Source organism: Zea mays, chromosome 2, assembly GCF_902167145.1.
Source record: "Zea mays cultivar B73 chromosome 2, Zm-B73-REFERENCE-NAM-5.0, whole genome shotgun sequence".
Taxonomy (NCBI): Eukaryota; Viridiplantae; Streptophyta; class Magnoliopsida; order Poales; family Poaceae; genus Zea; species Zea mays.
Window position 1 is genome coordinate 111520631 of NC_050097.1, and position 144179 is coordinate 111664809.

Genomic DNA, 144179 nt, shown 5'->3' on the forward strand with positions numbered 1-144179 from the left:
TAACACTACGAGGCCTTTACAAAATTCCACTAGCTTCAGAAAACCTGCTACAGTTTATAGGAAGCTCCAGTGCAGGAATCCCTCGCCTGACCACCATCGCAGCAAAATCAACTCGAGGACCTCCCTACACTGACCACTCCCCTACTTCCCTTGCCCCTTTCAGGTAAGGTAGTCATCCACTAGCTTTCCTAATTAATCAGCCAAGGGGTCCTATTCCTCCCTTGTGGTAGCACTGTTTTCCCGAGTGGTTCTCCATGTTCCAATTAACATAATGATCTTAGCATGAATAGTAAATAACAACTGATGATAAAAGTATAATAATGAATAATGTATCTCCATACCCAAAACCACATAAAGCAATAGCAAGTACTACCCAAAAAGTTTAGTGGTAATCAAAGTATAAAGATAGTCAAACTAGGGTAACCTATTGGGTCCCATCAAAATTAACCTATGCAGATCATTACGATTAATCAGAACATGGCTGGGTAAAAAGAAGTGATCAAGGGCACAACTTGCCTGGGACTTGAGATTCCAGGTACCAACTTGCTCTTCTAGATGACTCGTAACCTCGCGCTACTCGTAGCAATACAAATAAACAGGGTATAGACAAAATTAACATTTCACCAAACATAAGAATGAACTGCATAATAATAATCTAAACGTCGCTACGAGAGCGTGGGTTCGAGAACCACTAAATTCGGAGTTACGGTTAAGGAGTTATGATTTATGGAAGATCTGTGTGATTAAACTATATTATAAATTGATTAGTATAGACCATATGAGAGAATATTCTATGAGTAATTAATTCAACTTTAATCTTAATTATAACTTAACTAGAGATCATATTTTAAACAAACTATAATTATGGATAGGTTAACTTCGATTAGAGGAGTTAATGTATTAAACATAGGCTAGACAAATTTCTAATAATAAAAGTATGGGGTGTGATAAATGTTCGTGCCATATTGTACAGATGATATTATTATGAATCTAACGCAATTTGAACAGATCAAATCGGAGTTAAAATGAGTTAAATATGAATTAAATAAGTTTCAAGATTTATTTTTATACTAAAATCCCATTTTCCTTATTTAATTCAGAATTTCCTATGGGTTCTGGACTGCTGACGCTATTATCAGAGAATCCAGAGTCCAACTCATAAATATCAGGACCTATCTGCTACTATCTTTGTGTCCTAGTGGATGGCGGGTTGATTCTCTAAATCTATAGGGGCTCTTCTACAAAATCGCCACGCCGAAGGGGTATGGGCACATCTCAGCCGTCTGATCTAAACCCGACCGCCCAGATTAAAAGTTGAAAGGTTAACCCGAGATCTAATCTGCATTCTTCATCCACGATCCAATGACCACGATCCAATTAGCTCCCTCACCCATCCAGTCCACTCGATTAAACTTCAATGCCCAGGATCCCCCACAAACTGGTACCCATTAGGACTGTTGATTCCAGGATCTACGACCAGATCTACATGGGCGAAAGGGTACACAGCAACCCAATCTCGTCCGTCCATTGTTTGATCTACGGCCACTGCGTTCTCTCCTTCCTCGCCCTTTTTCTCGGTCACTAGGCAGCGGTGTGGGTCGCCGGTCGCCCAGTCGCGACGGCGCCATGGTCGGGGTAATAGCCCGCACGCCCAAATACTCCATTTCCTAATCAAATGATGCTACACGGAATTAGGGACATGGAGTAGCAGTGGGGATAGTTCTCACCGGAATTCTCATAGTAGTTCATCTCGGCCACGACCAAGCTCAGAACTTCGAATACGAACGACGAGGAATGGACCACCGCGGCAATCGAGGTGGTCACAGCCGCACACAGCATAGAGCACCGCCGTATTGAAGTAGTCTCGTCCTAGGAACAGGGCTCCGGCAGCAGCTTCAAGTGGGTAGCGCTATTCCATACGGCAAGGCGTGGGCTCACGCCGTGGTCACAGGAACGATAGGATGGATGTGCCAGGGAGAGTCTCGGGTGGCATGCTATTACTACTAAATAAAGCGGGACGCAAACGCTGTCGTCCGTGCGTCCACGTCGGCTGAAAAACAAGGTGCGCACGATGTTTGATCAACGGACTCCATTTCTGCTCTGTCTATTTGCGTTTAGAGCCTTCCAGAGTCTCCACACGAACACACCGCTAAAGCCTTCCAGAAATTACCGCTACCCGAATATCTCATCTCTGTCCGCCTGCTCTCAAACGCTCTGCGGTCTCTAGCGACGGCAACGGCGACACCGGATGCCAACGGCCGTCCATCGTCGCTCCTCGTGCACTACGTTCGCCTCGACATTTTCTACAGGTTCGTCCAACACTTTATGGCCTTTTCTTCTTCCTCAGTAGCGCAAAGCGGTATCTAGGTTTTTTCCAGTCTCTCTATCTTCGCGGCCGTCAATGTCGATCTTGCCCTTGCTCTTCTTCTTGACCCAGACAACAACGAGTCAGCTTGTGTCGGAAGCTGGTTCGGTCAGCACCTTATTATAGCGTTTTCTTCTTCCTCGATAGCGTATACCGGTATCTAGGGTTTCCAAATCTCCCAAATATTTGCAGTCATCGATGTCTCCTTCGCCGTCGCTCTTCTCCCTAACTTCGAAAATAGGATGTCAATCCATATCGGATCTGAAAGATGGAGCTACGGCAAGGTGATTAGCGGATAGTCCACATGGCTCCTAATACTATTTGAAGCGGATTATTACTGGTGCGCACAATGCGAGCAACATGTTCGATCAAATGCCTAAATAGGTATTGGAATACATATTTTAGTACAAAATACTCCAATTTCCAGTAACGTGCTCCGGTTTTAGTTTAAGCTCCATTTTTTCAATAAATGTGCATACTGGTAGTAATGTGCATACTGGTAGTTGGGGTTTTCTAACCTCTCAATCTTGGCCACTGTCAATACATTAATTCTCCTTGCACTAATTAGTATAGGAAAAGCAGATGACATTATACTTTGTCCACCAGAGCAAACGTGACTCCGGTTTTAGTTTAAGCTCCATTTTTTCAACAAATGTGCATACTGGTAGTAATGTGCATACTGGTAGTTGGGGTTTTCTAACCTCTCAATCTTGGCCACTGTCAATACATTAATTCTCCTTGCACTAATTAGTATAGGAAAAGCAGATGACATTATACTTTGTCCACCAGAGCAAACGTGATTTAGCTTTGGCGATCTTGCCCTTGCTCTTCTTCTTGACCCAGACAACAACGAGTCAATGTGAGCAACATGTTCGATCAAATGCCTAAATAGATATTTGGAATACATATTTTAGTACCAAATACTCCAATTTCCAGTAACGTGCTCCAGTTTTAGTTTAAGCTCAATTTTTTCAATAAATGTGCATACTGGTAGTAATGTGCATACTGGTAGTTGGAGTTTTATAACCTCTCAATCTTGGCCACCGTCAATACATTAATTCTCCTTGCACTAATTATTATAGGAAAAGCAGATGACATTATACTTTGTCCACCAGAGCAAACGTGATTTAGCTTTGGCAATCCTTTCTTATTACTTAAATGAACTTTATTTGTTTACAAAAGCACCATCAGCTAAACTTGATTTGTTTACTAGGGTACCATCATAACTCTATTTTCATTGCCGTTAGTATGTACAAAACAAGATTTGATGTGATAATTCTACATCTTACAGACCCTCTCGCTAGACCGTTTTGGTGCTTATAGTCATCGAGAATCTGTTATTACATCCTAATTCTATCTATCAAGATTATGTTCATCCACCATACAAATAATAAAAAAAATCTGATTGATACATTTAACTATTGTATATAACAACGTATAAATTTCTTATCCTTTCTTCTAAATAAATTCTTTAACTTAAATGTGGCAACTTATTGTTTGGTCCTAATTGAACAGATCGCAGAAACATCTGGAACCAACAGAGCTATATCTGAAGGGATACACCTTGAAGGATCAGGTATCATTAACGAATGTAATAATAAATTTACCCACCACTTCTCAACATCGGCGAAATATCTTCTGACCAGTTCATTCATAACTATTAAAAGGTGTTTACGCTCTTCCATCTACTGCAAAATTCATTTTGGAAGGATATCTACTGCATCTATTTCCAAAAAAAAGGTACGAGATATTTTTTAGACAATATGCTTACTTCTATGTCTTTTCGATATGTTGCTCAACTAAATATACCAAAAAATAAATGGTTATATTGCCAGATATTTATGTATATTGTTGTATTAAATTGTGGAAGCATAGATGATTAGCATCGCCAATGCCCACATGTTTACATATTCATATGCCTTATAAATATGCATATGCATATATATAGTACGCACACGTATGTATTCATGTTCGTTGAACACAAATACCTTTTGCTTGTCTTCCTTATTCCAATGTAAATCATCCACTACAGGAAACTGGTTAAAGAACGTGGGTGAAAAACCGTCGAACTTAATGTAATAAGCCGTCGAACTTACCGTAAGAACGTGGGTTTACCGACGAATATAGCCCACGGCGATTTTTGGACGAACTTAGAGAAGTAAGTTCAACGGCCCCGTCGAACTTAACATTAAGAACGTGGGTACCGTCGAACTTAACATTAAGAACGTGGGTACCGTCGAACTTAACATTAAGAACGTGCGTTTTTAAGTTCGACGGGGGCCGTCAAATTTGTTCCCATAAGTTCGACGGTACCCACGTTCTTATTGTTAAGTTCGACGGGGCCACGTGGCCGTCGAACTTATTTGGCCTCTGTAGGTCTGCGTGGGCTGCGCATTAAGTTCGACGGTACCCACGAACTTAACGTTAAGAACGTGGGTACCCACGTTCTTAACCCTTTTCCAGAAAAAAAATAAAAATTACAGAAATGAAAAATTAGACAAACATAATATCACATGCAACATAGAATATCACATACAATACAGATTTCAAACACATGGATATATGTTCATATCACAAATTCACAGTCCAAATACATAAGTTCACAAGAATTGGAGATTATACCAGTAGTAATACAACACACAGGAATTAAAGATGCATGCATCCATCAATCCCTCAAGACTCTGTTCCTAGCTAGACAGTATCCACATATCACTAAGAGAAACATGTCAAGAATGGACACCCTAGCTCTAGGTGATGTCTGACTTCCAAAGACGACGTCCTTCATTCACTCCAGAGCTCGCCTGTTTTGATGCTCCAAATGCGAACTGTGCAGTCCTCCCCACCTGGCAACAAATGAACATGTTTTCTGAAATGAGGATTTCATGCCCTCCCTTGAAATAATCTTGCTAACTTCACATATTTGAACCAACTAGCACACAGACAATTCTATAAATCAAAACTCAACCTATACAATATGTAATTCAATGTTAATCTATACTCCTTGGTGCGGCATTTAGGCTATCTAGTAAGAACGCAAACAAACTACTGTGTAAGTTTTTACTGGTCAATAACCACTTCAAAGAGCATCCCCTAGCGCTAAGAGCAGATACAACAGCTGAAAATGCCTTTTCAGATGGCAGCATGTGTGGTAATTGAACAAGGAAAAAAATATAACCATTGGATGTCAAATTTAATTGTAGATTCTTACCAAAGAGAGAAAAAGCAACTAGTTATATCAGACAGTATTAGTATCATCAACAAGCATGATTAGTGTATGAGAATAACTGTTTGTACACTATTTCATGAGAATGCTAAATTTGACCTAGGTATGAGAAGATCTTTAGGTATTTTGGTGACCAGATTAGTGTTGTGTCAAAAAATAATATTACAACTGAAAGTGCGTAAAGAAAACACTTCTTGAACTGGGAGGAAGCATCCAACAAAACATGATAAAACCTGGCTAATGGATGCTATAATCGAGCACTAACAAGATACTTTTAAGTTGTAACCAATATAGATGAAATATTATGATATTACCTTCTTGCTCAAACCGTTTACGGAGCTCATCTGGAGGCAATAGCTTTTGTGAGCTGTCAAGAACCTGAAGAAAGGCAAGTACAAATATGCAATAATAAATAATACTTCCAGAGATACAAAACCATCTGTGGCAATACTCAGTATGGACAAAAATTCTTGGGGGCCTCCCTGCTGTATTTACTGTAAAAAACATGGACAAAATCAGATGGTGACATATAAACTTCTAGATAGAACATCCAATTCTCCATCCTATCATGGTACATGAAGTATCGCGGTATAAGGAAGAATTGCCCTCATTACAAGTGCATTTACCAACAACAAGATCTCTTAGTACGGCAACATTCTTCTATCATCCCATCAACCAAAACCTAGCATACCATTAACTCGTGTACAACTTGGATTGACAACTGATGTATCCAAAAAAACTCAGACATACAGGGTAAGACAATATCTACTACACAACATTTAGATTTTTTACCACATCAAAATGGAAGGATGGATGAAAAAAATATGGCACTAAAAGTGCATAGTATCATATGTTGAAATTTGACATCCAACTATGAACTTTATAAGATAAGTATCCTTTACCATCCACCGCAAACATGGGAAGAAACATCCAAATGCAAAAAAGAACTGATAGAAGTATGGAAAAGTAGAGAGTTTTCACCTGAGGAAACGGAACACATTTGCTCCCAGGCACATGCCCACTTCTAATCCCATTTCGTGGCTCGGGAACTGCACCATCAAATCTGAATAAAAGTTTCAAATCAGTTAATCTGAAAATACAAGACAGTTGCGCAAAGTAACAAGTACAAAACTTGGACTGCCAAAACATATCTATACATTATTGTACTATTAGTGTCACAAAGTGTGTGCTGGTAAAATCAAAAGATACTTCAATACAAAAAAAGCTTAGGTGACCAAAATATCTAAAACATAAGTTATATCAGTATTTGTCCTGAATGCAAACCACTTAGGGCTAGTTCGCTTACAGTGCACTGAGCGGCTGCACGATGAGGAATTATTTCATTACAACGACTTTAAAAACTGTTGTGCCTCTCAAAAGAAAAGAGAGAAGAACATACTTTCAAGTAGTCATAGGAACTACCAAATGCATGTAGCCTTCAGAAAACCACCATCAATATTAAGCAGAATCTTACAGATACAGGCAGAGGCAGTATATAGTATATGCTGCATGCATGTACGATGTACTTATAGACTTCATCATAATTAAAATATGAGTAACATACCTAGGTTTTGATCGAGCATCTATAAGTTGATGTGTCTGGGTCTTGATGTTCTCTTTCACCTGAGAAAATCATCTATTAGTTGCTACGAAATATGCAGAAAGAATCCAGTGAGTCATGAAGAAAACAACAAGCAGGTTTGGGACACTTAAGCACTGACCTGATCAAGACTCCAAAGAAGATGAGGCTACAACTTTGCTTCAAATGTGGTTGGACCAACCTCGAGAAACATATTAAGATTATGTATAATTGATATTAAACCATGGTTACAACTACTGAACCTGCTACAAATCACAAACTTAAACAATGAGTTTCTAATGGCGAAACAGGAACATCATTGATTACCAGCAGCAGCCATGCCTGAAGCAGCACCTAGCGCTTCCAGTAAACCAATTAGCATGAATTGTGGCTTCGGAAGCGCTAACATTTCTCTAGTGACAATCCCAGCGCGAAATCTTATGAAGAGAATTGAGAAATACACTAGGACATACCTGCAAACAATATGAAGTAGTTCAGTACTAGTACAAAGCAGTTTGCGCAAAGGAAATACACAAGGACTCTACTGATACAGAATTTGATCTAATCATCACACTTCATAAGCCCCAGGAAAACTTTACTTTGACAAGCGAGAACCAGCAATGTACGTCTAATAAATTTAACCAATACAGAAAACTACAATTGCACACAGTTACTATAGTACTATCTATTAGCACAAAAAATGCTTAACAGCCTATCACCCTCACACACGTTGCAGGCGCACTGGAAAAGCAATCATGTTTCAGGAAACATATTTTAGGCTGGATTAGCAGAATTTCATATGTGATCATGTCTGACAAGGTTATGCAGTATGTTTCAACTAAAACAACTGCAGAAATTTGCACATCTCAACTTCTACACATCAATCAGCATTGGTAGTGTGACATTGAACAATAAATATGGAGAATGGGGAGATAATGACCATTACCTCCATTTCAGAACTACCTCAACAACTCTCTATCTTGACATAAATTCCCTCAACTTCATCAACTTGTCAGTAAGTGTTGCCATGGTCACTACGAGAAGACCACGGACTCAACACTGTCTAAATTGTGCGCTACACACTGCATTGATCCCCACTGTCTGAATTGTGTGCCCCATCACCATTCTCTTGGCTCCAGGGATCATCCCAAGCACCCCCTCCAGCCTCTTGCAGTCACAATCGAAGCCGTCGGAGATCCTCCTTAGCCAGACCACGGCGTCCCGGCCTCACACATACTCGGGCGCCCTGGCATTGTCGCCACCCTCGCCGCGGATCCACAATCGAAATCCGAAGGTAATTTACAATTTTTTTTGTTTTTCTTTTTGGTTGTAGCAGTATAGTCCTTCCCACATAACTGAAGACTGGAAACTGGTTAAAGAACGTGATCAAGATATGGAACACGCAACTGTAAGAGCACTTATACAGATTTAGAGTCACCTTTTTGAACAGTTGCCCACAAATACTGGTTAAAGAACTTGATAACCTGCAATGTCCTAACATATGTAAGAGCACTTATATAGAACACGCCGTCAGCTTTGCCTGATCAAGATATGGAACAAAATCTAAACCACTACAAAGGAGTTCAATCAAAAAGATTTAGAGTCACCTTTTCGAACAGTTGCCCACAAATCTCAGTATGTGTAGCGTCCACAGTTTCTTGAGGGATGCAAAGACGCACTTGGAATGCCATCAGAGCTTCCACTTCCTCCTTGCTTAGCTCTCCATCAGCTACAAACTGCTGAAGCTTCTATCTGTAAATTTCTGAAGTTTGAAGAGGAATTAGTAAGCATGATGTTCTGAATACAAACAGAATACTGGCAAGGCCAGATTTTTTTGAATTAGAATCTAACACCATAACTCGGAATGGCCCTAGTTTGAATGGTATTAATATACTTATACATACAATTCGTAGTTTTATTATTATGAAAATAGATGCAAGCTTCTTCTGGTCAAAACATTTGTAGAATACTTTTTTGTTGGTAAATTTCATCCGTGATCATAGGCAATACGCTCAATATGAACCAAACACAAGTTACCTTTCCAAAACATATATAATACCTCCTGCAGTCAAGGTATAGTTTTGACAATATAGCAGTCTAAAATAACAATGCAGCAGTATCAGCATGACAGCACAGATATTAGTGTATAGATGTCTTGTATAACATATTGTCACTGAGCAAAACCCCTTATTTACCACAGCAGATAGCAGCGTTGTGGAATTAATGTTGCAGTCAAACTAAAATTTTCTGATGGGGCCTATTCCAAATTGCGAGATATTCAATTTATTTACGGCTAAGCTCAATTGACTAGCTTGTGTACACTTCTCCTCTCTTGGTTGACTGTTGCATGCTGCCTTTTCTACCGGTCACTTATACATGTTTGATTTCATTTTCTGTAACTCCTTTTCTATTCATTCTTTTTAAATAAAATGAACAGTAGGGGCCTCCCCTATTGTATTTCTCCTAAAAAAAGAACTAGAAGCAGGTTATGTTAATTTGTCCCCACACAAAACAAGCACCATCAGTAAACTAGAAATTAAATCACCTTCTTATCATCCACAATTCCATCTGAAAGTACTTCTGTAGCATAGGCCTTATAGAGTATCTTGAGATCATCAGCTCTCCTATCGTGATCATCCTCTCCAGCTATGCATGACAAGCACAAAAAAATCTTAAGCAAGGTGAGCTCACTAAAAGTATGATTGCAAAAGGTTTAACTGTTTTACCTAATGAAATAGGGCCAAGACCACGAGCAAAATTATCAGCTTCAGGGTGTTTGCTTAATGTTGTAAGCAAACTATTAAATTTAATTACAATATTCACTTCTTCCACAGCCTGAGTTAGACTATCCCTGCAATCACATGGTTCAGAGGCAAGATAAGTCCACCAATGCTCTGAAATGGTAAGTCTGTATTTATAGGCATGCCAACATTCAGAGGATTGACCAAACTACATACTTCATACAGTGGACGACTGACTCCACAATGTTACCGGATATATTGGCAAACACAAAAACTGCGAGCTATAGCAGAGCAACCATCCATAGATATGTCATCAAACGAAGGTATTTCCATAGGAGAATTAAGGCTAGGTGACGTCTAGAAGCACTTCCTATGGACAATAGCTGGCCCAGACTCCTCATACTCAGCCCTTGAGATCCACATCTACACAGGGAAAACAAGAACTTATGTCAGAACTTCACAAAATAGACTTAGATAGTAGATACAGAATAGCCGTCGGAAAACTTGGTGTTACCTGCTGAAATGTGCTCAGGGATGCAAGGATTGATCATCCGATCCAGACACAGTACTTCCTCTCTGGTGGAGCGACGACCTTGATCTTCATGCTGCTTGGCGTGAGCGTGGTGATCTCCAATACATGCAAACGATTTGTGCAATAGCACAAGGAATGACACTAGTCCCTGAAGATTTAGTCAAACACATAGTCAGTTATTGAAAACAACACAGTGATTTCCTGACAACTGAAAACAGTTGCGGCGGCTGATGCTGCTTAATTTCTACAGGTTTTACTGAGTAGTGCTGCTGCAGCTAGCACTTCCTATCGCGGCCAGTTATGATTCCTCACAACTGATGATCTGAAATGTCATTTTCTTATCAGAAGGCATTCGATGCATCTGACACTCGACAGCTCAAGAAGTCCAGCACATGAGCACAAGCACATCAATGTCCAATGCACAAACCTCATGACCCTTCCCCTTTTTGGTGGAAAGAATTCCATCTCCAGGATTTGTGGACATGAGTCATATAATATTTTCAAACATTTAAGAAATCTTGAATCAGCATTTGGTTATAAGCCTAACCTGCTCTGCAAAAGAACCAAAATTTGCCAAAAAAATTATAGCCAGATGGAACTACAAAAACAATAAGAACAATAAGGCCATAGTTTCGGAAGTTCCAAATCAGGACCAATACATTTTCGTGGTCATTAAACGACTAGATCCAAATGTTCCTTTCTAAATTCTAATCACAAGGATCTCTGTAGTGTTCCCGTGCACAGATGAACTATACGTCCATTACCAGAAGCTTATTATATCAAAAATTTACAAGGAGAGGAGATCTAGTGCAATACTACTAGCCACCTTGAAATAAACACAGGATAAAAGCATCCACAGGTCACCAAGGAAGTCTCAGCAACTTTGGCGAACCTTACTCCTGCTACGGATCCAACACTTAATAGAACCAGCGAACCCCACTGCATGACTGCAACCTATCACCCAGCCTCCAGTGTCCAGTCCTCTAAACATCCTCGGCAGCAACAAGAAACAACAACACTAAAGAAGTACGGGAGGAACCCTCGATTCGCTCACGTGTGACGGGGAGGAGGAGGTTGCGGCGACGGCACGAAGCGTACCAGGCAAAGTACGGGAGATTGCGGCGGTCGCAGCGGGCGGCGCGGGTGCTGCAGGCGGCGGGCTGGAGGCGGGCGCGGTGGCGGCATGGGTGGGCGGCGCCCTGGGCGGCACAGTGCTGCGCGCGGGTGGAAAAGAAAGCTGCTGAAAAGAAACTCGTGGCGCGGGATGGGATTTAGGTTTTTTTTAGCTTAAGTTCGACGGCTTCGAGTTGGCCCACGAACTTAATTTAATAACGTGGGTACCCACGTTCCTAATAGGCTAAGTTCGACGGTTTTAGTTAGGGCTCATGATCTTAATTTAAGAACATGGGTACCCATGTTCTTAAAAAAACCCATGAACTTAACTGATATAAGAACGTCGGTACCCACGTTCTTAACAAAACCCACGAACAAAACCTTAATCACTACAAAACCCACGAACATTTATCAGTTCCTCTTCAAACTTCAGAAATTTACAGACAGAAGCTTCAGCAGTTTGTAGCTGATGGAGAGCTGAGCAAGGAGGAAGTGGAAGCTCTGATGGCATTCCAAGTGCGTCTTTGCATCCCTCAAGAAACTGTGGACGCTACACATACTGAGATTTGTGGGCAACTGTTCGAAAAGGTGACTCTAAATCTTTTTGATTGAACTCCTTTGTAGTGGTTTAGATTTTGTTCCATATCTTGATCAGGCAAAGCTGACGGCGTGTTCTGTATAAGTGCTTGTTGGGGACTTGTTCTCAAATGCTATGAGTTAAGAACAAGGCAACACAGAAAATGTTAAACAATAAAGTCCTTCGTCCTTCGAAGCATTATTTCCCTTAGGATATAACGATCTCCGGACGAAGGTCATGAAGGACGAACCTTCATCATCACAGTATATATTAATGAAAGACGAAACATATGAAACATAAAAGATAGCACGAATAATTATATAACATCATTCATTTAACTTTTTTATATCATCATAGAGAAATAGAGACAATATCGAATTATAAATGTACCTTCGGCTTGGAAGGAGATGAAAATACAAGTGTGACGCAAAAGCAAATGCCAAGTCAACGTGAACAGTACGGGGATATTGTTCACCTATTTATAGACACGGGACACAGCCCTTACAAAATTACATTCATGCCCTTTACATTTGATAATAACTCTATAGTAGTCTATCGAGGTCTGAATAGCCTTTTCATCTTTAAGTCGGTTCCACTCTTTGCTGTTACGCCGAAGCTTTCCTGCTCGACACCTTCGGCTCTGTATCAAGCTTCGTATTATTCCGGTCTACTGCAATGCCGACTTTAGTCCGAGGGTACCTGTTCACACATTGTACTACAGAAATACTGTTAAATCCTGTTTTTGAGGACCTTCGGACGCCGAAGGTCCCCAACAGTAGCCCCTCGCAATATTAATTTGTTTGAAATAATAAATTTAGATTGCGATATGGACGAAGGCTTTACGCCGAAGGTCCGAAAAAAACACCTTCCCTTTGCTAGAATAGCAACATTCAATGACAAGTGGGGTCTTTCAACTTTCAACGCACCGAGCGTATAAATACGGCCATACCGCAAACTCATTTTGCACGCTTTCTGGCCAACCACTCCCGCTCACTCAATTTTTAGCTCCTGTGCACTGTGATTTGCTAAGCTTTTAGCTTTGAAGCTTCGGCTTTGAAAACAGTTTTTTAGTGTTTCCGAAGATGTCTGAAGCTGCTAAGAAGGCTGCTGCTGAGATGAAGCTGAGTCTTGATGAAGAGAAGAACTTAGGATTTCTTATAGCGATGTCGAAGACCAACACAGAAAAAATCACCAAGGAGATTCTGGAAGGGCTGTCTGAAGATACTGGTGACAGTGAAAGTTATGATGTGGACAGTGGTGGCGAAGACTCCGAAGATCGCCCCTGGCGACCAAGCCATTCAGTTTATGGTAAATCAACTATCAAAGAGAATCATCTTGCTAACATGAGAGGAAGGTATTTCCGGGATTTGTCCGTTGTGAGGGCCGATGAAGGGGAGAAGACTTGTCCACACCCCGAAGAGAATGAAGTCGTAGTGTTCCGAAGCTTTTTGAAGGCTGGGCTGCGATTGCCCTTGAGCAGCTTCGTCGTGGAGGTGCTGAAGATTTTTGAAGTCTATCTTCACCAACTTACCCCCGAGGCAATCATAAGGCTGAATATTTTCGTGTGGGCCGTGCGAAGCCAAGGTCTGAAGCCTGATGCAAAAAGTTTCTGCAATATGCACGAATTATCATACGAGACAATACCTTGGGGTAAGGAACAGTATCACAATAACTTTGGCTGCTACAGTTTTGTTTCTCGGTCTGGGTCAAGCTGCCCCGTGCCAACTTTTCGGAAAAGATGGCCCAGCGGCTGGATGACAGAATGGTTCTATGTAAAAAATGATCTGAAAGCACGAGAAGATATCAAGGGTATAATTATGCGCCCTATTTGGCAAAGCTTCGGCCTTCGCAGGCCGAAGGTTGAAATGAATGAAGCTGCCGAAGAATGCCAGAGAGCCTTCGGCATTGTCTGCTCTTTTATAGGAACAAGGGACTTAGTACAAGAGCACATCGCCTTCAGGGTGTGGCCGCTTGCAGAGAAATGGGAAATGCCACAAGAAACCATTAAAGAGGCCGACGAAGGTGGACTTATCAGGTTTAAGTACACTTTTAAGTTTGGAGACAAATTTATTGAGCCAGATGATGAGTGGTTGAAAAGCATTGATAATTTAAGTGATGAGCTGCTTGGGACCTACTCGAAGGCCGAAGATACTGCAATGTCAGCAGCCTTCGGAGGCCGAAAAAAGAAGAGGCTGAATCGGGTATTTGATGCCATCGGGTTTGTCTACCCTGACTATTGCTATCCCACCCGAAGGCAGAAAAGAAAAAACACAACCTCTGCAAAAGAAGAAACTGCAGCTGCTCCTAGCGAGCCAGAACCGAAAAGGAAGAAGATAAAGGTTCTTACGCATCGGCCGCGCTATATTGAACCAGCTTTGGTGCCTGAGTTTACCGGAGAAACTTCTTCGGCCACCGAAGCTAAAAAACCAGCCGAGCCAACTTTGCTGCCAGAAGTTGCAGAAACGGCCGAAGTGCCAATAAAGACAAAATTGGAGCAATCAAAGATTTTGTTACCAGAAACGAAAGAGAAGGCCGAAGCGCCATTCACAGAAAAAATGGAAGAGATAAAGGAAACAACTGAGGGCTCCAAAACATCAGAAGTTTTGAGTCCTACAGCAATCATTGGGACAGCAAAAAATGAAAAAGTGCCAGCCGTAACTCCGAAGAGAAAGAGAATGGCTAATGTGCTAGATGTACTAGAAACGATCAAATCTTTGAGCACACCTCCGAAGAAGGCTGCTGTTACTCCTGAAACAACAATTGAAACTTCTGGTTCTAAAATTCCAGAGCAAGGGGCTGAAGCCGAAGCTGGGCCCTCAGAGCCCGCAAAGGGAAAACCCTTGGAAAATGAGGCAGAAAAAATATCAAAGCCAACTTTTGTTGAAGAAACCGATGTTGTTGCCCCCGAAGCATCCCCCAAAATTCGTGATTATATTTTCCGTCATGCTTCGGGGAAAAAATTAACAGAAAAAGAAGAACAAGAGGCCCAGCACTATGCCCAAAAACTGAAGTATCCAAAGGGAGCGCTAATATTTAATGGCAGTGGAGAAGAAGACTTCTTGTATTGTCTTCCCGACAGCAAGGAGATTTCTGTCTGCCGGGAGATGAGCAAGAGCTTCGGATTCCCGACTTTAGAAGACGGGCTCTCGGTGCTGTCGAAGAACGATCTGGCCGACAGCCTGGCTTACAATAGTTTAAAGGTGCGACAAATGAAATTTTTGTATTTTTCGTTGAGTCCTAAATTTTTCGTTTGTTAAAACTTATTGACACACACATATTTCTTTTTGCAGGGCCTGATACTTAGCAATGCCCTCAGGGCACAGAAAGATGCTGAAGACGAAAGTTGTACTATAGCCCTGAGCAACCTTCGTTCCGAAGTAATTGAACTGAGGAACGAAGGTCTCGAAAAAGACAAAATATTATACTCATTGATAAATAAAATAAAGGAGGACGAAGCTGCTTTTAAAAGTCAAGCTGAAGCTCAAAAACGCGAAATTGAAGACCTTCGGAAACAACTGGCCAGAGCCAAGGAAGAACGCATACTTGAAGAAACAAAGCGTGAACTCAGCGATCAATGGGCAGATCACCTAGAAGTGACTGTTGAAGAGCTTCGTTCGTCCAAAAAGAGATGCTACAATAAATCTATAGATTGTGTTAAGAAATTAAAGGCTAGCTTCGCCAAGGTTGGCGCGTTCTCAAGTGAGGAAAACTTTTCGAGAGGCAATCCCGAAGGTGCCATCGAATGGATTGGCCACGAAGCTGAAGCCTTCGAAGAAATCTTAAATAGCCGAGGAGATATATGTGCCTTCTCTGGCGCCAGAGGGATTGCTACTATCTTAGAGAAGAAGGGCTGTGAACATGTAAAAATTTTAGCACAGTCCGAAGCTGCCTTGTCCTTTGAAGATACAAAAGATCCTTCGGCCGAAGCTAGCATAATTGGTGGAAAATTTTTTACCGATATCTGGGATAATGGTGGCCGAGAAATGGCCGGAGAAATTATTCGAAGAAGTGAGAAGGGCATTCACGATGCTAGAGAAGTAGCCGAGGCTGCTGACAAGAGCACAGAGGCCGAAGGTTCATTAGGTACTAAATAATAGTTTTTATCGTGTTGTAACCTTTAGGCTTTAAGATTTGTTTGCGATTTTGTAATAGCAATGTAGCCGTGTCCTGTCCTTCCTCAGATCCTACTGAAGTATCTCCGGGTGCTCGGCCTAGGGGTGATGATGAAATTAAAAAGATGGCTGAAGCTATTATGGATGAAGTTGTCGATCGACTGTTGAACGAAGCCGCAGAAGTGGTACTTAGGGAGGACTAAATGCTATTGTAAAAACATTTTAAATGTAACATGTGTAATATCTTGTAATCCTGTATGTAATATATTTGTCTTATTTTTCTTTATGGTTCAATTCTTTACGATGCATGAAACTTTACATACGTACCGTTTTTGAGTCTGGCGAAAAAACACCTTCCCTTCTTTTCATGCTTCGTGAAGAAGTATTACCATTTATCACAACAATATCCGAAGTATCCCGAAAAGTGTTGAAGCTTCGTAGAATCATTCCTCAAGGCTATACTTCAGAGATCAATATTGTTTCTCCTTGTGACTTGGCATGATTTGCTCCTTTTTCAAAGCGTTTTCCCGAAGATTGATATCATATCTCTTTCTTATGCCACATGCAGTATGATGTATGATGCTTATGTTATGCAAAATGATGTGATGATGTTATGCTATGTAAAGTGGTATTCCGAAGGTACACGCATATCTGCGCGATAAAACACAATCTTTTTTGCGAACCAGCGTTAACTTTTTGCTATAAGCCTCCCTTAGGAGCTTCTTCGCCTTTTACTTCAGCGGAATCAGCGTTGACTTTTCGCTGTAAGCTCTGCATTCCCTTAGGAACGTCTTTGGAGCTTCTTCGCCTTTTACTTAGGCGGTATCAGCGTTGACTTTTCGCTGTATGCTCTGCATTCCTTTTGGAACGACTTTGGAGCAGAAAACTTACACTGCGTTCCCTTCGGAACGACTTTTTGTGACTTCATCAAACTTACTATGCGTTCCTTAGAACGACTTTTTTGTTGCTTCGAAGAATTGTCGATAGTCCGAAGGTCCTTTTTATTATCACAAGCCTGTGAAGAAAACATATTTTTCTTGTAGGAATCAACGAAACTAATTACATGAAACCTAATCAATGTCCTTTATTACAGAAAATAAAACTGAATGAAAAAGATTGCTATTAAGGTAGGATATTTGTCAATAGATGTGCTTTGATTCTGGCACAGTGCTGTTGACCGTGCGAGCTTCGGACTGTTCTCTGAAGTCCCTTTGTTGCGGAGCGTATTGGCTCCCTTCTGGCTGCTGGCCTTGCTGCAACGGAGGTGGAGGCGGAGGCTGTTGCCAGGAAGCTTGAGGCTGACTCGCCGAAGCAACAGAGACTGCAGGATGGTTGCCCACATATTCTGGGATGTAGGGCGAATGATACGAAGCTGTGTGCATAACCTGCTTCGGCTGAGCTTGTTGTGCTGCTGCTTCAGCTATTTCCTTTTGCTTCTGAATAGTGACATGGCACATCCTGGTAGTATGGCCTTTGTTCTCACCGCAGAATAAGCAAAAGATTCTTCTCGGTTGATCGCCGAATCTTCCTCCGAAGCCCCTGGCGCCTCTGCCTCTTGGAGCTGGAGGTCGGAAGGAACTTTGTTGTTGCCCTGAAGCCTGTGAGGAGTATTGTGGCCTTTGGTGCTGACTCCCTTTATCATCATTCTGAGTGGAATTGTGAATTGACCTGACATGCCTCGGGTAAAACCTTCCTCCGAAGCCCCTGGTCATTTCAGAAAACCTGAAAGCCTCCTCCCTTCTTTGACGAAAATCATTGTCAGCTCGAATGTATTCGTCCATCTTCTGGAGCAGCTTTTCCAGCGTTTGTGGTGGCTTCCTGGCAAAATACTGTGCTGACGGCCCTGGCCGAAGCCCCTTGATCATAGCCTCAATGACAATCTCATTGGGCACTGTTGGCGCCTGTGCCCTCAATCGTAGAAACCTTCGGACATATGCCTGAAGGTACTCTTCATGGTCCTGAGTGCATTGGAAGAGAGCCTGAGCAGTGACCGGCTTCGTCTGAAACCCTTGAAAGCTAGTTAACAGCAAATCCTTCAGCTTCTGCCATGAAGTGATCGTTCCTGGTCGAAGGGAGGAATACCAGGTTTGAGCAACGCTTCTGACAGCCATAACGAAAGATTTGGCCATGACTGAAGCATTGCCCCCGTACGAAGACACTGTTGCTTCGTAGCTCATCAAAAACTGCTTCGGGTCTGAGTGGCCATCAAATACGGGGAGCTGAGGCGGCTTGTAGGACGGGGGCCAAGGTGTAGCCTGCAGCTCAGCGGACAGGGGAGAAGCATCATCAAAAACAAAATTCCCATGATGGAAATTGTCATACCAGTCATCTTCGTTGGGAAAACCCTCCTGATGAAGATCTTGATGCTGAGGCCTTCGGTGTTGCTCATCCTGAGCAAGATGGCGAACTTCTTCAGAGGCTTCGTCTATCTGCCTCTGCAGTTCAGCTAACCTGGCCATCTTCTCCTTCTTGCGTTGAACCTGCTGCTGAAGGATTTCCAGATTTTGAATCTCCTGATCTAGATCATCCTCCGGAGGTGTTGGACTGGTAGCCTTCCTCTTCTGGCTTCGTGCCTCTCTAAGAGAAAGGACATCTTGATTGGGGTCCAACGGCTGCAGCGTGCCAGCCCCTGGTGCTGAAGTCTTCTTCGGCGGCATGACGAAGGTGATGCTTGCTGAAGGTGTTGAAGAAGCTCAAGAAATGGAAGTGAGTTCACCGGAGGTGGGCGCCAATGTTGGGGACTTGTTCTCAAATGCTATGAGTTAAGAACAAGGCAACACAGAAAATGTTAAACAATAAAGTCCTTCGTCCTTCGAAGCATTATTTCCCTTAGGATATAACGATCTCCGGACGAAGGTCATGAAGGACGAACCTTCATCATCACAGTATATATTAATGAAAGACGAAACATATGAAACATAAAAGATAGCACGAATAATTATATAACATCATTCATTTAACTTTTTTATATCATCATAGAGAAATAGAGACAATATCGAATTATAAATGTACCTTCGGCTTGGAAGGAGATGAAAATACAAGTGTGACGCAAAAGCAAATGCCAAGTCAACGTGAACAGTACGGGGATACTGTTCACCTATTTATAGACACGGGACACAGCCCTTACAAAATTACATTCATGCCCTTTACATTTGATAATAACTCTATAGTAGTCTATCGAGGTCTGAATAGCCTTTTCATCTTTAAGTCGGTTCCACTCTTTGCTGTTACGCCGAAGCTTTCCTGCTCGACACCTTCGGCTCTGTATCAAGCTTCGTATTATTCCGGTCTACTGCAATGCCGACTTTAGTCCGAGGGTACCTGTTCACACATTGTACTACAGAAATACTGTTAAATCCTGTTTTTGAGGACCTTCGGACGCCGAAGGTCCCCAACAGTGCTCTTACATATGTTAGGACATTGCAGGTTATCAAGTTCTTTAACCAGTATTTGTGGGCAACTGTTCAAAAAGGTGACTCTAAATCTGTATAAGTGCTCTTACAGTTGCGTGTTCCATATCTTGATCACGTTCTTTAACCAGTTTCCAGTCTTCAGTTCTGTGGGAAGGACTATACTGCTACAACCAAAAAGAAAAACAAAAAAAATTGTAAATTACCTTCGGATTTCGATTGTGGATCCGCGGCGAGGGTGGCGACAATGCCAGGGCGCCCGAGTATGTGTGAGGCCGGGACGCCGTGGTCTGGCTAAGGAGGATCTCCGACGGCTTAGATTGTGACTGCAAGAGGCTGGAGGGGGTGCTTGGGATGATCCCTGGGGCCAAGAGAATGGTGATGGGGCACACAATTCAGACAGTGGGGATCAATGCAGTGTGTAGCGCACAATTTAGACAGTGTTGAGTCCGTGGTCTTCTCGTAGTGACCATGGCAACACTTACTGACAAGTTGATGAAGTTGAGGGAATTTATGTCAAGATAGAGAGTTGTTGAGGTAGTTCTGAAATGGAGGTAATGGTCATTATCTCCCCATTCTCCATATTTATTGTTCAATGTCACACTACCAATGCTGATTGATGTGTAGAAGTTGAGATGTGCAAATTTCTGCAGTTGTTTTAGTTGAAACATACTGCATAACCTTGTCAGACATGATCACATATGAAATTCTGCTAATCCAGCCTAAAATATGTTTCCTGAAACATGATTGCTTTTCCAGTGCGCCTGCAACGTGTGTGAGGGTGATAGGCTGTTAAGCATTTTTTGTGCTAATAGATAGTACTATAGTAACTGTGTGCAATTGTAGTTTTCTGTATTGGTTAAATTTATTAGACGTACATTGCTGGTTCTCGCTTGTCAAAGTAAAGTTTTCCTGGGGCTTATGAAGTGTGATGATTAGATCAAATTCTGTATCAGTAGAGTCCTTGTGTATTTCCTTTGCGCAAACTGCTTTGTACTAGTACTGAACTACTTCATATTGTTTGCAGGTATGTCCTAGTGTATTTCTCAATTCTCTTCATAAGATTTCGCGCTGGGATTGTCACTAGAGAAATGTTAGCGCTTCCGAAGCCACAGTTCATGCTAATTGGTTTACTGGAAGCGCTAGGTGCTGCTTCAGGCATGGCTGCTGCTGGTAATCAATGATGTTCCTGTTTCGCCATTAGAAACTCATTGTTTAAGTTTGTGATTTATAGCAGGTTCAGTAGTTGTAACCATGGTTTAATATCAATTATACATAATCTTAATATGTTTCTCGAGGTTGGTCCAACCACATTTGAAGCAAAGTTGTAGCCTCATCTTCTTTGGAGTCTTGATCAGGTCAGTGCTTAAGTGTCCCAAACCTGCTTGTTGTTTTCTTCATGACTCACTGGATTCTTTCTGCATATTTCGTAGCAACTAATAGATGATTTTCTCAGGTGAAAGAGAACATCAAGACCCAGACACATCAACTTATAGATGCTCGATCAAAACCTAGGTATGTTACTCATATTTTAATTATGATGAAGTCTATAAGTACATCGTACATGCATGCAGCATATACTATATACTGCCTCTGCCTGTATCTGTAAGATTCTGCTTAATATTGATGGTGGTTTTCTGAAGGCTACATGCATTTGGTAGTTTCTATGACTACTTGAAAGTATGTTCTTCTCTCTTTTCTTTTGAGAGGCACAACAGTTTTTAAAGTCGTTGTAATGAAATAATTCCTCATCGTGCAGCCGCTCAGTGCACTGTAAGCGAACTAGCCCTAAGTGGTTTGCATTCAGGACAAATACTGATATAACTTATGTTTTAGATATTTTGGTCACCTAAGCTTTTTTGTATTGAAGTATCTTTTGATTTTACCAGCACACACTTTGTGACACTAATAGTACAATAATGTATAGATATGTTTTGGCAGTCCAAGTTTTGTACTTGTTACTTTGCGCAACTGTCTTGTATTTTCAGATTAACTGATTTGAAACTTTTATTCAGATTTGATGGTGCAGTTCCCGAGCCACGAAATGGGATTAGAAGTGGGCATGTGCCTGGGAGCAAATGTGTTCCGTTTCCTCAGGTGAAAACTCTCTACTTTTCCATACTTCTATCAGTTCTTTTTTGCATTTGGATGTTTCTTCCCATGTTTGCGGTGGATGGTAAAGGATACTTATCTTATAAAGTTCATAGTTGGATGTCAAATTTCAACATATGATACTATGCACTTTTAGTGCCATATTTTTTTTCATCCATCCTTCCATTTTGATGTGGTAAAAAATCTAAATGTTGTGTAGTAGATATTGTCTTACCCTGTATGTCTGAGTTTTTTTGGATACATCAGTTGTCAATCCAAGTTGTACACGAGTTAATGGTATGCTAGGTTTTGGTTGATGGGATGATAGAAGAATGTTGCCGTACTAAGAGATCTTGTTGTTGGTAAATGCACTTGTAATGAGGGCAATTCTTCCTTATACCGCGATACTTCATGTACCATGATAGGATGGAGAATTGGATGTTCTATCTAGAAGTTTATATGTCACCATCTGATTTTGTCCATGTTTTTTACAGTAAATACAGCAGGGAGGCCCCCAAGAATTTTTGTCCATACTGAGTATTGCCACAGATGGTTTTGTATCTCTGGAAGTATTATTTATTATTGCATATTTGTACTTGCCTTTCTTCAGGTTCTTGACAGCTCACAAAAGCTATTGCCTCCAGATGAGCTCCGTAAACGGTTTGAGCAAGAAGGTAATATCATAATATTTCATCTATATTGGTTACAACTTAAAAGTATCTTGTTAGTGCTCGATTATAGCATCCATTAGCCAGGTTTTATCATGTTTTGTTGGATGCTTCCTCCCAGTTCAAGAAGTGTTTTCTTTACGCACTTTCAGTGGTAATATTATTTTTTGACACAACACTAATCTGGTCACCAAAATACCTAAAGATCTTCTCATACCTAGGTCAAATTTAGCATTCTCATGAAATAGTGTACAAACAGTTATTCTCATACACTAATCATGCTTGTTGATGATACTAATACTGTCTGATATAACTAGTTGCTTTTTCTCTCTTTGGTAAGAATCTACAATTAAATTTGACATCCAATGGTTATATTTTTTTCCTTGTTCAATTACCACACATGCTGCCATCTGAAAAGGCATTTTCAGCTGTTGTATCTGCTCTTAGCGCTAGGGGATGCTCTTTGAAGTGGTTATTGACCAGTAAAAACTTACACAGTAGTTTGTTTGCGTTCTTACTAGATAGCCTAAATGCCGCACCAAGGAGTATAGATTAACATTGAATTACATATTGTATAGGTTGAGTTTTGATTTATAGAATTGTCTGTGTGCTAGTTGGTTCAAATATGTGAAGTTAGCAAGATTATTTCAAGGGAGGGCATGAAATCCTCATTTCAGAAAACATGTTCATTTGTTGCCAGGTGGGGAGGACTGCACAGTTCGCATTTGGAGCATCAAAACAGGCGAGCTCTGGAGTGAATGAAGGACGTCGTCTTTGGAAGTCAGACATCACCTAGAGCTAGGGTGTCCATTCTTGACATGTTTCTCTTAGTGATATGTGGATACTGTCTAGCTAGGAACAGAGTCTTGAGGGATTGATGGACGCATGCATCTTCAATTCCTGTGTGTTGTATTACTACTGGTATAATCTCCAATTCTTGTGAACTTATGTATTTGGACTGTGAATTTGTGATATGAACATATATCCATGTGTTTGAAATCTGTATTGTATGTGATATTCTATGTTGCATGTGATATTATGTTTGTCTAATTTTTCATTTCTGTAATTTTTATTTTTTTTCTGGAAAAGGGTTAAGAACGTGGGTACCCACGTTCTTAACGTTAAGTTCGTGGGTACCGTCGAACTTAATGTGCAGCCCACGCAGACCTACAGAGGCCAAATAAGTTCGACGGCCACGGGGCCCCGTCGAACTTAACAATAAGAACGTGGGTACCGTCGAACTTATGGGAACAAATTTGACGGCCCCCGTCAAACTTAAAAACGCACGTTCTTAATGTTAAGTTCGACGGTACCCACGTTCTTAATGTTAAGTTCGACGGTACCCACGTTCTTAATGTTAAGTTCGACGGGGCCGTCGAACTTACTTCTCTAAGTTCGTCCAAAAATCGTCATGGGCTATATTCGTCGGTAAACCCACGTTCTTACGGTAAGTTCGACGGCTTATTACATTAAGTTCGACGGTTTTTCACCCACGTTCTTTAACCAGTTTCCTGTAGTGTCTTTTACTCCATATATACCACTACCCACAAATGCTGCAGAAGCAAGAAGAACCCGAAGATTAATACTTAACCAAAATAGACTCGGCAGAAGAGGTAATGCCAACTTAACTGAATGTGATGGCATTAAACTTGATTACAATTCCTTCATGGATAAATAAATGAAATTTCTAACTACCTTATTTCTTTTGTTCAAAAAAAAGATTCAATGTTGACAACAATGACGACTTCACAGTGTGGCTATTTCACAGATGAGTACATACAATCACTTAAAGGTAATGTAATATACGATTACCTCTATTTCCAAACAGACCTTCCTTACCTTTCTTGAAAAGACCTTGCTAACATTGAGCCATTTTCTCTGCAAAGCGTAGCTTCATATCCAAATAGATCATATCATGGGAAACCTAAATATGAGTGCTCATACTGTCATGCTATTTTTTGGTATGCTGAAAGAGTACGAAATCGGCATGGTGCTACATCTATTACATATAACAATTGCTGCAAAGGTGGCAAGATCAGCATACCTCCATATAGGCCTAGACCCGAACCTCTATTTTCTCTTGCAAGATTTGACGGTGATGCAACCTCAAAGAGATTCATCAGAAGCATAAGGCAATACAATTGCTTATTTGCTTTCACATCAATGGGTGCACAAATAGATAATTCAGTCAATGATGGTCGTGGTCCACCACTATTTAAAATATGTGGACAAGTGCATCATCGGATTGGATCTCTATTACCTCCAGATGGATCATCACCAAAGTTCATTCAGTTGTACATTTACGACACTGCCAATGAAGTTCAAAACAGAATGAAATGCCTAGGAGATGAGATCAATAACCAAGATAATTTGGATACTGATATAGTCAATGGATTAATTGAGATGCTAGACAATCATAATCCATTCGTAAAAAAATTCCGCATGGCAAGAGACCGTCTATCTGATAATGAAAGTGAAGATTTCATTATTAGACTCATTGGTGCTAAAGAAGGTGACCCTATCCAGTATAATTTACCAACGACAGATCAACTTGCCATGTTAATTGTTGGAGATTTTAGTTTGGACACATTCAAGCGTGATATTATCATTGAAACTCGAAACAACGAACTTAAAAGAATATCCTCACTTCATCCAGCTTATATGGCTCTACAATACCCATTGCTTTTTCCATTTGGTGAACGTGGCTTTCAAGTTGGAATCCTATACAATGACCTAAGTCCAGCTCAAAACAATGCAAGAAGACATATGACCATTCAGGAATACTATTGCTACCAATTTCATTACAGGAAAAATCAACCAAATCCATATTTGTGTTACGGTTTATTATCAAGTCAGGCTAAAGTGGATGCCAGAGCATGCATTGATGAAAATAGATTGAACTATATTATTGCCAATCAAAAAAACTTGAGGATTGAAAGCATACAAGGTATTACAGATGCAGTTAGCCGTGGTTGTATTAGTGGCGACGAAATTGGGAAAACTATCATACTATCTGCGTCACATACAGGAGGTCGAAGATATATGATTCAAAATTATCATGACAGCATAGCTATCTGCCGAGTTCATGGTCCGCCTGATTTTTTTGTCACTTTTACATGCAATGCAAACTGGCCTGAGATTTTGGACAGCATGTTCGAGCGTGGACAGAGCCCTCCAGACAGATCTGATGTTATAGTTCGAGTGTACCATATGAAATTAGAAGATCTAATGCATGATATAAAAATGGATCTATTTTTGGCACATGCATTGCAGGTACGGCCACTTACGTACTCAACAACACATGCAGACATATAATAATCTATAAATAAATGTAGGAAACAAATAATGTATAAATACTTCACAAATTAATAAAATTACCATCATCTCCTACATGCAGTGCTTTATACAATTGAGTTTCAGAAACGAGGGCTACCTCACTCGCACATCATATTTTGGATATCGAATTCTCCATCGCAAGCTACATCCACTTTCATAGACTCTTTTATCAGTGCTGAAATTCCAGATCCAACGACCGATCCTCTTGGATATTGTTTAGTGGCAGAACATATGATGCATGGTCCATGTGGAGCATTGAACCCAAATTCTCCATGTATGAAAAATAATAGATGCTCAAAGAGGTATCCAAAAGAATTCCATGAAGAAACTAACTTGGATGAACAAGGATTTGCTACATACAGACGAAGAAACAATGGACGCTATGTTATGAAAGGCGGTTACAAATTGGATAATAGGTGGGTAGTGCCATATAATCAGATTCTGTTGAAGACTTACCAAGCCCACATCAACATTGAATGGTGCAATAAAACTATCTTTGTAAAATATCTTTTCAAGTATGTAACAAAAGGTCCAGATTATAGCAAAGTATATTTGCAGAGAGTAAGAAATGGCGAAGACATACCTTACGACGAAGAAACTAATACAAGAAACGAGGTCAAAGAATATTTGGATACTCGCTATCTATGTGATAAGGATTCCTGTTGGCGTGTGCTTGGATATGAGATACACAGACACTATCCTGCAGTAGAACGAATGCCAGTACATTTACCTAATGAAAATTACATAACATATAATGCAGCAAGTAATATATCCAATATATTAACTGAATCTTTTCTTCGGAAAACAATGCTCACTGAGTGGTTCACTACCAATTCAAATACAAATGCAGCGCACAATCTAACATATATTGAATTCCCATCTAAATGGCGTTGGGACGACAAAACAAGAACCTGGAAACCGAGACATGGAAGAGAAAGAAAAATTGGTCGTATATACTATGTACATCCATCTACAGGGGAAAGATACTATTTGAGGATGCTGCTAATGATCGTCAAAGGTGCTCAGAGCTATGAAGACTTAAGGACATATAACAATATATTACACCCAACATTCAAAGAAGCATGTAAAGCACGTGGCCTTCTTAGTGATGATAATGAGTGGTATAATGCTTTTGATGAAGCTGCCAGATGGGCAACCTCGGATCAACTGCGACATCTATTCGTTACTATGCTTCTTTATTGCGAAGTTGGAGATGAGTATACATTTTTTGAAAAAGTATGGCAACTACTAGCAGATGATATCCAATATAATATGAGAAAAACATTGAACCTTCCCTCTTACCAGATGCCCATAAATGAAATAAAGGATCATTTAATTGACAAATTATCTGTACTTTTCAACAAATATGGCTCAAACATAAGAGATTATAGTTTGCCACAAAAAAACAATTCTACGGGGTCTTCCTACGGTAATCAATATATTGAAGAAGAGTTATCATATGACTTCAATGCTTTATTAAGTGAATCACAGGATCTCCACATGAAATTAAATGAGCAGCAATTACATGCTTTTAATACCATAGTTCATGCTGTTTTATCAAATAAATCTGGATTCTTCTTCTTATCTGGGTATGGAGGCACCGGAAAAACTTTTCTTTGGAATGCAATCGTAACACATTTGAGAGCGCAGAGAAGAATAGTCTTAACAGTTGCATCTTCAGGTGTTGCTTCCCTACTCCTTCCAGGTGGCCGCACAGCACATTCAAGGTTCAAAATACCTTGTGAGCTAGATGAAACATCAATATGCGATATTAAAAGAGGTTCAAAGCTTGCCGAGCTAATTGAGGCAACTTCTTTAATAATATGGGATGAGGCATTCATGACACATAGGCATGCTTTCGAAGCTCTAGATCGTTCACTTCGTGATTTACTTTCTTTGAAATCTGCCCAAGCTGCTCAATTTCCCTTTGGTGGTAAAACCATTGTGTTAGGAGGCGATCCTAGACAAATACTACCTGTGATAGAAGGTGGCACTCGGGCACAAATTATTAATGCTGCTATAACTAACTCACCACTTTGGAGTTCAGTAACAGTCTTACATCTTACACAGAACATGAGACTTTGTTCAACACATTTAACAGAAAGTGAACGAGCTCAACTTGCACATTTCAGTGCATGGATTTTAGATATTGGCAATGGTACTATAGCAGCTACAGAAAGAGCAGGTGAATCTGAACCTACTTGGATACAAATACCTGATGAATTTCTATTACCGCCCGAAAAAATCAGGTTTCAGCCTTCATTGAAGAAATATACCCAAAAATAGCAGAAAACTACAGTGATCCAAACTACCTACGTCAACGGGCTATCTTAACACCGACAAATGATGTAGCTGACTTAATTAATGACCATATTGTCGACCTCATTCCAGGACTTCATAGACAATATCTAAGTTGTGATAGAATTGCACCACAATCAAATGTGGGAGGGACATTAGATCTGTTGTACCCAATTGAATTTCTAAATTCAATAGATGGCAACAATTTCCCACAGCACAAGTTGTTACTAAAAAGGGAGTGCCTATTATGTTGCTTCGAAATCTAAATCAATCTGAAGGATTATGTAATGGTACAAGGCTCATTATAACCGCTCTAGGAGACATGATCTTAGAGGCTCAGATAATAACTGGAACGCATATTGGAAAAATTGTTCTCATTCCAAGGATATGTCTACCGCTGAAAACAATCAGAGTTCCTTTTGTGCTAGAAAGAAGACAATATCCTATAAAAATTTGTTATGCTATGACAATCAACAAAAGTCAAGGTCAAACACTATCACAAGTAGGTATCTACCTCAAAAAACCTGTATTCACCCATGGGCAGCTTTATGTAGCTATATCTCGAGTGACTTCCAAAGAAGGTTTGAAAATATTGATTGAAGATGACGATGGAAGGTCAAGCAAAGAGACAAAGAATATAGTTTACAAAGAAATATTCAGTCGCATTGCCACTGATGCTACTATCACGTCCTCATAGCCCTCAACAATACTCATTATCTGTACATTTTGTACTATATATATATATATATTACAATTGCATATTACGGTAAGATTTTTCATGTCACACTATATTATATTTGGTCCATTTCACTTTACATACACACCTATCCTATTCTACTATGTAGAATATATTAAAATAATACATTTGCTTTCACAAAACAACTAATTTACTTCGAACGCATACAGTTGCCAATTTAGTAACATTACATCAAATTATATATCAACGCTCTTCACATTTATAAGTTATTAAACTCAGTTTAACTCTATATCACTTTTTCATTATCTGTACATTTTGTACTATATATATATATATATATATATATATATATATATATATATATATATATATATATATATATATATATATATATATATATTACAATTGCATATTACGGTAAGATTTTTCATGTCACACTATATTATATTTGGTCCATTTCACTTTACATACACACATATCCTATTCTACTATGTAGAATATATTAAAATAATACATTTGCTTTCACAAAACTCTGGTCATTATCTGATCAATAGTTATTAACAACTAATTTACTTCGAACGCATACAGTTGCCAATTTAGTAACATTACATCAAATTATATATCAACGCTCTTCACATTTATAAGTTATTAAACTCAGTTTAACTCTATATCACTTTTTCATTTTCTAATACTGACATTTTCTCTTATTAAACACAGAACAATGGAATATACACTGCTACCTGATTTAGAACCACACAAGAAACATGTAACAATTCAAGTGCGTGTGGCCAGAAAGTGGCTTTTCCGAGGTGCTAATGATAACGCTCCACTGCAGCATATTGATATGGTACTATCTGATCAAGAGGTATCAAGTCACAACCTTTAATCTTCATATATACTTTTTTTTGTGCCAGTAACTGTGTGTGTGTAGCTCGCCTAACAAATTTCATGCTATGACAGGGCAATGCTATCTATGCTAAAATCCCAGCAAACTTAGCTGAACAGAAAGCATCAGACATTGAAGAGGGAGGAGTTTATATTATCAGCAGATTCAGAGTTTGTGCAGCAAAAAATGCGTTCAAACCAGTCGATGGTGACAAGATGATCCAATTCACGTTCCATACCATCGTAAAACGTGTCATGAACCCTACAACTGTGTTTCCAATGTATGTCTACCGACTAACACCGTTTGATCAAATTGAATCTAATATTCAGACCAAACCAAACTTTCTAGGTATTACTATACAACAACTTATATTATATTATCTATTACTAATAGCTTGTGTTCACTTATCTAATTTATTCTAACTTTGAAATTGGTCTCAGATGTTCTTGGTGTCATAGTCCAGGTTCATGAAATGACACCCATACATATCCAGAGCCAATTGACCCCAGTACTGACGAGGAGCATTATTATAGAAGATCTCAGGTATCACAACCCTCTCTTTAACGATATCGTATTTTATATATTATAAAAAATGTACCTTAACATCTAACAAACTGGTAAAAAAACAGCAACATACCTTTGAAGATCACTTTATGGGCAGACCAAGCAACATCATTCAGCCTTCATGATGTGTACGACCCGAACACAAAAAAACCAATTGTAGTGCTTTTTGTTGGATGTTTGCCGAAATTTTACAAAGGTATGCTTCATTTATCTACATATACAGAACAAATTTAACACTATACTAAATGATTCAAATTCTACTACCTCCTACATGTTTTGACAATTTTTCCTTTACAAATACTAGGTGTTTACTTAAGTGGTGGCTCTGCCTGTAGATGGTACTTCAATCCTATAATTCCAGAAGCAGAACCCTATCATACCAGGTAAAAAAATGTGTACAAATATTAAACCAAATACTCTCCTCTCATAAAACTAACATATACAGTGATATAATATCCCGTATCTTTTGCAGCCATCAGACAAGGACAATTACATTACAACTTCCTCATGCTTTAAATCATCCTCCAACAATTGAACATAAACAAGCAGTTGAATCAAAGAGTCTTTATGAACTTACTAGAATTAATCCATATGATTTCCCGGTAAGTTCTTACACACTTTATTCTCTTATGGTATTTAATTTTCATCAACTTAGACATCTATCCAAAACACAGGAGACATGATATGAATGTACTATCACAATAACAGAAATATCAGTCGAAAACAAATGGTGGTACCCGGCTTGCACAAAATGCTTTAAAACGTCAACTCCACAAAATGCAGTTTATCATTGCAATGACTGTAACTGGGACAAATACACATTCAGGTAAGTTTTTAAACTAAGTATTTCTACTTTTCCGTCAAATCTATATATGTTCCATACAATTTTTATTGTACTAAATATTAACAAAATACCTTTCATATATCAGATACAAGCTGAAATTCCTAGCATCTGACGGGACAGAAACCGCAGAAATGTTTTGTTTCAATAACATAGCAAGACAAATAGTCGGTAAATCATGTGAGATCGTTTTAAGAGGCGTTAGTGAGCATTCACCTATCCCACCTGACCTAGCACAAATCATATCCCTAAAATTTACATTTAGAGTCACAGTTGATGATCTATCCTTTTTTCAAAAAAACAACCATCCAAACGTGCTACGAATCAACTCCATTGTTACTGCACATGGAAGACAACAGTCTTTACCACTACAAGCTCGAGATCTTCAGGAACAAGGACCATCAACACCTCCGAACACATTAAAACTAAAATTATTTGAAGATTCTCCATCTACAGCTCTGGAAAAATTAACCACGACGACTCCAACTGATGTAAGATATCTTTTCAATCAAAAAAATAATACAATGTATACATATGACAATATTATTTCCAACTAAAATATTGTGTCAATCAATTTTTGCAGGTTTCCAAGAAGCTTATATATCCAACAACTGACAGCACATCAAAACTGTATTAACTCTCTTTCATTTAATATATATTTTCATCCATGTTAAAATGTATCATAGTCACACATTATGCTAACAACTATTTATATGACACCTGTTCCATATTCACAGACCAGCCAATATTGATATTACTGATGCAGAAAACGACGATATTGACGAGGGAAACATAAAGGTACAATCTTCTTTGTTTCATCGATCTACTATATTCAGTTCTTTTCTTAAATAACAGTTAAATGCAAATAAAAAAACACCATATTATCTTTTAATACAATATAATAAAATTCATTCATGTGCTTACAATATCCTGTACTAAGACCTATAGCTGTTACTCCAGCAACAAAGCAATCATTGACTTGAACTGGAATTAGATGTATTTGCCAAATAAATGGTCACTGTTCTTTAGTGTAATCATCTTTTTGCATACAAAAAACAACTCCCTGTTTGCACAGATTAGCTGAGGCATGGGAGAAGCCATTACAGATACTTACTATGCCATTCACACTTATCATACCGGCACGGAAAAAAATGCCGACCCTGTGTGACACATGTTAAGGAAACACGAGCTGAAGTACTTTAGGAGCTGAACTAGAACATCAAGACAACGAAAATAGCCTAACTGGTTGTGTAGTTTGCAATAAGGAACTTGCTTTTGCTGGTTAGGTCCTCATGAAAATCTACCACGTCTTTCACCTTCTCAACTAACTCCTCCAGACGGGTGACTCCTAAGCTCTCATAGTCAGTGATCTTCTTGTACCGTTGCTCATATAAATTCTCAAAATTACCAGGCGGAATAGGGCACGAGTAGCAAACAAGGAGCTCCTAAGTCTCCCTTCTGGAGGTGTCTAGATGCTCATTGAACACACATGCAACATTTATATCTGGGTTGATAATACAACATTTATATCTGGGTTGGCAATTGGTTCATCCTCTGCCCTGCACACTTGCATTCTCTTCTTTCTCTGTTTCTGTTTGCCCAAGCACGTATCGTAGTGTGGGGCCATGAATCATTCATCATGTAGCGGTGTTCCATAACAGATTATTACATAAATTATTCTTATCATGAATGATATCATTCCTTGATATTGAATCTAAACTATCTTCTATTCGTATTCAAACACTGTATTAACTCATTTATAAATATTTTTTACATATACAGCATGATGCAATACTTGATGACAAAGGAAAAGGTCCAACAGCTACAATTGAATCTCCACCCAAAAGGTTATACACTACTACACAATATCCTACATGTATTATTTTCTATCTATTATAAAAAGCATCATTTCATTTTTTATTTGATAATTGTTTTGACTTCATAAGTAAATTATCCAAAACTATATTTCTTTCGTATATATATTTTTTCCTATATTTAAATTATCCAAATTTTAACAGCACATATACATGCAAATAGAAAACAGAAATTATTTGTGACAATAAAAGAGCTCCAGATCTTCATTCTCCTTCTACCTCAGTGATGTTCCTCCTCACCCCGTCAACCTCCCCTCCTCAGTATGGTTGGTTGCTTGCCCCCATATATAGCCTACTGGGGAGTTCTGGCGCTCAGCAATCCCATGTGTCTTCCAAATCTATGGTAACAAGCCAAGCAGCGGCAAGATCCAAGATTCTTCGGTTCCATGGCTCACAAAATGTCATTAAATTTCCTAGCTACTTCTCGCTGCTCACTAGAAGCTCTCTCCATCGCGCCTCTACATGCTTCTTTTTTCACATTTGATATCTCTCCACTCCATCGCGTATCTACAGGCTTCTTTTTAAAAACTTTGATCTCTCTCCACTGCACGAGCTACCATTGCTTCTATTCCATTCTCCTGCTATGCTAATTTAATAGTGATGTCAGACATGGTTCTATTTCGTCGAATGCCTCTGCTGGAGTCAGTGCTACTGCCTGCCTCACCGCCGCCCTCCTTGCCACTCGTGTCGTGGCTCTCGCTCGCAGTGTCAGCCCTTGCATTACTGTGGCGGCGCTATGGGCGCTTGGCAAAATCCTGTTGCCATTGGTCGCGAGCATCCCCAGCCGTCTTCAACAGGACACGTGTGGCCATTCCATTTGCCAGGCACGGCGCCAGCGTACGGCGCTAGCTCATCTCGTGACAATATGCCAATAATGGCCCAGTCGATCTAAAATGCACTCAGCTGCTTCATTTCTCCGCCCAACGTAACAACACTGTGTTGCCTTGCCCAGTCAGCGAGGATGTGAGGATGAAACTGTACGTTTGGACAGCTCGCCTGTGCCGGCGAGTTTTGTCATATGCTCGTGTTGGAGTGGAGAGCCAAATCGGCTAGCCGCGCCCCCGCTGGACAAACTAGATATGTTGTATATTTTTGGTATAATCTAAACTGACAAGTCCAATTATATGCATAGGTGACATACACATAGTATATTCACTGTGACTTTATGATTAAGCTGCTCTTGTTTCCCAATTATACAGGTTTAAACATGGACCTCTGCGTATTAAAGAAAGGTCGGACACAAGATCTTCCAACAACTGAAGATTTTCTCAGATTATCAGCAGCTTTTTAGGTTGTAGAATGCCCTCTATATAATTATATATAAGTACTCAACTCTTATGAAGACATTTCATGTAAATATAACAAGGTAGCTTGAAATGTTGCAACAAACATATTACTTTCTATCAGTGCTCACTTAACTCTATTTTACTTTATATAAATCTACTATGCTCTAAACTGTCTTTGGCTCTGTGTCATTAAAAAGAATTGCTTGCTTTATTAGTACAGCAATATTGCATACCATTTACCGTGCGCGCCAAGCGCGCACCCGTTACTAGTATAAATCCATCAAGGGAGGTTATGCCTGATTCGGATGGTGGTTACGCTATGTTCGCAGGATTTTGTTGAGTAGAAAGTCCTAGCATCTAACGTAATGGGTAACGAATAACGTTAAATCATGTTTGTTTTAGTTCAACCGTAATTAGATACCAGCCTATTCAAATTTGTTACCGCCAGTAATCGAATGTAAACCATTACCATTACCATTACCATTTGCGTTACATTTCTTGAACCAAACAGCACCTAGGTTCATGCATGCAGCAATACGTGAAAGACTTGGATGATGTCATGCCTGAGGTCATGCTGTTGCAGAGTTCGGCCATTAGAATAAAGAATTTTAAAAAAAACATGACGTGGGCTACCTCTCATTAAGTGGCTGAATACGTACGTCTTCTATTCCCATTTTTTTTCTATTTTTCATTTCTAAATTTCCAAATTCATTTCTGAGTTCAATTTCCGAAATGCACTTGCAACAAAGAAAACCTCCAGCATGAGTGCACCAATTTAATTTTATCTCTTTATTTATTTTTAATTATTCTATTTATTAAAATAAATGCTTGTATACTTAAAATAAAAATAATTCTCACAACCACATAATTAAGGAGTCATCTAATTTGACTAGAATTTGGGTTTTACACCGTGATGGGTTCAATATCGGATAAGATGTACCTCTGCTAGGTACCAAACTTTGGGTTTAAATGATAAAGCTGAGACTGGACGGGTGACTTGCACGAGAAGAGAGTCTCGGTGTAGTGTCTTCGTCTGAGTCGATTAAGGACCATACCGATGTGGGCCTGATGATCGAGGACCTTTTAACTGGTCACATGCCTCATCATGGGTAAGCTTTGCCTTAGGCAGACTAATACCAGAAAGGCCAACACGCAATGGGAGTGGAGAGATGGTGAGAGTAGTGTGAACCCTCCGTGGCAAGAGGCTGGACGGTGGTGTATCTGTGCTCTCGGTTGGCGTGAACTCGGTCTGGTCTTAAGAAACCCAGTGGCGAGTTGACATATACAAGGGTTAAGTGCTACATATGTAGTGTGATTGGATATCCCCAGCTGGGTACTAATTGATTCGGATCGCCGTTACTTCTCGGATATGAAGACTTGGTCACTAACTTACACATAGCAATCCAGTAAAGAAAAAGGGTGATAAAAGACGACTAGTGCAGGTCAAGTGCTTGAACTAGGGTAGAAAGAACTCTAGCTGTAGGTAATGACTTAACTTGATAATAAAACTGGATTTTTAAGGATCCACTGTTAGTAAGCATTTCCGCAAACAGAGTCTTTGATTCTTGAATAACCTTACCTTGACTCCCTCAAGCCAGCATATCCTTGAGAGTCTTTTCTTTTGACGGGTAAGACTTGCAAAAGTACACTTTGTACTCAGGGTTTTAGAACTCATGTTGTAGTAGGTGAGGAAACAGTAGGCTTTTGTTGTTTTTGTTCTAAGGTGGTGCCCAAGGAAGAATCACAGCAGTGAAGTCGCGGGAGGAAGTTGGCCTCCCACTTGAAAAACAATATACTTTTATACGGGAGGGGTTTTTGCCTCCCAAGTCTGTAATAATACTTATGCACTCATATACCCTGGTTTTGTAATAACTATAATACTCTTTCTCTATATTTGAATAAATGTAAATTAAGTTATTGTAATTGCTTCCGCTATTCGTTCCTCCGATGTGGTGTAATATCTGCGTGACAGGTGAAGCGCTCTTGGGCGAGGAATTAAGGATGCAGATACCGAACTTGTCAAGTGATTATGTGCACCTACAGGGTTGTCCAAAGTCCTTTGGACAAGGACAACTGTAGGTGGGACTAATAACTTGGGAGGTTCCGTCACACCTGAGGCCTCGGCCGTACACCCCCAAACGCTCACAGTCCCGCCCAAGCCCGACTTCACCGGACTTTTCCCTGAGCACGACGTGCCACTGCCCGCCAAGCCACCCGAGCTTTATCCACTGTGGCTAGCTCGCCCCAGCCATCCCGAGTCCGCAATATCAGCTCCACTAGCTTCGCCAGAGACCCGTGAAGCTCCCCAAGCCCTCAGACCCGGCAGAGCCTCACCGGAGACCCCGAATCACCCTCGCTAGACTTCTTTCACTCACCGGCAAACATGAACCGGGTAAGTCTCTGCGCCATTTTCCAATTCCTTCCGTGTACCGCCTCTATGTCACCTAGTCGAGCCTCCCGAGCCAACCATTTGGACTATCTCGCCGTGAGCAGGCCGGATTTCTCGCCACCGATGAGCTTCCCCACCTGCGCTCATGGACCAGCCAACTCCGGTCATCACCGACGACGACCCGCACATCGAGGTGACCGCCGCGACCTCCCCTACATCCTCGACCACCTTGCCGGAGCAATCTCGCCGTCGGTAAGCCCCTCCGCCCTTTTCTCCGCCGTGGGTACTGTTTAAATAGGGGAAGGACTGCGGATTAGATTAGGGTAAACCCTAGGCGGTTTTCTGTGCTGTCAGAGACACATTTGAATAGTGACCCGAGGACTAGTCTGTAAGGAAAATAGGAAGTACATGCCAGGGACCCTGATGCAAAACCTAATTCCTTTAACCATTTCTATTTATTTTTTTTAAATGAGCAAAGAACTTAGGAAATTCATAACTTGAGTATTATTCAATCAAAATTAGTCAAACCAATTTTGCTGGATTCCAAATGCTATGAACTGTCAGACAAAAATATTGAACCCTATGTTTTCTGTACTAATTTTTAGAGTTTTGAATTAAATAAGGAACCTGCCCAAAATACAGAGAAAAATATAAATACTTCTATACTAGGCTTAAGAAAATTTGTAGAGATACATACCCAACATAAACACTGTTTAAAAATATTAAGCACCCTAGTATGCAAGAACAACTCAAGATTATCCATGAAAAACTATATCTGTCCAAAACTTAGAAAATTTAGAAAGGCAGTGGAAAATAATAAACAGAGGATGAGCATATTTTTCCTAGTATACTTAAGTGATAAAGAACATAGGAAAAATACAGAGAACCCTAGTTCAGAGCTAATCCAATGTCAATTATTTTATTAAGCACTAAGAAATTAAGAAAAAACAGGATTAAAAATATAAGGACCACTGCAAAAATGATAAGGAAATTTCAGTAGACTCCTAACTGCTAGAACACCACTATAAAAATAATAGACACCTCAACCCATCACAATAAGGGAGTTAAACAATTAAAACTTGAATTTGGCCCATGTTTTAACTAAATCATGAGAAAGCCTAAAATTGTGCAACAATGGGCAAACAAATTTTTACCCAATTACTTATGAGGTAAACCACCAGAGAAAAATATAAAACTCAATTAAAAATGTAAGATAACACCCATTACCCCTACCCCATGAAAAAGACCATATATCCCAAGGATTTCTACCACCCTCTCCCTTAAGCAAAAAGTTGCCAAATTCTATAATGATTGCTCTTGCGCAAAGATAAAGATAGGAAAAATTAGAAATCTGTTGTTTGACATTTTTCAAGTATAGTGGTAGTAGAAAGCACCCCTATGGCCAAGGACTTTAGAAAATCATAGTAAAACGACCAATAGGCATTAGTGGCTAAAACTTGGTACAAAGTCATATTATTACACCTAAATGCCAGCAAAAATAAGCTTTAGGGATTAATTCACTGTTAAAAGAGAGTTGTAGTTCAAAGCACCCCCTCTACCCTACAACTTGATAATTTTGTACAGAGTAAACCCTTAACTTTTTAAGCCCCAATTTGAGGCAGAAAGTTATACACCAGTGAGAAGCTACTGTAATTTTTACATAATTTTTGGAAATTTATAAAGCTATGTTGTAGTTCAAGCCCACCTTAAAAGCATAAGGGAAAAGGAGAAGAGAGAATTAGTGAGGATAATAAATCTCACCCCAATAAATTCAAAAAGGATCATAATAAACATTCACTAAGACACTAAAAGGAAATCAGTGGGGCACTAAAATATTCTGACCATTTAACTTAACCAAACTTGACCCTAATTTGGCTAAGTATACCCTTAGACTATCTGTAGTAAGATTTAACTTTACTTTATCAATTTAATCATTTCTATTACTACCACATGGCATGTCATGGCATACATATATCTCACTCATTGCATTCATTAGACTGCAACCTCGCTGACGGAGAGTACGTGCTCATTCCCGAGCATGGAGCTGTCCACGAGGAAAACCAGGAGCCAGCTCCCGAGCCTGCTACAGAGGATCTCCCCGCAGCCCCAGCAATTGAAGGCAAGCCCCGGTTCTATGCATAACTGTTATATATGCTATTTTACTGCACTTAATGTTTGTAGGCTTGTAATGTGCACTTAAGTGTAGGAGTTGCTTGAAACCCTTAGTTGCATGAACTCAGGATTCCTTTTGAGATGGATACTAGTATGCTAGGTCGAGTAGCTGCTTTGCTAATTAGGATCTCGGTAGAAGTCGAGTGATTTTTCTAGCACTCGCGCGAGATCAAGAATTGATTGTATTCATCTTGATAATGGGATCTATGATGGTCTATGGACTTGGATCCAAGGTGGATGCCATGACCATGAGACAAAAATGGAATTAAGGATTAATGTGTGGATACCTGAGTCAAGCGTTTGAAAGTACTAAACACATATCGGGAGATATGGTAACCGATAAACCTAGTACTTGAGTGAAGCCAGGCGCGGACTTTCCTCCTCACTTGTCCTGAGACTGGGTCTCCCATGCTAGCTATGGTGGGTACAAGTGCGGTCACTGTACGGCGGCGGCCGGGGTCAATGGAGCATTGTATGCCAAGGCGGTGAGCCCTGGCCGCGAACGGGGAATCGATGGGGACGATTGACGTGTGTGGGGACAGAGTGCCCCTACATGTCGTGTGTTTAGGTTTACCTTGCAAGGTTTAAAAACTCGATTCGAATCGTCTACTTCTCGCAGCTAATGAGACTGCTTGACCCCTTGTACTGCATTGAGTAAGAAGTGAAATGAGGTTTTACTTGAGATAACATGTTGATTCTACTAAATGATTGTTACCATTAATGCTTAGAAAGGAGCAAACCTAGCTAAATTAAATATGCTAGAGCTGGAAAAGCTAAATTTTATTTTAGACTCGGTTAGTGCTTTTGGCAAACCAAACCCCTCAGCCAAACAACTGCATGGTCTAGAGGTAGAGGAGTAGACTCCTCGCACTGGGTAAGTCTAGCTGAGTATTAGTATACTCAACCTTGCTTATGGCACAATTTTTGCAGGTACGCTATAGGATATGGTTGATGGTCTGACTTGGCCTTCCACCCTACCACCGGGATGGACGGTCAAGTGGGATGCTGCTCCAGCAGGAGAGGAGCAGGAGGAGTAGTGGGCCAGGCCTTGCCCTATTCCTCAGCATTCGACGTTATCGATCATCCGCTGCATTTCAAATTATGAACTTCTTTCCGTCTACTTAAAAACTTCAATTTATGTAATAACTCTATTACTTAATTTGTGGTCGCATGCTTTATTGTATTCTCTCTGTGACTCACCTTCGAGTGAGCTAGTGGTGTTTGATCCCGGGGAAGTGGCTTTATTAGACTAGATCTAAGGGACTGACAGGTTATTCCAATTTAAGTGTGTTGCTACCTCTAAGGCGTGACTTGGGCACTTAAGCTGGAATAATTCGGGCGGTTCTGCCACAACTGCACCTATTGAAGATACCCGAATGGAAGTGGGAAGAGATTGGTATGGATTTCATTACGGGTTTGCCTCGCACCCCGAAAGGATATGATTCTATATGGGTGATTGTGGATAGACTGACCAAAGTGGCTCACTTCATTCCGGTCAAGACTATTTATTAAGGCTCTCAGCTAGCAGAGTTATATATGGCTCGAATTGTGTGTTTACACGGAGTACCAAAGAAGATCTTGTCTGATTGAGGTTCACAGTTTACCTCTAGATTTTGGAAAAGCTTTCATGAGAATATGGATACGAAGTTGAACTTCAGTTCGGCCTATCACCCTTAGACTGATGGCCAGACTAAAAGGACTAATCAAGTATTAGAGGATATGTTGAGAGCTTGAGCCCTTCAGCATGGAGGAAGTTGGGACAAGAGTCTACCATATGCTGAGTTCTCATATAACAATAGTTACGAGGCCAGTCTGAAGATGTCACCATTTGAAGCTTTATATGGCAGGAAGTGCAGGACTCCTCTATATTGGGATCAGACTGGAGAAAGACAGTTCTTTGTGTCTGAACTTATTCAAGAGGTAGAAGAACAAGTCCGTATAATCAGGGAGAACTTGAGGGTAGCTCAGAATAGGCAAAAGAGCTACACTGATAATTGAAGAAGACCACTGGAGTTTGAGGAAGGTAATCATGTGTACCTCAAGGTGTCACCACTTCGTGGAATGAGGAGATTCAAATTCAAAGACAAATTATCCCCTCGCTTTATTGGACCCTTCAGAATCTTTAGACGAGTTGGGGAGATGGCATACCAACTTGAGTTACCTGATAATCTATCTGATGTGCATGATATATTTCATGTGTCTCAACTCAAGAAGTGTCCCCGTGTCCCTGAGGAACAGTTACCAATGGAAGAACTCATTGTTCAGGGTGATTTGACTTATGCAGAATATCATATTAAGATTCTTGATACTTTGACTCGAGTTACAAGAAATAAAGTGATAAAGATGTGCAAAGTGCAATGGAGTCACCATGGAGAAGATGAAGCTACTTGGGAGAGAGAAGAAGAGCTTTGCATAGATTTTCCCATCTTTTCCCTGATCCTTCCTAAATCTCGAGGACGAGATTCTTGTTAAGGGGGGTAGGATTTGTAATACCCAAAAAGTGTAAAGAGAAGATATAGATGTTTTATATGTTTGCCTTCATTTGTTGTAACATGTGAATAATCACATCAAAAGGCCATTAATTAACTAATGACACCAAAAACATTATGTGCATCATGTTGGGTTTTCATTTTGTGTGCATCTTGTGAAAATATAAAATAATGTAAGAAGAAATATGTTAATTCTCAAATTAGAATTTAAGTTCTAAAGGAAATTCTAAGATTTGAGAGAAGAGGATAAAACTACTACACAAAATAGAGAAATAAATTTATGAACACATGAGGTCCTTTCCATATTAGTATATTCAATTTGTACATTTGAAATGAGTATAAGTTCATAGTTAAAATTGAATTCAAATTTGAATTCTAGAAATTAAAAGAGGAAAGAAAAGGGAAAGTAAAAATATAAAAGAAAAAGGAAAGAAAAATGGGAAAATAGCTATTGGGCCAATTCCTCCGTTGCGGCCCAACTTCTATTATTGGCGCCAACAGGTGGGGCCTAAGCGTCAGCCTCCCCTCTGTCTGCGAAACCCCGCGCTCACTGTCTCCGTGACCCCACTCATCAGTCGCGTGTCATACGCTACGTTTCGTGCCCACATTGTGACCTAGTCCCTTCACTGCACTTAGGGCCCACCAGTCAGCCGGGACTCCCCTTCTTCTCCACCATCCGGGCATCACGCCACCATTGCCGCACGCTTGAGATCACGGCCAGCCTAACCACCTCGCGGAGATCTACTCGGCACTATCCCTTCACACCAGTATTCTATTTAACATGGCCGACCCCTCCCTTTCTTCTCCTTTGCCCCACCGTCACCGAGCAGCGAGATATCGGCGAGAGAGGGAAAGGGGAGATCCGCCATCGGCACTTGGTGCCGTTGACGTAGCCCGAGCTTCAGGAAGGGATTCAGGGACATTGTTAGATGTTGTAAGAGCTTGCCTGGGACCGAGCACGGCGTAAAATCATCTATGCCATCGGCAAGTGCTCGTCGGTGATAGAAATCACCACAGATCTGTGCTGCCCCTCCATTATTGGTAAGTTACCCACGAGTAATTTCACTTTTCGCGGGGCATCACGTAGGGCTAGATTTGTCCGGTTTGGACCGGTAGGATGCGAGATCGCCGTGGCCGGCCATGGTGTCGCCGTGTTGCCTGGCAGCGCCACCGGTCGGAGTCTGGTGAGGGTTGAACAGGATCGCACGACCGTTGAATCCTTGATCTGCGGCCGAGATTAGATGACCGCATACCCGTTCGCGCCCAAGATCTGTACCGTCGATCACAGATCTGGTGGCTGTAAGCAAGTGCTAGTTCATAATAGCGCTGGTCAGATCCTAGACGTGGATCCCTGATCCAACGGTAGTGGGGGACGTGACCTGGGGTGATCTAATCTGGGTGCTTTGTTGCTGATCGGACGGTCAGAAGTCCGCGATACCCCTTCGCGAGCCCTTTTTCACACGAAACCCTAGCTTTAACTATAATTAACCCGCAGTCCATGGTGACTGTGCTCTTTGTCTTGGAATCTTACACCGAGGCCCCTACCGTTCTTTGGTTTTGTGCGCCCAGTCTAGAGAGTTTGTAAATTAGAGAAATTGAATTGGAAATCTATTTTTAATATAAAAATAATGGCTAGAATTTGTTTAATCTATAGAAAATTCATACTTAGTCCAAATTGATCCATTCTGGTTTCTATAATTTTGTAATATTATTGTTTATTAAATAGTGCCACTGTTTTGACATGAAAGCCATATTAAAATTTGTATCCTAATTAATCTTGTATCAAACACATAAAATCTTTGGAAATCCATAACTTAAAATTTATAACTCCATAATGATTTATGTTCCTATGATCTTATTTTAAAATGTAGATTATTAATATGTATTTTGTATATATGTTTGGTGTGATGTTAATTTCCTCTATATACTATGCTTGTTTGTATTATGGCAAGTAGAAGAGCCAGTGGCTAAGGATCCCGATGTTCAGCAGATAGAAGTTGCTGAGCAGGAGCTCATTGAAGGCAAGTTGTGTCCTTGACCACTTTTATTACCTAATAATGTTCTTTAATATCACTTATTCATGCATAGGTTTAATTTTGATGGGATCCAATAGGTCACCCTAGTCTGATTATCTTTTACCTTGTTTACCCCTGAATCATTTGAGTAGTTTTGCTATTGCTTTATATGGTTTTGGGTTAATATTTCATTATATTCATGTTCCAATTATTCTGTTATTTTATTTATGTTCATGTCAAGATCATTATCTTTAATTGGAACATGGAGCTTAACTTGAGAAACACGTGCCACCACAAGGGTGGAATGGGACGCCCTTGGCTGACTAACTAGAAAAGCTAGTGGAAGACTACCTTACCCGAAAAGGGCAAGGGCAGTAGGGGAGTAGGCATGTAGGGAGGTTCTCGGGTTGATTTTGCTACGATGGCGGTCAGACGAGGGATTCCTACAATTGCTCTTCCCAGAAACTGTAGCGGATTTTCGGAAGCTAGTGGAACTTTGTAAAGGCCTCGTAGTGTTACCCTGTCTCGCTTCCTTGGTAGAGGTGTATGGAGCCCGTACAACCCCATGGCAGATGGGTAACATGACTTGTGGGTACAAGGTACAACCTCTGCAGAGTGTAAAACTAGTATACTAGCCGAGCTCACGGTCATGAGCAGCTCACGACTCTCGCATGATTAAATTATGGAACTTAAATTCAATTTGTCATTGGCATTGCATGGGATTATTCATTAATTTTGTTCTATTCTTATTATGGTTGGTATCTACTTACATTTAGTAATTGCTAATAAAAATTTGACCAACTTATTAAAAGCAATGCTCAGCTTTAACCCCCTATTGTTGATCAGCCTTACACATCACATGAACTCCCACCTTTGGTGAGTTCATGCACATTATTCCCCACAACTTGTTGAGTGATGAATATGTGTGAGCTCAACCTTGCTGTCTCACACCCCCCCACAGGAGAAGAACAGGTGGTTTAAGAGGAGCCACACAACGTGGAGTTCGACTTGATCTAGGTGACGTCTCCCAGTTGACTTTATGGCGCCAAGGATGGACTTTAGTTCGCTTTTATATTTATCTTTTATTTTGTAAGACTTTCGCTATGTAATAAATAATTTTATGCTATTGTGAAATTTATATCTATACACTGTTATTATATGTGTTGTCTTCTTTGGCGCATATATGAGATGCACCCGGCTTTATCCCTTAAATCGGGGTGTGACAGTGGTCGACCCAAATAAAGTCAAGGACATTTTGGAATGGAAACCACCCACTACAGTACATCAAGTTCAAAGTTTTCTTGGAATGGCGGGATATTACCATCGTTTTATTCTAGATTTCTCCAAGATATCTAAGCCTATTATTGAGTTACTGAAGAATCATGTCAAGTTTGTGTGGTCAGCCAAGTGCAACAAAGCTTTTGAGGAACTAAAGAAGTTGTTGACTACATCACTAGTATTGGCACAACCTGATATTGAGAATTCATTTGATGTTTATTATGATGCTTCGGCATTGGCATTGGATGTGTACTTATGCAAGAAGGTTGAGTGATTGCTTATGCATTACGACAACTCAAACATCATGAAGAGCATTACCCAACCCACGATCTCGAATTGGCTGTTGTTGTGCATACACTTAAGATTTGGCGCCATTATCTTTTGGGTAATACATGTCACATATATACCGACCATAAAAGTTTGAAGTACATTTTTACCCAATCTAAGCTGAATATGAGGCAAAGGAGATGACTTGAGTTGATCAAGGACTATGATTTAGAAGTCCATTACCATCCTAGCAAAGCTAATGTCATGGCAGATGCTCTAAGCCAGAAGTCTCAGTGTAATTGTCTTTCGGTGAAGCCTTTGTCACCCTATGTTAGAAAATGGAAAGGATGAATTTGGGGATAATTCAGCATGGAACCCTAGCCAATCTTGTTCTTGAATCAACTATCCAAAGCCAAATCATTGAGGCTCAAAAGGTGAATAAGGGTATAACTCATATTAAGGACGGAGTTGAAGCAGGAAACACTACATGTTTTAGAATCAATGAAAATGGTGTCCTTTGGTTCAAACACCGTTTGGTAGTTCCAAAGGTACCTAAAATACGTCAACAAATATTGGATGAAGCTCATTTATCTCGGTATTCCATTCACCCTGGAAGCAATAAAATGTATCAAGATCTGAAGCAAAGGTTTTGGTGGACCAAGATGAAGGTAGAGATTGCTCGGTATGTAGCTAAATGTGACATTTGTCAACGTGTGAAAGCTATCCATTTGAAATCTGCCGAGCCATTACAACCTTTGCCCATTCTAGCCTAGAAATGGGAAGATATCAGCATGGACTTCATTATTGGTTTACCCAAAACATGAAAAGGGTATGATTCTATCTGGGTGATTGTGGATCGTCTTATCAAGTTAGCTCATTTCCTACCAGTGAACAAGAGCAATTCAATCCTTGCATATGCTAAGCTATATATTGCTCGTATTCTAAGTCTGCATGGTGTACCCAAGACCATCGTGTCGGATCGGGGTCCGCAACTTGTTGCCAAGTTTTAGGCAGAGTTGCACAAATCTTTGGGTACCAAGCTAATTCATAGTTCAACTTATCATCTGCAACCAGTGGTCAAACTAAGAGGGTGAATCAGATCCTTGAAGATATGTTAAGAGCTTGTGTTCTCGCTTACTCAGATAAGTGGGATGAATGCTTGTATTTGGCTGAGTTCTCGTATAATAATAGTTATCAAGAAAGTATAAAGATGGCACCTTTTGAAGCGTTATATGGTCGAAGGTGTAGAACTCTGAATTGGTCCGAACCAGGTGAAAGGTGTTTCTTTGGGTCAGATTTGGTAAAAGAAGCAGAAGAAAAGGTCAAGCTAATTTAGCATCACTTGAAGATAGCCCAACATTGCCAAAAGAGTTATGATGATAAGAGACGTCGATCTTTGATTTTCCATGTTGGTGATCATGTATATTTAAAAGTGTCACCAATGAAGGGCATGGCTCGATTTGGTCTTAAAGGAAAACTTGCACCTCGCTATGTTGGTCCATTTCTAGTTCTTGAACGGTGTGGACCAATGGCTTATAAGGTGAAATTGCCAGAGAATCTTTCAGCAGTGCATAACATGTTTCATGTATCTCAGTTGAAGTAATATCTTCGAGTCCCTGAGCAAGTAGTTGAGGTTTCAGATGTTAACCTTGAACCTGATCTAACTTGCTCTAAACATCCTATTTGGGTTCTGGATCAAAAATATCAGGTCACACAAACAAAAATTATCAAGTTCTACAAAATACAATGGAACCAACATTCAGAAGATGAAGCTACATGGGAATCAGAAGACTATCTAATGGAGCATTTTCCTCAGTTTTTAGATTCCTATAAATCTTAGGACTTGTGTATTTTGTCTTTGATGTAAATCAACAGGGTACACCGCTGCCTTGTAAGAACAAATGTGGAATAAGATCATGACACGTTTCCTTTTCCATTACTTAGCCTAGTGTTTTAATCTCGAGACGAGATTCCTTTTTAGGGGGGAAGGATGTAACACCCCTGGTGTTACAAGAACTAAAACCTTGGCATCTCATCATATGCATCAACATCATCTTATTTGATACACCTAGAGTGCATTACTAGGCCCAAAATTTCAAAACAAATGTAGTGTGTTGTGTTGTGTTGTTGTGAGTCAGAGAAGTTCAAAAACCCCGTTTGCAATCAAGTATAAGCAGCCAACTTCTAAACTAGTGGCACTATGGACATGAGCTCTATATACCAAAGTTGGATCTTAGATTAAAGAGTAGCTTTACTTTTAAGTGATGGATTAAAGTTGAAAGGTTGTTGGAGAAAAGCATTCCCAATTGAAATCCTAAACTAGCCCCAAAATTGGAATTTAAAATCTAGTGAGAATTTGCTAAAAGTCCATATACCAAAGTTATAGATCTTGGAAAAGTGAACAACTTTCTTAGTTGGAGATTTCCAAGTTGTGTGGAAAAGTATGGAGTAATTTGCAAAAGTTCAGAATTGGGGCAATTTGGATTTAGCACAAAATAGTTTTGTTTAGCTGACTTTGGACTTATGTATCTTGTGATCCATGAGTCTTTAGTAAAACGTTGCTATAACAAACTTGTAGAGGTATTATAGGAGAACAACCTTTACTAAATGTGGTAGCCCTAAAACCATATGCAACTAGGAAAAAAGTGGTCCAATGTGGGCTGACAGGTTTGGATTTCAGACTGGCTGATTGAAAACTGAATTTCAGTAAAAAGTGCTAAGTTTGAAGCTCCTTGGTGATCAATCCATGTGCCTTTACACTGTAGTTATTGTAGCAAACTTGGATACTAATTCTAGGGGAGTAAATCTTAGTAAGGGTCATGCCCCTAAAGCTAATTGGAACTGGGAGGAATTGGTGCCCAAAACACGCTGTCAGACTTTGATTTCAGACTTGATTCAGTTACCTAAAACTGAATTTCATGAGTTTTACTCAACTTTGGAGCTTTCTTGTGGCTAATCCATGGAGTTATGAACTATGGTTTCTATAGGAAAATCATACAAAAGTGAACAAGTTTTCTTAAATAAGTTTGATTTGGTGCTGCACTAAATTTGGAGTAAATTGCGCTCAAACTCTCTCTGTTAGGTGTGGGTTCAGCTTTTGGTTTAGTTAGCTGAATCTGAATATCAGTATTTTCACCTTACTTTGAAGCACTATAACTCTTGATCCATGATTATTTGACCTAGGGTTGCTGCAGAAAGTTTGTAGAGGTATGTTTTGTGAGCAAATTTTGTTACCTAAGGTCAGCCTATTATTATTGAAAATTGGGAGAAAATTTGCTCCAAATTGATCCTGTCAGGTTCATGTGTTCAGGTAGCCGAAGTAGAAAATTCAGTGTATTGGAAGGAACTTTGGGGCATTGTAACTTTTGACCTGGGTGCTTTTAGCTCTGAGATTCCATAGCAAGGTGGTAGAGGTTTGTTTTGTGATCATAATTGGTTAGGCTTGGTCGACCTGGTTCAGGTGGGCAGTAGAATGTTGGACTCGATAAACTTCAGTGTGGATTTTTAACTATAAGCCAGATCTTTATGCACAGTTGATGGCGGTTAGTTTTGGCCTGTGGTGTTGTGGATATGTGAGGGTGTCTGTGGGGATGTAAGGATAGACCTTGAGTTCCAAATATCTAAGCCTAAGGAAGTTTATAACTTATCAGACAGTTGCTGTCCTGCTATAATATGAGTCCTGCATAGTGAGATGGACAGACACTGCGTGTCCTGTTTCATGCAACTCCTAACCCTCGGTGTGTGCATAGTGAGATGGACAGACACTGCTTGTCACCGTTCTTATTTCTGTTACCGTGGCCACCAGTGTAGTATTGTTCTTCCTGTCTTCTCATGCCCCTGATCCTAAACCAGCGAGTCCTTTATCCCTCTCTATCTTCGTGCTCGTAAGAGCTTTGCTGTGCTGTTCTCCCTGCCTGAACTCGCCCCGCATCGTCGACGGACATTTAGATTGACGAACATTTAGGTCTTACGAACATGTTCTTCGTGCTCGTAATTTCTTTCTTATATTTTTGTCGTTGTCGTCGCTGTTCCCCATCCTGGTGACCACGCCGACCAATGTTCCCACCCCGCCGTGACCAAGGCTTTCCAAGGTGATGCTTGTTTGTTATGTTCATGTTCCCTCACCCCCTTATGACAATCAAGTTCATGAAGCTTTTCGTTTGAACGCCGCCGGATCGTTGGCGAACCCTGTCCGTGGCCACCTCACCTCGCCGTCGCGTTCCAGGTCCAAATCGGTAGCGAGTAGGTTCAAGTCCCGATTTGCTTCGCGGTGAGCTCCATGCGCTCTCCATATGTTTTGCTAGTGCAGCGGGTTAGTGGTGGAGCCGTGTCGGCGTCGAAGTAGACGCAGCGCCGCCGCCGGCGTACGCGGGGAAAGCAGCGCGAACGCACACGAGTTCTGGAACCTGGGTTGTCAGCGCAGCTTTTGTTCCTGGTAATTGGGCTGGCTGGGCGAATTTTGGCCCAGTCTATTATGAAATTTCTTTATTAATTAACTGATAACTTGTAAACTAGGTTAAAAATTGTAGAAAAATTGGAAAAATGTGAAACAAATTTGTGGGGTTCATTAAATGGTGTAGTTTCTGTTACAATTAATTTTGGAATTTTTACAACAAATAGTAAATTTTGGCTAACTAAAAGATGCTCTTAAAAGGATTAAATGAATTTTAGTAGTAAAACTAAATCTCCAAAAATTATGAAAATTGGTGGGGGAAACTATTTAACACAACATTAGCCCTTGGTAAAAATTTGAACCAGTTTGGGATTGGTTTGCCCAAAAAACCTTGAAATAGCTAAATAGCAATATTTAAATTCACAAATCTAGTGTTAATATATGTTTAAAAGGAGTTTGAATCTATAAATTGTTGGGTAACAACCTTGGTAGACTTAAGTTTGTTTAGTTCTCTGGTTTTTTCTAAGTAACTTCAGTTTGGTCCTTCGCATGTAGTGTTAGACTATATAAGAATGTGGGTATACTTGTCATATGCTTGGTTTTGTTGTGTTTATGTGCTCCACCTCTCCCTTGTGAGAGTTTGCATGGAGTACCATTATATAAACATTCATGTATTTGTAATTGACTTGTAGAACATGTAGAAGAAGTGGTGTTTGAAGATGGAGCTTACTATCTAGTGGTGCCATTCCCTATAACTAATTATCATAATAGCAGGATTTTAGGATCTTCCCCTGCAATAAGGCAAGCCCCCGTTGCATTTGCCACCTTCCTTGTATTTATAAAAAATTATCACTTATATGCTGCATTAGGTGATAGGAGTTGATTGATTAAACACTTGGTACATTACCATCCTTGAAAGGTTGATTGCCATACCTTATTACCTGTTTATAAAAACTAGTGATGCTTAGTCATGCTGATAGAATAAGAAAAATGTTTTTGATCTATGACTCATATTTTTACAAATAAAATGAGCTTGGATAATGAAGGCATCAAATCGCGATGATGAATTCATTATTGAAGCATGGCCCCTCTATTAGGCGCCAAAGTTTTGAAATAGTTTAAAACGACACCACACATTGAGCTGGAGAGGTCGCCCGTCTGTGTCGATTAAGGACCGTACCGATTGTATGCCTATTGATCGAGAACTTTTTAGCTGGCCACATACCTCGTCATGGGTAAGCCTGAACCCGACTACTCCATATGTGAAAAGATAATCGCGCACTGGGAGTGGAGAGATGGCAGGAGTGGCGTGTACCCTCCTGGCACGTGGCTGGATGGTGGAGTACCGTACTCTTAGGTGGCGCGGACCGGTTCACATAGTGGATGACCCATGGGAAGGGTAGACATATGCAAGGGTTAAGTGCTATATATGTCGTGTGGTTGGAGATCCCAAGCTAGGTATTAATCGATTCTAATCGCCGTTATTTGTTGGTCTTGAAGACTGCTCTACATCGTAGATAACAAGTATAACAAAGTTTTGGTTAAAAGAAATCTTGTGTAGGCCATGTGAATGATCTAGATTAGGAAACTCTAGAGACAGGTTAGAAGATTCAGGTAATGACCTAACTTGTGAAATAAAACTTGGCTTAAGGATCCATTATTAGTAAGATTTTATGCAAAAGGGAGTCCTTGATAATTGATGAACTTTTCCCTTGATTCCCAAAAGCTAGCATGCCCTTGAGAGTCTTTTCCTTAGTCGGGTAAGTCTTGCTGAGTAATTGCCTACTCAGGATTTTATTCCCTATGTTGTTGTAGGAAAGACTTTTGATGCCTTTGGCTTTATTAGTAGCTTCTTGTGGAGGCCTTGAAGCTTAGATTACTTATGTGTATCTCTTTTGGAAAGGCTTCACCTTCCCAAGTACTATAGTTAAGTTATACACTTTGAAGACTATCAGGACTTGCAATAATTTCAATCCCTTTTATGTTGTAAAACTTGAGTTCTGCAATGTAAGGTGTATTTTATAAAAGTCTTCCGCTCTATCTCCAATGTGTGTGTATCAAATGTGATTACTGTAATATGCCTGTTATGTGGGAGGTCCTTAGGATGATGAGTTCAAGTTTATGAACTCGATAGCCTTGTTAAGTTACCTAGTACACATGCATTGATATCTGAGGCCATTAAGGCAAGGATTAGTGCATGTGGCTCTGATAACTTGGGAGAGCTGTCACATCTATGGTAAGGTTTGCAAAAAGAGAAGACAAATCATCATTCTTTTCACTAGGGCTACCCTCATCATCGAAAGTAGTATATTTGGGGTGTCTCTAGAGTATACCTTCTTCTTTTTGCCCTCTTTGGCCATGAGACACTTGTGGACGACATTGGGGAAGAGGACACCCTTGTTGATGGCAATGTTGGAGGCATCCTCATTGGAGGAGGAGTCGTTAGAGATCTCGTCGGAGTCCCACTCCTTTCCCATGTGCGCCCCACCACCCTTCTTCTTCTTGTGGTAGTACTTCTTCTCCGTCTTCTTCTTCCCCTTCTTGCCATCGTCCGTGTAACTATCACATGCATATGGACATTTATAAATATAATGACCGAACTTACCACACCGGTAGCAAACCCTCTTGGAGAGGAGTTTGTACTCCTTCCCTTTCCTTTGCTTGAGGATTTGCTCGAAGCTCTTAACGATAAGAGTCATATCCTCATTGTCAAGCTTGGTGTCACACCCGGTTTTGGAAGGTCAACCGAATGCGAACCATGTACGTGCTAGGATCAGAATTTCATGTACACAGCGATTACATAAATGACATCATAGCACAATGCTTCGAATAATAATAAAGAGTAAGTAATAATATTAAAGACTAGGGTCATTTACATAATATAGATCAAAGTGCACATAATAGAAACACAGCCAACATAAATAATCCACCACAGGTAGCTGACTAGGGGAGGTCGCTAGCCTAATCCTCGAACTCGTCGAAGTCCTGGAACTCCTAGAGATCCGCATCAACAATTTCTTCTTCTTCTTTACCTAAGCATAGATTGCACCAACGGCAACCTGGTGTTTTGTGAAAGCAAGGGTGAGTACACATCAACGTACTCAACAAATGTCCCGTTTGGCTGAGGTGGACTAGCTTTATGTGGAGTTAAGCTCAAAGCAGTTGCTTTTAGTTGGTCAGGTATTTATTATTAGTGGAAGCCGAGTTTTAGCAACAACCAACCCGTGGATCATTTCCTCATCGAGGAACATCATTATCATCATCGAACCAAAACCATTAATAGAATCATTGCATCTCGACCCATCTGTAGCTCAGATCATATGTATCTCTAATCAAAGGAGCTCCCAAGGCCGCTCATAACCGTGAGCATGGCTGATATATCAGTTTCATTCCTCTGTAGAGGTCGGACACTTTACCCATGAGCCATGATTCCCAATTTGCCCGGGGATCATGACTCCCCATTGATCACTTCCAAGGTGAACTTGTAGGGTCTCACTATGAAGCCTTTACAAAGATTCCCTGAAGATGTAGCCACCCGTTATGTTTCCTAAATGTACCACACTCCTCCCCAAGGGGCAAACCAGCCTCGGCAGAGCGAGCCACATACACCGAGCCCCATTGACAGCGACGGTGAAGCAAACTACACCTTAGTTCCTCTAATTAATTAGCTAAGGGCATCACATACCACCCTCATGGCTGCACTATTTTCCTAGGTGGTCATCCAACGAACAGGTCCTTATGGAGAAGTACTCGAGAAACCGCCCGAGCCTCCTTTAGTATCACAAGCTCATAATCATAATCAAGATAGCATCATCGTATCATAAATATTCTCATCATGTTCATTGATTAAAGTAAAGCAATAGCATGAAGCTAACCATAGTAACCCAAAAGGTAATCAAGGACAAGGTAAATAGAAAGCTAGTCAATCCTTAGGTGGATCATGGTATGCGGGATACTGAGTTATAAAGTAAATAGGATAATGGGTCAGAGGACACTTGCCTTCACGAACTAGCTGCTGCTCATGGTCTTCGCCTGCAACTCCTTCGGACTCCGCCAATGGACCATTATCTATATGAGTTCAAACATACATTCCACAATCTTAACGTAGAAAGAAACAATACACCACACAATAAAATATACAACTAAATAGACACGCTGCGTAGGACTCGCATCTACGACTATGCAAGAAAAGATGCTAATTTTGTTCTTACAACATTATTTTATTAGCCTTACCTCTTTAAAATTCAACCGAGTTGACAATTTCTCTTGTAGATGGTTCGTACCATTCAAACCACTCAGATCAACACCAACCACATCCCTCCGCCACGACAAGTTTCTGTCTACCCAGTGGTAGTCGAGGAAATTCCTGTGGATCTCCCTCGCATTCGTGTGGAGAATGGAGTCATTCTGGAGGACATCTCGGAGGAGTTTCTGCCTATGCCCACCCCGTTGGCAGAGTCACTAGCCTTCGCAGCTGGATCGTCAGCTTCAGCACCGCCAGCACCAGCAGTCCAAGCCCCTGCTCCCGGAGGCGGTGACCCGGACGACTCTGGTGACGATGATGAAGACGACGACGAAGAAGAAGACAAGGAGAACGTCAACGAGGAAGCCAATGGTGCACAGTAGGACCACTTCATGGGGATAGGGCATGTCCCCGAACATTATACATCAATGTTCGAGATAGGGCACTTCCCTAACCTACTGCAAAATGTTCTGCATGCGTTGGGAACCTACGTCCAACCCCTGTACGAGACAAGGCGAGTGTACGAGCCTCCTCGGGCTTGCTACTACATCACTTGCATTCATGTCAGGGTGATGGATGCAGGGGATAGAGGGTTCAAGACTCTATCAGCTCATGAGTCTCTGACACCACTATCAACTTACGCTGCTTCGGTCAGCGATGCTGCTAGGCGAACTCTATGGTCCCTCAGCCACACCTACCGGCAGCAGCTGCACGACACGAAGTACAGGCATCTTCCTCTGCATCTTCGTGGAGGAAGCCAGACCAGCATTGTTCTAGGAGGAGTTGGAGAAGATCGCCTCAACACTCTAGCTGGTGTAGTGGTAGGTCTTAACACTGACCTGGAAAGTGCTACCCTGGACCTCTCTAGGGTTCACTTGGAGCTGGAGGATGCACACGCAAGGATTGCAGCCCTGGAAGCTTAGCTTGAAGGAAGGGATCCCCGTGAAGCCCAAGTCCCTGCCATGGCGTTGTCCCCTCCCCGCAAGAGGATCCGCTATGGAGAACCAGGATCCATCACCATGCTACTACAAAATTTTATGTTATATTGTAATAAGATAGTTTTTGCGCTAGACGATGAACATTTCCTTTATAATATCATGCTTATAATAATAACAACCATGTGATGGTGTTGGTTGCAATGTTTGATTTGGATTTTTGCTTGAGTGCAATGGTCTTATGGAATGATGGCCATAAGAACAAAAAAACTTAACTTTAAGAATAAGCTATTCCCCTCTAGAATCTTTCTTTACTCCTCACTTACCTAAGAATTGCACTTTCTAACCAACCAGATGGTGAACGCTCGCTCAGGTCCCAGGAACAACAGAAACTAGCGTGGTCAGCAGTTGCCGCCATTGCCACCAAACCCCAATATGGAGCAATTTATTGCAGCGCAAATGCAACTTCTGCAAGGGCTCACTGCTTCTGTGTAGAAGATACAACAAAACTAGCAGAACCAGCAGAACCAGCAGCAACAACAGAATGCACCCCAAGCTAGAGACAAGTATCGGGATTTTATGAGCCACCACCCGCCTGCTTTCTCTCATGTGGTTGACCCCTTGGATGTCGATGACTGGCTTAAGGTTATCAGGAAGAAACTAGACATCACCCAGTGCAATGACCGAGAGAAGGTTTTATATGCTTCCGGAAGACTCGAAGGCACCGCGTCCGACTGGTGGGATGCTTTCATAGCGGCCCATGCAAACGCAGATACTATAACTTGGCAGGAATTCCAGGAAAATTTCCATGCTCATCATATTCCCTCGAGAATAATGAAACTAAAGAAGAAGGAGTTCTTATCCCTCACTCAAGGAGGTATGTCCGTTAGTGAGTACCGTGATCGTTTCACCCAACTTTCTCGCTACGCACCGAAAGAAGTGGACACTGATGAGAAACGCCAAGAACATTTCCTGGAAGGTTTGATTGGACCACTAAACTATCAGTTGTAGAGTCAAACATTCCCTAACTTCCAGACTCTGCTGAAGAAGTCAATTGGCCTTGAAAGCAAAAGAAAAGAATTGTCTAATCATAAGAGGAAATTTCAAGGTCAGTCTAGCAGGAATACTCGCCAGAACAACTCTCAGGGTTCTTAGTTTCGCTCTGGGAATCAGGGTGAAAACAACTATCAAATGCAACGCTCTGGACAACAAGGTCAGAGAAGCAATCAACATCAAAACCAGCAGAGGAAGAACTCTCAGACCAACCAAAGGTCTGGTGGTAATTCGCAGACTCGTCAAGGAAGCGTCGTAAACACACAGGCCAAAAACAACAACAACACACCACTCCAACCCAATGGCTGTTTCAAGTGTGGCGAACTTGGCCACTATGCTAACAACTGCCCAAGGCGTAACCAACAGACACCCCAGAAGAACAGTAACCAGAGGACTGACTAGAACACACCTGCTCGTGGATCTGCACAGAACAAAACTCCGTAGAACCAGAATATGGGAAATGTTAATCACGTGACAGCAAAATCAATTTCTGAGGATGCCGACGTGGTGTATGGTATGTCATTCAGTTTTATTTGACTCTAGAGCATCTCATTCATTTATAACTGAGTCATTCGTGGAAAAACATAACATACCAAAGTACCCTCTTAAGAAGATGTTACATATTAGTTCACCGGGAGGTGATATAAAGGCCACACACGCATGCCTCCAGGTTAATCTCAAGATCCAAGGAATAGATTTTCTAGTCAACCTAGTGGTCTTAGGATCCAACGGAATTGATGTGATTCTTGGATGTGACTGGTTGAAAAGTTGTGATGGAGTGATACAATGTGCCAAAGGAACAATTATGTTAACAAGTTCACAAGGTGAAAGAATCCAAGTTAGCACAGACATGTCAATACATGCAGAAGCAGAAACAATGGTAAATCACCTAGAAGAAAAGCCCCTGGGAAATATCAAGGTAGTGTGTGAATACCTAGACGTATTCCCGGAGGAATTACCAGGTATGCCACCTGATCGTGATATAGAGTTTTCTATTGAATTATTATCCGGAACTGCACCTATCTCAAAAAGACCTTATAGAATGGATGTCAAAGATTTAGTTGAACTGAAGAAGCAAATAGAAGAATTACTAGAAAAAGGTTTCATTCGCCCAAGTTCATCCCCTTGGGGAGCCCCAGTTCTATTTGTGAGAAAGAAAGATGGTTCGAGAAGAATCTGTGTTGATTATAGAAGTTTGAATGAAGTAACAATTAAGAATAAACACCCATTACCTCGGATTGAAGATTTATTTGATCAGATGAAAGGAGCTATGATATTCTCGAAAATAGATCTAAGGTCAGGATGTCATCAGCTAAAGATTCGAGCAGAAGATGTACCCAAGACAGCCTTCACCACAAGATATGGATTATATGAGTTTTTGGTCATGTCGTTTGGACTGACTAATGCACCAGCATACTTTATGAACTTGATGAATAAAGTATTCATGGAATATCTAGATCAGTTTGTGGTCATATTCATTGACGACATACTTGTATACTCTCCGAATGAAGAAACACATGAAGATCATCTAAGACTAGTCCTACAGAAGCTTCGTGACAACCAATTGTACGCAAAGTTGTCGAAGTGTGATTTTTGGCTGAAGGAAGTTGCTTTCCTAGGACATATTGTTACTGATGGTGGAATTAAAGTAGATCCAGGAAAGGTAAGTGAAATACTAAATTGGAAGCAACCAAAGGATGCGTCCAAGATCAGAAGTTTTCTTGGATTGGCAGGATACTACAAAATATTTATTCAAGGTTTTTCCAAGTTAGTGAAACCTCTTACCTCACTACTGGAGATAGGTAAAGAGTTTAAGTGGGATGAAGCATGGCAGAAATATTTTGAGGAACTCAAGAAAAGGTTAACTACTGCACCAATATTGGTAATGCCAGACATTCACAAAGGATTTGATGTGTATTGCGATGCATCACACCTAGGTCTTGGATGTGTACTAATGCAAGAAGGAAAAGTAATAGCTTGTGCCTCAAGGCAGTTGAGAAAGCATGAGAAGAATTATCCTACACATGACTTGGAACTAGCTGCCGTAGTGCATGCTTTGAAGATTTAGAGACACTATATGATTGGAAACAAGTGCAAAATCTTCACGGATCACAAAAGCTTGAAATACATATTCACTCAGAAAGAACTCAACCTAAGACAGAGAAGATGGCTTGAGTTAATAAAAGATTATGATTTGGATATTCAATACCATCTAGGAAAAGCAAATGTTGTAGCAGATGCTTTGAGTCATAAAGGTCAAGTAAACAATATTACTACCTATTTGATGCCACAAGAATTATGTTGGGAAATGGAACAACTCAACCTTGGTATGCTTAATAATATGGAAGCAATAGTTATGGAAGGTGATTCTACTTTGGAACAAGAGATTCGTAAAGGACAGGAATCTGATGAGAAAATTAAGGAAATTAAAACTCTGATTGGTTTGGGTAAAGCCCAAGAATTCACAGAAGATGAACAAGGCACTGTTTGGTTTAAAAAGAGATTATGTGTGCCAGAAATCGAGCACCTACACCAACTTATTTTAAGAGAAGCTCACGATTCAGCTTATTCTATTCACCCTGGAAGTACAAAGATGTACCAGGATCTAAAGGAAAAGTATTGGTGGTACGGTTTGAAAAGAGATGTGGCTACTCATGTTGCACTATGTGACATATGTCAACGAGTTAAAGCCGAATACCAAAGACCAGTAGGATTACTACAACCTCTCAAGGTACCAGAATGGAAATGGGAAGAAATCAGTATGGATTTTGTAGTTGGATTACCCCGTACTCGAGATGGCTATGATTCAATATGGGTCATAGTGGACAGGTTGACTAAAGTTGCACACTTTATACCTATGAAGACAACTTACTCGGGAGCCTAGTTAGCAGAGTTATACATGTCAAGGATTGTTTGTCTACATGGAGTACCGAAGAAGATCGTATCGGACCGAGGAACTCAATTTACCTCGCGCTTTTGGGAAAGACTACATGAGTCCATGGACACCAAACTAAACTTCAGTTCAGCCTATCATCCGCAAACGGATGGGCAAACGGAAAGAACAAACCAAGTGTTGGAAGATATGTTAAGAGCTTGCACCCTAAAGCATGGTAGAAGTTGGGATGAGAGTTTGCCTTATGCAGAATTCTCGTATAACAATAGTTATCAAGCAAGTCTAAAAATGGCACCGTTTGAAGCACTTTATGGACGAAAATGTAGAACACCGCTTTATTGGAATCAAGCTGGAGAAAGTCAAGTATTTGGTCCAGAAGTTCTCCAAGAAGCAGAAAAGCAAGTATAGATTATCAGAGAGAATTTGAAAACAACACAGTCGAGACAGAAAAGCTATGCTAACAATAGAAGGAGAGAGTTGATTTTTGAAGTAGAAGACTTTGTATACCTTAAGGTTTTACCAATGAGAGGAATGAAATGATTTAAGGTTATGGGAAAATTATCTCCTCACTACATTGGCCCATTCAAAATTTTGGAAAGAAAAGGAAGTAGCATATCAATTGGAGCTACCCGACAGTTTATCAGACATGCATGACGTATTTCACGTGTCACAACTCAAGAAATGCTTAAGAGTACCGGAGGAACAATTACCTATGGAAGAACTGAATGTTAATGAGGACTTGACTTATTCGGAGTACCCTATCAGAATTCTGGAAACATCTCGTAGGATTACTCGGAGTAAAATTATCAACATTTGCAAAGTTCAGTGGAGTCATCATTCGGAAGATGAGGCCACTTGGGAAAGAGAAGATGAACTCAGAGCATAATTCCCCTAGTTATTCTCAGAAGTTCCTTAATCTCGAGGACGAGATTCTATTTAAGGGGGTAGGTTTGTAACACCTCAAATCCATCAACTAAAATAACTCATTACTAGTGGTTAACTTTATAGAGATTAAATTAAGATTTGAATCGAGTACTTGATTTCACTCATTTTTCAGAGGATGATTTTTTATTGAATTAATTATTGAGGATTGTTTTAGTAGTATTTCATTATTTCAAAATACAATTAACTTACACATGTATTATAAATATTTAGTGCTAAAAACTATTATTCGATTTATTAGATTTTTTTAGAAATATTATAAAGTATATTTATTTATATTTAGTGAAAAAAGAAAGAGAAAGAAAAAAAAGAAAAAGAAAAAAAGACCTAACCCTACCCACTCGGCTGGCCAAAGAGGCCCAGCCAAGGCCCATCCCGCCACCCCCCATTTTCCCTCCCTCTCTCTATGACACGCAGACCCACCCATGGCCTTTTCTTCTCCGTCACGCGGACGCGCGCTGGCGCGTCGCAGCCGCGCCGCCGCCGGGTGGCCAAGTCGCCCTAGTGCCTGGGCGTTCGCGCCCAGCCGTTTCCTTCATCATTCCGCCTCCCTGCGTTATGGAAGCACCGAACGGATGCCTGTTTCTCTTCCCCTCCCCATTTCCGCTCTGCAGTAACCACCGCCGTAATGGCCATCAATGGCGCCATGGCCAGCCGTTTCTTTCTCTCCCCGGCGCCCCTCTTCTCTACCTCTCCCTATAAAAGCCGCCAAGACCATGGTGTTGGTTCCCATGCCCCCGTGCTCACCCTGCGTCTCCCCTGCTTGTAACACCCGGGCTTTAAGGAACAAAGCCGGGTGCATCTCATACATGCGCCAACGAAGACAACATATATAATAATAGAGTGTATAGAGGTAAATGTCACAATAAAATTAGAGTACTTATTATATAGCGGAAGTCCTTACAAAAATAAATTATGAATATCGCAGGAACTAGAATTTATCCTTGGCGCCAAAAAGCTGACTGGTAGACGCCACCTAGATCAAGTCGAAAGCCTCGGTATTAGGCGGCTCCTCTTCGACCACCTGTTCTTCTCTAGTGGGGGGGTGTGAGACAGCAAGAGTGAGCTCACACATGTTCATCGCTCAACAAGTTGTGGGGAATAATGTGCATGAACTCACCAAAGGTGAGAGTTCATGAAGTGTAAGGCTGATCAATGAAATAAAGGTTGAAGATGAGCATTGCTTTTATAAGTTGGTCAAAATTTTATTAGCAGTTACTTAGTGTAAGTAAATACCAAACCTTAGAAATAATAAATAAAAGTAATAATAAAATAATCCCAAATGTAATGATATGACAAATTGAGTTTAAGTTCCATAAATTAATAATGTGAGTGTCCGAGCCGCTCATGACCGTGAGCACGACTAGTATACCAGTTTTACACTCTGAGGAGGTTGTAACACTCCTGGTGTTACTGTTACTAAAACTTGAGCATAACATCATAAGCATAGCATATCATGTGTTTGTCACACTTAGAATGCATTCACTAGGCAAAAAGTTCAAACAAGTTGTGTTGATATGACATTTTGTGAATAAAACCCTAGAGTAGGGTACTCAACCCTGGATTGGGTTTAATAGAGCAAACAAGGCTTAAACAAGAGAAAACTTAAAAATTCAATTGAAATAGTCATAAAGTGTCACCATGGATGAACTTAAGTGGGATCCAAACCCTAAGAGTGCTAAAAACCCTAAATAGAACCGTGGAAAACCCTAAAGTAAAACCCTAGGGGGCTAAGTGCAAAATTAGTGCACTTTTGGACTAAATTGCAAAAACTATAAAAGTAAGGTGTCTTAAGTCATATAGTTCACACATAAGTGGATTTGCAAGTTAAACCTTGAATTTTGGACTTATTTGCAAAAGAGCCACATTTGAACTCTATAGGCTAGGTCTGAAATTAGTGTTTTTGGACCAACTTTGAAGCCCTATAGTTTTCAAATTATGAAGTTTATGCCCTAGGCCACCACATCAATATTGTAAAGCTATGAAAGGAGAACAACTTTGTTTAAAGGATTTAACATTGTTGTTATGAAAAGTTTGAAGAAAAATGTGCCCAAAGTCATGCTGTTAGACTGATAGAGTCTGAAATTTAGGTTGGCAGTGAAACTGCATGAACTTGGGGCTCGAATTTAAGCATGATCCAGTGAGAATTTGACTAGGGATGTTATAACAAAGATGAAGATGGTTTATAGGTCTACAACTTTGCTGCAGAAAGATGATGATGATGCCATGGAAAATTTGGAGAAAACCTGCCCTAAACATCGGCTGTCAGGCTAACTGAAAGAGCTTCCAATGGTACAGTAACCTGAACATGATCCTAGGTTCACTCCCCCTCGCCGCCGACGAGCCGCGCACGGATTCGTGCGGTTGCCGCCGTGATTCGCGCCCGGGTCAGCTAGCCAACGCCGGGGGGGGGTCGGTAAATATCGCGCCACGGATATACTCCGGCCAATAGTTTACTCCGACCACCATACCGGGTTAGCCACGGCGGATTCGGATGAGCTCACCGGTGACAGCCGCCTCACGGCCTTGCACCACGTGCCTTGGCACATCCATCGCATCGCCGTGACTCACAGTAATCCCCCGTTCATCGCCGGTGAGCTTGCCACGGTTGTGGCCACGAATCACCGCGCCAGCGACTCAGTCTCTATCTCCGGCCGCCATGCGTCACCGTTAAATTCACTAGCCGCCGCTCAAGAATGCTATAAATTGAGCGCATCGTTGGGTCCGTAGGATAATCACACACCAAGCCACCACGTATTACCTCCAATCGTGTACCCGAGAACTCCAATTTCGCATTTCCTCGAATCTGCTCAAGAACACCGCACGGTTTACCCTCGTCGTGGCCAGCTTGCTCCAGGTTAGTTCAAGCACTTTGATTGTTTGTTCTAGCATCCTTAGGTCCTCCTCAAGCTTCACGACTCCTTTGATTAAACTAGATCACCTTGGATTGTCGTGAACGCCCGTGTTCTTCCGTTGGACATACGGTTACCGTAGGCAGGGCGTTTTAGTGCGCCATTATTGAAATCGATTTAGGGGAAACGGTCCTTAGGTCTTGAATTTGGCTTCGGCCAAAGTAGGATGCCAGTCGTTGAGCGAATTGGCCGGTACACGAGCTCGTCGGAGCTCTGCGCATCGCCGCCCACTGTCGAGGGCTTCGGAGTGTAAAGGAATAGAAACGTAGGGGCTTTTCTACAAATGTCAGTGACTCAGTCAAATAGTGCCACGACTCCGCTTCAAGTTATTCCATAAGACAAGCCCCTTTCTGCAAAATCAACACATGCGGGCGCGCGCGGGCACAGTTTCACCAGTAGTTGGGCTGACCTGGGCTAGATACGGTCCAGCACTATTCATGACTTTTTCCTTTTCTTTTTCTACCAGAGCTAAATAAATTCTAGAAAATTGTAGAAAAATGATAAAATTACCAAACCAATTTTGCTAGGTCTCTAATTTCCTATAATATTTAATAAAAATAGTTACTTGATTTTTAGTCCAAAAAGGAAATTATAGAGTATTTAAAACAGCCTAAGACCATGCTTCTGGATTTTTAGAAAATAAATAATAAATCCAAACTTCACTAAATTCTTAGGATAAACTTTAAATAATATTTAGAAACCTTGGGTAGAGTTTGTTATGATTTGGGCCATGTTTGATACTTAGAACCCAAAACCCTACCCCTTGCCCTGTGAACTTCACTATTGACTCCGGAAACCCTAAGTTCTTGGAGATCCGTGAAGGAAAATTGTATTCAAGACTTTAGATAATAAACTTTTATTATCTTTGCACTCTCATGAGCATTACATAGGCATTTATTATTATGTATGGTTATATTTAGAAAACGAAGAAGAAGTAGAAGTCGAGGAAGAGAAGACTTCACCACCACCACCTGAGGAACATCAGGCAGGCAACTGTTTTTATTTTGATATCTGCGGAACAGAGCCTGATTCACCAGTAACACAAGGCAAGCCCCGGTGCATTTGCCACCCCCTTGTTCCTTTTAAAATCTTTCTCATTTACTTGATGCATTAGGTGATAGGAGTTGTGTGCTAAACTATTGCTGCATCTCCTTCCTTGGATTATTTCCTAATCCCTGTTTTACAAAAGGTTTTATTATGCTTAGCTTTGTTTTAGAAAAACAAAATGTTTTGTTTTCTCAAAGATGATGTTGCAAAGTGGGTGGGATGCTTTCAAAAACAAAACTTGATGGTGGATCCATCATGGCCATGATGGGTTCAACATCAGAAAAGATGTACCTCTGCCATGTACCAAACTTTGGGTTTGAAATGATAAAGCTGAGACCGGGCGGGTGACTTGCACGAGAAGAGAGTCTCAGTGTAGTGTCTTCGTCTGTGTCGATTAAGGACCGTGTCGATGTAGGCTTGATGATCGAGGACTCTTTAACTGGTCACATGCCTCGTCATGGGTAAGCTTTGCCTCGGGCAGACTAATACCAGAATAAGATACCACACAATGGGAGTGGAGAGATGGTGAGAGTAGCATGTACCCTCCGTGGCAAGAGGCTGGACGGTGGTGTATCTGTGCTCTCGGTTGGCGTGAACCAGATCTGGTCTTAAGAACCCCGGTGGCGAGTTGACATATGCAAGGGTTAAGTGCTACATATGTCGTGTGATTGGAGATCCTCAACTGAGTATAATCGATTCGGATCGCCGTACCTTCGTGGTTATGAAGACTTGTTCACTGCCCTATACGAAGAAATCCAGTGAACTAAAGGAATGATGAAAAGACGGCTAGTATAGGCCAAGTTCTTGAACTTGGGTAGAAAGAACTCTAGACGCAGGTTACTTACTTAACCTGACAAGTAAAAAAAATGGATTTTTAAGGATCCACTTTTAGTAAGCATTTCAACAAACAGAGTCATTGATTATTGATAAGCCTTACCTTGACTCCCTCTAGCCAGCATACCCTTGAGAGTCTTTTCTTTAGTCGGGTAAGACTTGTTGAGTAATTCCATACTCAGGGCTTTATCCCATGTTGTTTTAGGTGAAGAAGCATCAAACTTTTGTTGCTTCTATTCAAAGGTGGTACCAAAGGAAGAGCATCAAGACTAAAGCTGCGGGAGGAAAGGATCCTCCGTAAAACTTTTGTTTAATACTTATCAGGAGGGGTTTTTGCCTCCCATGGTTTGTAATAATAATACTCAGCACTCATATATTATGTTCTGGTCTGTAATTATATAACTATGTCTTACTTTTCAATAAAGGTAAGTTAATGTAATTGCTTTCGCATTTTCGTATCTCCGATGTGTTATAATGTCTGCGTGACGGGTGAAACGCTCTTGGGAAAGGTAAGGAAAGCAGATATCGAACTTGTCAACTGATTCAGGGGCACCTGCAGGGTTGTCTGAGGTTCGTTGGACAAGGACAACTGTAGGTGGGCCTAATGACTTGGGAGGTTCTGTCATAGCTGGTATCGGAGCGAAGCCCATCTCTGCAGATAATATGAGGCATCTTCAAAAAGAATTTTCAAGACTTATCTAGAAAATTTCTTTCTTCCTTATCTAGCTTTCTTCTGAAGAACTTATTTGAAAGACCAGATATAGAGTGCAATGTATAAAAGGTGTGAATCAACTAAGGTTGATTCTGTAATTACACATGCATCATGCTAAAAACTATGCTAATAAAATTTTCCCCCTTAAGAAATGTCGCCGCACACAAGAAAGACTGCGCGCAAGTCTACCGGGCCGATTAGCGTACCCTGTCATCAACTTGCCCCACGACATGAAGATAGCAGTAGTGGTAGCAACGATTTAATTGGGGATCTGGAAGCCCAAGTGGATCAGCTTCGAACAGAACTCCGTCGCAGGAACGACATATGGGTCGCGGATGGTGAAAGAATAAATGAATTAAGAACAGACATCCGCCACCTGCAAGATCAGCTCGCGGAACGAGATCTAGCACTCAATTGGGCGGTTAACTCTCGTTCGCTTGCTTGGGCTAAGGAGGCAAAAGCTCGAGCCCGCGTGGAGGAGCTTAGCTCAGCCGTGGATAACTTGCAGGTTTATTGTAACACTTTACATGAAGAAGTTCATGTATTGTATTCCCAACTGCACCCAATGTACCTGCGGATCCTGTCGGGATAGAAGTCGGACCTTCTGGGATAGCGGGAGAAGCCTTTGGTGGTGAACTAGACTTGTTCAGGCCCCCTCCATCTATGAAATTGGTAGATGAATGGTCTCCTACGCCCGACAGCGAGGCTACCAAAAGTGACAAGAAGCAAGAGTAGTATAGTGTAGAAGTAGTAGTAATGTATAATAGGTAATGTAATCCTGTTGTAAAATTCGAGTCTGTAACATTACCCTTTTTAATGTAAAATGGATGGTTTTCTTTGGCATATTATATTCTTCCAAATGTTTGTTGCCTCAGATGCCCTCCAAGACTCGTTCACAGGATGGAGCAGGGACCTCCAGTGGGAGGGAAGCAACCCCGAAACCACCCCCAGTACCACCAACGTTAGCCGAGGCTATCGCTGCCTTGGTTAACGCTACGGCCGACAACACCCGCTTTCTGTGGGAAATGGCAGGGCAACAAATGCAGCAACAAGGCGGGCGGGCGTATCCGCAAGGACCCCACGAAACATCATACTTGGATTTCTCAGAGACACACCCTCCATTGTTTGTCAAGGTAGAAGATCCTCTAGAAGCGGATGAATGGATCTATGTTATCAAGCAGAAGTTCAGACTTCTCCGATGTACGGAGATTCAAAAGCCCCTATTCGCAGCACAACAATTACATGGCCTGCCAGCACCTGGTGGGGAAATTTTGTAGCCGTTCAACCGGCTGGTCATCAAATAACTTGGGATGAGTTCAAGTTGGCTTTCCGCGAGCACTATATACCTAAAGGGGTGCTCCACATGAAGCAGGAGGAGTTTATGAAGCTGAAACAAGGTGGGGATACTGTCACTCAGCATCTCAATAAATTTAACCACTTATCCCAATATGCTATCGATCAAGTCAACACGGATTTAAAGAAGAGGAATTGTTTCATGAGAGGTCTTAATGATCGAATGCAAAGGAAGATGGCCACCTGCATTGATCTTTCCTATGGAAGGGCTATCAGTACTGCATTGGCAGTCGAGGCTAAATATACAGGCTCCGGAAAATCTAAGGGTTATGGAGGCGACAGGCCCAATCAGGGGTCTGAGAAAAGACAAAGGTTGGTAATCCGACCTTTTAATCCGAATCGCTCTTCACCGCGTCCACCCTCCTACCCTTTCAAGCAACCGGTCTTCGTTCGCCCCGCTACTGCCCCCACTCCAACAAATCAGCCGGGTGCCCCTGGCACTCGTTTCCCTGCCCTTCCCAGCTCTTCAACTGGCTGTTTCAACTGTGGAAATTCCGGACACTTTATCAAGGACTGTCCATATCAGAAGCAGAATCGATCAAGTAATCAGCAGAGTTCTGGGAATTCCGCTCAAGGAAAGGGAAATGCGGCAAGCAATATCGTGGGAAAGAATACAAAGAAAACGGGGCGGATTTATTATACTCAAGTGGCCACAACACAGGACGGCGAACCGGTTAATGATGGGTATGTTTCTAGTGGCCAATCACCCTGCAATTATTCTTTTTGATTCTGGTGCTTCGTTCATAAGCATGAAATTTGTGGAGCAACATTACATTCCATACCATGAATCAAGGGAAGGGTTTAAAATTCATTCGCCTGGGGGACAAATATTTACTAAAGAAGTGGCTTTCCAAGTGCCCGTAACATTGGCTAAACGGGACTTTCCTACTAATATGATTGTTCTGAAAGGCCAAGACATAGATGTAATTCTGGGCATGAATTGGTTGGCCCAACATAAAGCTATTCTCAATATTGAATTGAGTACTATCAAATTGAGTTATGGCCAAGAAGAGGTTCTCTTGACCATCCCCATAGCCATTCCAGCTAAACCATTTGGCAGAGTATATGAAGCTATCATACCGGAGATCCAAGATATTCCGGTAGTATGTGAGTTCCCAGATGTTTTTCCAGAAGATTTGCTCGGATTACCTCCAGAAAGAGATGTAGAATTTGTGATTGAGTTGAAGCCCGGTACGGCTCCTATTTCTAGAAGGTCGTACCGAATGCTTCCAAATGAACTGGCAGAGCTCAAGACCCAATTACAAGATCTACTGGAGAAGGGATTCATCCGGCCAAGCTCATCGCCATGGGGATGTCCAGCCATCTTTGTCAAGAAGAAAGATCAAACACTACGGATGTGCGTGGATTATAGACCCCTTAATGAGGTTACTATAAAAAATAAGTACCCTCTTCCATGGATTGACATTCTATTTGATCAACTGACTGGAGCGAGGGTATTCTCCAAGATTGACCTCAGATCGAGCTATCATCAGATCCGTATCCAGCCCGAAGATATACCGAAGACCGCATTCACTACGCGGTATGGTTTATTTGAATACTTGGTTATGTCTTTCGAACTAACAAATGCTCCTGCCCACTTCACCTATCTTATGAACTCGGTATTCATGCCCAAGCTGGATAAGTTTGTGGTGGTATTCATTAATGATATCTTGATATATTCCAAGAATGAAGAGGAGCATGCTCGGCATTTACGGATCGTGTTGACGCGCTTAAGGGAGCACCAATTATACGCTAAGTTCAGTAAGTGCGCGTTCTGGCTGGAAGAAATCCAATTTCTGGGACATGTATTATCTTCCAAGGGGATTGCGGTGGATCCCAGCAAAGTCAATGATATTTTGGAGTGGAAACCCCCAACCACTATACATCAAGTCCGAAGTTTCATGGGACTAGCTGGCTATTACCGCTGCTTCATACCAGATTTTTCTAAGCTTGTGAAACCAATCACAAGTTTATTGAAAAATGATACTAAATTTAATTGGTCTTCAAAGTGTAATGAAGCCTTTGAACAATTGAAGGTATAATTAACCACTGCTCTGGTATTGGCTCAACCTGATATTGAAAAGCCTTTTGATGTGTATTGTGACGCATCAAGCAGTGGTCTCGGCTGTGTTCTAATGCAGGAAGGCCGAGTGATAGCTTATGCTTCAAGGCAGTTGCGCTGGCATGAGGAACATTATCCAACTCATGATCTGGAGTTAGATGCAGTGGTTCATGCCCTAAAAATCTGGCGTCATTATCTGCTGGGGAATATCTGTCACATCTATACAGATCATAAAAGCCTGAAGTACATATTCACCCAGTCAGAATTAAACATGAGACAGAGGCGATGGCTCGAGCTTATTAAAGACTATGAATTGGAAATTCATTATCATCCAGGCAAGGCCAATGTAGTGGCAGACGCACTCAGCCGTAAGGCTTCTTGTCACTGTTTTACGGTGAAGACTTTTGACAATACACTATGCAAGGAGATGGAGAAGTTAAACCTTGAAATGATCCAACAGGGAGCCTTAAATCAATTAAAGCTTGAGTCAGTCCTTTTACAAAAAATAATGGAGGCTCAAAAGGATAATGAGGGTATGAAGCACATCCATGAGAAAATAGAGGCCGGAAGAGCCGAATGTTTCAGAAAAGACGACCAAGGCATTGTATGGTTCAACAACCGCATAGTTGTGCCAGAGAATGAAGAGATCCGCCAGCAAATATTAGATGAAACACATCTTAGTCGCTATTCTATTCATCCCAGAAGCACTAAGATGTATCATGATCTAAAACAACATTATTGGTGGACAAAGATGAAAATCGAGATTGCACGCTATGTGGCAAAATGTGACACTTGTAGGCATGTCAAAGCCATACATATGAAGACTGCTGGTCCATTACAATCTCTACCAATACCAACATGGAAATGGGAAGATATTAGCATGGACTTTGTTGTGGGATTACCCAGAATAGCAAAAGGCTTTGACTCCATTTGGGTTATCATTGACCGACTCACAAAGATCGCCCACTTCCTTCCAGTCAAAGTAAAATATCCAGTAATTACATATGCAGAACTATAAATTGCTCCTATTCTCAGTTTGCATGGTGTTCCAAAGACCATAGTGTCGGATCGTGGACCTCAATTCGTATCCAAATTTTGGGAAGAACTTCACAAATCTTTGGGTACTAAATTGCTCCATAGTTTGGCCTATCATCCTCAAACAAGTGGTCAAACTGAGAGGATAAATCAAATACTCGAGGACATGCTACGAGCTTGTGTTCTGGAATTCCCACAGAAATGGGATGATTGTTTACCATTAGCAGAATTCTCATATAATAATAGCTATCAAGAAAGCATTAAGATGGCTCTCTTTGAAGCTTTATATGGGCGACGGTGTCACACTCCGTTAAACTGGTCTGAACCAGGTGAAAGGAGTTTCTTCAGGCCAGATATGGTAAAGGAAACAGAAGAAAAAGTTCAACAAATAATTCATAACTTGAAGAAAGCCCAAGCTCGACAGAAAAGTTATGCAGACAAACGATGAATGCCCTTGAATTTTCTGGTGGGAGATTATGTCTATCTGGAAGTCTCCCAGGGTGTATCACGTTTCGGGGTAAAAGGGAAGCTTGCACCTCGATACATTGGTCCTTTCCTTGTTCTTGAACAATGGGGACCAGTGGCATACCGACTTCAACTACCTGAAACCTTGTCTGCTGTACATAATGTGTTCCACGTGTCTCAGTTGAAGAAGTGTCTTCGGGTTCCCGATCAAACCATTGAAGTGACAGATGTTGCCCTAGAACCAGACTTGACATATTCGAAGCACCCTATTCGAGTCTTGGATCAAAAGGACAGAATTACCCAAAGAAGAACTCTCAAATTTTACAAGATACAGTGGAACCAGCATTCAGAAGATGAGGCTACATGGGAAACTCAAGACTTTTTAGAAAATAATTTCCCAGGCTTTTTTGCCTCATGTAATTTGTGACATGTATATAATTGTTGTAATAAAGGAGTGAGCCCCAAACCACCCCTACCTTGTACCAAGAATAAGGAAATAAAAGAGTGAAGCATTTCCTTTTCCATTACTTGCCCTAGGATTTTTAATCTCGGGACGAGATTCTTTTATGGGGGGGGGGGAGGATGTAACACCCCTGGTGTTACTGTTACTAAAACTTGAGCATAACATCATAAGCATAGCATATCATGTGTTTGTCACACCTAGAATGCATTCACTAGGCAAAAAGTTCAAACAAGTTGTGTGTATGACATTTTGTGAATAAAACCCTAGAGTAGGGTACTCAACCCTGGATTGGGTTTAATAGAGCAAACAAGGCTTAAACAAGAGGAAACTTCAAAATTCAATTGAAATAGTCATAAAGTGTCACCATGGATGAACTTAAGCGGGATCCAAACCCTAAGAGTGCTAAAAACCCTAAATAGAACCCTGGAAAACCCTAAAGTAAAACCCTAGGGGGCTAAGTGCAAAATTAGTGCACTTTTGGACTAAAGTGCAAAAACTATAAAAGTAAGGTGTCTTAAGTCATATAGTTCACACATAAGTGGATTTGCAAGTTTAACCTTGAATTTTGGACTTATTTGCAAAAGAGCCACATTTGAACTCTATAGGCTAGGTCTGAAATTAGTGTTTTTGGACCAACTTTGAAGCCCTATAGTTTTCAAATTATGAAGTTTTTGCCCTAGGACACCACATCAAGATTGTAAAGCTATGAAAGGAGAACAACTTTGTTTAAAGAATTTAACATTGTTGTTATGAAAAGTTTGAAGAAAAATGTGCCCAAAGTCATGCTGTCAGACTGCTAGAGTCTGAAATTCAGGTTGGCAGTGGAACTGCATGAACTTGGGGCTTGGATTTAAGCATGATCCAGTGAGAATTTGACTAGGGATGTTATAACAAATATGAAGATGGTTTATAGGTCTACAACTTTGGTGCAGAAAGATGATGATGATGCCATGGAAAATTTGGAGAAAACCTGCCCTAAACATCGGCTGTCAGGCTAACTGAAAGAGCTTCCAATGGTACATTAACCTGAACATGATCCCAGGTTCACTCCCCCTCGCCGTCGATGAGGCGCACGGATTCATGTGGTTGCCGCCGTGATTCATGCCCGGGTCAACTAGCCAACGCCAGGGGGGTCGGTAAATATCGCGCCACGGATATACTCCGGCCAATAGTTTACTCCGACCACCGTATCGGGTTAGCCACAGCATATTTGGATGAGATCGCCGATGACAGCCGCCTCACGGCCTTGCACCACGTGCCTTGGCACATCCATCGCATCGCCGTGACTCACAGTAATCCCCCGTTCATTGCCGATGAGCTTGCCACGGTTGTGGCCACCGAATCACCGCGCTAGTGACTTAGTCTCTATCTCCGGCCGCCGCACATCACCGTTAAATTCACTAGCCGCCGCTGAAGCATGCTATAAATTGAGAGCATCGTCGAGTCCGTAGGATAATCACACACCAAGCCACCAAGTATTACCTCCAATCGTGTACAAGAGAACTCCAATTTCGCATTTCCCCCAATCTGCTCAAGAACACCGCACGGTTTACCCTCGCCGTGGCCAGCTTGCTCCAGGTTAGTTCAAGCGCTTTGATCGTTTATTCTAGTGTCCTTAGGTCCTCCTCAAGCTTCACGACTCCTTTGATTAAACAAGATCGCCCTAAATTGCTGTGAACGCCCGTGTTCTTCCGTTGCCCATACGGTTATCGTGGGCAGGGCGTTTTAGTGCGCCATTATTGAAATCGATCTTGGGGAAACGGTCCTTAGGTCTTGAATTTGGCTTCGGCCAAAGTAGGACGCCAGTCGTTGAGCGAATTGGCCGGTACACGAGCTCGTCGGAGCTCGGCGCGTCGCCGTCCACCGTCGAGGGCTTCAGAGTGTAAAGGAATAGAAATGTAGGGCTTTTCTACAAATGTCAGTGACTCAGTCAAATAGTGTCATGACCCTGCTTCAAGTTATTCCATAAGACAAGCCCCTTTCTGCAAAATCAACACAGACGGGCGCGCGGGCACAGTTTCACCAGTAGTTGGGCTGACCTGGGCTAGATACGGTCCAGCACTATTCATGACTTTTTTCTTTTCTTTTTCTACTAGAGCTAAAGAAATTCTAGAAAATTGTAGAAAAATGATAAAATTACCAAACCAATTTTACTAGGTCTCTAATTTCCTATAGTATTTAATAAAAATAGTTACTTGATTTTTAGTCCAAAAAGGAAATTATAGAGTATTTAAAACAGCCTAAGACCATGCTTTTGGATTTTTAGAAAATAAATAATAAATCCAAAATTCACTAAATTCTTAGGATAAACTTTAAATAATATTTAGAAACCTTGGGTAGAGTTTGGTATGATTTAGGCCATGTTTGATACTTAGAACCCAAAACCCTACCCCCTGCCCTGTGAACTTCACTATTGACTCCGGAAACCCTAAGTTCTCGGAGATCCATGAAGGAAAATTGTATTCAAGACTTTAGATAATAAACTTTTATTATCTTTGCACTCTCATGAGCATTACATAGGCATTTATTATTATGTATGGTTATATTTAGAAAACGAAGAAGAAGTAGAAGTCGAAGAAGAGAAGACTTCACCATCACCACCTGAGGAACATCAGGCAGGCAACTGTTTTTATTTTGATATCTATGGAACAGAGCCTGATTCACCAGTAACACAAGGCAAGCCCTGGTGCATTTGCCACCCCCTTGTTCCTTTTAAAATCTTTCTCACTTACTTGATGCATTAGGTGATACGAGTTGTGTGCTAAACTATTGCTGCATCTCCTTCCTTGGATTATTTCCTAATCCCTATTTTACAAAAGGTTTTCTTATGCTTAGCTTTGCTTTAGAAAAACAAAATGTTTTGTTTTCTCAAAGATGATGTTACAAAGTGGGTGGGATGCTTTCAAAAACAAAACTTGATGGTGGATCCATCATGGCCATGATGGGTTCAACATAAGAAAAGATGTACCTCTGCCAGGTACCAAACTTTGGGTTTGAAATGATAAAGCTGAGACCGGGCGGGTGACTTGCACGAGAAGAGAGTCTCGGTGTAGTGTCTCCGTCTGTGTCGATTAAGGACTGTGTCGATGTAGGCTTGATGATCGAGGACTCTTTAACTGGTCACATACCTCGTCATGGGTAAGCTTTGCCTCGGGCAGACTAATACCAGAATAAGATACCACACAATGGGAGTGGAGAGATGGCGAGAGTAGCGTGTACCCTCCGTGGCAAGAGGCTGGACGGTGGTGTATCTGTGCTCTCGGTTGGCGTGAACCTGATCTGGTGTTAAGAACCCAGGTGACGAGTTGACATATGCAAGGGTTAAGTGCTACATATGTCGTATGATTGGAGATCCTCGGCTGAGTATAATCGATTCGGATCGCCGTACCTTCGCGGTTATGAAGACTTGGTCGCTGCCCTATATGTAGAAATCCAGTGAACTAAAGGGATGATGAAAAGACGGCTAGTATAGGCTAAGTGCTTGAACTAGGGTAGAAAGAACTCTAGACGCAGGTAACTTACTTAACCTGACAAGTAAAAAAATGGATTTTTAAGGATCCACTTTTAGTAAGCATTTCTGCAAACAAAGTCATTGATTATTGATAAGCCTTACCTTGACTCCCTCTAGCCAGCATACCCTTGAGAGTCTTTTCTTTAGTCGGGTAAGACTTGCTGAGTAATTCCATACTCAGGGCTTTATCCCATGTTGTTTTAGGTGAAGAAGCGGCAAACTTTTGTTGCTTCTGTTCAAAGGTGGTACCGAAGGAAGAGCATCAAGACTAAAGCTGCGGAAGGAAAGGATCCTCCGTAAAACTTTTGTTTAATACTTATTGGGAGGGGTTTTTGCCTCCCATGGTTTGTAATAATAATACTCAGCACTCATATATTATGTTCTAGTCTATAATTATATAACTCTATCTTACTTTTCAATAAAGGTAAGTTAATGTAATTGCTTCTGCATTTTCGTATCTCCGATGTGTTATAATGTCTGCGTGACGGGTGAAACGCTCTTGGGAAAGGTAAGGAAAGCAGATATCGAACTTGTCAAGTGATTCAGGAGCACCTGCAGAGTTGTCTGAGGTCCATTGGACAAGGACAACTGTAGGTGGGCCTAATGACTTGGGAGGTTCTGTCACAGAGGTTGCACATCTTTACCCACAAGTCGTGTTACCCATTTGCCACGGAGTTGATCAGACCCCATACACCTCTACCAAGGAAGCGAGGCAGGGTACCACTACGAGGCCTTCACAAAGTTCCACTAGATTCAGAAAACCCGCTATAGTTTATAGGAAGCTCCAGTGCAGGAATCCCTCGCCTGACCGCCATCGCAGCAAAATCAACCCAAGGACCTCCCTACACTGACCACTCCCCTACTGCCCTTGTCCCTTTTGGGTAAGGTAGTCATCCACTAGCTTTCCTAGTTAATCAGCCAAGGGCGTCCCATTAAACCCTTGTGGTAGCACTGTTTTCCTGGGTGGTTCTCCATGTTCCCATTAACATAATGATCTTATCATGAATAGTAAATAATAAACAGATAATAAAAAGTGTAATCATCAGTAATAAATATCTCTATACCCAAATCCACATAAAGCAATAGCATGTACTACCCAAAAATTTAGTAGTAAAACCAGTGGTGAAACAAGGTATAAAGATAGTCAAATCTAGGGTAACCTATTGGGTCCCATCAAAATTAACCTATGCAGATCATTATGATTAATAAGAACATGAATGGGTAAAAGAAGTGATCAAGGGCACAACTTGCCTTCCACGAGCTCCTGCTCAGTAGTCTCTACCAGCTGAACCTCAGAATCCTCTGTAGCTTGCTCGTCTACTCGCATCAACACAACACATACATAGTATAGCAAAAATTAACATTACACCAAACATGTAAAAATACACAGTAATAATCTAGACATTAAACTAAGATCACAGGAACTGGAATCATTAAATTTGGAGGTACAGATTTTAAGTTATGGATTTTCTAATGTTTTATGTGCTTAATCTGTACTAACTATTAAGGCCCGATTGTAGACTGCCCCCGCCCTGCAACCGCCGTACTCCGTTGCCCGCCGCATCTCACGCACGTACGCCCGCCGCTTCTCCCGCATGCCAGCCGCTTCTCTTGCTCGCCTAACGCCACTTCTCCTGCCGCGATGCACACCTGTCGCCGCTTCTCCCGCACGCCAGGCCTACCACACGCACGCCGTCCGCGCGCAGCACTCCCCCTCCGCGAATCACGCCACCTCCCGCATCCCCCCCGCCGCGAAACACCCGCCGCCGCGATGCATGCCCGCGCCAAGCACTCCCCCGCCGCGAAACCCCCGCCGCCGCGATGCATGCCCGCGCCAAGCACTCCCCCGCCGCAAATCCCGCAACCATCCGCACGCCAAGCGCGCGTAGCACTCCCCCACCGCAAATCCTGCCACCACCCGAACGACCGCCCACACCCCGCTTGCCAGCCGCCAGCCGCCAACCGGTCTCGCGAAAAGCCTGCCCGCAAACCCCACGGCATGCCGCGACCTCTCAGCAACCGCCACCAACACCCGCACGCCCACACACGCTTCGCCCCAAGCTCAAAACCCCGCGTGCCCCGGCCTTGAGCTAGCCGCAAAACACCGCCATCCTCAATCCACTGTCAATTCGCTGCTCTGAGCACCTTTGTTCCCCTGCTCAATCCCCGCCCGCCCTGTGGAAGGACGAAGGAGAAGGAGCTTGCCCCGCCACCGGATAGGAACGATATCTGCTATTGCTCAACCGCGCAGGGCTCGACCAAGGTATGATCCGCTCTCCAATGAAGTGTGGTATTATTATGTTTGTTTATACTCAGTTCGCTAGGAGCAATGATTTTAATTGTAGACCGTGTATTGTTTTGCTTGATTCTAAGCACTTAAGTCTCATGTGTATTGCATTTTCGGAATAAAGTAGACACTATAAAACACCTTTTACAAATGGCATTAGGTAGTGAATGTCATAGGAACTTTAATGATTTCAGCACCTGGTCATTGTAAAAGGTGTTAATCTTCTGCGGTTCTGACACTGATGATTTCAGTTTCTCCTATCATGATGCATATGAAAATAGTCAATTTCCCAGGTAATTGTGGACTAGGATTTTCACATAGACAAGTAGCAAGGACAATGAAATAAACTAAACTAACCTCAGAATTGTAAAATCTGAATTCCCTTCCAGCTTTTGCTGCTCCTTCTATTTTCTCAATTGGATTCACAAGATTTAAGAAGTTCACTGCACGACTTTCTTTTGCACATCGCAAAAATCCAATGCCACCACTGGAAATCCAAATAGATACTTAATTAGCTGAAAATTTGGCAAAAGTCGACACAAAAAATATCTCTCCAAACATTCACAAAAAATATCTCTCCAAAAATTTGGCAAAAGTCGACCTTCTATTTTGTGAATAAACGGATCACAATCCATTACCACCCCTAGGTAGATCCCGTTGGCATTAATCCTTAGTTAGCTGCCCAAACACAATTAAAAATAATCCTTAGTTAGCTGCCCAGAAGACGATCCAAACATATCCAAGTATTTTAGTTGTTTTCAGTCAAAGGCATAAAGAGACGAGGAAATTTTTTTTAAATAACTAGATATTGATACTTCTTCTGTAAATCTTAGTCAAAATTTAGAAAGATTGACTAAGAATAGAGCTAGAATTTCATCCTTTCTGAACAGAGGTAGTACATAAGAAGGCACAACATACCTGAATTTTCTGGCCGACGTATTTAAGCCGCTCATAACAAAATCTTGGATGCTCAAACTTATGTTTTGATGGGTGCAAAAATCACAGCTGCAAGGAAACAAAGCACCATGATGGCCTGTCTGACTTCTCATATTGTAAACGTAATGGAAGCCAGGCAAGCTTTTGTTTCCTATGTCATTAAGGGAATACATAATACGAAAATACCTAAACTCATGTTACAACTGAAAAGTGGTATGTGATCAAGTCTGGAAGCAGTTTGACGATTAAGTTGCAGAATCCCTATTACTATGGCGAGTAACTCAAACGCCAGATAAAAAGAATTACTAAATCTAAGTAGGTCATGCATAGGCTACAATACTAAATTTTTCTCACGCGTTGTGGTCTTAATTATATTTTACAATAGGAAAACCATGTGGCTACAACATTGTCTAGAACAAGTGGGAAAACAGACAGTAAAAATCACCTCACGGCATCCATATTTTCCTTGTCCTAAAATTTTTCTTCCTTGAACTCCAAGAGGATCTGCAGAAAATAAAACACATGCAACTCAACATTTTATGTGATTATATGAATATTATGAATTTTTAAGTTGTTCTGCCATATAAGATATGTTGGGAAATTATATACAAAAATAAGAAGGTTGTCAGTTGCTATGTAAAAACATATTTTTGTAGCCTGTGATGCTAAACCAGGATAACATGTTCTCTCCGAAAGAAGAATCAGAATAATACCTTTGTTTACTTGAATTACTTCTTTGTTGCTCAGTATTTCCATTGTTTCAGAAGTCATGTTTCTGACATCACAACCAATTAATAGAGGGGCCTGAAGCATAACAATATATATGGTAGCAGTTAACCCATTAGGAGTGGGACATCTCCTTTCTCGCGTCCAAATGTAACATCAGTAAGTGGAGAATCAATAATTGTAATACTTACATACCAATCATCATCTTCAATGAACTACAATTTTTATTTTTCAAAACTCTTTGGTTGACCCTCTTTACTCAAAATATGATCATACAACATCGGTCCAAACTCATTGAAAACTTACCTTCATGAGAGCCCATATGCTAAAATGTGAGCGATACTCTGCTAAGGTCATGCCACCATTGTCTACTTCCAGCATATCTGGGTCTGCAGAAAAGCAGAGGTTCAATAACAGAGTAACAGTATACTGAATAGCTCCACAAAGCACTGCAAATTGCAGACAGCTTGAACTCATCACTAACATAATTACCATTCCAACCACCAGGTCCAGCATATGATGCCCACTTGTTGTTCTTATCAGCAATGTCTGTCATGCTTGTTTTCACCAGATACATAAATAAGTCAGTTTGAGAGCACATCGACAGAGCTAATGTTCTCTCTCTTCTTTCTTCTGAAAAGAACATGGGTTACCTTTTCCATGTATCTGTTATGTCGTCAGTTGTACGCCAACTATTGCCCACTTTTCCAGCCCATAAGGCTGGATCATACTGGCCCCTAAGTTAAAATAACATGGTAGCACATTACAGAGATCTTGATTCAGCAAGCATTGAAGGTAAGCAAGACATATAATTGTATTCCGGCTCTAAAGGAAAGATGCCTACCATTCACACAAAGAGTAGAATATTTGGTGCCCAGTTGAATTAAGAGCATCTCGCATAGGAGGATATCTACAAATATAACACCATTAAACAAACTTTAGCACACATGTCAAGGTCGTGTGTGTTCTAAACTGTGATTAACACTAAGGGAAGATATATGAGTTGTCTTGCCTTTTCTGAGGCTTTATTCCCAAATTGTAGCAGTTGTCATACTTCAGGTAATCAATACCCTGAAAAGAAACAGTTTCCGTATTCATGAATTAGTACAATATCTTCATGTTTATAGGTAGTTCATGTCCTGAAGTCACAAATAGGTAGGTTGACATAAACAATTTAAATCAATATTGTATTGCAAATGTTTATGGAGCGGTAGTTTAGTGGATGCTTCTTGCTCATACCCATGAAGCAAAGATCGCAACATCGTCATTTTCATGACCGAGTGATCCAGGTCGAACTTGGCAAGTAAATTTCCTGAAAAGATTTATATTATTGAGTTATTGTTGTCAATGCTAAGTTAACTGCACGCAGATGCAGAAAATTGAAATTCTATAATTGAGATGTTCACTTACCCAGCATCAGAGTATATACCAAGTTTCAGACCTTTTCCATCCACATAATCTGCAAGGTATTTGATGCCTGAAGGGAAAGTCTTTGGATCAGGCAGCAATTGATCCTAGATGTTAAAAAGAAAGATGCATTATAATTGAATAAATAAGCTGATGATTATGCAAGTATTACAGTATTAGTATACCTTTTTTGGATCAAATAAGTCAATTTTGTGATTTAGGGTATCTATCCATCCCAATGTGCCAGAATAGAAAGAATGGAGAATACAAAACAATTTGCTACAAAAAACATATATTGACAAATAACAGTGTGGGTACCCCCCATGTAGGCATACAGATAAGCTCCATTTTAAAATAAAAAAATCTGAAAATAAAATAAAATATAACAGAGCAACTCAAAAAAGTACAGGGGCATGTTGTATGAAAAGTTTAGAACCCTATATAGAGTTGTAAAAAATGTTTTGCAAAACAAAAATCAGAGACTAAACAGTATACAAATAAGGACATTGCAAACAAGGTTAGATATTTTCCCAATTTAGAATACATGCACTGAGGTCCGGTTTTCACCAAAACCAGGAAAAATGATCACACGAACATTTTGCTGACGAAGTATACAATGAGCCATTCAACAAGCACAACAATTAAGACTATTTGATCATGCCATTATGGCATAAAAATGATCAAGTAAACTATATGCTACCTAATCAATTTCAGCGCATGTCTGCAAATGCAAATTGAAAGAGAATTTGGGAAAACATGGAACCAAAGCATCCCATTACCTGCTTTCCTCGTTTCACGTATGACCAGCAATCATCTGAAGAAGTAAAGCAACAAACAAAAAAGATAAGATAAACAAAATAGTCTCCCACAAACAATCCGTTGTGTTGAGCCCAGTGGTGTACCGATATTTATGAAGTTGTAGCCCAGCGCAGCCAGTCCCGTGGACACCAGCGCGTCAGCTGTTCACACAAACTCTGCTTTAGAGAAGGCGTTTTGGTAGCTGTCACACAAAACATGCAAACACTAGATAAGTATCACACCTCCTAAACTTTAATGATACTGTTATTTAGCTGTAAATAGAGCATCACATATACATACTTCATGTAGTTTTGGTTATAAAGATCCTCTCGAACTTTTGACGTAGACTCCAATGCAAGGTCTGGATGTTTGAGCCTCAAATGCTTGTGGACAAACTCAGGAACATGAAAAGGTTTTTTACAGCCCTTGGATCCACAGCCATATTTCCATCCATATTTTTCATCCCTGATTTTCCTAACAAGAGGTTCTAAAACTTCAGCAGCTGCTGCATCCATTTTGTCCTTAGCAGTAAGTATGACTAGTGGGTCTTGGCCATTCAGTCTTTCCTGCCAGGTAGTATCCAGCTTCTTCTCCCAATCAGCAGCACTGACATCAGATGTGCTAGAAGTCTTACTGTCTACTCTCACGTGACGAAGGCCCTTGGCCTCATGCGACTCTGACGTGCCATAGCAATCAACACCATGAATACGCCATAAATAGGTAAGAATAGTGTCTAGGAGCTCAACACCCTCCAGGCCTTTGACAGTCGTTAAACCTCTGATTATAATTATAGGCCCCATAGATCCTATGTGTGATTTGTCTACATCTGACTTGTCATGATCACCACTAGACAGTACATTGTCCTCAATGCCCTTCTCAGAATCAAGCTTACGTACAAGAGCTAGAGTTTGCTCTATGTCAATTTTGACTCGGCGTGATTCAGAACTAACTGGTTGAGCCTTGGGGGCACCAGAAATAGAATCAGTTCCTTTTCAGGAATCTTTGCCATGCTTTCTTCTCTTGTCATTGTCTATATCATCATCAGAATTTCCATCACTACCACCTGGTTTACTTGCTGCAGGCCCAGTTATTCCAGTGCCTCTATTCATCAGGATATCAAGCTATAAACAGTTCATCCATAAAAAGGCATCATGACACAAGCAAATGTGAATATAAACTTACAGGTCCAGAGTTCTATTCTACAAATCAACAAAGAAATCTTTTGCTATAACCTTGCAACGTTCATTCCTCCTGCATAAACCAACAACAAATCGTTAAGATGAGCTGGAAGCATACCATTCAATGGACAACTTTATACTAGAACATATCATGTCCTAGATATTACAAGGCCAAAGTCCACACAGAATACAACTCCACCTTTCAGTAACAGATAATAGGTTAGTTGGGTGGTACTTGTCTTTTAGCCTGCAAGTGTAAGCAAACAGAAAAGACAATTAAGTGAATGCACCATATGTAACTGATTCTATTTCTGGTGATGGAAAACATATCATGTCCTAGATATTTCTCTGTCGTACACTTGTATTTGTGCTTTAGCAATGTTTTTCTCTCCTCCCCATGATATCTAGGAGAATACATGCTGAAAATTTGGCTTTACTGTTTATGACTTAATATGTGTGTTTATCATGTGGTTTGTTGTGATAGCAAATGTGACAAATCTCCCATCTATTTTTAATGTTTTTGTTCATTAAATCATGATGGTATACCTTTATGCAATGGGATGTTCTATCTCCTCTTTCAATGTTATACTTGCCAGTTCCTGAATTTAAGTTTGGTTTGGTGGATTAAACACAATTTTGAAGTTTCATAGCGAAATAAACCTATACTTCAATGCTTGCACTGAGATCCATCTTATGTGGAGACAGATAGATGCATAGAGCACAATGCATGGCTGTTAGGGAAAACCATGAAGGTTTGATCAATTAGCACCCTGGTGTAGAGTCCCTTGCGGTGTTGATGTGTCATGACACTACTGCAAGAAGAACTTGTTGTATGGTTCTAGAAATGAATCTTTGTAATATCACCGTGGCCAAAAACTATGCATGCATGGAATAGTAGGTTTAGCTTTGCATATAAACACTGATAACTGCATTGGTTATTGGGAAATGTGATTGCATTCTTGTTTATTTTGGATGTCAGTTGATTGAGAGCGGAAAATGCTGTGCACATGTATATATCTGGTTTATAAAAAGTTTATGCATAACATATTTAGCATCAAGTGTTGTCAATTTTTTCTTTGATCAGATGAAGTGAGCAAGACGAGATTGCAAAGAACCAACAGGAAAGAAACCAAAGCCCATTGATGATAATCTAATACTTAACAGCCTCACATCTTCATGCAAACTATCAAAGGCCACGTCCATAAAGATATCAACCTGACCATGAGTCATTAAATATTAGTATGAGCACCGATGAGCCAAATACAAGCTTGTTCTTGATCTGGCGATAGCTTGTTCTTTCCATATTTCTGTCAGGTTTTAGAGAACATGTACAAATTTTTTTCTGAGATAGTTAGTCACGGATTACAATGGCTGGGTGTGCGAACCCATTTTCTATGCGCGATTCGAATTATGATTTGCACTCATCTGCTTTTGTATATATACTTACTACCTTCTATCATTAGGCTGATTATTCTGCTTTTGTTCATTGGCTATGTCGCATGCTACACCATAGTATTGGACTGTCGTTGCAGAGTTATTTTCAATGAATTATTGAAGTGACAAATTTGTGCGATTTCTGGTACATTTCAGATTGTGTGGATTTGGTAAAGGGAGCCAAGGACAAGCATTTGAGGGTTAAGGGACCTGTCAGGATCCCTACTAAGGTTCTCCACATCACCACTCGCGTGTCCCCTTGCGGTGAAGGTATCAAGCTGTCTGCTGGTTGGCTTTGTTTAATTTTACTGATTGAGTTTTTAGTGCTTTCATTAATAGGAATATGTAATACATTGATCTGTTCACTATTCACTAATTTATACATGTGTTAAGCATTAAAGTGCTCGCAGTTCACAAAATATTATGCTATTGTTAATTTATTTTGGATTCCATTTATTTCTTAAAAAGATTTTTCTTACTACTATAACATGTAAAACTACTATATCTATCCTACACCATGGGAGGTGATTTTTGTTATTTACGTTATTATCTACTCCCTGTGTTCCTAATTATTGGTCACTTTGGCTTTTGTATAGTATAATATTCCAAACTTGTGTGTATTTCGGGTATTTATTGGGGTAGTGTAAAGTTTATATGCATACTTCTTGTATATAGAGGTTGATGCTATTTATCTAATGATAGTGGTAAGGCTTAGCTAATAGTATGATTTGTGTACGGTGAGTTGCATCCGTTCACAATTCTCTTTCTCACATGCTTCTCTTCCTGTATATAGAAGTCATCATGAAGTTAGAAAATTGCGAATCTACCTTGTTTGGTTTATTTGGAACGGCTGAAAACTCACCACTATATTAGGTCTGTCAGACGCAATCATGCATGTCATCCACCTCTGCATGAGTTGCAGAATCGTGAACTACAAGCCTTAACTGACCACTATATTAGGTCTGGGGGCAGCGGCAGAGCTTATGATCGCGAGACCTTTGATACTAGATTGGTAGGAGCCGCGTTCCCTATGGTGACGATATGTTTCCGTTGCAACGCACGGGCATCCACCTAGTACAAGATTAAGTACTAGAATAATTCTAATGTGTCTTTCATGCCAAAACAGAGGCACAAATGGATAGACAATAATATTATGAAAATTTAGGAACTGGAATGGACCAATTTGGAGTTCATATGCATTTTCTACAAATTAAACAAGTTCTATACATTAAAAATCTATTTCTATTTTATTTTTATCTGAATTTCGAGTTGACTGGACTGAGCCTCATTTCCTGGAAAACTCAGGGGTCTCGGTGTAAGATCCCCGAGACACAGATCACAGTACTATCTGGATGGCAGGTTGATTAGTGATTTTCTCGGGGACTCTTTAACAAATAGTACCCGCGAGGGGGTATGGTGAGTCCTGGGCCATTGGATTCAAATCTCGCGGTTAGGATTAGATCCCACCATGGCAACTCGGGGTATAACCAGAACCGATGGATCAAGATTCAATGACAAGGATCCAAGATCTAACTCTATTCGTCCGATCGAAGATCAACGGCCCCGATTTAATGTCGTGAAAGGGTATGGCCTGCTTCTAATCCAAGCCGTTAACCTCCGGATCAATGGTGCACGTGACCCTGACGCTACTCCGCGCCAGCAGTCATCAGACTTGGGCGGCGAGTCCCAATCCACGACGGCGATCCTACCGGAGTTCGGCCACTAGGCGTTACGGTGCTCCATTCTCTATCCTGAATAGTGCTACGCGAAGAAAATAGCCTGGCGTACTATATGAGCAATGACTCACCGGAGTTAGGTGTGGCAAGCACCGGTATTACCGGCAATGGTTGACCCGCGACGCGAATCTGGATTCCGATGAGCAATCCCCATGGAGTCGGGCTGTTCTAGGCGGAAGCGAATCCTCTACGGCCCTCAGTGTTGGGTAGCAAACAGCCCACACCCAATCACAGGGCCAGAACGGCGGCGAGACGCGGTGACCAGCAGACCGACCTCCGCCATGTGCTGGCAAGTGACGGTGGCACAATTTTAGGGTTTGGGAAGGAGGCGAGGTGTTCAACAAATGCGGTGTACGGATGCGCATGAGGATAGAGGAGAGGCTGCCGCTATTTATCCAGGGGATACCCGGTCGCCGGATCCGATTATTGCGCGCGCCAGCTACGGGATGCGTTCGGCCAGGTTGGGGATGGTGCTGATGAGACCGGCCCACCCGTTAGTGAGGAGGTGAGACGAGCGTGCGCGAGAGACCGCCCGATGGGTCAGTGTGCCGATGATCGAACAGATGTGAACGCGAGTGTGACTGGCCAGTGGGCCCCGCTGGTCGGTGTAACAGCGCGGTGCGTGGCGCATGACGCGTGACTGGCAGGTGGGGCACTCCAGTCAGAGCGAAGACACCAGGCGCGCACGAGGCGGTGTGCTGACGCGCGGGCCCGGGTGTCAGTGACGCGGCGCTGAGGAGATAATGGGCTGCGCAGAAGGAATTGGGTATTGGGCTAGATTGGTGTTCTGCGGCCCAGGTAGCTTTTTATTCTTTTCTTTTTATCTTTTCTGTTTTCTGTTTTCTTTTCTTTTTATTTTTCAATTCCCAATTTGAACTTCAAATATGAGTGTGAATCTAGTACCCAAATTAAAGGTAAACTTTAATCATACCCGTATGGTTGGGTTTATATTTTTATAGACTTTGTTTTATATTTTATAATATCTCTATCTTCCTTTTCTATTTTCAAATCAATTTTCGATTTAGGGTTTACTTTAAATCCTCATCCCATTATCATTACATTTTATTCATATTATTATTGCTTTTAATGCACAAACAAAAATCCAAAATGATGCAATGGTTTATTTGTGTCGTAGTGAAGTTTTACTCATTTTTAAACATGACCAGTCACATGTGATGATAAATGGAGATGCACATATATTCAAAGGAGACAATTCCTCCTTTTATCCTCCATTACAATTTGAGTATTACACTGCTTCCACAAGAACCTCTCCGCCTGTGCCGTGGAAATCGAGCACCGCTCGCTGGAGTGCCAAAGCCTGAGTGCCGTTCCTTCGATCTTCACTGCCGGTGTCCCACTACCTCGACCATCGACCGGAGCTCCTACCCAACGCCGACCATCCCCCCTGCCTGCCATCGTCCTGTGTGGAAGGTAGAAGAAGAAGCAAGTTTTGCGATCTACCCCAACAGGCTACGTTTAATTGTGTTTAGATCCCCTGCAGCAACTTCTCTAGTTCAAAAATATGTATTTGAGTTCAAATAAAATGATGTTTATGTTACTAGCTTTGCAATTATTTGATAAGCAAATTTTAGTTTGTAATTCTATTTATGCCTATATTTCCTGTTATGCAATTCGAATTATGCTTGATTGGGTCGAGCGTAGTTCTCCAAATAAAAGGTAGATCAAATTTTTTAGCCAGAAATAAAATATATAATTACCTTTGCTCTTAATGTGTGATTTAGAATCAAGACTCATATGTTCATGCGCAGTATATGCATATTGACTATTCGCTAAGAAATAGTAAAGTTTCTATTACCATTGAAATAATATATTTTGTGACCATGTACATCATATGCTAAATAGTACAATTGAATCAGTAGTTCAATTTAGTTCTCTTAAAATTAAGGTTATGGAACTTCTCAATAATATTGTAATGTCTACTATAATTTCCTTTTAGAAAGAAAGAATAAAAACCCACATGCTATCCAGTAGAAATAATTAATTAGCTAATTAATCTGGCTCCATAGACTTTGTTTTAGCATTATACCTATGTTATTTTAAATGAATTTGTATAGCATGTGTTTCCATAATTTCTTTTATAAGTGTGATTTGTATGGCGTATGTTTATGTAATGGTGCATGTTTATGTAATGGTGTATGTTTATTTATTGGTGTATGTTTTCTTTTTGTATGGCGATGTGTGACGTTATTAGAAGCTGATTGTGTGGTAGAGGATCCGAGTTTGTTTGAGGACGACCCACAGGACACGTTCGAGCAAGGCAAGTGGATTCTCTCTGCATTTCTGTTTGTATCCAAATAATGCATATAATAATGTTTACTTTTTGAATATTTGCATAATTTGATGGGATTTGTCTAAATAAGATTTCCTAGAAATACCAATCCTATTCCTCGATTACCCTGGGATAAATACTATTCTTAGCCATTTTTGCTACCGCTCAACTTGATAATTATAATGTCACTCTTTAACGATACTATTGTTCCCAAAATGAAATTTGTATTATGATGTTAATCCGATGGTTAAACAAGATTATTTCATATTAAATGGAACATGGAGTGACCACCTAGGATAACAGTGCAACCACGAGTGCTATCATGGCTCTGGCTTTGGTAATTAACTTAATGCGCTTAGTACCTAGCAACCTTACCTGAAATATGGGCAAGAGGGGGAGCGGCAGTGGTGGCAGCTCACATTAACATGAGGACGTATTCTTGGCTAAGGTACCTCGCCCAGAGGGCCTCCACACCGACTTAGAAACCTTAGCAGGTTACTTTGTAATAAGTGTATTTTGTGAAAACCTCATAGTGGATCCCTAGCCATTCACCTCGGCAGTGTTTAAGGGTCTATACAACCCAGGCTAGATGGGATACATGGCTTGTGGGTAAAGTTGTACCACCTCTGCAGAGTATAAAACTGATATGTCAGTCGTGCTCACGGTTAAGAGCAACCTGGACCCTCACATGATAACTGAACATAAAGATGGAGAATAAATCGTGATTCGATGATTCACAAATGGTTTGCTTAAGTGATTTCACTTAAGTGTTTTTGATGTAATCTTATGCCTTTGATTAATTGGGATATTTGGGATACACTTATTAGTAAGACAGGTGTTCCTAATAAAATATTGACCAACTAAAATGCTTACCGCTTAACCTTAGCCTTACCTTGTTAAACTTGCATAATTTCCCCCACTTGCTGAGCCCCGACCATAAGTGAGCTCACCCTTGCTAATATTTTGATCAAAGGGTGATGAAGAAGACTTTGATGGAGATTTTGATGAATACTGAGTCTACCGATGCGCCGGTCATCTTCCTGTGGGAGACTACCCATGTTATTTCTGCTATACTTTAATGATACTGTTTAAGATACTTATGTCTGGATGATGTAATAAAGTTATTCTACTCTCTTTACGTCTTTATTGCATTGTTTTTTGATATATTACACTTGTGACGTCAACATATGTGTGGAAAATGGATCCTGGCACACATATACTATGCATTCGGTTTTGCCCCCAGAACTGGGTGTGACACCGCACCGACCCACGGCCGGCCGCGCCAGGCCACGCGCAGGCCATGCCCAAAGCCGCACCACCAGGACCGCGCGCGCTGGGGCCATGTCTGCGCCGAGCATGCGCTGAGTCACGCCACCGGGCAGGGACCGCACCCGAGGGGCTGCATGGGGAGGGGATCGACTAGGGAAGGAGAGAGAGAGGGGAGGGAGGAGAGGGACGACAACAACCGCTCACCGGGATCCAACCTAGGGCAAGGAGAGAGGTGGAGAGAGGTGGAAGAGAGGGAGAGGGAGGTTACTGTGCGGGAAAGAGAGAATGAGGGGGGAGGGGCGCACATAGGGTAGGTGGGGGGCACCTAGGTGTGCGCCTAGGACCGGGTTGGGTCGCGCCGCGGGTCGGGCTAGGCCGCGAGCCGAGCCGACTACCCTCTAATCGCTCTCGCCTGCTTCTAATCAAGATCATCCCGCGAATCGAACACCAAACTAAACGAACGCACGCCTAGGCACAACATCAGAGAAAATAAATATGCTCCGGCATGATGCAACAACAATATCAACTTAGGTATTGGTTACACGCGATACGGACACCAGTCTCTATATTGCTTTGAAAATAGGAGGAATGAATGAAACTAGAAGAGAAAAAAAAGAGTAATGCCTGAATTTGTTGAATATTGGAGAAGAAAATTTATACCCACAAATTCAGGGTGTTACAAATCTAACCCCCTTTACAGAATCTCGCTCTCGAGATTCAAGAAGAGGCTAGCAAGAAAATGAGATTGGTTCATTGATTTCTCATAGCTTCTTATAACTCAACTTTGACTCTGGCAAATTTAACTTGCGGACTTGTTGCTTGACCTTCAGGTGCTCGAGACCAATTGATATAAATCTTGAGGATCCACAGACGCTTCCGCTGCGCCACTTTGATCTTATTGGTTGAAGTTGATCGCGTTGTCTTTGTCACACCTGGATTTAAGGGATAAAGCCGGGTGCATCTTATATGTGCGCCAAAGAAGAACATCACATATAATGACAAAGTGTATAGAGATAAATGTAACACCCCTGGTGTTACTGGCACTAAAAATTGAATAAATAGAACTTCGAGGGCCTAACTATGAATGTTAGAGACACAAGTAAATAGTGAGAAGGGTTCTTAACCAGTTATTCAAATAGCCGGAGTCCTATGTGCAAAGACGACATCGCGGGCGCGCGCGCGGGCGCGTTTCCCTGTTCGTGGGCCCAATCGGGCTGGTTTGAGCCCATTACTATTCATTCCTTTTCTTTTTCTTTTTCTGCCAGGCTTAGGGAATTTATAGAAAATTCTCTAAAAATGATAAAATTATGGGTCCAATTTTACTAGACTCCTAAATTCCTCTAGTATTTAATAAAAATAGTTCCAAGATTTTTAGCCCCAACCATGAATTATTTAGTATTTAAGAAGGCCTAAACCTAGTCTTTTGGAATTTTAGAAATTATTGGATAGCTCCAAAAATCATAGAACTTTTTGGGTAAGCTTAATTTGATAATTAGAGCCCTTGGGTGAAGTTTGACATGTTTTGGACATTGTTTGATCCGCAAACCCAAAACCCTAACTTTCTAGGTAATATTTGCCTTATTCTAGTGGAATACTGACTCAGAAAACCCTAGTTTCCCTAGTGTACCGTGAAGGAAAGTTGTATTAAAAATACAACTTGATGTATCTCTATTTTAACTACATATTCATAGCATCACATGAGAATTCATGTATATATATGGTTATGTATAGAAAACGAAGAAGAAGTGAGTGTCGAAGAAGAAGAGACTGCACCACCAACTAAGACTCCACCTGTCGGGAACTGTTTTTATTTCGATATCTATGGAACAGATCCTGAATCCCCTACAACACAAGGCAAGCCCCGATGCATTTACCTTTTCCTTGTGATTTTAAACTCTTTATCACTTGAATGATGCATTAGATGAAAGGAGTTGGGTGCTAAACCAATTGCTGCATTTCCTTCCTTGGAACTGTTTACCCTTCCTTGATTACCTGTTTTGTTAAAAAGTTTTCTGCTGCTTAGTCTTGCTTTCGAAAACAAAAATGTTTTGTTTTAACAAAAGATGATGCTTCAGATGGAATGGGATGTTTTCAAAAATAAAACTAGATGGTGGATCCATCATGGTCGTGATGGGTTCAACATCTGAAAAGATGTACCTCTGCTAGGTACTAAACTTTGGGATTTTAAATGATAAAGTTGAGACCGGGCGGGTGACATGCACGAGAAGAGAGTCTCAGTGTAGTGTCTCCGTCTGAGTCGATTAAGGACCGTGTCGATGTAGGCCTGATGATCGAGGACCTTTTAACTGGTCACATGCCTCATCATGGGTAAGCTTTGCCTCGGGCAGACCAATACCAGAAAGGCCAACACACAATGGGAGTGGAGAGATGGCAAGAGTAGCGTGTACCCTCCATGGCAAGAGGCTGGACGGTGGTGTATCTGTGCTCTCGGTTGGCGTGAACCCGGTCTGGTCTTGAGAAACCCAGTGGCGAGTTGACATATGCAAGGGTTAAGTGCTACATATGTCGTGTGATTGGAGATCCTTAGCTGAGTATTAATCTATTCGGATCGCCGTTTCTTCTCGGACATTAAGACTTGGTCACTAACTTACACGTAGCAATCCAGTAAACTAAAGGGATGATGAAAAGATGGCTAGTGTAGGCCAAGCGCTTGAACTAGGATAGATAGAACTCTAGATTCAGGTAATGACTTAACTTAACAATAAAACTGGATTTTTAAGGATCCACTATTAGTAAGCATTTTTGCAAATAGAGTCTTTGATTCTTGAATAGCCTTACCTTGACTCCCTCAAGCCAGCATATCCTTGAGAGTCTTTTTCCTTTGTTGGGTAAGACTTGCGAAAGTACACTTCGTACTCAGGGTTTTCGAACCCATGTTGTTGTAGGAGAGGAAGCAGCGGAGTTCTGCTGTTTCTGTTCAAAGGTGGTACCCAAGGAAGAGCCCCAGCAGTGAAGGTGGTCACGGGAGGACGTTTGCCTCCCACTTTGAAATCAATAAACTTTTGTGCGGGAGGGTGTTTTGCCTCCCTGGTCTATTATAATACTTTATGCAATCATAATACCCTGATATTGTAATAATAATACTCTCTCTCCATATATGTAAATTAAATTATTGTAATTTGCTTTCGCTAATTCTTTCCTCCGATGTGATGTAATATCTGCGTGATGTGTGAAGCGCTCTTGGGCGTAATGATGAGGATATAGTTACCGAACTTGTCAAGTGATTATGTGCATCTATAGGGTTGTCCAAGGTCCCCTGGACAAGGACAACTATAGGTAGGCCTAATACCTTGGGAGGTTCCGTCACAGTTGGTATCGGAGCGAAACCCATCTCTTCAGATATTATGTAGTACTTCAAAAGAATTTTTAAACACTTACCTAGACATATTCTTTCATTCTTACCTTACCACTTTCTGGTAGTCCCTTATCTAGTATAGTTGGGTAACAGAGTGCAATATATAGAAAGTTGGAGATCAACGAAAGTCGATTCCATAATTATCAGGTTATGCATACATCATGTTTAAGAATATACTAATAAATCTTCCCCTCTTATGAAGATATGGCATGTACTAGGAAAACAGCACGCAAATCTACTGGACCTTTTGGCGTGCCACAACATCAGTTAGCTTCTAGGCACGAAGGAAGTAGTAGTGGCAGTAATGACCCAGTTTGTAACATCCTGAATTTAGGGGTATAAAATTTCTTTCTTAGGATCATCCAAATTTAGGTGTTACTCTTCTCTATCTCACTCTGGCTTCCCTCTCTCTCTAGTTTTCTCCCTCTCTTTTTCTTTTAATTAGAGTTAGTGGTATTAGTGAAGGATTATTTATTTTATTTTGCCCAAAACCTATGAGTCATGGAATGTTGCATCATATTGAGTCTAAATATTCTTTGAATTGTTGCATATATTTGATTTGGTTTGAATTTGAAACTTGATTTCAATTTGAATTGAAAACCCTAGAGAAATTAAATAGAAAAGCAATTAGAAATTCCCTGGAAATAGAAAAAGCCATTTCAGCCCATTTAGCCCAAGCAGGCCCAGCCTCGCGCGCCCCTTTGTGTCTGACAGGCGGGCCCCGCCTGTCGGCGCATGCCTGAGCGCGCTCACTCCCCCCTCTCTCTCGCTGCACCGTGGGGCCGACCTGTCGGCGCTAGTTTCCTCGCGTGCGCCCACTCTCCCTCTCTCTGCCCCACCGTGGCCAGCCTCCTTGTCTCCGGCGAACTCTCGTCGCAGGACGGAGCGGCGCCACCGCGCCCAAGTCAGCCCTTGGCCGTTAGATCTTGGCCGTCCGTCCGAGATCGGATGGTTTAGACTTGACCCGAGTAGATCTAATCCTAGCCCTCCGATTTGGATCTGACCGCCTCTCTCTCTTCCCCCTCCCCCGCGTCTCTGCCTCTAGGCCCGGCTGGTTAGCCTGCCCTGGCCCACTGACATCCTAGCCCAGCTAGTCAGCCATGCCCGCGCGCCGGCGCCCATACGATCTAATCTGGGCTGTTGATCTCTGATCCGATGGCTGAGATTACCCCATACCCCTTCGCGTGTGAGTTGCCCTTAAGAGCCCCTCTAGTTTTAGGAAATCAACCCGCCATCCTCTGTTTTAGCGCACAGGTCCCTGGTTTCTTTTGAATAGCCCCTTGTACTTTTATTTAATAACAGATTTAGCCCTAATTTCATATTTCATACTTTAAAACTTGTTTATTTCATATCTTTTCATATGAACTCCAAATTTAGTGGTTTAAATTGCAAAATGTTCACAAAATTATTCTCTGTTCAAATAAAATATGACCAATTGTAATCTGTATACTTTATTTTTACACTTAGAATATAGGATTAATGTGTATGTTAATTTATTTATTTAATGAAATAAATAAAAGAAGAATCCTAGGAGTTAAAGTATATTTAAGCTTGTGAGATTAGTGTTATGCATTACATGAATTCATTTTTGGTTTAACCTTTAGGTCTTAATGACATAAATAGAATTAGGTATGTAATTATGGATAACACTTAAACGATAATCAAATTCCTAAATGAGAGTAGTCCATCTTATAATTTAATCTTTTCTTTGTTTAATTTCTACTTAACCTTTTTGAGCTATGTTCCAACACATAGAGAGTAATTAATCCCCAATTAGGATTAGTCCATTTTAAAAATTGATATCATTCCCCAGTACTTAATACTACACCTTTTTGAGTTGTGTGCCAATGTTTATACATGTTTGATGTGATGTTCATTAATACCTTCCAAATGTATTGAATGTATGCTCACTTTATTTAGACAACGAGCAGCTTGTGGTTCCTGAGTGTGTTGCCGAAGATCCCTCTGAGCAACAACCTGGTGAAGGCAAGTGTCCTCAGACCTATCTTGTCCTACTTTACTTCATAATTCACTCTCCCGCATTACATTATTGAAACTTAAGGATTGACTAGTCTCTATTTACCTTACCCTTGTTTACCTTTTTGGGTTAATCATGGTTAGCTTATGCTTTTGCTTTAACTTAATCAATGAACGTGATGTGATCTTTTATGATACGATGATGTTATCCCGATGAGGTTCCTGTGATTACTTTAGGGGGGCTCAGGCTATTTTCTGAGTACCTCTCCGTAAGGACCTGTTTGGGGAGTGACAACCCGGGATAACAGTGCAACCATGAGGGTGGAATGGGACGCCCTTAGCTGATTAATTAGAGGAACCACAGGAGTAGTTGGCTTTGCCGTAGGGCCGTCAATGGGGTCTGGGCACAGTACTTGCTCTACCGAGGCTGGCTGCAGGGGTTCTTTGTTTTGGTTTTGTTAGTCACCCTTTCTCTTGGGAGATGTACTGTGTTTGTCAAACTAGAGAAACCTAACGGGCGGCTACGACCTCTGGGAAATCTTTGTAAAGGCTACGTAGTGAGACCCTGCTAGGTCACCTTGGTAGTGATCAATGGGGAGGCTAGAACCCTGGGCAGAATGGGAATCACGGCTTGTGGGTAAAGTGTGCAACCTCTGCAGAGTGTTAGAAACTAGTATATCAGCCGTGCTCACGGTTAAGAGCAGCCTTGGGATCCTCTTTGATTAGAAGAACTTTAGTTACTTTTATGATGATGATTAGCAATGATGGTTATAATTTTGATCTCTGGTATTTTCTCTTGGAGGGAGTGCTTCTGGGTAATAACTGGGTTTATTACTAAAATCTGGCTCTACTCATAGTAATAAAACTTGACCAACTAAAAGCAACTGCTTAACCTTAACTCCACATATAGCTAGTCCACTTTAGCTAAACAGGACATTTGCTGAGTACGTTGATGTGTACTCACCCTTGCTTTACAAACCACCCCACCCTAGGTTGTCCCCACTGTACTCAGTGCTCAGGAGGTGAAGATGGTAACATGGAGGACTTTGAGGAGTTTCAGGACTACGACGAGTTCTAGTTTACTTTAGTGGCAAACCCCCAGTCAGCTGTCTGTGTAGGCTTATCTTCTATGTTTCGTTTCTCCACACTATGATATTATTGTTGAACCCTATGGATATGTATTAGACTCTATGGATGTCTCGGACATCTTGATGTAATTAAGTACCTTTTTGTTATTTAATTTGAGCATTGTGTGATGATGTCCAATTATGTAATCATTGTGTACGTGAGTTCTGATCCTGGCACGTACATGGTTCACATTCGGTTTACCTTCCAAAACCGGGTGTGACACAATTGGAGACCTGGAAGCCAGGGTGGAACAACTTCGGTCAGAGCTACGTCACAGGAATAGGGCATGGGAGCAGGACAGTCACCGTATAGCGGAATTGTCAGCTGAATTCAGCCGCTTACAGTACGAGATTTCAGAACGGGATTCAACCATTGATTGGGCCGTCAACTCTCGTTCGATCGCTTGGGACCGCGAAGCAAAAGCTCTAGCTCGTGTGGCAGAGCTTAGTGCGTCCCTCGAAAGCCTGCAAGTGTATTGTAATACTTTACATGAAGAAGTACATGTATTGTATGCTCGACTGCACCCGGACGTGCCTTCCGATGTTGCTGCAATGGGAGCCAGACCATCGGGAACAGCAAATGAAGGACCTAATGGGGAGTTGGACCTTTTTAGGCCCCCTCCTTCCATGAACCTTGCTGACAAACGGTCTCCTGCAACAGGAAATGAAGTAACAAAGGATGAAGAAGACTAGAATAGTATAGTTTAGATATTATAATTATGTAAAATAAGTAATGAAGTCGAGTTGTACACTGGAATCTGTATAATTATTACATTTTGGTAATGTAATATGATGGTGTATGCTGGCATGTTATATTTTTTCCAAATGTTTCTTTGTCTCAGATACCATCACGGACTCGCACACATGATGGTGCGGGGACCTCCCGCGGTAGGGAGGATACTCCCAACCCACCACCAGTACCACCGACTTTGGCCGAGGCTATCGCTGCCCTGGTCAATGCCACCGTCGATAATACGCGCTTCTTGCACAAAATGGTGGGCAATCAGTTCCAACAGCATGGTGGGAGAGCTCCTCCTCAAGGACCGCATGAAACAACATATTTGGAATTCTCTGAGACTCGACCCTCGCTCTTCATTAAAGCAGAAGAACCTCTAGAAGCCGATGAGTGGGTAAGAGTGATGGAATAGAAGTTTGGATTGATTCGATGCACGGAGACACAAAAGCCATTATTTGCTGCACAACAACTAAGAGGGCCTGCCAGCACTTGGTGGGCAAATTTTTCAGCAATCCAACCGGCTGGGCATCAGATTACCTGGGAAGAATTCAAGATAGCGTTCCAGGAGCATTATGTTCCAGAGGGAGTGCTCCATATGAAATAAGAAGAGTTTATCCGGTTAAAGCAAGGGGGAGATACTGTAATGCAGTATCTCAACAAATTCAACCATCTCTCCCAGTATGCTATTGACCAAGTAAATGCGGACTTGAAGAAAAAGAATTATTTTATGAGGGGACTCAATGACAGGCTTCAGCGGAAAATGGCAACATATGCTTGGACCTCACCTATAGTAAGGCTGTCAGTACGGCACTGGCAGTGGAAGCTAAAACTGTAGGACATGGAAAATCCAAGGGGTTTGGAGGTGAAAGTTCAAATCAAGGGCCTGAGAAGAGAACCAGGATGGTGATCCAACCTTTTAACCAAAATCAATCTTTGCCTCGCCCACCTTCATTTCCATTCAAGCAGCCTATCTTTATTCGTCCCACTATTGCCCCCGCTCCTACCAATTAGACGAGTGCCCCTGGTACTCATTTCCTTGCTCTTCCCAGTTCTTCCACTGGTTGCTTCAACTGTGGAAAGTCCGAACACTTCATCAAGGACTGCCCATACCCGAAGCAAAATAAAACCAATTTCCAGCAGAATTCTAGGAACCCCAATCAAGGAAAGGGGAACACAGCTAATACTTCAATGTGCAAGAATTTCAAGAAAACTGGACGGATTTATTATACCCAAGTAGCTACAACATCGGAAGGCGAGCCGATAATGATGGATACGTTCCTTGTTGCCAATTACCCAGCAGTTATTCTCTTCGACTCTGGTGCATCGCATACCTTCATAAGCAAGAATTTTGTGGAAAAGCATTGCATTCCTTGCACTGAATCAAGGGAAGGATTTATTATCCACTCACCTGGGGACGGATATTTACTAAGGAAGTAGCCTTCCACATACCAGTAACGTTAGCCGGATGGGAATTTCCTACCAACATGATTGTTTTAAAAGGTCAAGACATAGATGTAATCCTGGGCATGAATTGGTTAGCCCAGCATAAGGCCATCATCAATACAGACTTAAGTACCATCAAATTGAGCCATGGTCGTGGAGAAATTCAATTGTCCATCCTTGTAGCTGTCCCAACCAAACCATCTGGACGAGTTTATGAAGCTATCGTACAAGAAATCTAGGATATTCCGGTGGCATGTGAATTTCTGGATGTCTTTCCTGAAGATTTGCCTGGGTTGCCTCCGGAAAGGGATGTGGAATTCGTGATTGAACTAAAGCCCAATATGGCTCCTATTTCTAGAAGATCGTACCGAATGCCACCTAATGAATTGCATAACCCAAGACTCAACTATAGGACTTGCTTGAGAAGGGGTTCACTAGGCCTAGTTCATCACCATGGGGATGTCCAACAATTTTCGTTAAGAAGAAGGATCAGACATTACGAATGTGCATAGACTATAGACCCCTTAATGAGGTCACCATCAAGAACAAGTACCCTCTTCCTCGGATCGATATCTTATTCGATCAACTTACTAGAGCTCGGGTATTCTCCAAGATTGACCTCAGGTCAGGTTATCATCAGATCCGTATTTGACTCGAAGATATACCCAAGACCGCATTCACCACGCGGTATGAATTATTTGAATATTTGGTTATGTCTTTCGGATTGACAAACGCTCCAGCCCACTTCACATACTTAATGAACTCGGTGTTTATGCCCGAGTTAGATAGATTTGTGGTGGTCTTCATTGATGACATCCTGATCTATTCCAAAAATGAAGAAGAGCATGCTAAGCACTTACGAATCGTGCTAACGCGCTTAAGGGAGCATCAGATGTATGCCAAGTTCAGCAAATGCGCGTTCTGGTTGGAGGAAATACAATTTCTAGACATATATTATCTGCAAAAAGAATTGCGGTTGATCCTAGCAAAGTCAAGGATATTCTAGAATGGAAACCGCCAACTACAGTACATCAAGTTTGAAGCTTCCTTAGACTGGCTGGATATTACCGCAGGTTCATTCTAGATTTCTCCAAAATTGTTAAACTAATTACGGGTTTATTGAAGAATGATACAAAGTTTGACTGGTCCTCAAAATGCATTGAAGCCTTCGAGCAGCTAAAGGTCTTATTAACCACTGCTCCGGTATTGCCTCAACCGGATATAGAAAAGCCTTTCGTTGTGTATTGTGACACATTAGGTAGTGGACTCGGATGTGTCCTAATGCAGGAGGGCCGAGTCATAGCTTATGCCTCAAGACAACTATGCCGGCATGAGGAGCACTATCTGACTCATGATTTGGAATTAGCTACAATTTTTCATGCCCTTAAGATATGGTGTCATTATCTGCTAGGAAATACTTGCCATTTATATACAAATCATAAAAGTCTGAAATATATCTTTACCCAGTTAGAACTGAACATGAGGCAGAGAAGATGGCTTGAGCTAATTAAAGACTATGACATAGAAATCCACTATCACCCAGGAAAAGCCAATGTGGTGGCAGATGCATTGGGTCAAAAGGCTTCCTGTCATTGTCTTATAGTAAGGACCCCTGACACCACACTATGTCAAGAAATGGAAAACTTAAACCTAGGTATGATACAACACAGAACTTTGACACAATTAAAGCTTGAGTCAGTTCTTCTACAGAGAATTATTGATGCCCAAAAAACCAACAAGGGTATGAAACATATTCATGAGAAAATAGAAGCCGGCAAAGCAAATTGCTTCAGAAAAGATGACCAAGGAATAATATGGTTCAATGATTGCATAGTTGTGCCTAAAATGCTGTAGTCCGCTAACAAATTTTGGATGAAGCTCATCGTAGTCGATATTCCATTCATCCCGGAAGTACTAAGATGTATCAAGACTTAAAGCAACACTATTGGTGGACAAAATGAAGATTGAGATTGCACGCTATGTGGCAAGATGTGACACCTGTAGACGTGTCAAGGCAGTGCATATGAAGACCGCTGGACCACTGCAATCTTTGCCCATCCCAACCTAGAATTGGGAAGATATTAGTATGGACTTCATTGTGGGATTGCCCAAAACAGCCAAAGGTTTTGACTCTGTATGGGTTATAATTGATCGGCTTACAAAAATAGCCCATTTTCTACAGGTCAAAACATCTTACCCGGTCATCACCTATGCCCAGATATATATTGCTCATATTCTCAGTTTGCATGAAATTCCAAAAACAATAGTGTCGGACCACGGACCACAATTTGTATCCAAGTTTTGGGAAGAGTTACATAAGTCCCTGGGTACTAAACTGCTCCACAGTTCGGCCTATCATCCTCAAACAAGTGGACAAACTAAGAGAGTAAATGTAACACCCTAGGTGTTTATATTCCGCTCGACAACGGGTACGGATTTAAGCATGTAATATCAGTGGATAAAACAGATGCTAAACTCTAATTATTTTCGACTATCGCGATTTTAATATCACATCTGTTTCATCTGTCGTGAGTGTGACGTCGTTTTTATTTTTATCTATTTGGACTCGTCCTAAATTTTCGTGCTGTTCGGGACATATTTGTTCTGAAAATTGGTGCGTCCGGTGATTATTTAAAATTCACCGCTCACGCGAATACGAAATTCGGAAGCTCGACCCACTCGGACGATTTATCTCGGTCCAATTAAATAGAATTCGTCGACTAAGGTTTTCGGCGCAAATAATTCTGTCTCCACTCGTCAACCGAGAAAATCGCGTCTGAGAATTTATAATTGAGATTCAATTCTCTACATAAATTATCTGTTTACGTGGAATCAGGTGTCTTTCAAATCAAATTGAACACCGTCTTAAATACGGTTGTTCACACCGTTCGGATTTGTTCTGACGACGTCTCGCCCGATCCAAAACTTTGGATATAAATAACAGGTGCAAATTCATTTGAGTCTAAGGTATTCGCCAAATTAAAATCATGTCACGATTACTGTATACCCCGTATACGTCGCTAAGAAAGGTTGGGATCTTAAATATCTATGATTTTCGGTATAAAAAAATGGAGAAAAGGAGAAAAGAAAATCCCAAAAGAAAAATCTGGTGCCGTCCTCTCTCTCCCTATTTTTTTCCTTTACCGTGAGGCTTATCTCTGCCGCTTCCTTCAGCCTGAAAAATCCCACCGCTCTAAGTCTCCTTCTTCCTTATCACTTACGCGCGCGGGAGCTTTATCTGGTCGCGGCTGCCGTCGGTCGTCGTCATCGTCGTCGCGCAGCTCCTCCACGCCCGTTTCTCTCTCCCTACGCCCCGCGTTCCTTCTCTGCACTGCTTCCTCTGCTCCATCTTCAAGCATGCCGCGCTCCAAATCGCCTGCTGTTCCTCTTCCCCAGCCATGGCCGCGCCTGGCTCGCCGGTGTTCAGGCCGCGGCTTCCTCCTCCAACTCCGGTCGGCCAAGAGCCTAGCTGCCCCCTTGCTTCTCTCCCTCCATTTCCCAGCAGCGCCCTGTCCCTGTCGAAGCCCTTCTATGGCGCGCGTGGATTTCTCCTCCTCCATCCCCAGCCAGCCTGTGAGCTCCTCCCTCCTCCCTGCATCCATGGAGCTCGGCGCCCATCTCCATGGCTCGCCCTGCGTCCAGCCGCCGCGCCCGGTTCCGAGTCCCTTTCCTGGTCGAGTTCCCTACTCCATCTCTGCCCTCTGCCGGCGCTCCAGCTCCTCCATCCATGGCCATGCCATGTTGCTCGTCGGTGCTCGCCGCGGGAGACGGCGCTTGGTCGCCCAACCTTCCTGCTCCTCACCGGCTGTCGCTCCCAATCTTCAGCTCATCGACTCACCGTCGTGTTTCTTGTTCTCCCTCATCAGTCGGCCTCGCCGTGGCTAAGTATGTCCGCCATGCTATGTGCTTCGGTCTTTGGTCGCTGCCTATTGCTCACCATCCCCTATTCGATCTTGTCGTCAAGCTTCGCCTCAGCCTTAGCTCGTCGGTCACGCTCGTCAGATGTGCGATCGAGGACTTCAGCTGAAGGCCGTCGTCAGGCAACTACCAAATCGAGTTGTGATGTGGTGAGCCGATTCACTATTTTTATTATCGGTTTTATGATCGTAAAATAAGACACTTCGTATACGTATACGATTAAGTTAGAAATTCTAGTAATGCGAGGTGTGCACTTGGTAATTATGGCTAGATTCGTTATTATGTCGTTAGGGTGTGTGATATTAGGGAGTCGATGATAGAAGTGAAATTCTAGTTGTTGGGCGATGACGGGAAGGACGTTGTTCATCGCGTGCTTAATGTTTGATGGATAGTATGAACTGAAATCATCGCTGTTCTCACGAATTTTGTATCGACTAGTAAAAGTACACTGGTTCGCTAGTTTTTATTATTAGTTCAAGGCTTCGATTAATTAGTTATATTAGTTGCGTCAGTTCTCTGGACGGTAGTAACCGTGCGTTGTGGTTGTATTAATTGTTTATTAAAATGCTTCATCGTATATAGTGTATTGGTTTATATAAATGTATACATATGAGATGTGTAGGTGATGAGTAGGATAGGTTTAGTGTTCTAATTAATTAGCTGATAAGTTGTGTTTAGGCTAATTATATTAAATATGTATTGTTTGTTATTTCATGATGTTTGCGTTAGATTCGGTTAATCTAGAGAAGCGTACTTATTGCGCTCAGTCGTACATCGATAACTAGTGTTTTAGTATAAAATTGTACAACGCCTCGCCACTAGGTGTTTAATGCGCTATCGTATAGCACTATTTAGATTTGTGCTATTTCTGTTAATATGCATTTATGTGCATCGTGCATTTCAATTAGGTACGATCGTTGATCGCGTAATGTGGAAGACGACCCCAAGTCGACCCAGGATAATGCAGAGATTGGACATCTCCGCAAGACGACGTCGTCAGTCGGACAAACCTGAATATGGATAATCTGATGAATGCCAAGACAAAGGATGGTCAAGTGGACATCGTCTAACAAACACTAACTTAGTGTTACCCAGGCAAGCCCCGGTGCATTTGCCCCTTCCTTGTGTTTTAAATGCTTTTTCACCTTATCTGATGCATTAGGTGATAGGAGTTGTGTGATAAACAATTGATGCATTACCATTCCTTGGAAACTCCTTAATCTCGGTTTTACAAAAAGAACTGATAATGCTTAGCCCTGCTTAGAAACTAAAAAATCATTTGTTTTCAAAAAGAATGATTGTGGAACATTGGTTATGGGCCTTTCGTTTCAAAAATCAAAGCAAACTTATGATGATGATTCCACTTCGGCCGGAGTGGGTTCATCATTTGGAAAAGAGTACCCCTGTCGGTTACCAAAAATGGGAAAATGGTTTGAATACATCTAGACCAGACGCTGAGCGGACGTGGTCGCCCGTCTGTGTCGATTAAGGACCGTTCGATGTAGGCCTGTTGTGGTGGAGACCTTGCAACTAGCCATATGCTCCGGTAAGCCTGAACCCGGCTATTCCATACGTGAAAAGACAACCGCGCACTGGGCGTGGGAGATGGTGGGAGTAGCGTGTACCCTCCTGGCTAGAGGCTGGATGGAGGAGTACTGTGCTCCCGGGTAGCGCGGACCGGTTCACGTTGTGGAGGATCTGTGGGAACGGTTGACATATGCAAGGATTAAGTGCTACATATGTCGTGTGGTTAGGGATCCCCAGCTGGGTATAATCGGTTCGAATCGTCGTTGCTCCTCGGTCATGGAGACTCTACCCTCCGACCACTCATCGTAGTTGACAAGTGAAATATGAATTGGCTAAAAGAAAGCTAGATCAGGACAAGTGGATGCTCTAGATTAGGCAAATCTAGATTCAGGAAAAATACTAAACTTGTGAAGTAAAATTTTGGCATAAGGATTTACTACTAGTAAGCTCTTCTGCAAAATAGAGTCTTTGATTCCTGATAAGCCATACCTTGAATCCCTCTAGCCAGCATACCCTTGAGAGTCTTTTCTTTAGTCGGGTAAGTCTTGCTGAGTAATTCCATACTCAGGGTTTTATTCCCTGTTGTTTTTCAGGTTATAGTTTTGTGCTGCTATTGATGGTGTTAAGTGCCGGTGGGCTCGGCCTTCTTATAAGTCTAAGTAATTCTTCTATACTTCTTATTGAGGATGGTCACTTGAGCTAGCATATATTTCAAACTTATACTTTTGTAATCACTCCGATAAATATAATGTAAAAAGTTGATAATAAGATTTCCGCTTCAAAATTATTGGTGTGTGATTTGTATTTACTTTATCCTGCGGTCCTGGTTGTTAGTGGTTTATCCGAGGTCCTTGGGGCACTCGGACGGATCCTGTTAAGTTATTTGGTGCACATGCATTGCCGTCTGAGGTCTTTGAGACAAGGGTGGGTGCATGTGGGCCCAATAACTTGGGAGGTTCTGCCACATCTGGTATCAGAGCAAGATTAAGTATATACGGTCACATACGTATTTTCAAAACAAAAGTTTTGGTTTCGAAAAACCTATTTTCAACTAAACACATTGTTTGGCTTTGAAAAACAGTTTTGAAAAACTATAATGCTAGCGACATCCTCTGTTAAGCCCTAAATTAAGGACTATTAGGTGGCTTAGTTTAAAACCACTAACCCACAACCGGGGGTATTGCATACATGTGTATTGTTATTTTTGAGGCCATTCAGTTTTGAATGGATCGACGCTCAAGGTAAGGTGAGATGTGAGAGCATGACCGAACAAACGTCGGTCTAGGGAAGTGCTTAATTGTGGCACTTGATTATATACATGTTTTACATATGTATATATGAGGGCTGCGATGTGGAGTATTTACTTTTTCAGGAATTCAGTACCCCATGGATGTGTATGGGTATACAGACATGGGAATATTGAGAAATGTATTGTACTCGCAACGACGCACCTACGCTCAGGTAAGAAGGTGAGTTACCATAATGAGTTACCTTGTGGTTAAAGTGTGGCAACGGCGCCTATGCGTGGCTCGGCGCTTAATGATGAGCTGGCCTCCATATAGAAATATATGGAGTATAAACTGTGGTAAACTGTCATGTGTGAATTGCATCATTGGGAAATTGGGCTGTGATGAAATTTTCTGCAGGTACACTAACCTCGAAAACGTATGTGTAGTTGACGACTAGCAAAATACCGTGAGAGTCGTAAGTATGCCACCGATATAGAACGCTAATGCCACATTATGTTGGCAAAATCAGTGAGGACGAATAAGACGAGCATGCATCCTGATTGTTTCATCTTGTTTGTCACCTATATATCCAAAATGCTTCTCTTATCCTTATTCCAGTAACCGGTGATTGTAGATAATGTGGTGTAATGTTGTATTATGAACTTCGATGAAATAGTTGTCCTCCGTTCTTTAGGTAATCTATTTAGGTGTTATACGTGTTTGCTCTTGTATGGATGTGCCGATAGACTGTTGGTGACTTGATTGCCTAAACCGAAAACTAGGCTATGTTCTTAATTAGTGAACCGAGACCCAAATTTGAATTTTCCATTATCACTCCATGACCAAGCCCATGCAAATGAACGCTTAGATAATCTCTTTACTGGACCTAAGATGCACTCGGACTTCAAATAAGGATCTTGAGTCCGTGTGCTAGACAATAATTCGTGACTCTTTTGTAGTCATCTTCCCATCCTAAATTATGCCTTTGCTCGATTGGTGCAAGCTGATGTTTCTATCCTACTTTGAATCTTCTTGGAAGCCATGTCGTTATTTTATCAACCTAACCTAGGAAAGATATGTCAGATCATTTTCTTGAGTTTGATGCCTTTGGTTTCCCCATATCTATCAAAGGCATACCAACTTAATCTTATGATTGTTTTCCCTCCGTATCTAATAGATATTAATCCTTGACCTTGTAATTTTTGCGATGGGCATAGAAATATGTTTGGGCTGAAATAACAGTCTTCCATCGTACTTCTTTCATCAAGTTTAGGTTATGGCCATACCTTGTTTATTTCATCGGGCCATGCTCTATTTATCTCTCTACTTGTAATTATTTTTACAGGTGGAGTATCTCTTTGTATATTGTCATCCTGACTCAGTCCATTTGTGTCTTGTGAGATTTTTTATTGGTTATGTCTGGTAATGGCGTTATGACTAAAACTGACGATGCCGCGACGAAACCGAGGGCCTTCTGTGTGTGCGCACACATGGTTGTGCTACTTGGCACGCGCTGGTATCACGGTTAGTAGTTGTAATCCATTATGAGACTATATCAATGTGTTATCTTGGCACAATCTAGTTTTAACATGTGAGATCCATTATTGGTACTGTTCGGTAATGGTGTCATGATTAAGGACTCATGGTGCCGCAGCGAAATTGAGAGCCTCCTGTGAATGCGCACACAGGATTGTGCTACTTGTCGGATGCTGGTATCAAGGTCTCTGGTCATAATCCATTGTGGAACTACACTGATGTGTGATCTTCCGTGGACTCCTCCCTTGAAACAATTTCTATGTTGTTTGTCAAATGATCAAGCAACATCTATCATCTCTGTTGGATAAAAAGAGCATACCACTTTCATGTGTGGTCTCTTTCCTTTTGATCTTGGTAGTGACTACTCATACAAGTTCCCTTTACGTCCTTTGTGTAAAGGTGAAGGCTTGGAGCTTTTTAGTGTTGGAAAACAACTGATTAGCTCTCAAAATAGAGATCTGCTTCCCCTGCCACTGAAATGCAGGAGTTTGTTCATTCGCTCTTTTATTCAATCCATGTATTCCCTAACCAAGTCGGTTCATCTTGTATAGAAGAAATAGATGAACAACCAGACCAAATGGATTTCTACCCAAATGCATGATCAACTGTTAACAAGAATGAACTCTCAACCCTTGGCTTACCGATGGTACTGAGAAGACATGCCCAATGTCAAAAGTAGTTCAACAAGTTGGTTTTAACTAACTTGTAACTGCCCAATGAACAAAGGTTGAGTTGGAGATCGATTTGTCGAGTTATCTAAACTCACTTTGGCACAAACCATCTTGAGAAAGTACTCATAAAAACCAAGTTAATTCGACGAATGACCACCTATTCATCGTCCTAGTCATGCCTCGATCACCTCACGTGTGCTTTCCCAGCATATGTGATCAAGTCGAGCCATGCCTAGTGCTCGATAAAATGGACTAGTTGCGAAGTCCGCATCTACAGGTCCCTCCGCTGGTGATTTTCTCGAATCTATATCACCTTTTGGGGACTTGGATTCTCTAGCTAACACGAGTTAACTGTGATGTTATTAGACATTCACACCCATCTCGTGTGCTATGAACTTATTGTAACCACTTGTTGGTAAACCTCCTTCGGTGTGTTTTACCCAAGATGGTGCATCTGGTTCTGTTTGGGTAAAATCATGTATTCACCGCTCGCTCAATAGACTCAGATAGTACAGTGTCATTAGAAAAAGTAAACTGTGCACATGGAACCTTATGTGTTCTTCTGGCAGACATCATCTCTATTGGTGGACATTTCTAAATTAGCCTAAGGCGATGCATGTTATTTCCACTAGAAAAACGACATCCTGAGACACTCGCCCATGTTTGGAACTGTCTCACGATTACCGCTGATATGGACATGGGTATATGCTTCTGTACCCTTAGAAGTCTTTCGCTCCGAATCTCGGGACGAGATTCTTTTAAGGGGGGAGGGCTGTAACACCCTAGGTGTTTATATTCCGCTCGACAACGGGTACGGATTTAAGCATGTAATATCAGTGGATAAAACAGATGCTAAACTCTAATTATTTTCGACTATCGCGATTTTAATATCACATCTGTTTTATCTGTCGTGAGTGTGACGTCGTTTTTATTTTTATCTATCTGGACTCGTCCTAAATTTTCGTGCTGTTCGGGACATATTTGTTCTGAAAATTGGTGCGTCCGGTGATTATTTAAAATTCACCGCTCACGCGAATACGAAATTCGGAAGCTCGACCCACTCGGACGATTTATCTCGGTCCAATTAAATAGAATTCGTCGACTAAGGTTTTCGGCGCAAATAATTCTGTCTCCACTCGTCAACCGAGAAAATCGCGTCTGAGAATTTATAATTGAGATTCAATTCTCTACATAAATTATCTGTTTACGTGGAATCAGGTGTCTTTCAAATCAAATTGAACACCGTCTGAAATACGGTTGTTCACACCGTTCAGATTTGTTCTGACGACGTCTCGCCCGATCCAAAACTTTGGATATAAATAACAGGTGCAAATTCATTTGAGTCTAAGGTATTCGCCAAATTAAAATCATGTCACGATTACTGTCTACCCCGTATAGGTCGCTAAGAAAGGTTCGGATCTTAAATATCTATGATTTTCGGTATAAAAAAATGGAGAAAAGGAGAAAAGAAAATCCCAAAAGAAAAATCTGGTGCCGTCCTCTCTCTCCCTATTTTTTTTCCTTTACCGTGAGGCTTATCTCTGCCACTTCCTTCAGCCTGAAAAATCCCACCGCTCTAAGTCTCCTTCTTCCTTATCACTTACGCGCGCGGGAGCTTTATCTGGTCGCGGCTGCCGTCGGTCGTCGTCATCGTCGTCGCGCAGCTCCTCCACGCCCGTTTCTCTCTCCCTACGCCCCGCGTTCCTTCTCTGCACTGCTTCCTCTGCTCCATCTTCAAGCACGCCGCGCTCCAAATCGCCTGCTGTTCCTCTTCCCCAGCCATGGTCGCGCCTGGCTCGCCGGTGTTCAGGCCGCGACTTCCTCCTCCAACTCCGGTCGGCCAAGAGCCTAGCTGTCCCCTTGCTTCTCTCCCTCCATTTCCCAGCAGCGCCCTGTCCCTGTCGAAGCCCTTCTATGGCGCGCGTGGATTTCTCCTCCTCCATCCCCAGCCAGCCTGTGAGCTCCTCCCTCCTCCCTGCATCCATGGAGCTCGGCGCCCATCTCCATGGCTCGCCCTGCGTCCAGCCGCCGCGCCCGGTTCCGAGTCCCTTTCCTGGTCGAGTTCCCTGCTCCATCTCTGCCCTCTGCCGGCGCTCCAGCTCCTCCATCCATGGCCATGCCCTGTTGCTCGTCGGTGCTCGCCGCGGGAGACGGCGCTTGGTCGCCCAACCTTCCTGCTCCTCACCGGCTGTCGCTCCCAATCTTCAGCTCATCGACTCACCGTCGTGTTTCTTGTTCTCCCTCATCAGTCGGCCTCGCCGTGGCTAAGTATGTCCGCCATGCTATGTGCTTCGGTCTTTGGTCGCTGCCTATTGCTCACCATCCCCTATTCGATCTTGTCGTCAAGCTTCGCCTCAGCCTTAGCTCATCGGTCACGCTCGTCAGATGTGCGATCGAGGACTTCAGCTGAAGGCCGTCGTCAGGCAACTACCAAATCGAGTTGTGATGTGGTGAGCCGATTCACTATTTTTATTATCGGTTTTATGATCGTAAAATAAGACACTTCGTATACGTATACGATTAAGTTAGAAATTCTAGTAATGCGAGGTGTGCACTTGGTAATTATGGCTAGATTCGTTATATGTCGTTAGGGTGTGTGATATTAGGGAGTCGATGATAGAAGTGAAATTCTAGTTGTTGGGCGATGACGGGAAGGACGTTGTTCATCGCGTGCTTAATGTTTGATGGATAGTATGAACTGAAATCATCGCTGTTCTCACGAATTTTGTATCGACTAGTAATAGTACACTGGTTCGCTAGTTTTTATTATTAGTTCAAGGCTTGGATTAATTAGTTATATTAGTTGCGTCAGTTCTCTGGACGGTAGTAACTGTGCGTTGTGGTTGTATTAATTGTTTATTAAAATGCTTCATCGTATATAGTGTATTGGTTTATATAAATGTATACATATGAGATGTGTAGGTGATGAGTAGGATAGGTTTAGTGTTCTAATTAATTAGCTGATAAGTTGTGTTTAGGCTAATTATATTAAATATGTATTGTTTGTTATTTCATGATGTTTGCGTTAGATTCAGTTAATCTAGAGAAGCGTACTTATTGCGCTCAGTCGTACATCGATAACTAGTGTTTTAGTATAAAATTGTACAACGCCTCGCCACTAGGTGTTTAATGCGCTATCGTATAGCACTATTTAGATTTGTGCTATTTCTGTTAATATGCATTTATGTGCATCGTGCATTTCAATTAGGTACGATCGTTGATCGCGTAATGTGGAAGACGACCCCAAGTCGACCCAGGATAATGCAGAGATTGGACATCTCCGCAAGACGACGTCGTCAGTCGGACGAACCTGAATATGGATAATCTGATGAATGCCAAGACAAAGGATGGTCATCAAGTGGACATCGTCTAACAAACACTAACTTAGTGTTACCCAGGCAAGCCCCGGTGCATTTGCCCCTTCCTTGTGTTTTAAATGCTTTTTCACCTTATCTGATGCATTAGGTGATAGGAGTTGTGTGATAAACAATTGATGCATTACCATTCCTTGGAAACTCCTTAATCTCGGTTTTACAAAAAGAACTGATAATGCTTAGCCCTGCTTAGAAACTAAAAAATCATTTGTTTTCAAAAAGAATGATTGTGGAACATTGGTTATGGGCCTTTTGTTTCAAAAATCAAAGCAAACTTATGATGATGATTCCACTTCGGCCGGAGTGGGTTCATCATTTGGAAAAGAGTACCCCTGTCGGTTACCAAAAATGGGAAAATGGTTTGAATACATCTAGACCAGACGCTGAGCGGACGTGGTCGCCCGTCTGTGTCGATTAAGGACCGTTCGATGTAGGCCTGTTGTGGTGGAGACCTTGCAACTAGCCACATGCTCCGGTAAGCCTGAACCCGGCTATTCCATACGTGAAAAGACAACCGCGCACTGGGCGTGGGAGATGGTGGGAGTAGCGTGTACCCTCCTGGCTAGAGGCTGGATGGAGGAGTACTGTGCTCCCGGGTAGCGCAGACCGGTTCACGTTGTGGAGGATCTGTGGGAACGGTTGACATATGCAAGGATTAAGTGCTACATATGTCGTGTGGTTAGGGATCCCCAGCTGGGTATAATCGGTTCGAATCGTCGTTGCTCCTCGGTCATGGAGACTCTACCCTCCGACCACTCATCGTAGTTGACAAGTGAAATATGAATTGGCTAAAAGAAAGCTAGACCAGGACAAGTGGATGCTCTAGATTAGGCAAATCTAGATTCAGGAAAAATACTAAACTTGTGAAGTAAAATTTTGGCATAAGGATTTACTACTAGTAAGCTCTTCTGCAAAATAGAGTCTTTGATTCCTGATAAGCCATACCTTGAATCCCTCTAGCCAGCATACCCTTGAGAGTCTTTTCTTTAGTCGGGTAAGTCTTGCTGAGTAATTCCATACTCAGGGTTTTATTCCCTGTTGTTTTTCAGGTTATAGTTTTGTGCTGCTGTTGATGGTGTTAAGTGCCGGTGGGCTCGGCCTTCTTATAAGTCTAAGTAATTCTTCTATACTTCTTATTGAGGATGGTCACTTGAGCTAGCATATATTTCAAACTTATACTTTTGTAATCACTCCGATAAATATAATGTAAAAAGTTGATAATAAGATTTCCGCTTCAAAATTATTGGTGTGTGATTTGTATTTACTTTATCCTGCGGTCCTGGTTGTTAGTGGTTTATCCGAGGTCCTTGGGGCACTCGGACGGATCCTGTTAAGTTATTTGGTGCACATGCATTGCCGTCTGAGGTCTTTGAGACAAGGGTGGGTGCATGTGGGCCCAATAACTTGGGAGGTTCTGCCACATCTGGTATCAGAGCAAGATTAAGTATATACGGTCACATACGTATTTTCAAAACAAAAGTTTTGGTTTCGAAAAACCTATTTTCAACTAAACACATTGTTTGGCTTTGAAAAACAGTTTTGAAAAACTATAATGCTAGCGACATCCTCTGTTAAGCCCTAAATTAAGGACTATTAGGTGGCTTAGTTTAAAACCACTAACCCACAACCGGGGGTATTGCATACATGTGTATTGTTATTTTTGAGGCCATTCAGTTTTGAATGGATCGACGCTCAAGGTAAGGTGAGATGTGAGAGCATGACCGAACAAACGTCGGTCTAGGGAAGTGCTTAATTGTGGCGCTTGATTATATACATGTTTTACATATGTATATATGAGGGCTGTGATGTGGAGTATTTACTTTTTCAGGAATTCAGTACCCCATGGATGTGTATGGGTATACAGACATGGGAATATTGAGAAATGTATTGTACTTGCAACGACGCACCTACGCTCAGGTAAGAAGGTGAGTTACCATAATGAGTTACCTTGTGGTTAAAGTGTGGCAACGGCGCCTATGCGTGGCTCGGCGCTTAATGATGAGTTGGCCTCCATATAGAAATATATGGAGTATAAACTGTGGTAAACTGTCATGTGTGAATTGCATCATTGGGAAATTGGGCTGTGATGAAATTTTCTGCAGGTACACTAACCTCGAAAACGTATGTGTAGTTGACGACTAGCAAAATACCGTGAGAGTCGTAAGTATGCCACCGATATAGAACGCTAATGCCACATTATGTTGGCAAAATCAGTGAGGACGAATAAGACGAGCATGCATCCTGATTGTTTCATCTTGTTTGTCACCTATATATCCAAAATGCTTCTCTTATCCTTATTCCAGTAACCGGTGATTGTAGATAATGTGGTGTAATGTTGTATTATGAACTTCGATGAAATAGTTGTCCTCCATTCTTTAGGTAATCTATTTAGGTGTTATACGTGTTTGCTCTTGTATGGATGTGCCGACAGACTGTTGGTGACTTGATTGCCTAAACCGAAAACTAGGCTATGTTCTTAATTAGTGAACTGAGACCCAAATTTGAATTTTCCATTATCACTCCATGACCAAGCCCATGCAAATGAACGCTTAGATAATCTCTTTACTGGACCTAAGATGCACTCGGACTTCAAATAAGGATCTTGAGTCCGTGTGCTAGACAATAATTCGTGACTCTTTTGTAGTCATCTTCCCATCCTAAATTATGCCTTTGCTCGATTGGTGCAAGCTGATGTTTCTATCCTACTTTGAATCTTCTTGGAAGCCATGTCGTTATTTTATCAACCTAACCTAGGAAAGATATGTCAGATCATTTTCTTGAGTTTGATGCCTTTGGTTTCCCCATATCTATCAAAGGCATACCAACTTAATCTTATGATTGTTTTCCCTCCGTATCTAATAGATATTAATCCTTGACCTTGTAATTTTTGCGACGGGCATAGAAATATGTTTGGGCTGAAATAACAGTCTTCCATCGTACTTCTTTCATCAAGTTTAGGTTATGGCCATACCTTGTTTATTTCATCGGGCCATGCTCTATTTATCTCTCTACTTGTAATTATTTTTACATGTGGAGTATCTCTTTGTATATTGTCATCCTGACTCAGTCCATTTGTGTCTTGTGAGATTTTTTATTGGTTATGTCTGGTAATGGCGTTATGACTAAAACTGACGATGCCGCGACGAAACCGAGGGCCTTCTGTGTGTGCGCACACATGGTTGCGCTACTTGGCACGCGCTGGTATCACGGTTAGTAGTTGTAATCCATTATGAGACTATATCAATGTGTTATCTTGGCACAATCTAGTTTTAACATGTGAGATCCATTATTGGTACTGTTCGGTAATGGTGTCATGATTAAGGACTCATGGTGCCGCAGCGAAATTGAGAGCCTCCTGTGAATGCGCACACAGGATTGTGCTACTCGTCGGATGCTGGTATCAAGGTCTCTGGTCATAATCCATTGTGGAACTACACTGATGTGTGATCTTCCGTGGACTCCTCCCTTGAAACAATTTCTATGTTGTTTGTCAAATGATCAAGCAACATCTATCATCTCTATTGGATAAAAAGAGCATACCACTTTCATGTGTGGTCTCTTTCCTTTTGATCTTGGTAGTGACTACTCATACAAGTTCCCTTTACGTCCTTTGTGTAAAGGTGAAGCCTTGGAGCTTTTTAGTGTTGGAAAACAACTGATTAGCTCTCAAAATAGAGATCTGCTTCCCCTGCCACTGAAATGCAGGAGTTTGTTCATTCGCTCTTTTATTCAATCCATGTATTCCCTAACCAAGTCGGTTCATCTTGTATAGAAGAAACAGATGAACAACCAGACCAAATGGATTTCTACCCAAATGCATGATCAACTGTTAACAAGAATGAGCTCTCAACCCTTGGCTTACCGATGGTACTGAGAGGACATGCCCAATGTCAAAAGTAGTTCAACAAGTTGGTTTTAACTAACTTGTAACTGCCCAATGAACAAAGGTTGAGTTGGAGATCGATTTGTCGAGTTATCTAAACTCACTTTGGCACAAACCATCTTGAGAAAGTACTCATAAAAACCAAGTTAATTCGACGAATGACCACCTATTCATCGTCCTAGTCATGCCTCGATCACCTCACGTGTGCTTTCCCAGCATATGTGATCAAGTCGAGCCATGCCTAGTGCTCGATAAAATGGACTAGTTGCGAAGTCCGCATCTACAGGTCCCTCCGCTGGTGATTTTCTCGAATCTATATCACCTTTTGGGGACTTGGATTCTCTAGCTAACACGAGTTAACTGTGATGTTATTAGACATTCACACCCATCTCGTGTGCTATGAACTTATTGTAACCACTTGTTGGTAAACCTCCTTCGGTGTGTTTTACCCAAGATGGTGCATCTGGTTCTGTTTGGGTAAAATCATGTATTCACCGCTCGCTCAATAGACTCAGATAGTACAGTGTCATTAGAAAAAGAAAACTGTGCACATGGAACCTTATGTGTTCTTCTGGCAGACATCATCTCTATTGGTGGACATTTCTAAATTAGCCTAAGGCGATGCATGTTATTTCCACTAGAAAAACGACATCCTGAGACACTCGCCCATGTTTGGAACTGTCTCACGATTACCGCTGATATGGACATGGGTATATGCTTCTGTACCCTTAGAAGTCTTTCGCTCCGAATCTCGGGACGAGATTCTTTTAAGGGGGAGGGCTGTAACACCCTAGGTGTTTATATTCCACTCGACAACGGGTACGGATTTAAGCATGTAATATCAGTGGATAAAACAGATGCTAAACTCTAATTATTTTCGACTATCGCGATTTTAATATCACATCTGTTTCATCTGTCGTGAGTGTGACGTCGTTTTTATTTTTATCTATCTGGACTCGTCCTAAATTTTCGTGCTGTTCGGGACATATTTGTTCTGAAAATTGGTGCGTCCGGTGATTATTTAAAATTCACCGCTCACGCGAATACGAAATTCGGAAGCTCGACCCACTCGGACGATTTATCTCGGTCCAATTAAATAGAATTCGTCGACTAAGGTTTTCGGCGCAAATAATTCTGTCTCCACTCGTCAACCGAGAAAATCACGTCTGAGAATTTATAATTGAGATTCAATTCTCTACATAAATTATCTGTTTACGTGGAATCAGGTGTCTTTCAAATCAAATTGAACACCGTCTGAAATACGGTTGTTCACACCGTTCAGATTTGTTCTGACGACGTCTCGCCCGATCCAAAACTTTGGATATAAATAACAGGTGCAAATTCATTTGAGTCTAAGGTATTCGCCAAATTAAAATCATGTCACGATTACTGTCTACCCCGTATAGGTCGCTAAGAAAGGTTGGGATCTTAAATATCTATGATTTTCGGTATAAAAAAATGGAGAAAAGGAGAAAAGAAAATCCCAAAAGAAAAATCTGGTGTCGTCCTCTCTCTCCCTATTTTTTTCCTTTACCGTGAGGCTTATCTCTGCCGCTTCCTTCAGCCTGAAAAATCCCACCGCTCTAAGTCTCCTTCTTCCTTATCACTTACGCGCGCGGGAGCTTTATCTGGTCGCGGCTGCCGTCGGTCGTCGTCATCGTCGTCGCGCAGCTCCTCCACGCCCGTTTCTCTCTCCCTACGCCCCGCGTTCCTTTTCTGCACTGCTTCCTCTGCTCCATCTTCAAGCACGCTGCGCTCCAAATCGCCTGCTGTTCCTCTTCCCCAGCCATGGCCGCGCCTGGCTCGCCGGTGTTCAGGCCACGGCTTCCTCCTCCAACTCCGGTCGGCCAAGAGCCTAGCTGCCCCCTTGCTTCTCTCCCTCCATTTCCCAGCAGCGCCCTGTCCCTGTCGAAGCCCTTCTATGGCGCGCGTGGATTTCTCCTCCTCCATCCCCAGCCAGCATGTGAGCTCCTCCCTCCTCCCTGCATCCATGGAGCTCGGCGCCCATCTCCATGGCTCGCCCTGTGTCCAGCCGCCGCGCCCGGTTCCGAGTCCCTTTCCTGGTCGAGTTCCCTGCTCCATCTCTGCCCTCTGCCGGCGCTCCAGCTCCTCCATCCATGGCCATGCCCTGTTGCTCGTCGGTGCTCGCCACGGGAGACGGCGCTTGGTCGCCCAACCTTCCTGCTCCTCACCGGCTGTCGCTCCCAATCTTCAGCTCATCGACTCACCGTCGTGTTTCTTGTTCTCCCTCATCAGTCGGCCTCGCCGTGGCTAAGTATGTCCGCCATGCTATGTGCTTCGGTCTTTGGTCGCTGCCTATTGCTCACCATCCCCTATTCGATCTTGTCGTCAAGCTTCGCCTCAGCCTTAGCTCGTCGGTCACGCTCGTCAGATGTGCGATCGAGGACTTCAGCTGAAGGCCGTCGTCAGGTAACTACCAAATCGAGTTGTGATGTGGTGAGCCGATTCACTATTTTTATTATCGGTTTTATGATCGTAAAATAAGACACTTCGTATACGTATACGATTAAGTTAGAAATTCTAGTAATGCGAGGTGTGCACTTGGTAATTATGGCTAGATTCGTTATTATGTCGTTAGGGTGTGTGATATTAGGGAGTCGATGATAGAAGTGAAATTCTAGTTGTTGGGCGATGATGGGAAGGACGTTGTTCATCGCGTGCTTAATGTTTGATGGATAGTATGAACTGAAATCATCGCTGTTCTCACGAATTTTGTATCGACTAGTAAAAGTACACTGGTTCGCTAGTTTTTATTATTAGTTCAAGGCTTCGATTAATTAGTTATATTAGTTGCGTCAGTTCTCTAGACGGTAGTAACCGTGCGTTGTGGTTGTATTAATTGTTTATTAAAATGCTTCATCGTATATAGTGTATTGGTTTATATAAATGTATACATATGAGATGTGTAGGTGATGAGTAGGATAGGTTTAGTGTTCTAATTAATTAGCTGATAAGTTGTGTTTAGGCTAATTATATTAAATATGTATTGTTTGTTATTTCATGATGTTTGCGTTAGATTCGGTTAATCTAGAGAAGCGTACTTATTGCGCTCAGTCGTACATCGATAACTAGTGTTTTAGTATAAAATTGTACAACGCCTCGCCACTAGGTGTTTAATGCGCTATCGTATAGCACTATTTAGATTTGTGCTATTTCTGTTAATATGCATTTATGTGCATCGTGCATTTCAATTAGGTACGATCGTTGATCGTGTAATGTGGAAGACGACCCCAAGTCGACCCAGGATAATGCAGAGATTGGACATCTCCGCAAGACGACGTCGTCAGTCGGACGAACCTGAATATGGATAATCTGATGAATGCCAAGACAAAGGATGGTCATCAAGTGGACATCGTCTAACAAACACTAACTTAGTGTTACCCAGGCAAGCCCCGGTGCATTTGCCCCTTCCTTGTGTTTTAAATGCTTTTTCACCTTATCTGATGCATTAGGTGATAGGAGTTGTGTGATAAACAATTGATGCATTACCATTCCTTGGAAACTCCTTAATCTCGGTTTTACAAAAAGAACTGATAATGCTTAGCCCTGCTTAGAAACTAAAAAATCATTTGTTTTCAAAAAGAATGATTGTGGAACATTGGTTATGGGCCTTTCGTTTCAAAAATCAAAGCAAACTTATGATGATGATTCCACTTCGGCCGGAGTGGGTTCATCATTTGGAAAAGAGTACCCCTGTCGGTTACCAAAAATGGGAAAATGGTTTGAATACATCTAGACCAGACGCTGAGCGGACGTGGTCGCCCGTCTGTGTCGATTAAGGACCGTTCGATGTAGGCCTGTTGTGGTGGAGACCTTGCAACTAGCCACATGCTCCGGTAAGCCTGAACCCGGCTATTCCATACGTGAAAAGACAACCGCGCACTGGGCGTGGGAGATGGTGGGAGTAGCGTGTACCCTCCTGGCTAGAGGCTGGATGGAGGAGTACTGTGCTCCCGGGTAGCGCGGACCGGTTCACGTTGTGGAGGATCTGTGGGAACGGTTGACATATGCAAGGATTAAGTGCTACATATGTCGTGTGGTTAGGGATCCCCAGCTGGGTATAATCGGTTCGAATCGTCGTTGCTCCTCGGTCATGGAGACTCTACCCTCCGACCACTCATCGTAGTTGACAAGTGAAATATGAATTGGCTAAAAGAAAGCTAGACCAGGACAAGTGGATGCTCTAGATTAGGCAAATCTAGATTCAGGAAAAATACTAAACTTGTGAAGTAAAATTTTGGCATAAGGATTTACTACTAGTAAGCTCTTCTGCAAAATAGAGTCTTTGATTCCTGATAAGCCATACCTTGAATCCCTCTAGCCAGCATACCCTTGAGAGTCTTTTCTTTAGTCGGGTAAGTCTTGCTGAGTAATTCCATACTCAGGGTTTTATTCCCTGTTGTTTTTCAGGTTATAGTTTTGTGCTGCTGTTGATGGTGTTAAGTGCCGGTGGGCTCGGCCTTCTTATAAGTCTAAGTAATTCTTCTATACTTCTTATTGAGGATGGTCACTTGAGCTAGCATATATTTCAAACTTATACTTTTGTAATCACTCCGATAAATATAATGTAAAAAGTTGATAATAAGATTTCCGCTTCAAAATTATTGGTGTGTGATTTGTATTTACTTTATCCTGCGGTCCTGGTTGTTAGTGGTTTATCCGAGGTCCTTGGGGCACTCGGACGGATCCTGTTAAGTTATTTGGTGCACATGCATTGCCGTCTGAGGTCTTTGAGACAAGGGTGGGTGCATGTGGGCCCAATAACTTGGGAGGTTCTGCCACAGTAAACCAGATACTTGAAGACATGTTGCAAGCATGTGTCCTGGAGTTTCTGCAAAAATGGGATGATTGTCTGCCATTGGCAAAATTTTCTTAAAATAACAGCTATTAAGAGAAAATTAAGATGGCACCATTTGAAGCATTGTACGGGCGACGGTGTCAGACACCCTTAAATTGGTCAGAACCTGGAGAACGGTGGTATTTCAGGCCTGACTTAGTCAAGGAAATAGAAGCAAAGGTTCAACGGATAAGGCACCACTTGAAAGAAGCTCAAGCTCGGCAGAAAAGTTATGCAGACAAATGACGCCAACCCTTGTTCTTTCAAGTTAAAGATCATGTGTACCTGAAAGTATCACCAATGAAGGGTGTGAATCGATTCAAGGTAAAAGGAAAGTTGGCACCCTAGTACATTGGCCCGTTTCCTATTCTTGAACAATGCAGACTAGTGGCATACCGACTTCAACTGCTAGAAACATTATCCGCAGTACATAATGTGTTCCATGTATCTCAATTGAAGAAGTGCCTACGGATTCCTAATCGAACCATTGAGGTGGTGGACGTTGCTTTGGAACCAGATTTGACCTATTCAGAACATCCCATTCGACTTTTTGGATCAGAAGTACAAGATCACCCGAAAAAGGACTCTTAAATTTTATAAGGTACAATAGAACCAGCATATTGAAGATGAAGCTACCTAGGAGACTCAAGACTTCTTGGAAAAGAACTTTCCTAGTTTTTTAGCTTCATGTAGCTTGTATGATATGTACATTTGATTGTAAAGTCAGAGTAAACCCCCCATATCACCCCTGCTCTGTAAGACAAATAAGAAAATAAAGATATGACGTGTTTCCTTTTCCACTACTTACCCTAGAACCTTAAATCTCGGGACGAGATTCTTTTATGGGGGGAAGGATGTAACACCCTTGGTGTTACTGGCACTAAAACTTGAGCATAACATCATGTGCATTGACATTTCATGTTGTTTGTTACACCTAGAATGCATTCACTAGGTAAAATTTTCAAACAAATTGTGATGAGGTGACTTGATGTGTGATTAACCCTAGGGTAGGGTACTTAACCCTGGAATTAGGGCCTATGGACAAAAGTGAAGCCAAAATAAGTAAAAATCTCAAAAGCCATTAGGAATGTTCACAAGATATCGAAGTTGATGAACTTTAGTGGCACAAAAACCCTAAAGTACTCAAAACCCTAAAGACAAACCCTAGAAAACCCTAATTGGAACCCTAGGGGGGTAAATGTAAATTCTAGGCACTTTTGGACCAAAGTGCAAATATCAAAGTGATAAAACACCACAAACCAAGTAACTTTTACATTGGAGAATTTTTCAAGTTGAATGACGAAATTTGGGCTTATTTGCAAAAGGGTCACATGAACACTATATGGCTAAGTCTAAAATTCATTGTATTGAAGTCAACTTTGGAGCTTTATATCTCTAAATTCATAAGGAATTTGCTCTAAGTCAATGCATCAAATTTGTAGAGCTATGATAGGAGTACAACTTTGCTTAAGTGATTGAGCATTGGTGACATACAAAAATTGGAGATAAATGGACCTGAAGTCGGGGTGTCAGTCAGCCCTCAAATTGAATCTGGACTGACAGTGAACTGGGACAGACTTTGGGAGCAATTTCGAGCAGGATTCAGTGAGTATTTGGTTCTGGTTGCTATGACAAAATTCAAGCTGGTTTGTAGAAGATTAATTTTGCCACAGATGGATTAACGAGTTACTACATAAAAATTTGAGAACCGAGCCCTTTAAATTGCTCTGTCAGGCGCACTGAATGGACTTCCCATTGTACAGTAACCTGAAGAAGATCACAGGTTCAGTGTATCTCGCCGCCGGTGACCTCGCGCTTAGATTCGTGCCGGCGCTGTGATTCGCGCCCAGTAACGTGCGGATAACGACTCCTGGTGAAAAGATCTCGCCGTGGATGAAGTCGGAGCACTGTGGTCGCTCTATTGCCTCGTCCACTTGCGCCGCGACGTGGCCACGCGGCCGTCGCGATGATGATCGCCGTTAACCCGAGCCTGCCACGCTACTGCCTTGTTACCACATCACCGTTGGTCGCGATAGGTAGCCTGCCTGTCCTCTGAGCCGACGCGCCAATGAATGCCACGGTAACTCGCGTCAGTGAACTTCCCCTCTCTCCGGCCGCCAGCACATCTTCTCAAAATTGGGCGCCATTGCTGATGGACTCTAGAAATTGATGCCCCAGTAAGCTCCGCTAGGTTATTACGCATCCAAAGCACCAGCTCTCGCCTCTGATCGTTCACCAGAGCCTCCCAATTTCGTATTTCCCCCAAATCGGTCGGAACGCCGCCTTGAGACATCTCGTCATGGCCAGTCGTCTACGGGTTAGTTCATGCCCTTTTGTGTGATGTTCTAGCCTCCCTCAAGTCTCCTGTTGCTCACAGACCCATTTGATTGAACTAGACCGCATTAAATTGCCTAGAACACCACGATTTGTCTTTGGTATTCGTCGCCGTCGTGAACAGACGAACTCCGGGCCGGATTAGTGCAATTAGTTGAGGGATTAGTGCCGCCAAGGGTGGAATTAGGTGTTGGCCAAGCTAGGGCGCTGGTCATTGAGTGTCTCAGCCAGTACAGGTTCGCCGGAAGGTGTGCTCACTAGCGATAACCATCGGGGACCTATCGTTCCGAAGAAATAGAACTCCGAGGGCCTAACTATGAATGTCAAAGACACAAGTAAATAGTGAGAAGGGTTCTTAACCAGTTATTCAAATAGTCTTGGTCCTCTGTGCAAAGACGACATCGCGGGCACGCGCGCGGGCGCGTTTCCCTGTTCGTGGGCGGCTCGGGCTGGTTTGAGCCCATTACTATTCATTTCTTTTCTTTTTCTTTTTCTGCCAGGCTTAGGGAATTTATAGAAAATTCTAGAAAAATGATAAAATTATGGGACCAATTTTACTAGACTCCTAAATTCCTCTAGTATTTAATAAAAATAGTTCCAAGATTTTTAGCCCGAATCATTAATTATTTAGTATTTAAGAAGGCCTAAACCTAGTCTTTTGGAATTTTAGAAATTACTGGATAGCTCCAAAAATCATAAAGCTTTTTGCGTAAGCTTAATTTGATAATTAGAGCCCTTGGGTGAAGTTTGACATGTTTTGAACATTGTTTGATCCCTAAACCCAAAACCCTAACTTTCTAGGTAATATTTTCCTTATTCTAGTGGAATACTGACTCAGAAAACCCTAGTTTCCCTGGTGTACCATGAAGGAAAGTTATATTCAACATACAACTTGATGTATCTCTATTATAACTACATATTCATAGCATCACATGGGCATTCATGTATATATATGATTATGTATAGAAAACGAAGAAGAAGTGAGCGTCGAAGAAGAGACTGCACCACCAACTGAGACTTCACCTGTCGGGAACAATTTTTATTTTGATATCTATGGAACAGATCCTGAATCCCCTACAACACAAGGTAAGCCCGGGTGCATTTACCTTTTCCTTGTGATTTTAAACTCTTTATCACTTGAATGATGCATTAGGTGATAGGAGTTGGGTGCTAAACCAATTGCTGCATTTCCTTCCTTGGAACTATTTACCCTTCCTTGATTACCTGTTTTGTTAAAAAGTTTTCTACTGCTTAGTCTTGCTTTGGAAAACAAAAATGTTTTGGTTTTTAAAAAAGATCTGAAAAGATGGGTTCAATATGGAATGGGATGTTTTTAAAAATAAAATTGGATGGTGGATCCATCATGGCCGTGATGGGTTCAACATCTGAAAAGATGTACCTCTGCCACTTACCAAACTTTGGGATTTTAAATGATAAAGCTGATACTGGGCGGGAGACTTGCACGAGAAGAGAGTCTCGGTGTAGTGTCTCCGTTTGAGTCGATTAAGGACCGTATCGATGTAGGCCTGATGATCGAGGACCTTTTAACTGGTCACATGCCTCATCATGGGTAAGCTTTGCCTCGGGCAGACCAATACCAGAAAGGCCAACACACAATGGGAGTGGAGAGATGGCAAGAGTAGCGTGTACCCTCCGTGGCAAGAGGCTGGACGGTGGTGTATCTGTGCTCTCGGTTGGCGTGAACCCGGTCTAGTCTTGAGAAACCCGGTGGCGAGTTGATATATGCAAGGGTTAAGTGCTACATATGTCATGTGATTGGAGATCCTCAGCTGAGTATTAATCGATTCGGATCGCCGTTACTTCTCGGACATGAAGACTTGGTCACTGACTTACATGTAGCAATCTAGTAAACTAAAGGGATGATGAAAAGATGGCTAGTGTAGGCCAAGTGCTTGAACTAGGGTAGAAAGAACTCTAGATTCAGGTAATGACTTAACTTGACAATAAAATTGGATTTTTAAGGATCCACTATTAGTAAGCACTTTTGCAAACAGAGTCTTTGATTCTTGAATAGCCTTACCTTGACTCCCTCAAACCAGCACATCCTTGAGAGTCTTTTTCCTTTGTCGGGTAAGACTTGCGAAAGTACACTCCGTACTCAGGGTTTTTGAACCCATGTTGTTGTAGGAGAGGAAGCAGCGGAGTTTTGCTGTTTCTGTTCAAAGGTGGTACCCAAGGAAGAGCCCCAGCAGTGAAGGTGGTCGCGGGAGAACGTTTGCCTCCCACTTTGAAATCAATAAACTTTTATGCGGGAGGGTGTTTTGCCTCCCTGGTCTAGAATAATACTTTATGCACTCATAATACCCTGATATTGTAATAATAATACTCTGTATATATGTAAATTAAATTATTGTAATTTGCTTCCACTGATTCTTTCCTTCGATGTGATGTAATATCTGCATGACAGGTGATGCGCTATTGGGCGTAATGATGAGGATACAGTTACCGAACTTGTCAAGTGATTTTGTGCATCTACAGGGTTGTCCAAGGTCCCTTGGACAAGGACAAATGTAGGTGGGCCTAATACCTTGGGAGGTTTCGTCACAATAAATGTCACAACTATCATTATTACATAGCGAAAGTCTTACAAAAATAAATGATAACAATAAAATGAACTAAATATTATTCATTGGCGCCATCAAGGTGACAGGGAGACGCCACCTAGATAAGCTCATATTCCTCATTGTAGGGCTCCTCTTGGACCACCTGCTCTTCACCTGTGGGGGGTTTATATATCTCAAGAGTGAGCTCACAAAAGATCATAGATCAACAAGTTGTGGGGAATAATGTGCATGAACTCACCAAAGGTGGGAGCTCATGTGAATTGTAAGGCTGATCAACAAATAATGGTTAAAGCTGAGCATTGCTTTTAATAAGTGATCAAGTTTTATTAGCAGTTACTAAATCTAAGTAAATACCAAACCAAAGTAATAATAGATAAAATTAATAATAAACCACAATGCGATGCAAATGACAAATTGAATTTAATTCCATAAATTACTCATGTGAGGGTCCAAGCCGCTCATGACCGTGAGCATGGCTAATATACAAGTTTTACACTTTGTAGAAATTGTGCATCTTTACCCATAGGTCATGTTACCCATTTGCCAAGAGATCGCGACTTCCCATTCATCTCTACCGAGGAGATGAGGCAGGGTAGCACTACGAGGCCTTTACAAAGTTCCACTAGCTTCATAAAACCCGCTACAGTTTCTAGGAAGCCCCAATGCAGGGATCCCTCGTATGACCGCCATCGCAGTAAAATCAACCCAAGGGCCTCCCTACAACGACCACTCCCCTACTGCCCTTGCCCCTTTCGGGTAAGGTAGTCATCCACTAGCTTTCCTAATTAGTCAGCCAAGGGCCGACCCATACCACCATTGTGGTAGCACTGTTTTCCTGGGTGGTTCTCCATGTTCCAATTAACAATATGATCTTATCATGAACAATAAACAACAAATTGATAATAAAAGCATGTCATGAATAGTGTGTATCTCAATACCCAAAACCACATAAAGCAATAGCAGGTGCTACCCAAAAGTTCAGTGGTAAACAAGGTATAAATATAGTCAAACTAGGGTAACCTATTAGGTCCCATCAAAATTAACATATGTAGATCATAATGATTAACAGGAGCATTATTGAGTAAATAGAAGTGATCAAGGGTACAACTTGCCTTCAACGAGCTCCTGCCCAATAATTTTTCCTCCTACTAAACACCTGGGTCCTCAGTAGCTTGCTTGTCTACTCACAACAATACAAACAAACATGGTATAGGAGAAATTAACATCACACCAAACCGCAGAACCGAATGCAAGATAATATTCTACGCGTCGTAACGAGATCGTAGGAACAATAATCACTAAATTCGGAGTTACGGTTATTGAGTTATGATTTTCTGAAGTTATTAGGCGATTGATATATATTAAACGAAATGAACAATTTTACTCTATGTTTCAAGACTAAAAAGTGTTACCAGGTGATAAATAATATTAATACAAAACTATTGCAACTGGAATGGGTTAGTTTGGAGTTAAAATGAATTTTCTAGGAATTAAACAAGTTTTTGGTATTATTTTAACACAGAAATCAATTTTCTAAATTGATCTATTAAATTCAAGGTCTATATTGGACTGCAGGTATGATTTTCCAGTGGTATAGGGGTCATATTATAAAGTTCTAGGGCACCATTGTAATTAATTTGCATAGGATGTGGATGGCGGCTATAATATACCAGAGTCTAGGGTCTCCTTTGCAAGATTACTTGTGGACGACAAAATAGGGACACTTGGCGCCCAACCACTAGTTGGAGCGATGCCACACACGGGTTCCCACAGTGGGGCGCACGGGATCCAGCCCGCACCAAATCCCCACCACTAGTACATGTGCCATTATAAGGGGATCAACGCGGACCGCTAGATCAGTGATCTACGGCCGGGATTCAACGGTGTGAAGGGGTACCTACAGCATCTAATCAGAGCCACCCGAATGGAGATCTACGGTCCAACGATCGTTGTCAACCTACAATGTGCTCGATGGCGGCACAATCTCTCCTCACGCCGGAGCAACCGTCGGTGTGATCGATTCCCGGCCCCTGGTGCCCCGCAGCTCGATCTAAACCTTGCTACACGATGCGGTGCACACCCCCAACACATACCCCGCCATCATACCTCCGATTTTGAAGTGATGCGCCCTACCGACGAGGATTGGCGGCCAAGCGACGTGGATTGTTCACCGGTGAGTAATCCGCCCCGCAGCATGGGTGATCAGCCCTTGATTTCCTCGCGTATGCGCCCGGCGTGCTCCGTGGTCTTCCCCTAGGCCACAATCACGACCAGGTTTCCCCAAGGGCCACGAATCACCAATGGCGAGCCTCCCTTCACGTTTTCCTCATAGCTCTCCCGCACACGGTGCTATCGGTCGGTGATTCTCACGGAGGTGGAAGAGGAGCCGTATAACGTTTGCTGCACAACTTATAAAGGCAAGGTGGGGAGGGATTTGACCCTGAGTCCACCACCAGCGGCACCGGCGCACCCGCCATGTGCGGCCAAGGTTGTTGAGGGATTACGGCTGACTTCCCGGGTCCACATGGCATAAAGAAGCAGCACTGGAAAGGCGCACTTGTGAGTGAATGGCAGGCAGGCCTGCAATGCCACTGACACCCAGGTCAATGTGTGCGAGCGGAGAACCGAGTTGGGCTGGTGCGTTAAAGATGTAAATGGGCCGACTTGGTTAGGATTTAGCCCATCGCGTAGGCAGATTCCTTTCTCTTTTTTCTCCTTTTTATTTTATTTTTAGATTCCGAATTTTAATTTTAAATTTTGCTGTGAAATTCCTATTTAGATTAAAGGCACCAATTCTAATACCAATTGGAAATGAATATATTTATTTATATATTTTTTCTTTATATTGTGTAGTATTTTTTCCTTTTCTCCCTTTTTTATGTTATTTCCAATTTCCTAAATTGTAAATTAGGTTAAATCCCAACTTGAGTGTTGACACCTTTCTATTAAGATTGCTAGTATTAAATGCATAAACACAAAAATCCAATATGATGCATGGATTATTTTAGGTGTTAGTACTCAATTGTCCATTTTAATTATGGTTATTCCCATGTTATAATGAGTAGAGGGCAAAACATGTAATGAGATCAACTCTTTTCTTATTACTTACAACTTGTGTATTACAAATCTTATCCCCTTAAAAAGAATCTCGTCCTCGAGATTAAGAGGAGCTTGGAAAGAGGTGGGGAAAGTCTACTCGTAGCTCTTCTTCTCTTTCCCAAGTAGCCTCATCTTCACCATGGTGACTCCATTGCACTTTGCACATTTTGGTCACTTCACTTCTTGTGACATGAGTCAAAGTATCAAGGATCTTGATAGGATACTTGGTATAAATCAGATCATCTTGAACACTTAATTCCTCCATAGGTAGCTGCTCTTTGGGTACCCTGAGACACTTCTTCAACTAGGATACATGGAAGACATTGTGTACATCCGCAAGATGGTCGGGTAATTCCAGTTGATAGGCAACTTTCCCCACTCGCTTTAGGATCAAGAAAGGTCCAATAAAGCTAGGGGACAACTTCCCTTTAACTTTAATCCTCCTCATACCCCGGATCGGTGACACTTTTAGATACACATGATCACCCTCCTTAAACTCTAACAGTCTTCTTCGAGTATCCACATAGCTATTCTGTCTTGACTGCATAGTTCTCAAGTTCTCCCTTATCAACCGGACTTGTTCTTCTGCCTCTTGTATAATTTCTGACCCAAAGAACTGCCTTTCACCAGTTTGATCCCAATATAAAGGAGTCCTACATTTTCTGCCATATAAAGCCTCAAACGGGGACATCTTCAAACTGACCTGGTAACTGTTATTGTAAGAGAACTCCGCATAGGGCAAACTCTTATCCCAAATGCCACCATGTTTAAAGCACAAGCTCTTAACATATCTTCTAGTACTTGGTTGGTTCTCTCGGTCTGCCCATCAGTTTAAGGATGGTAGGCCGAGCTGAAATTCAAGTGCGTGTCCAAGCACTCGTGCAACTTCTGCCAAAACTGAGAAGTAAACTGTGATCCCCGGTCTAACACAATCTTCTTAGGCACTCCATGTAAAAAACTATTAGAGCCATGTACAATTCTGCTAGCTTGGCTCCCGTGTAATTAGTCCTCATAGGAAAGAAATGAGCCACTTTTATTAGTCTGTCCACAATCACCCAAATAGAGTCATACCCTACAGAAGTGTGGGGTAGACCAACAATGAAGTCCATGCTAATTTCTTCCCACTTCCACTCAGGTACCTTCAGTGGGTGAAGTAATCTAGCAGGTCTCTGATGCTCAGCTTTTACCCTCTGGCAAACATCACACACTGCCACATGTGAAGCAACATCCCTTTTTAGACCATACCACCAATACTTTTGTTTCAGATCTTGATACATCTTGGTACTACCAGGATGGATGGAGTAGGCTGAGTCATGTGCTTCCTTCAATATGGTTTCACGAAGACTATCAATCTCAGGGACGCAAATCATGTTCTTGAACCAGATCATGCCCTGTTCATCTTCCATGAAGTCTGGACCCCTACCTTCTGCCATCAGATCTTTGATCTCTTGAATTTTAACATCACCGATCTGACCCTTTCGTATTTCTTGTTCTAAGGTAGGTTCCACCTCTATGGTCTCCTTCCGTGTGAAAAACTATTCCTAGATTGAGCTTCTCAAAGTCTTCTACTAACTCATCGGGTAGTTGGGCGACAATAGCTGCATGGACATGTTCCTTCCGACTCAAGGCATCCGCAACCAGATTCGCCTTGCCCGGATGGCAATGAATCTCCAAGTCATAATCTTTGATGAGCTCCAACCAACGTCATTGCCTAACGTTGAGATCCTTATGAGTGAAGATATACTTTAAGCTCTTGTGATCAGTAAAGACTTGGCACTTAGTCCCCATAATATAATGCCTCCAAATCTTAAGAGCATGCACTACGGCTACCAGTTCTAAGTCGTGAGTGGGGTAGTTCAACTCATGTTTCCGCAACTAGCAAGACGCGTAGGCGATGACATGTCCTTCTTGCATAAGAACACATCCCAAGCCCTAGCGGCACGCATCACAATATATGTCAAATCCCTTCTGTAGATCTGGCATAATCAACGCTGGAGGTGACATCAATCTTAACTTCAGTTGATTGAAACTATCTTGACATTCACGAGACCAATTAAACTCCTTTCCCTTCTCTAATAGTGAGGTCATAGGCTTAGCAATCTTGGAGAATCCTTCGATAAATCGCCGGTAGTAGCCTGCCAATCCTAAGAAACTCTAGATTTCAGTAACCGAGCTTGGTACCTTCCATGCCACTATCTCTCTGACTTTAGCAGGATCCACTGGTATTCCTCCATTGGAGATAATGTGTCCAAGGAATGGCACTTCATCAATCCAAAACTCACACTTGCTGAACTTGGCATAGAGTTGATTATCATGTAGCTTTTGTAGCACCATTCGCAGATGTTCCTCATGATCACTATCATTCTTGGAATAAATGAAAATGTCGTCGATGAATACTACAACGAATCTATCAACATACTCCATGAACACCTTGTTCATCAGATTCATGAAGTAGGCTGGTGCATTAGTTAAGCCAAACAATATGACTGTGAATTCATATAGACCATATCGAGTAGAGAAAGCCGTCTTGGGAATATCAGAAGGCCTAATCTTCAGTTGGTGATAACCTGTCCTAAGGTCAATCTTAGAGAACACCCTAGCACCTATCATCTGATCAATTAAATCTTCAATACGATGTAAAGGATACTTGTTCTTAATTGTGACGTCATTAGGTGATCTATAATCCACGCACATCCTTTGTGAACCATCTTTCTTCTGTACAAACAGAATCGGTGCTCCCCAAGGTGAGGAACTCGAACGAATGTACCCTGCCTCTTGCAACTCTGTTAATTGTTTCTTAAGTTTTTTTTAATTCTTCAACTGACATCCTATATGGCTGTTTTGAAATAGGAGCGGTTCTAGGTAAGAGATCAATAACAAATTCAACTTTCCTATCTGGTGGCATCCCGGGTAACTCCTTTGTAAAGAATCTGGAAAGTCTCTAACCACACGGATGTTTCTACCGACAAATTTTCCATCTACTAGATATATGGCGGGTCTGGTAGAGGTGGTTATGGTAATCTCGACCTCGAATCTTTCTCCTTTTGAACTGGTGAGTTCTACGGTTCCCTTAGAACAATGTATAACTGCCTTTGCTTTCCTTAACCAGGACATACTGAGTATCAGGTCTATACTGCTTTCCTCTAATACTATAGGTGTAGACCAGAATTCCCTTCCCATAAATGTCATTGTTAATCTGTGTGTCATATAATTTGCTTCAACAGGCCCCTTAGGGGTAATTACTATCAGTGGTTTTTGCATATTTTGAATTGGTAACTCATTTGTGGTGGCATAGCGAGCAGAAATAAACAAATGTGTAGCTCTAGAATCAAATAATATGGCTACCGGAATTGAATTAATGTAAAACATACCGATAGTTATGTCAGCTCCATCTACAGTAGCCTCAGCACTGACTTGGTTAACTCTGGCAATGCTGAATTCCTTGCCAGATGTTGGCGTCTGTTGCTTGCCTTGGACGGGTGTGCTGGGAATCCTCATCGGACAAGCATTTGCATAGTGCCCAGCCTTACCACACTTGAAGCATGTGGTGACTATACCCTGTCCTACAGGTCTCGCTCGGGTGCCATTGGGGGCAGCCTGATGAGTGTGTGGAGTCCCCTGTGGTGCATACTGAGCTGGGCACTGTCCTCCTCTAGGACGAGCTGGTGTACCCTGGGGTGGAACATAGCGAGGATGGATGCTACTGCTCCCCTGCCCCTTGGTGATAGCCTTCCTCTTCATTTCACCCAGCTGAACACGCTTGTGTTCAATAGCTAGAGCCTTGCCTAGGAGCCTTTGGAATGATGGAAAGGTGTGAGCAACCAGTGAATACTGAAGTGGTTCGTTAAGTCCTTCCATGAAATGCTCCTGCTTTCTTTCATCATCTGCAACTTCATCTGGAGCATAGCATGATAGCTGAATAAATTTGTCATGGTATTCACTGACTAACATATTGCCTTGCTTTAGTGACAGAAATTCTTTTTTCTTTATCTTCATTAGTCCAATAGGAATGTGGTAGTTTCTGAACTGTGTAGTGAATTCTGCCCAGGTGATAGTATTGGCGGAATCATGGGCAACAGTGTAAGAATCCTACTAATTAGCATCGGGCCAGTAAGACGACCAGAAGCATAAAGCACCTTCTCCCGGTCAAAGCATTGAACAATATTCAGCATCTTCTCCACTGATTTTAACCAATCATCAGCATGTAATGGATCTGGAGAGCTGGCGAATGTAGGTGGCTTGTGACTCATGAGCATGTAATGGATCTGGTGCTTGTCTCGGGGTGGAGCTAGTGGTGGTGGTGGAGGAGGCATTGGTGGTTGTTGATGTCGCACCATTCTCTCTTGCCTCATTTCCTCTCGCATCTCCTACATTTCCTAACGCATCTCCCGGCGTTCTTGCCTCATTTGAGCATGCATGTCATTCATTGTGTTTGCCATGTGTTGTACCATCTGCATTTGAGCTGCGACCACTGGATCCGTCCCAACCAGTGGAGGATTTGGAGGATTCGTCTCTGTTTGTTGTTGTCTAACAATCCACCTATTGTGGGGGTTGGCAGGTAGATCGATTCCATATCACAAGACTGAGCTCACAAAAGATCATAGCTCAACAAGTTTTGGGGAAAATGTGCATGAACTCACCAAAGGTGGGAGCTCATGTGAAGTGTAAGGCTGATCAACAAATAATGGTTAAAGCTAAGCATTGCTTTTAATAAGTGGTCAAGTTTTATTAGCAGTTACTAAATGTAAGTAAATACCAAATCAGAGTAATAATAGATCAAATTAATAATAAACAACAATGCGATGCAAATGACAAATTTAATTTAATTCCATAAATTACTCATGTGAGGGTCCAAGCCGCTCATGACCATGAGCACGGATGATATACCAGTTTTACACTCTGTAGAGGTTGCGCATCTTTACCCACAAGTCATGTTACCCATTTGCCAAGGGATTGCGACTTCCCATTCATCTCTACCGAGGAGACGAGGCAGGGTAGCACTACGAGGCCTTTACAAAGTTCCACTAGCTTCAAAAAACCCACTACAGATTCTAGGAAGCCCCAATGCAGGGATCCCTCGTCTGATAGCCATCGCAGCAAAATCAACCCGAGGACCTCCCTACATCGACCACTCCCCTACTGCCCTTGCCCCTTTCGGGTAAGGTAGTCATCCACTAGCTTTCCTAATTAGTTAGCCAAGGTCATCCCATACCACCCTTCTGGTATCACTGTTTTCCCGGGTGGTTCTCTATGTTCCAATTAACAATATGATCTTATCATGAACAGTAAATAACAAATTGATAATAAAACCATGATCATGAATAGTGTGTATCTCAGTACCCAAAACCATATAAAGCAATAGCAGGTGCTACCCAAAAGTTCAGTGGTAAACAAGGTATAATGATATTCAAACTAGGGTAACCTATTGGGTCCCATCAAAATTAACCTATGCAGATCATAATGATTAACATGAACATTATTGGGTAAATAGAAGTGATCAAGGGCACAACTTGCCTTCAACGAGCTCCTGCCCAGCAATTTCCTCCTCCTGAACACCTGGGTCCTTAGTGGCTTGCACGTCTACTCGCAACAATACAAACAAACATGGTATAGGAGAAATTAACATCACAACAAACCGTAGAACAGAATGCATGATAATGGCCTATGCGTCGTAACGAGATCGTAGGAACAAGAATCACTAAATTCGGAGTTATGTTTTTTGAGTTACGATTTTCTGAAGTTATTAGGTGATTGATATAGATAAAACCAAATGAACAATTTTTATCTATGTTTCATGACTGAACAGAGTTACCAGGTGATAAACAATATTAATACAAAATTATTGCAACTGGAATGGGTCAGTTTAGAGTTAAAATGAATTTTCTATGAATTAAACAAGTTTTTAGTATTATTTTAACAAAAAATCATTTTTGTTATTCAATCTATTAAATTCAAGGTCTGTATTGCACTGCGGGTATGATTTTCCAGTGGTACAGGGGTCATATTATAAAGTTCCAGGGCACCGTTGTAATTAGTTTGCACAGGATGTGGATGGCGGCTATAATATACCAGAGTCTAGGGTCTCCTTTGCATGATTACTTGCGGGTGACGGAATAGGGTTACTTGGCGCCCAACCACTAGATCAACGCGAACTGCTAGACCAGTGATCTACGGTTGGGATTCAATGGTGTGAAGGGGTACCTATGGCATCTAATCAGAGCCTCCCGAACGGAGATCTAAGGTCCAACGATCGTCGTCAACCTACAGTGTGCTCGACGGTGGCACAATCTCTCCTCACGGCGGAGCAACCATCGGTGTGATCGATTCCTGGCCCCTGGTGCCCCACAGCTCGATCTAAACCTCGCTACTTGATGTGGTGCACACCCCCAACACATACCCCGCCATCATACCTCCGATTTCAAAGTGTCGCGCACTGCTGACGAGAATTGGCGGCCAAGCGACGTGGATTGTTCACCGGTGAGTAATCTGCCTTGTGGCGCGGGTGATCAGCCCTTGATTTCCTTGCGTATGCGCCCGCCGTGCTCCGTGGTCTTCCCCTAGGCCACTATCATGGCCAGGTTTCCCTAGGGGCCACAAATCACCAATGGCGAGCCTCCCTTCACATTCTCCTCACAGCTCTCCCACACACGGTGCTATCGGTCGGTGATTATCACAGAGGTGGAAGAGGAGCCGTATAAGGTTTTCGGGCAACTTATAGAGGCGGGGTGGGGAGGGTTTTGACCCCGAGTCCACCGCCAGCGGCACCAGCGCACCCACCATGCGCGGCCAAGGTTGTTGAGGGATTACGGCTGACTTCCCGGGTCCACATGGCATAGAGAAGCAGCACTGGAAAGGCGCACTTGTGAGTGAATGGCAGGCAGGCCCGCCATGCCAGCAACACCTAGGTCAACGCGCGCAAGTGGAGAACCGAGTTGGGCTGGTGCGTTAAAGATGTAAATGGGCCAACTTGGTTAGGATTCAGCCCATCACGTAGGCAGATTCCTTTCTCTTTTTTTCTCCTTTTTCTTTTTATTTTTAGATTTCGAATTTTAATTTCAAATTTTGCTGTGAAATTCCTATTTAGATTCACTGCACCAATTTCGATACTAGTTGGAAAAGAGTATATTTATATATATATATATATTTATATTGTGTACTATTTTTTCCTTTTCCCCCTTTTTTATGTTATTGCCAATTTCCTAAATTGTATATTAGGTTAAATCCCAACTTGAGTGTTGACACCTTTCTATTAAGATTGCTAGTATTAAATGCACAAACACAAAAATCCAACATGATGTATGGATTGTTTTAGGTGTTAGTAATCAATTGTCCATTTTAATTATGGCTATTCCCATGTTATAATGAGTATAGGGCAAAACATGTAATGAGATCAACTCTTTTCTTATTACTTACAACTTGGGTATTACAGTCTTCATTGGGGTTAGCGGCTAAACCCCTTAACAGGAGCATTGGTACGTGCTTGGTGAAGATGCTGCCAACTCTGACTTGATTGATTAAGAGGAGTTGGAGGTTGCCAACCGGACAGGTGTAAGAGGGAAGGGTATAGATAGAAAAGGTATGCATAGATGGATTAAAGAGAGAAAAGGGAGAGCACCCAACTACCTAACTATATGGCACTCACCTAGTAAGTTGATGCCATTGCAGACGAGGGGCCACAACACATCAACAGTCATCACAAAGAAGCAACTCTAACACAAAGACAAACAACACGAGCACACAACAACAAGCATCTCGTTGCTACATGTTAATGTTAACTAGACGGTGGTCTTTCCTGAAAAGAGAATAACTAATCTCTAAGGTTGTCGAAGGATGAGGAGAAGAACAAGACGTGTAGGATAGGGACACAAGCACAATAAGGGATAGAGTTAAAGCAAGGATTGTAATCGACAAGGGAGAAAATGCAACCAAGGGCAAGGTAGGTAAACACTATTCTCAAATCAAGATGGGAAAGATGATAATTCAAAAGATAGGCATAAGATAAGCATCATGGAAAGATCTAGTGATTACAAAGGTAAAGGAGGTAACAGACAAAAGCACACCAAAAGATCGAGTTAAGACAAGACTTGCAACCGCGATAGAGGAAAAGGGAACGAACAAGAGCGGGGAGGGGTAAGACAACACTCTTGAACTGAAATGGGAGAGAAAGCTTTAAAATACGGATACATGATAAGCATCAAGGTAAAGATCGAGGGATGACAAGGGTTAAGGTGATAACGGACAAACACACAACAAAGGATGTATTTTAGATAGAACATGCAAGGTGTCAAAGAAGGGGGAGCAATAAATGGTAAAGTAGGTGAGGCATTATCCTCGAACAGGGATGGAAAAGATGAGGCTTTAAAGGGTAGATTCAAAGTAAGCATGAAGGTCAGGGTATAGATATTACAAGGGTTAAAGGTGATAATGGACAAGAATGTAAGAGAGCAGGTAAATGGACATAAGAACAAAGGATATAAGTACCACAAAGGATGGAGTTAAGACAAGACCTGCAAGTGGAAAAGAAGAGGATACATCCAAGGGCCAGATAGGTAAATTGCCATTCTCAAATTGAGGTGGAAGAGGGGATTTTTAAAGAGCAGGCATAAAGATAAGTATCAAGGTAAGATCAATGGATGATAAGGTAATGGTGATAGCAATTAAAAACACATCAAATGATGGGATTAAGACAAAACTTGTAAGGCGATAAAAGGGAAAAGGACCAAGGGAGAGATAGGTAACTCACCGTTCTCAAACTGGGTTGGGAAAGGGGAGGCTTTTAGAGGATAAGTTCAAAATAAGCATTTAGGTAAAAAACATATATATTGCAAGGGCCAAAGGCGGTAACGAACAAGGGTATAAGAGAAAGGATGAAGACATAGCAGAGCCAGTGGTATAAGTACAACAAAGAATGGAGTTACGTCAAGGCTTACACGCGATAAAGAAGAGGATATTGCCAAGGGTGAGATAAGTAAAACACTGCTCTAAAATTGGGATAGGGGATTGGAGATTTCTAGATAACAGACATAATGTAATCACTAAGGTATGGTCGAGAGATGGGAAAGGTAAAGGCAACACTAAACAGAAGCACAACAAAGGATGGAGTTGAAAACTCGCAAGCGTCGAGGAAGAGGATACGACCAAGGGAAGATAGGTAAAATACAACTTTAAAATTGAGATGGAAGAGAGAATGTTTTAGAGCATAGGTATAATATAAGCATCAATGTAAGATATAGAGGTGACAAGGGTAAAGATGATAATCGTGAAAAGCATAATCGAGGAAAAAGTTGTGGCGAAGTGGCGATTGGTGTTTGATGATCAACATAACTTGTGGACTAATGTGTTTGCTATTGTTTGTATTTATAGATTCACAGGATGCGAACAGATTGGACTAAGGCACTGAGGATGCAACACCTCAAAAGAAGACATAAAAGAGCATAGAAGTCCAAGACTCAAGAACAAAAGAAGCCCAAAGAAACAGCGAAGAAATCCATGAAGTGGGCAGTCAGCAAGCACACTTGTGGCGCACTGGACAGTGAACAATACCTTGTCTGGTGTGCACCGAACTGTCCGGTGGAACGCCGGACAGTCTAGGTAACGGTCAGATCCAACGGTCGACTGCTATAGACCCTAACGGTTGGCTGACGTGGCAGGGCACCGGACAGTGAACACTGCTTGTCCGGTGTGCACTGGACTATACGGTGCGCCCGTCGACAGAAAGCTGCTGCTTCTGTTCAACAGCTATAATTGTGGCGGAGGCTATAAATAACCCCAACCGGCCATTTCAAGGTGTGGGAGCCCAAGAAACATACCAAGGCATATTGTAGATATTTCCATGTGCTCATACACCTAAGTGCTTAATAGAATCACTCGGTGATTAGAGTACGTGCTTTGCAAAGTGCTTAGGTTAGTTAGACCGCTCTAGGTGAACCCTAGTTAGTTGAGTGAGTTTAGAAAGACCACACAACCCCTCGGCTCTTGTGCGAGCTGTTGTAATTGTACCGAGTGGGGCGAGAGTCTTGAGAGACCGTGTCAATCGAGTTTGTGTCACGACCGCCATCGTGTACCAGAGCGAATGAGGCTCGCGGCATTTTCAGCTAGAAGCTTGATAGTGGAGATGGCGGGAAGCGTCCGAGAGGAGCCGGAAGCGGAGCACCACTTGCATGTGGAGAAGGCTCACGGTTCTCTACAGAGTTACTCGACCGTGGTCCTTGGCCCTCGCGTGGGCTACCCTTTGCGTAGGGGCACCAACGAGGATTAGTTGGAACCTTGTGTGGTTTCAGATACCTCAGTAAAAATACCAGCGTATTCCACGAGAGTTTGCATCTCTACCTTGCTCTTTACCTTCCGCATTTATATTAATTATTTAAGTTTCAATCTTGTCTTTCTAGTTAGTTTATTTAGATTGAAACTTAGCCTTTGCGGTAGAGATAGCAACACTTAGACAAAACCTAGTTTGCACATTCTAGATTGTTTATTATTTATTTGCATAGGTTTTGCTCTAGGGATTTATTTGTGGCCTAGTTTAGAGAAAGTTCTAAGAAGTCCTAATTCACCCCCCTCTTAGACGTCACTATTTCCTAAGGTCCCACTTGTCGGTCGCCTGCGCCCTGGCAATAGGCCCGACCAGTCAGCCCGCCCTTACCCCCGAGCCACTGACCGCCCTGGTCCGTCTGTCAGCACTCGCTCTCGCCCCCCGCGTGTGCTCGCCCATAGATCTGATCTCGGCAGTTAATCTACGATCGAATGGCCGAGAACGCCCCTTGCCCCTTCGCCTGGTAAATTTGTTAAATAGCACCTCGGTTTCTTAGAAATCAACCTGTAGTCCGGTTTTCTTGCGCCTTAGTCCCTGGTTTCTTGCAGAGAGACCCCTAGACTTTATTTTAATCACAAAAATAGTTTAATTTAGGGTTTTGGATTCCAAAACTTGTAAATTTCATAACTTTTGCATATGAACTCCAAATTGGGTGGTTCAAATTATAAAATATTCATTATAATATTTTCTATCTGTTTAAAATATGTTCACCCACTGTTTCCATGTCTCAATTTTATGGTTAGTCTCTAAGTTAGTGTAAGGTTATAGAATATTCATTAAAGGTAAAATAAAAGATGAAACCCTAGTGAATATTCATGTGCTCAAATTTGTAGATCTAACCTCATTTAATGTGATATCCTGGCCCAAGGCTTAATAGAATTAATAGAGTATCCATACCAACAAGGTGCATCTTCTTTTTTGGAAGCCTATCTTGAAAGAACCTCTGTGTTAAGCGTGCTTGGCTTGGAGCAATTTGGGATGGGTGACCGACCAGGAAGTTTTCTCGGGTGCGCATGAGTTGCCAGGAGTAAGTACCGCCGGTCCAGGGATTGGACGGGGTGTTACATTTAATTTGTGACCTCATCCCTAGAATAAGTTTATTTAGGTAAGTAATTTACTAAGATAGACTTAGTTAGAGAACAATAGACCACTAGACATAGTGATCTACCCTAAAACCTAGATTGCACCTGTGTGTCTTTAACCTTTTGTTGAACTTATGTTCACTCTGCTACATATGTTTGGTGTACTGTTCTCCTGTCATTCTCCAAGTGTGTTGAATGAATGATTACTTTGCGTAGACAACGAGCAGTCCGAGGTTCCCGAGTTTGTTGCAGGAGACTTCCCTGATCAGGAACCTGGTGAAGGCAAGTGTCCTCTGACCCATTATGTCCTATTTACTTTATAATTCACTGTCCCGCATACCATGATCAACCTAAGGATGGACTAGTGTTCTATTTTCCTGTCCTTGGTTACCCTTTGGGTATTGGTTATTATGATTAGTATCATGATAATGCTTTACTTTAATCAATGAACATGATGAGAATATTTATGATACGTTGATGATATCTTGATTATGATGATGAACTTGTGATACTTTAGGGGACTCGAGCTGTTTCTCGAGTACCTCTCCATAAGGACCTATTCGATGGATGGCCACCCAGGAAAACAGTACAACCATGAGGGTGGAATGGGACGCCCTTAGCTGATTAATTGGAGGAACTTGGGAGTATAGTTTGCTTCGCCATAGTGCCATCAATGGAGGTCGGGGCATAGTGCTTGCTTTGCTAAGGGTGGGTGTCGAGGTTCATTTGATTTGGTTTTGTTAGTCACCCGCCTTAGGGAGGAGTACTGTGTTGGTATGATTGTGAAACCTAACGGGCAGCTACACACCAGGGAATCTTTATAAAGGCTACATAGTGAATCCCTGGCCATTCACCTCAGTAGTGAAGATTGGGTCTATACAACCCAGGCTGGGAAGGGATCACGACTCGTGGGTAAAGTGTGCAACCTTTACAGAGTGTTAGAAACTGGTATATTAGTCGTGTTCATGGTTAAGAGCAGCCTTGGGAGCTCCTTTGATTAGAGTATTTCTAGATACTTTTATGATGATGCTTAATGATGATGAATATATTTATGGTACTTAGTATTTCCTCTTGGAGGGAGTTCTATTTGGGTTAATAACTTGGGATTATTGCTAAAACTTATCTCTCTACTAGAAATAAATGCCTGACCAACTAAAAGCAACCGCTTTAAGCTTAACCCCACATACAAGTAGTCCACTTTAGCCAAACGGGACATTTGCTGAGTACGTTGATGTGTACTCACCCTTGCTTTAAAACACCAAACCCCAGGTTGTTCCCATTGCAATCAGTGCTCAGGAGAAGATGAAGGCAACATGGAGGAGTTTCAGGACTTTGACGAGTTCTAGATTAGATTAGTGGCAACCCCCGAGTCAGCTGCCTGTGAAGGCCTTATCGTACTGCATTTCGTTCAGCACTTTGATTATGATTTAAGTTAATGACTTTTTGGATGTTTTGCACATCGTGACGTAATAAAGTACTTATTTCCGCTATTATTTTGAGCAATGTGTGATGATGTCCAACTATGTAATCGCTGTGTACGTGAATTTCTGATCCTAGCACATACATGGTTCACATTCGTTTACCTTCTAAAACTAGGTGTGACATTCACCATGGTATTGAGCCGGTTGCACATGGCTTATGGCTCTTCACCTTTGTTGAGGATGAATCGACCAAGTTCACTCTCAATTGTTTCCCATTTGGTGATCTTGGTGATTGTCCCCTTCGTGTGCCGTCTTGAGGATGTCCCAAATTTCTTTAGCACTTTTCAACCCTTGCACCTTGTTATACTCCTCCCTACACAAGGAAGCGAGGAGTATGGAGGTGGCTTGGGAATTGAAGTGCCTCACTTGTGCGGCCTCATCAGAGTCGTAGTCCTCATCACCGACCTATGGTGCCTACACTCCAAATTCAACAATATCCCATATGCTTTCGTGGAGTGAGGATAGATGGTGCCTCATTTTATCACTCCACATAGAATAATCTTCACCATAAAAATGGTGGTTTGCCTAAGGGAACTGAAAGTAAAGGAGCACATTTAGGAATGTGATGATAGTGAAGAGGAACCTTACTATACTTCTTATGCTCTTGGAGCTTTGAAGATGTTGAGTCGACGTCGAAGGTTGAGGGCGTGGATGAGTTGGTCCGTAGTAGACCACCTTCTTCATATTCTTTTTCTTCTTGTTGCTTGTAAGGAAAATGGACCCCGGACCATTTGGCTAAAAAGGTTTTGGTGTTTGATGATCAACATAACCTGTGGACTAATGTGTTTGCTAGTATTTATGTTTATAGTTCAAAGGATGCGAAGAGGATTGGACAAGTCCAAGACTCAAGAACAAAAGAAGCCCAAAGAAACAACGAAGAAATGAATGAAGTGGGCAGTCAGCCAGCGCACTGGTGGTGCACCGGACAGTGAACAGTAACCTGTTTGGTGTGCACCAGACTGTCCAGTGGGACACCGGACAGTCTGCACAGAGAGGCCCACAACAGGCGCTCTCATGCTATAGCACTGGACTATCAGGTGTGCACCGGACAGTATGGGTAACAGTCGGATCCAACGATCGACTGCTACAGACCCCAACGGTCGGCTAACGTGGCCTGGGCACCGGACAGTGAACAGTGCATGTCTGGTGTGCACCGGACTGTCCGGTGCACCTGGCGACAGAAAGCTGCTGCTTCTGTCCAACGTCTATAATTGTGGGGGGAGGCTATAAATACCCCCATCCAGCCATTTCAATGTGTGGGAGCCCAAGCAACATACCAAGGCATAGTATAGACATTTCCAAGTGCTCAAACACCCAAGTGCTTAATAGAAACACTCGGTGATTAGCATAGGTGCTTTGCAAAGTGCTTTGGTTAGTTAGACCGCATTAGCGCTTGCTCTAGGTGAATCCTATTTAGTTGAGTGAGTTTAGAAAACCACACAACCCCTCGGCTCTTGCGTGAGCCATTGTAATTGTACCGAATGGGGTGAGAGTCTTGCGAGACCGCGGCAACCGAGTTTGTGTCATGGCCGCCACCGTGTACCGGAGGGAACGAAGCCCACAGCGTTTCAGCCGGAAGCTTGATAGTGGAGACGGCGGGGAGTGTCCGAGAGGAGCCGGAAGCGGAGCACCACTTGCGCGTGGAGAAGGCCCACGGCTCTCTTCAGAGTTACTCGATCGTGGTGCTTGGCCCTCATATGGGCTTCCCTTTGCGTAGGGGCACCAACGAGGAATAGTCGGAACCTTGTGTGGTTTCGGATACCTCGGTAAAAATACCGGCGTCATCCACGGGAGTTTGCATCTGTACCTTGCTCTTTACCTTCCGCATTTATATTAAGCATTTAAGTTTCAATCTTGTCTTTATAATTAGATTGTTTAGGACTGAAACTTAGTCATTGCGGTAGAGATAGCAACACTTAGATAAAACCTAGTTTGCACATTATAGATTGTTTATCTGCAAAGGTTTTGCTCTAGGGATTTAATTGTGGCCTAGTTTAGAGAAAGTTTTAGAAGTCCTAATTCACCCCCACTTAGGTGTCACCGTTTCCTTCAATTGGTATCAAAGCCTGGTTTGGCTCATTTGAAATGCTTTAGCTTCACCGCTAAACGAGTCGACACGTTTTAGAGGAAGGGGATGGATACTCATAGGCCACCATACTTCGACGACAATAACTTCCCATATTATAGTGCTAGAATGGCTTGTTACCTAGAGGCCGTTGATCGAGGAGTTTGGAGAGTCACTCGTGACGGGATGAATCCACCCAAGAATTCCGAGAAACCCACCACAAGTGAGAAAAAGAAATTCATTTAAATGCTATAGCCAAAAATTGCTTGTATGAATCTCTTAGCATGGATATTTTTAATCAAGTTTTTACATTAAAAACTGCTAATGAGATTTGGCTAAAATTGCATGAGCTCCATGACGGCACATCCAATGTCCGTGAGCAAAACCATTGCCTAGTCTAAAATGAGTATAATTCTTTTGCTATGAAGGATAATGAGCTCGTTAGAGATATGAATTCTCGTTTGAATCTAATAATCAATGAGCTCAATTCTATTGGCATTAATAAGCTAGGTGATGTAGACATTGTGAGGAAGATTATCTCCCTACTACCACAACAAAGATATGGGAGCATCATCACCATTCTTCACAATGTGGAGGACTTGAGTCAAATGACCCCGACCATTGTGATTGGAAAAATTGCGGCATTTGAGATGTCACGAAAAATGGGTCAACAAGGGGAGCCAACTTCTTCAAAACCATATGTGTTTGCATGTGATGAAAGAAAAGGCAAAAAGAAGGCTCCCACTCCAAGTTCCTCAAGTGAAGAAGAGGAAGAAGAATAAAAATGATGATGACGAAGATAATCAACCATCAACATCATCCTCCGAGGACGAAGAAACAATCTGACGCGTCGGAAAGGTAATGGGGCTGATCCGTAAGATCAATCTAATGGGTGTGCCCCTGCAGGTCGAGGATCTTCTCTTTAACATTAATAGGAAAAAGCAAAGAAAGAGAGGATGCTTCGCATGCGGGGAGAAGGGCCACTCTAGGGACAGTTGTCCAAATATGGTCGAACCCACAAAGGGGAGGAGCAAAGGCAAGGCGCTTACAAGTGTCAAAACTTGGGATGACTCTTCAAGCGAAGATGAACCTCCAAGGACTCACAGCCACTGATCCTCATCATGCTCATCTTGTTCATCACGCAAGTGCCTTATGGCAAGAGGTAAAATGAGTATTCCATCCTCTATTGATTATAGCACTAGTGATGATGAAGGTGAGGGAAAACCCTCCGTAGATGAGCTTGTGGAAGCCGTAAATTTTTTCAGGATGTATGTTCTAAACAAAAGGCTCAACTTAAGACTTTAAAAAATAAGTTGATTAGCTCTTAAAATGGTTATAAATGTTTACTAGAAAATTTTGAAACATTTGCAAATTTGAATTGTGAGCTATCAACTAAAATTGAGCAATTAGAGTCTAGTGCTCCATTCTCAGCTACCGATGATGGCCTTATTAAAAAGAATGAAAAACTCAAGGCTAAGTTAGCTAGCTCCCAAGAAGCCATTGAAAATTTGCTAGGGAAAATGGAAATTCTCAGCATACACAATAATGAGCTAACTACTAAGCTAGAAAACATTGGTGGCACCCCAGGAGTATCTTTAGTTGAAATACCTGAAATTATTGAGAAATATGCTTCCACTTCTTGCTTTAATTTAATTGATGATTCTGACCCTTGCAATCAAGTTCTTGTTAAGAATGTTGTTATAGAAACATGCTTGGATGAGATTGCACTGGAAAATGAACAATTAAAGCAGGAAGTGGCTCGCCTTGGCAAGGCTTTATATGACATGAAAGGCAAAGCCAAACAAATCCAACCTCCTCAGGATAACACCACTGCTGGAGTGAACAAGCCTGTGAAGGGAGAAACTGTGATTTGTAGGCTATGCCACAAGGAAGGCCACAAGTCTTACTAATGCAAGGCAAAGACCGAGGATAAGCAAAAGCAAAAGCTCAAGCAAAAGCCAACAAGCAAAATCTCCAACACCTACATCAACAAGGTGGATAAAAAGGCTGCTACACCATACTTAATCAAGAAGAAAAATAATGGAAAGGTGATAGCAATCAAGGCCAACAAGCAAGCCAACAAGCAAGCCAACAAAGGAAAGGGGGCAAAACGCATCTGGGTGCCAAAGGAAATTATTTCAACCATGAAAAGCACCAAGAAGGTTTGGATCCCGAGAGGGAAATAAGAAGTCCGAAGGACTACAGGGAATTGGGAGACTTGGCAAAATTGGGATGTATATCATGGGATGCAACATATTGGATCAAATCTATTGCCAAGTGGGTTAGTGTACACTTTGGACCCAAATTCCCCACCCATGACTAAGGTAACTAGATTTATTGTATTTCCTTTTAGATATGCGTAACTATTTTCTTGTATCTAGTTTTTACCTTACATGCCTAGTTTTAGATGTGATATTTGCTTTTGATATTAACTACATGCTTACTAGGATAATCATATGGTAGGATTGCTCGTTTTCAATTCATACTCTTGAGCAAGCCTATATGGTTTAAAATGTTTAGTTAAGCATGACACATAGCTTATTCAACATTCCTAAGAAAATGATACATCAATTGGATTTTTCATATTACATATACTAAAATTGATATACTACAAGTGGTGTAATACTTCAATTGGTATCATTTAACTTATATGTCCCAAAGCTCGGATTATAGGTAATTTGCCCCGCCTGATATCAAAATCAAAGTTCATGTCTCCTACAAGTATTCAAAACTTGTATGCACATTTTTAGGGGGAGGTTACTCTATAATCTCAGTCTTTGAGACTAAAACCTGTTCTTAAGTCTATTATATGTAGTAGTCTCATTAAAGGAAAATGGAGTCCTCGGAGAAAGACAATAAGCTTCCACTACATATCTACAAGTATTCTTATGTCTCACAAGACCTCAATTGGTATATTTGAGACTACATTTGGTATCTTTTACATGTCTTCTCCAGTTTTTTATTAGACTACATTTCACATCTTATACTTCCCATGTTGCTATAAATGCATATGTCATCAAAATATATCTATTACATATGCATAAGGGAAGTCAGTCTAATCAAATCATGTTTTGTGCCTCTATTTCTCACATACTTTTTCCTAAGTAGAGGATCTCTATCAAGGGAAGTATTTCTTCATCTCTAAAGGGGAGAAGATTCTTTCAAAAGGAGAACACTCGTTCAGGGGGAGTAACTTTTAGTGCTTCAGTTGATAAATCTTTTAAGAGGGCAAGTTTTATTTGCTTCCTACATACTTTTAATGTCTTCCTTTTTGGTGGTTGATGCCAAAGGGGGAGAAGTTTTAGGGACCAAATCAATGAAAATTGTATCAAACACCAAACACCACCTAATTAAAAATTTTAAATCTTTGATCTTTCAAGTGGTTTTGGTTCTTTGGTCTCAAATAGGAAGCAGGTGAATTATGGAGTTAGGGGGGCTTAAGTCCATAATCTCAAATTAAGGGGACACTCATGCATCCAAGCAAGTAGATTGCATATTTTCATTCAAATGTTTGTTATATTTGCTTGATTTGGTTGTGTTGTCATCAATCACCAAAAAGGGGGAGATTGTAAGGAAAATGGACCCAGGGCCCGCGGCTCTCTACGGAGTTACTCGACCGTGGTGCTTGGCCCTCGGGTGGGCTTCCCTTTGCATAGGGGCACAAACGAGGATTAGTCGGAACCTTGTGTGGTTCTGGATACCTCGGTAAAAATACTAGCATCATCCACAAGAGTTTGCATCTCTACCTTGCTCTTTACCTTCCGCATTTATATTAAGCATTTAAATTTCAATCTTGTCTTTATAATTAGATTGTTTAGGATTGAAACTTATTCATTGCGGTAGATATAG

General features: G+C 41.7%; 2 protein-coding genes, 2 long non-coding RNA genes and 5 pseudogenes across 4 annotated transcripts; 5 read left to right on the forward strand and 4 right to left on the reverse strand.

Annotated features, from left to right (window-relative positions):
- Positions 1-5888: 5888 nt before the first annotated feature.
- LOC103646840 (uncharacterized) lies at positions 5889-7370 on the reverse strand. Its single transcript, XR_002267610.1, has 4 exons — positions 7310-7370; positions 7153-7211; positions 6570-6651; positions 5889-5966 (listed from the first exon to the last, which is right to left on the reverse strand). It is a non-coding gene; the product is annotated as an uncharacterized lncRNA (long non-coding RNA).
- Positions 7371-20583: 13213 nt separating this feature from the next.
- On the forward strand, positions 20584-28742 carry LOC103646839 (ATP-dependent DNA helicase PIF1). Its single transcript, XM_035965074.1, has 3 exons — positions 20584-20620; positions 21668-21708; positions 28281-28742. The coding sequence occupies exons 1-3, from the start codon at positions 20584-20586 to the stop codon at positions 28740-28742; spliced, it is 540 nt and encodes a 179-aa protein (XP_035820967.1).
- A 721-nt stretch (positions 28743-29463) lies between these two features.
- LOC103646841 (replication protein A 70 kDa DNA-binding subunit B-like) lies at positions 29464-34298 on the forward strand (annotated as a pseudogene).
- Positions 34299-55488: 21190 nt separating this feature from the next.
- On the reverse strand, positions 55489-79975 carry LOC103648849 (alpha-galactosidase 3; the record flags this gene model as incomplete). Its single annotated transcript, XM_020548953.1, has 13 exons — positions 55489-55575; positions 55837-55848; positions 77325-77383; positions 77593-77683; positions 77912-77994; positions 78098-78162; positions 78259-78342; positions 78450-78515; positions 78618-78676; positions 78845-78917; positions 79016-79119; positions 79792-79826; positions 79915-79975. Coding segments are annotated over 13 exons (879 nt in total), but the record flags the coding sequence as incomplete, so codon positions are not given.
- An 80-nt stretch (positions 79976-80055) lies between these two features.
- On the reverse strand, positions 80056-83335 carry LOC109939335 (serrate RNA effector molecule-like; annotated as a pseudogene).
- A 1358-nt stretch (positions 83336-84693) lies between these two features.
- Positions 84694-106950, forward strand: LOC103648850 (uncharacterized; annotated as a pseudogene).
- LOC103635147 (uncharacterized) lies at positions 105949-108697 on the forward strand (annotated as a pseudogene).
- Positions 108698-113214: 4517 nt separating this feature from the next.
- LOC103648851 (uncharacterized) lies at positions 113215-115962 on the forward strand (annotated as a pseudogene).
- A 7460-nt stretch (positions 115963-123422) lies between these two features.
- Positions 123423-125020, reverse strand: LOC103646842 (uncharacterized). The gene is made up of 2 exons (XR_002267611.2): positions 124398-125020; positions 123423-123471 (listed from the first exon to the last, which is right to left on the reverse strand). It is a non-coding gene; the product is annotated as an uncharacterized lncRNA (long non-coding RNA).
- Positions 125021-144179: the final 19159 nt, after the last annotated feature.

Excerpts from the sequence above, each read along its gene's own strand:
- LOC103646839 (XM_035965074.1), top strand. The coding sequence starts at position 20,584 with ATGATTAGATCAAATTCTGTATCAGTAGAGTCCTTGT. Across the intron at positions 20,621-21,667 it reads TGTATCAGTAGAGTCCTTGT|ATTTGATGGTGCAGTTCCCG; the intron begins GTATTTCCTTTG and ends ACTTTTATTCAG. Across the intron at positions 21,709-28,280 it reads GCCACGAAATGGGATTAGAA|GGAGTGCCTATTATGTTGCT; the intron begins GTGGGCATGTGC and ends GTTACTAAAAAG.